Here is a 144,179-nt window from a genome sequence, read left to right as displayed (position 1 = left end):
TCTGCTCTAAAATCACTCCTGCAGACCATGTTTCCTCATGCTGGTTTGATATGCATTTTGTAAGTAGTGACGGGGGTGGGGAGTGGGGGAAGCACCATCGAAGAGGGGAGCAATTTGGAGTGGCAAAATTGTGGCAGAGCAAGGATGAAATATCCCCCTTTTTTCTGCTTCTCTTTTCTAAGTAACTACCACTCCCCTTCTGCATATATATATATACACACATACACACACACACACACACAAACACACACACACACACAGATATGTATATATATATATAATCTCCTCATGATTAGATTTCTGTAATGCACTCTATGTGGGATTGCCCTTGGGCCTGGTTTGGAAGCTGCAGCTAGCACAGTATGCAGCAGCTAGGATGCTCAGTGGAGCACATACAAATATTACACCTGTATTAAAGGTAGCAAAGGGCAAACTTACACCAGCTGGGACAATTTGTTATTTCCATGGATAATAGCAAACTCACCCATTTAAGCTCATGTGAGAGTTCTTCCTTAATATGAACAAGGGATGTCAGAGAATTTCTCCACGAATCTCAGGGAGGCCGAATGCCAGCGCATTCAGCCCCCCGAAATTGGTGGAGAAATGATCTGCCACCCCCCCGCCATCCCCCCAGGACGGGACTTACCTTGTTCGAATGTCCCTGGCGGTGGCGGCTCCAGCAGCGGTTCGGTTGCGGTTCGGCAGCGGCAGCAGCGGCGGCCAGTCTTCTGACCGGCTGCCGCCACCGCCATTTCCAAGTAAATACAAAACAAAAAAACAAACGTGATAGGCTACGTAAAGATTTATGTAGCCTATCATGGCTAGATTTTAAAAAAACACCGTGATAGGCTACGTAAATGTTTACGTAGCCTATCACGGCTGACTTTGAAAAAAAAAAAAAAAGCACATACGCAAATGGAGGCGCCCATGGGCGCTGCCATTTGCATTCCTTATTTTGGCACGTTTAGTCTATGTAAATGTTTACATAGACTACACTTGCCAAAATAAGGAACACAAATGGTGGCGCCCATGGGCGCCGCCATTTGCGTACGCGCTTTTTTTTTTTCAAAGTCAGCAGTGATAGGCTACGTAAACATTTACGTAGCCTATCATGGCTGACTGGACTGCAGGGACGCGAACGGCAGCGGCTACAGCCACCGCCATTTGCGTCCCGGCAGGAGAGGAGGTTTTGCGGCCGGAGGGATGGGGTGCCTTCCCCCCGGCCAGAATTTCAGCCGGAGGGATGGGGCGCCTCCCCCCCGGCCAGAATTTCAGGAGGAGGGGCGGAGTGCCTCCCCCCCACCACAAAGTAAGCTTCGGGATCAGGTAAGGGACTTTCATGCATCCCTAATATGAACCCTCCTTCCACATAAACAAGCTTTTGCATATGCACAATATCAAAGTGCATCTTGGGAGCTATAGTTTGGAAATGAGTAGTGCATTATGCTGTCATGCATTACCACGTTCCTGATTGGTTGTTTTTGTGTGTCCTCTCACATAAATACTCTACCCACGAGCAGCCGTAAGAAAAGTGCACATTACTTATTGAACAAATAAAAAAAGTACTGTATGAACAATGATGACCAAAATCTGATCTGATGAGACTAAGAGATATAATGTTTTGACATGATTGGTTGTAGGGTAAAGTGACATCACAGTTTGCCATAAGCAATTAAAGGGTTAATCTAACCAACTCAGTGCAAGTATGGAAAGAACGCTGTTTGGATGCGGACTGTGCATACTCAAAAGCTTACAGTCAATTCCCAAATAAATAGCTGTAATTTTCTATATGCATTTCTTATTTTAACAGTACTTGCACTGTAGACCAGAATCAAATGTTAACCTTGTGGAAGCTAAAGCTATCATAGACCTCCAAGTAAAGAAGCACCATGTGGAGGGTGGGATAACCTGGCTATTTCCCATCCTGCCATGGCCCTGACCTGTTTGAATAAATATTTCTGTGTCAAACTTGTTTTTATTGGTCACTAATAAAAATTATACAAAATGCATTATACTGCTAAGGAAAGTACTCAGTCATATCAAGGTTGTGGTGATAGTGGGAAGGATACAACAGCATCCATGTGTTTGCACTATTGGCTAGGGATGTTAGAGAATTCTGCCATGGACCCCAGGGAGGCCGGATTCTTTAGAATCCGGTCCCCCGGAGTCCGTGGCAGAACGGAGCAATCCCCTCCGCCACCCCACAAAACTTACCCTGGATGGAGCCTACCATTGTTGGCCATCTGCAGCTCCGTGAATGGCTGCCTGGTCTGCAGCCACCATTTCCTCTCCACTAGGCATGGCGGAGAATTCCACCATGGATCTCGGTGAGGCCGAATGCCAGCACATTCAGCCTCCCGAAATCCGGTGGAACGAAGCCCCCCGTGCCCCCCATGAAATGGGCCCGGAATGGAGCCTACCTTTGTCGGTCGTTCCAGTGCTCCTCGAATGGTGGCTGCATCTGCAGCCGCCATTCGCGTCTTTCGAATGGCCGTGATAGGCTACATAAATACTTACGTAGCCTATCACAGCTAATGGAGGGATGCCATTTGTGTCCCTGCAGAGGCTGTGATAGGCTACGTAAATATTTACATAGCCTATCACGGCAAAAAAAGGGAACGCAAATGGTGGCTACGGCAGCCGCCATTTGCATTCCCTTTTTCACTGTGATAGGCTACGTAAATATTTACGTAGCCTATCGCAGCTAAAAAAGGGAACACAAATGGTGGTCGCCATAGCCGCTGCCATTTGCATTCCTTTTTTTTTGTTTGCCATGATAGGCTAAGTAAATATTTATGTAGCTATCACGGGCTGGCGTAGGGATGCAAATGGCGGATTGCCTCCCCTCACCTGCGGAACCTGGCAGAGCCAGGTAAGCGGAGTTTCATACACCCCTACTCTCTACTTTAGCTGTGATAGGCTATGTAAATATTTACGTAACCATGATAGGCTATGTATACACTTAGGTAGCCTATCACGGAGAGAGCGGAGAACAGGAAGGACTGGCGTGCTATGGTCCATGGGGTCACGAAGAGTCGGACACTACTTAACAACTGAACAACAACAAGTCTATCACAGCAAAAGGCAGGAATGTAGATGGCAGCTGCTATGCCATTTGTGTCCCTATGGTAGTTGTGATAGGCTATGTATATACTTACGTAGCCTATCATGGCAAAAGGCAGGAATGCAAATGGCGTTGTGGTCGCCATTTGCGTCCCTGCCTTTTGCCGTGATAGGCTAGGTAAGTATATATGTAGCCTATCATGGCTACTGCAGGGATGCAAATGGCAGCCACTACGGCGGTCGCCATTTGCGGCCGCAGCCCAGCAGTGGATGGAAGTCTGGCTGCAGGTGTCCCTGGCCAGTGGCTCCACGGGCTCCCCATAGAGTGGAGCTGGCTGGGGAGGATTCCAGGGGGGAGGGACGGATTGCCTCCACCCCCAGCGGATGGCCCCAATGGAAGGGGTAAGTAATCCATATACCCCTACTATTGGCATTGTGTTAGTGTAAACGAATGCTTGTGCAATGTGAATACCACTTACTAGCAGGTTTCACTCATGTTCATTCAAATTCCAAAATGCTTTAGTTGCAGAGACTGTATGTGTCTATTCCAGTGAACAGTCAAATCTGAATCTCAGGTCCACCACTCTGCCACTGACAGCCATCTAGCTCCAAGGTAGCAGTGAAGCTTGAACTAGGCACAGCATAGGATTTGTTGTTGTTCAGTCGTTCAGTCGTGTCCGACTCTTCGTGACCCCATGGACCATAGCACGCCAGGCCTTCCTGTCCTGCGCTCTCTCCCGGAGTGTGCTCAAGTTCATATTCATTGCATCCGTGATGCTATCTAGCCATCTCATCCTCTGCCGTCCCCTTCTCCTTTTGCCTTCAGTCTTTCCCAGCATCAGGGTCTTTTCCAGGGAGTTTTCTCTTCGCATTAGGTGGCCAAAATATTGGAGCTTCAGCTTCATTATCTGTCCTTCCAATGAGCACTCAGGGTTGATTTCCTTTAGGATGGACTGATTTGACCTCCTTGCAGTCCAGGGCACTCGTAAGAGTCTTCTCCAGCACCACAGTTCGAAAGCATCAATTCTTCGGCGCTCAGCCTTCCTTATAGTCCAGCTCTCACAGCCATACATTACTACTGAGAAAACCATAGCTTTGATTAGACGGACCTTTGTCGGCAAGGTGATGTCTCTGCTTCTTACTAGGCTGTCTAGGTTTGCCATAGCTTTCCTCCCAAGGAGCAAGCGTCTTCTAATTTCATGGCTACAGTCACCGTCTGCGGTGATCTTGGAGCCCAAGAAAGTAAAATCTGTCACTGCTTCCATTTCTTCCCCTTCTATATGCCAGGAAGTGATGGGGCCAGATGCCATGATCTTAGTTTTTTTAATGTTGAGTTTCAAACCAGCTTTTGCACTCTCCTCTTTCACCCTCAACAAGAGGCTCTTGAGATCCTCTTCGCTTTCTGCCATTAGGGTGGTATCGTCTGCATATCGGAGGTTGTTGATAATTCTCCCAGCAATCTTAATTCCGACCTCTGATTCATCCAACCTGGCATTTCTCATGATGTACTCTGCATATAAGTTAAATAAGCAGGGTGACAATATGCAGCCTTGTCGTACTCCTTTCCCAATTTTGAACCACTCGGTTGTTCCAGGTCTGGTTCTTACTGTTGCTTCTTGACCCTCGTACAGGTTTCTCAGGAGACAGGTAAGGTGGTCTGGTACTCCCATCACTTTCAGAATTTGCCACAGTTTGTTGTGATCCACACAATCAAAGGCTTTAGCGTAGTCAATGAAGCAGAAATAGACGTTTTTCTGGAATTCTCTTGCTTTCTCCATGATGCAGCGAATATTGGCGATTTGATCTCTAGTTCCTCTGCCTCTTCTAAACCCAGCTTGTACTTCCGGTAGTTCTCGGTTCGCATACTGCTGAAGCCTAGCTGGTAGGATTTTGAGCATCACCTTGCTGGCATGTGAAATGAGCGCAATGGTGCGGTAGTTTGAATACTCTTTGGCGTTGCCCTTCTTTGGAATTGGAATGTAAACTGACCTTTTCCAGTCTTGTGGCCACTGTTGAGTGTTCCAGATTTGTTGGCATATTGAATGCAGCACTTTAACAGCATCATCTTTTAGGATTTTAAATAGCTCGGCTGGAAGACTGTCATCTCCGCTAGCTTTGTTGTTACTAATGCTTCCTAAGGCCCACTTGACTTCACTCTCGAGGATGTCCGGCTCAAGTTCAGTGACCGCACTATCATGGCTATCAGGGACATTCAGATCTTTCCTGTATAGTTCTTCTGTGTATTCTTGCCACCTCTTCTTAATCTCATCTGCTTCTGTTAGGTCCCTGCCTTCTTTGTCCTTTATCATGCCCGTCTTGGCACAAAACGTTCCCTTGAGATCTCCAATTTTCTTGAAGAGATCTCTAGTCTTTCCCATTCTGTTGTTTTCCTCGATTTCTTTGCATTGTTCATTTAAGAAGGCCTTCTTGTCTCTCCTTGCTATTCTCTAGAACTCTGCATTCAGTTGGGTATATCTTCCCCTTTCTCCCTTGCTTTTCGCTTCCCTTCTTTCCTCAGCTACTTGTAAAGCCTCATCAGACAGCCACTTGGCTTTCTTGCATTTCTTTTTCTTTGGGATGGATTTCGTTGCTGCCTCCTGAACAATGTTACGGACCTCCGTCCATAGTTCCTCAGGCACTCTGTCTATCAGGTCTAATCCCTGAAATCTATTCCTCACCTCCACTGTATATTCATCAGGGATATGATTTAGGTCATACCTGAACGGTTTAGTGGTTTTCCCGACGTTCTTCAATTTAAGCCGAAATTTTGCAAGAAGCAGCTCATGATCTGAGCCACAGTCAGCTCCAGGTCTTGTTTTGACTGACTGTATAGAGCTTCTCCATCTTTGGCTGCAAAGGACATAATCAATCTGATTTCGATATTGACCATCTGGTGACGTCCATGTGTAGAGTCGCCTCTTGTGCTGTTGGAAAAGAGTGTTTGCTATGATCAGCATGTTCTCTTGGCAAAACTCTATTAGCCTTTGTCCTGCTTCATTTTGTACACCAAGGCCATGCCTGCCTGTTATCCCGGTGATTTCTTGACTTCCTACTTTAGCATTCCAATCCCCTATGATGAAGAGGACATCTTTTTTTGGTGTTAGTTCTAGAAGGTGTTGTAGGTCTTCATAGAAACGATCAACCTCAGCTTCTTCGGCCTCAGTGGTTGGGGCATAGACTTGAATTACTGTGATGTTGAATGGTTTGCCTTGGATTCGTACTGAGATCATTCTATCATTTTTAAGATTGTACCCCAGTACTGCTTTTCCCACCCTTTTGTTGCCTATGAGTGCTACTCCATTTCTTCTAAGGGATTCTTGCCCACAATAGTAGATATGATGGTCACCTGAATTAAATTCGCCCATGCCTGTCCATTTTAGTTCGCTGATTCCCAAGATGTTGATGTTCAATCTTGCCATCTCATGTTTGACCACCTCCAGCTTACCTTGATTCATTGATCTGACATTCCAGGTTCCTAAACAATATTGTTCTTTACAGCATCGGATTTTCTTTTCACCACCAGACACATCCACAGCTGAGTGTCCTTTTGGGTTTGGCCCAGCCGCTTCACTCTTTCTGGCGCTACTTGGAAATACCCTCTGCTCTTCCCCAGTAGCATATTGGACACCTTCCGACCTGAGGGGCTCATCTTCCGGCGTCATATCTTTTAGCCTTGTGATACGTTCCATGGGGTTTTCTTGGCAAGAATACTGGAGTGGGTTGCCATTTCCTTCTCCAGTGGACCACATTTTGTCAGAACTCTCTGCCATGACCAGTCCGTCTTGGGTGGCCCTGCACGGCATAGCTTATGGCTTCACTGAGTTACGCAAGCCCCTTCGCCACAACAAGGCAGTGATCCATGAAGGGGACAGCATAGGATATACCATGCCATATCCATATTGCCTAAATAATACATCCATTCAGGGCATGGCCCTTAACAGCTACAGTTTACCTGCATTTTTGAACTTGAGTGAACTTGGAAAGCCCTCAACGAAAGATGTTAAACTAAAAGTTTTTTTGTTTGTTAATTCAATGGGAGATTGTATGTCCTCTACAAATGATGCCTCATTCTCTCCTTTTCTTTCTAATACTTTTTAAAAATGTATCTTCTTGTGTTCTTGTTCTGTAAAATGAACAGATATTCTCATGATTGCCCCCAGGGATCAACCCAATATGCAGAAACTGCATTACACAGTAAAATCAGTAGAAGAACACAACAATTCAATTAAAGAAGCTCCTAAAAAGCAGGTACATGCTGTATATAAGTACAAAAAAGAGCCCAGAAATATTGCCCAGCTCCTCGGTTACATATAGACATCAATAATTTATGCAGTCAGTTTTCTTTGTAATGCAGTATAAATAGACTTTGCTGGATAGAGCAGCTCTTCATGAACTAAGCCTAACCATTTAATCAGTATAAAACCACTGGCTTCTGAATGGAGAATAACATGCCAAGTTATATTTATTGTAGAAGCCATATGCAGGCATTTATCTGCAACATGAGCATGGGTAACTGTGTAGGGAAACACAGGCAAGAACGTACACCCCATCAAGAATCATCTAAGCGATGTCATAGATCTTTGCACATTCAGCATGCAAAGATCTGAATGGGGCTTTATAACCATGTTCAGCTGAACATGCTTACAGAGCTCCCATGATCGGATTGCCGTATCAGTAGGGATGTTGGAGAATTCCGCCATGGACCCCAATGAAGCCAGATTCCAAGAATCTGGCCCCATTGGGGTCCGTGGCAGAATGGAGCACTCACCTCTGCACCCCTCCGAAATCCGTCCAGGCTGTCTCTTCCATGTGGTGATTCTGCGGAACCAGCCTCTGGCTCCACAGTGCTGGCAATACAGCTGGCCGCCATTGCCATGCCATATCGTTGTGCTAAGTCCAGACGCAAATGGTGTCCACTACGCCATTTCCATCCCTGTTTTTTCACGTGATAGGCTACGCAAATCTCTACGTAAATATAATTTGTGTAGCCTATCGCATGAAAACAGGGACGCAAATGGCATACTGGATGCCATTTGCATCCGGACTTAGCACAGCGATATGGCACGGCAATGGAGGCCGGCCATATCGCCAGCACTGCAGAGCCAGCAGCTGGCTCTGCAGAATCACTGCAGAGCGGAGCTGGCCTGGACAGATTCCAAGGGGAGGGACAGATTGCCGTCCCCCCGCGGACCCTCCCAGCTGGAACAGGGTAAATGATCCGCCCACCCCTACGTATCAGGGTTTGTGATCATGGGAGCTTTGTTAGCATATTCAGTGGAATGTGATTACAGGATCCTATTCAGATCTTCATTCTGAACTAGGGATGTCAAAGAAATCCGCTGCAGATTCAAATGAGGATCTAGGGATGTACGAAAGTCACTTACCTTTTCGAAGGGTGACATTCACGGTAGGGGGGAGGCGCTCCCCCCCCCCGAAATTCTCTCCGGCCGGCTCCACTCTGCAGTGATTCTGTGGAGCTGTCGGCCGGGGCTGCCCGCAGCCAGACATCTGGCCACTGGGCAGCCTGCACAGGGACGCAAATGGTGGCTGCCATAGCCACCGCCATTTGTGTTCCAGTATTTTGCCGTAATAGGCTACATAAATATTTACATAGGCTATCACAGACAAAAAAAAAGAGGCCACTACGCCTTTGCGGCCACTACGCAATTTGCACCCCTCTCTTTTGCCATAATAGGCTACATAAATATTTACATAGGCTATCACAGACAAAAAAAAAAGGGAATGCAAATGGCGGCCACCACAGGCGCCACCATTTGCGTTCGCTGTTTGTTTGTTTTTTGCCATGATAGGCTACGTAAATACTAAGGATGGATGAAAGTCCCTTACCTGGTCCCACAGCTGTTTTTGGTGGGGAGGGGAGGTGCTTCGGTTCTCCCCCCAAAATTCTTGGTGGGGGGGAGGCACCCCACCCCTCCCGGCCGAAATTCAGGCCAGGGGGGAGGCACCCCATCCCTCACTGCCAAAACTCTGGCACCCTGTCTCCCTGGCCGCAAAATAAAAAAATTATGGAAAAAAAACATGATAGGCTATGTACGATTTACGTAGCCTATCACGGCTAGATTTTCAGTCAGCCGTGATAGGCTATGTAAATCTTTATGTAGCCTATCACGGGTGACTTTGAAAAAAAAAAAGCGCGTACGCAAATGGCGGCGCCCATGGGCACCGCCATTTGCGTTCCTTATTTAAGCATGGGTAGTTTACGTAAAGATTTACATAGACAACGGCGAAAATAAGGGCAACGCAAATAGCATTGCCCTTATTTTTGCCGTACTCTACATAAATCTTTATGTAGACTACCTGTACCCAAATAAGGAACGCAAATGGCGGCGCCCATGGGCGCCGCCATTTGCATACATGCTTTTTTTTCCCTTCAAAGTCACCCATGATAGGCTATGTAAAGATTTACATAGCCTATCATGGCTGACTTTGAAAATCAAGCCGTGATAGGCTACGTAAATCGTTACGTAGCCTATCACTTTATTTTTTTTTTTAAACTTTACTGGGAAATGGCGGCGGCGGCAGCCGGTCGGAAGACCAGCCGCCGCTGCCCCCGCCGAAACGCCGCCGAAACGCCGCTGCGACCTGCTGCCAAGAGGGACATTCCACAGAGGTAAGACCCATCCCGGGGGGGTGGCGGGGGGGGTGGCAGAGAATTTCCCCACCAATTTTGGGGGGCCGAATGTGTTGGCATTCGGCCTCCCGGAGATTTGTAGAGAAATTCTCCGCCATCCCTAGTAAATACTTACGCAGCCTATCATGGCTTCTGCAGGGATGCAAATGGCGTCCCTGTGTTAGCCGTGATAGCCTATGTAAGTATTTATGTAGCCTATCACAGCTACAATGAAGAAGCGAATGGCAGACGTGGCCACCATTCGCGAAGCAGCGCAAACAGCAGCAAGTAGGTGTCCTGTTTTGCACGCCTTTTGCCTTCGTTCTGCCACAGATTTCGGGGGGCCGAATGCACTGGCATTCGGCCTTACCGAGATCCATGGCGGAATTCTCTGACATCCCTACAGGAATCTGCAGCAGATCAGGACCACTTACCTCTGCTCCAGGAGGAGAGGAGGCGGAACTGCATTCAGCTGCTTCTTGCCAGCCAGAGCCATTCGCCTCCTCCCAGTCCTTGCTCATCTCCGTGTCTTTTCTTTAAAAAAAACAAAAAACAAATGGCGATCGGTAGGATGTGCCATCCCCTTCATGGATCACTGCCTTGTTGTGGCAAAGGGACTTGTATAACTCAGTGAAGCCATAAGCTATGCCATGCAGGGCCACCCAAGATGGACAGGTCATGGCGGAGAGTTCTGACAAAATGTGGTCCACTGTTGGAGAAGGAAACGGCAACCCACTCCAGTATTCTTGCCAAGGAAAACCCATGGAACGTATTACAAGGCTAAAAGAGATGAACCTGGTAGATGAGCCCCTCAAGTCGGAAGGTGTCCAATATACTACTGGGGAAGAGCAGAGGGAATTTCCAAGTAGCGCCAGAAAGAGTGAAGTGGCTGGGCCAAAGCCGAAAGGACACTCAGCTCTGGATGTGTCCGGTGGTGAAAAGAAAGTCCGATGCTGTAAAGAACAATATTGTTTAGGAACCTAGAATGTAAGATCAATGAATCAAGGTAAACTAGAGGTGGTCAAACATGAGATGGCAAGATTGAACATCGACATCTTGGGAATCAGCGAACTAAAATGGACAAGCATGGGCGAATTTAATTCAGGTGACCATCATATCTACTACTGTGGGCAAGAATCCCTTAGAAGAAATGGAGTAGCACTCATAGTCAATAAAAAGGTGGGAAAAGCAGTACTGGGGTACAATCTCAAAAATGATAGAATGATCTCAGTACGAATCCAAGGCAAACCATTCAACATCACAGTAATTCAAGTCTATGCCCCAACCACTGAGGCCGAAGAAGCTGAGGTTGATCGGTTCTATGAAGACCTACAACACCTTCTAGAACTAACACCAAAAAAAGATGTCCTTTTCATCATAGGGGATTGGAATGCTAAAGTAGGAAGTCAAGAAATCACCGGGATAACAGGCAAGCATGTCCTTGGTGTACAAAATGAAGCAGGACAAAGGCTAATAGAGTTTTGCCAAGAGAACACGCTGATCATAGCAAACACTCTTTTCCAACAGCACAAGAGGCAACTCTACATATGGACATCACCAGATGGTCAATATCGAAATCAGATTGAATATGTACTTTGCAGCCAAAGATGGAGCTTCGAAGAGGCAGAGGAACTAGAGATCAAATCGCCAACATTCGCTGGATCATGGAGAAAGAAAGAGAATTCCAGAAAAACATCTATTTCTGCTTCATTGACTATGCTAAATCCTTTGATTGTGTGGATCACAACAAACTGTGGCAAATTCTGAAAGAGATGGGAGTACCTGACCACCTTACCTGTCTCCTGAGAAACCTGTACGAGGGTCAAGAAGCAACAGTAAGAACCAGACATGGAACAACCGAGTGGTTCAAAATTGGGAAAGGAGTACGACAAGGCTGCATACTGTCACCCTGCTTATTTAACTTATATGCAGAGTACATCATGAGAAATGCCGGGTTGGATCACAGGTCGGAATTAAGATTGTCAGGAGAATTATCAACAACCTCAATTATCAACAACCTGAAGAACAACAAATACGAAGAGAAAACTCACTGGAAAAGCCCCTGATGCTGGGAAAAATTGAAGGCAAAAGGAGAAGGGGATGGCAGAGGATGAGATGGCTAGATAGCATCACCGATGCAATGAATATGAACTTGAGCACACTCCGGGAGAGAGCAGAGGACAGGAAGGCCTGGCATGCTATGGTCCATGTGATCACGAAGAATCGGACATGACTGAACAACTGAACAAGCAACAAGCAAGGATGTGCCCATAGACTTGTATGCAAAATAGAGCCGTGAATCTTGCGTATAAGCCTATGGACACATAGACTTAGACACAAGATTCATGACTCTATTTGCGTCTAAGTCTATGGGCACATCCTGCCGATCGCCTTTTTTTTTTTTAAAGAAAAGTCATGGCAATCGGCAGGGACAGGGAGGAGAACGGCTCTGGCCGGCAGGAGGGAAGCTGAGCGGCCCCCAAGCTGGTTCCCCCCCCCGCAAGAATCCTCAAGGAGCAAAGCCACTCCAGAGGATTCTGGGGTTGAGGAATGGATTGCCTGCCCCCCCACCGGATTCCCCACCAGAACGGACAGTGGGGAATCTGTACACCCCTATTCTGAACACATGAAGACCAGAATGGCAGCTGAGTGCAGAGGGACATTGGGAGGCGGGGGCGTTGTTATATGTGCATCTATGTCTGCTACGCAGTTTAGCCCTACTCACGTGCAGGTGAATGCCTGCATAGAGTTTTATGTTGTACTCACCTCCATTCCATCAGTGAGGCATATTTTTATCCTTTATCTCTCCTTTACATGCCTCATCTTCACTCCCTTCTATTATTTTTAATTGATTCTTTGTCTGCTTTCCCTAGACATCTTCTGGCTACTGTCCTTTCTTGCTTCATTTCTTGATTTCAGTTCTTCCTTTTTCATTTCTTATTATTTATTGATTGATTACATTTCTATACCACCCAATTCAATCATAGAATCATAGAATAGTAGGGTTGGAAGGGACCTATAAGACCATCAAGTCCAACCCCCTGCTCAGTGCAGGAATCCAAGTCAAAGCATCCCTGACAGATGGCTGTCCAGCCTCGTCTTGAGCGCCTCCAGTGTGGGAGAGCCCACTACCTCCCTAGGTCATTGGTTCCATTGTCGTATTGCTCTAACAGTCAGGAAGTTTTTCCTGATGCTTAGTCGGAATCTGACTTCCTGTAACTTGAGCCCATTATTCCATGTCCTGCACCCTGGGATGATTGAGAAGAGATCCTGGCCTTCCTCTCTGTGATAACCTTTCAAGTACTTGAAGAGCACTATCCTATCTCCCCTCAGTCTTCTCCCAGTTCTTTCAGTCTCTCCTCATAGGGCTTTGTTTCCAGTCCCCTGATCATCTTCGTTGACCTCCTCTGAAACTCTCCAATTTGTCTGCATCCTTCTTAAAGTGTGGTGCCAGTACACAGTACTCCAGATGAGGCCTAACCAGTGCTGAGTAGACAGGAATTAGTACTTCCTGGGATTTGGAAGCTATGCTTCTATTAATGCAGTCTAAAATAGCATTTGCCTTTTTTGCAGCCACATCACTTTGTTGGCTCATATTCAACTTGTGAACTACAAGAATTCCAAGATCCTTCTCGCTTGTAGTATTGTTCAGCCACATCTCCCCCATCTTGTTATTGTTCATTTGGTTTCTTTTTCCTCTGTGCAGAACTTGGCATTTATCCCTATTAAATTTCATTCTGTTGTTTTCTGCCCAGCTCTCCAGTCTATCAAGATCACTTTGAATTTTGTTTGTCTTCCAAGGTATTAGCTATCCCGCCCAATTTTGTGTCATCTGCAAATCTGATCAGCATTCCCTGCACCTCCTCATCCAAGTCATGAATAAAAATGTTGAAGAGCACTGGGCCCAGGAAGGAGCCCTGTGGTACCCCACTCATTGCCTCTGCACAGTTTGAGAAGATCCCATTGATAAACACTCTTTGAGTCCGATTCTGTAGCCAACTGTGAATCAACTGATAGTTGTTTCATCTAGCCCACTTTTAGCTAGTTTTCTAATCAGGATATCATGGGGCACAATGAATAGCTGAAGCTCTCTGGGTGGTTCTTTTCCTTTTTTGGCTTAGACTCTCAGCCTAATCCCTTTAACTCTTATATTTTACTCTTATTCCCTTTATCCATCCAGCAATGAGTATATAAAGGTGTCATCTCTTACTGTATCTGTCCAATTGTTCTACTCTGTGATGAAATGGAATGTCCCCTCTGGCCATTAAAAATCACATTGAAGAATAATTAATCTTAAACAGTTTTATATTAAAGAGGAGTGCTAATTTAAAAACTGGATTTTAATCTGAGATTGTGTCTTCATACAAGGCCTATCTAGAAGTTATGTTATTAGATATAGCTGATATGAAACACTTGCACTTCTGCATCTTTACTAATCATGTTACATCCAAACTGCTGTATCAATAAAAGTGTGGTATTGTTAACTGCCTAGATATGAAGCACAATCCAGGAAAAGATAGGTGTAATTAAACTTCCATGAAAATCAATGAGTCTTAAGTACACCTAATGCTCCTAGAGTTTCTTTCTTACTCTCTGATTGAAATTTCCACAGGTCTCCAAGATAAAAATGTAGATTCATGTCCCATTTTTATCAATGACTAGAACAGTTCCTTAGAAACATCCCCAACACATATGTAACATATTCTCGCACCACTAATTGGGTGCACGAAGCTGTGTGTTTCCACTGAAACCACTGGACTACTAGGCAGAACGTCTGCTATTTTGGCATTACAGATTTGAACATTTGTTTCCATATTATATATATACTAACTTCAAAAGTGAAATAGTGACTTCATGCCAACCTTGCAATAGAGATCTGAATGCTGATTAAGAAATTTGACCCAAAATTAAAGCATGTAACCTCAAAATCCATTAGAACAGATTATAAATGGATTCTGAGTGTTGTTGGTTGTAATTCCTCCTGCACAATGTTTCATTGCTACTTGTTAATGGTCCTCTAATAATAAATTAGAGGACTCATCATTATAATTGATATATTAAGTAACTTGTTTTCAGTTCCTTTTCAGTTTCCCTAAAGAGTTGTACTTTCCTTTGACTTTTTAACTTATTGACATGTGGTAGCTTACATATCTAGACATCTTGCTATTATCTACACATCAAAGATGGTACATAAGTATTTATTAAGCAAAAGGAATTTGTACTTATCTTCTCTTTACGTTAAGGGGGGGAAAAATCTCGAATCACTTCATTACTGTAAACCTTTCTCCATTTCTAATTCTTTTTTAAATTCATAGCATCAGTAGAATCAAAGCTCTGGACATTCTTGGATTGAAAATCAATAGAAGGTAATTTTTCTACATGGGTATTGTTCAGAAATTAAAGAGCTTTCTTTATTCATATGTAATAACAACCCATCAGTTTAAAAACCGATGGATTTTCATGCATGAGAGGAGAGAGCTGGCACACTGCCTGCGGTGTGCCTATCTCTTCCTCTTTTACTCAGCAACCCACAATTAGATCAGGAACCCACAATCAGCTGCTGTTTAGGGGTTAAACAACCCAGCTGTCTGGGTTTGGACATCATGCTCATCAGGAGCTGATCATGGGTTGCTAAGCTGATCATGGGTTATGGAGTAAAGCCGAAGAAGTGGGCACATTGCAGGCAGTGTGCCCGCATGACATGTCCCCGACAACTCATCAGTTCTTAAACCAATGGGTTGTAATTACATGCAGACAGCCCCATTGATAAGAATGGGTGAATCCTGAAGTTTTTCACAAGTAGTAGGTGCGTTTGTGATGGCTATCAATGGCTATTAATCATGATGGCTGTAGTGTATACTATCTCCAGGATCAGGGGCACCAGGCCTGTGAATACCAGTCACTGGGGAACAACAGTGGGAGAGGACCATTGATCTCATGTCTGATTTGTGGGCTTCCCACAGGCATCTGTTTGTCTGCTGTGGGAAACAGGATGCAGGACTACACAGTTCTTTGGTCTGATCCAGCAGGGCTCTTCTTATGTAGCTGAGTTAACTACTAGGATTATCTTAAATTCAGAGTGTAGAATCAGACTTTTTTTCTTCTTCCACAATAATTGCAATAGCTAGATAGGTTGGAGCTACTATTACAGGAGGCTACAGTTGATAGATCCATCTGGGAAGTTGGAAAGTAAGCTTATTATAGGTCAATTGCCATGTGAGTTAATCTGTTCAATTTTTTCAAAGAATTGTCTTAAAGAGAATAGAACTGTAACTAGGAACAGGAAATAACCATTCATTCTGATTTGAGTTTTGAGTTTCGATTTACCACATTATTTTTGTGAATAATGTTCACTGTTCAATTTGTTATTTTAGGATGAAAACCTATACAAATTTAACTGGTAGTAAGCCCTGCTTAATGGAGCTTACTTCTGAATAGAAATGGATAGGATCACACTGTTACTCTTGCTTCTATGAACATGATTTTATTAGGGTTCAGTGTATGAATTCTAATAGGGCCTCAATAATAGCAGTAAGTGACAGCCAGGATATAAGGTACTGCAGTAAGAAATAAGTTATGCTGGAGATTGCAGCAGAAGATGTTACAGGGGAAAAAAAATAACATTTCACTGCCAGAAAAAGTAATTAAAAACGCACTTCTAGTCAGTGAGATTATTTTACTTTGGCAGCATCTAAGTGGGACAAAATAGATAATGTTGTTGGTCAACCACTTTAATATTTTTGTTTGAGGTGTTTGTTTTTATGATGACATTTTAATTAGCTGATGATGTTTTAATTATGAGTAGTTAGTATGGATCCCCACTGGAGTTAGATGACTTTATATTCATAGTAAATGTGCCAGCAAGTTACGTAACAAATTAGCACAATCATTTTCACTGTCCAGTATGCTGGCATAGAGGGTTGCTTTTCTTTATATTGGACAATCCACTTTTAGTGAAAGAGTATGAATGGAATGCTTTTGAGTAGTTCTTTAAACTTGTGAAAAATGGTTGTTGTAACTTTAAACAGAAATACTTTTCTATCCTTAGCTGGGAAAATGGCTCTTAGGGATGTTGCCACAATTCAATTCAATTCTAATTTGTGTGATTCTGTACATACAGAATGTTCTTTGGGACTGCAAGGATAATTGATGGAGTCTAAACATTTGGCCACATTTATACATTCATTTTAGGCAGCACATATGAGCATTCAGTATTAGTGCTACCAGAAGCAGGTACTTTTAATGCACTACAAAATACACACCTTCCAAGAATTTGAACACTTCTTATCATAGAATAATAGTACTATTACAATTAATATGTCTCTTAATAGTGTGATCCTATGCATTTCCATTCAGAATTAAACCCCATTGAGTTAAATAGGGCTTACTACCAGTTAAATTTGTATAGGATTTCATCCTAAAATAACAAATTGGACAGTGAACACATATTCACAAAAATAATGTGCTACATCTAGACCCAAATCTAGAATCAGTGGCTTTTTCCCATTCCTAGTTCCACTTCTATTCAGTTTAAGAAAATTCTTTGAGTAGATTGAACAGACCAGGAATTTGAAAGCTACAAAACCAAAATCTACTACAGCCAAATACCAGTGCCATTTTTTTTTTATGAGTCTCATAGTATATGATATGATTCTGCTCTATGATCAACCAATTTTTGGACTTCTTCTTGTTGTTTTCAGTCATTAAGTCATATCCGACTCTTCGTGACCCCATGGACCATAGCACGCCAGGCCTTCCTGTCCTCAGCTCTCTCCCGGAGTGTGCTCAAGTTCATATTCATTGCATCGGTGATGCTATCTAGCCATCTCATCCTCTGCCGTCCCCTTCTCCTTTTGCCTTCAGTCTTTCTCAGCAACCAGGGAGTTTTCTCTTCGTATGAGGTGGCCAAAATATTTGAGCTTCATCTTCAATATCTGTCCTTCCAATGAGCACTCAGGGTTGATTTTCTTTAGGATTGACTGATTTGACCTCCTTGCAGTCCAGGGGACTTGTAAGAGTCTTCTCCAGCACCACAGTTTGAAAGCATCAATTCTTTGGCGCTCAGCCTTCCTTATAGTCCAGCTCTCACAGCCATTCCTTACTACTGGGAAAACCATAGCTTTGATTAGACGGACCTTTGTCGGCAAGGTGATGTCTCTGCTTCTTACTATGCTGTCTAGGTGAGCCATAGCTTTCCTCCCAAGGAGCAAGCATCTTTTAATTTCATGGCTACAGTCACCATCTGCAGTGATCTTGGAGCCCAAGAAAATAAAATCTGACTCTGCTTCTATTTCTTCCCCTTCCATATGCCAGGAAGTGATGGGGCCAGATGCCATGATCTTAGTTTTTTTAATGTTGAGTTTCAAACCAGCTTTTGGACACTCCACTTTCACCCTCAATAAGAGGCTCCTTAGATCCTCTTCGCTTTCTGCCATTAGGGTGGTATCATCTGCGTATCTGAGGTTGTTGATAATTCTCGCAGCAATCTTAATTCCGACCTGTAATTCATCCAACCCGGCGTTTCTCATGATGTACTCTGCATATAAGTTAAATAAGCAGGGCGACAATATACAGCCTTGTCGCGCTCCTTTCCCAGTTTGGAACCAATCGGTTGTTTAGGGATGTACGAAAATTCCGCCATGGATCTTGGGGAGGCTGAATGCCAGCGCATTCGGCCCCCTGAAATCGGTGGCAGAACAGCCGCCCCCCCCACCCCCCTGGGACGAGACTTACCTTGAGCGGATCTTCCTGGCGGCGGCGGCTCCAGCGGTGGGTCGGCGGCGGTTCGGCGGCGGCGGCTGCAGCGGCTGGTCTTCTGACCGGCTGCCGCCGCCGCCATTTCCAGTTTAAAAAAAACAAAAACAAACATGTGATAGGCTACGTAAAGATTTATGTAGCCTATCACGGCTAGGTTTAAAAAAAAAACGTGATAGGCTACGTAAATGTTTACATAGCCTATCACGGCTGACTTAAAAAAAACAACAACAACGCGCATATGCAAATGGCGGCAGCCATGGCCGCCGCCATTTGCATTCCTTATTTTGGCACGTCTTAGTCTATGTAATGAGCGCCGAAGAATTGATGCTTTCGAACTGTGGTGCTGGAGAAGACTCTTACGAGTCCCCTGGACTGCAAGGAGGTCAAATCAGTCCATCCTAAAGGAAATCAACCCTGAGTGCTCATTGGAAGGACAGATAATGAAGCTGAAGCTCCAATATTTTGGCCACCTAATGCGAAGAGAAAACTCCCTGGAAAAGACCCTGATGCTGGGAAAGACTGAAGGCAAAAGGAGAAGGGGACGGCAGAGGATGAGATGGCTAGATAGCATCACGGATGCAATGAATATGAACTTGAGCACGCTCCGGGAGAGAGCGCAGGACAGGAAGGCCTGGCGTGCTATGGTCCATGGGGTCACGAAGAGTCGGACACGACTGAACGACTGAACAACAAAAAGCCTATGTAAACATTTACATAGACTTAGACGGCGAAAATAAGGGGAACGCAAATAGCGTAGCGTCTACTAAAGACCGCCGCCATTTGCGTACGCGCGTTGTTGTTGTTTTTTAAGTCACCCGTGATAGGCTACGTAAACATTTATGTAGCCTATCATGGCTGACTGCAGGGATGCAAACAGCAGTGGCTACGGCTGCCGCCATTTGCGTCCCTGCTAGCCAGCAGCTGGATGTCCGGCTGCTGGCAGAGCCGGCCGGTGGCTCTGCAGAATCCCTGCAGAGCACAGCCGGCCGGCCAGGATTGCGGGGGGAGAGGAACAGAGCGCCTCCCCCCCGGTGAGGATTCCGGGGGGAGGGACGGAACACCTCCCCCCCAACCATAAACATAATCTGTGAAAGGTAAGTACCTTTCGTACATCCCTACGGTTGTTACATGTCCAGTTCTTACTGCTCCTTCTTGACCCTCGTACAGGTTTCTCAGGAGACAGGTAAGGTGGTCTGGTACTCCCAAGAATTTTCCACAGTTTGTTGTGATCCACACAATCAAAGGCTTTAGTGTAGTCAATGAAGCAGAAATATATGTTTTTCTGGAATTCTCTTGCTTTCTCCATGATCCAGCGAATGTTGGCAATTTGATCTCTAGTTCCTCTGCCTCTTTGAAACTCAGCTTGTACTTCCAGTAGTTCTTGGTTCACATACTGCTGAAGCCTAGCTTGTAGGATTTTGAGCTTAACGTTGCTGGCATGTGAAATGAGTGCAATTGTACGGTAGGTTGAACACTCTTTGGCATTGCCCTTCTTTGGAACTGGAATGTCAACTGACCTTTTCCAGTCTTGTGGCCACTGCTGAGTGTTCCAAATGTTTCCAAATGCTTGCCTGTTATCCCGGTTATTTCTTGACTTCCTACTTTAGCATTCCAATCCCCTATGATGAAAAGGACATCTTTTTTTGGTATTAGTTCTAGAAGGTGTTGTAGGTCTTCACAGAACCAATCAACCTCAGCTTCTTCGGCCTCAGTGGTTGGGGCAGAGACTTGAATTACTGTGATGTTGAATGGTTTGCCTTGGATTTGTACTGAGATCATTCTATCATTTTTGAGATTGTACCCCAGTACTGCTTTTCCCACCCTTTTATTGACTATGAGTGCTACTCCATTTCTTCTAAGGGATTCTTGCTCACAGTAGTAGATATGATGGTCACCTGAATTAAATTCGCCCATGCTTGTCCATTTTAGTTTGCTGATTCCCAAGATGTCGATGTTCAATCTTGCCATCTCATGTTTGACCACCTCCAGCTTACCTTGATTCATTGATCTGACATTCCAGGCTCCTAAACAATATTGTTCTTTACAGCATCGGACTTTCTTTTCACCACCAGACACATCCACAGCTGAGTGTCCTTTTGGGTTTGGCCCAGCCGCTTCACTCTTTCTGGCGCTACTTGGAAATTCCCTCTGCTCTTCCCCAGTAGTATATTGGACACCTTCCGACCTGAGGGGCTCATCTTCCGGCGTCATCTCTTTTAGCCTTTTGATACGTTCCATGGGGTTTTCTTGGCAAGAATACTGGCGTGGGTTGCCATTTCCTTCTCCAGTGGAGCACATTTTGTCAGAACTCTCCGCCATGACCTGTCCGTCTTGGGTGGCCCTGCACGGCATAGCTTATGGCTTCACTGAGTTACGCAAGCCCCTTTGCCACAACAAGGCAGTGATCCATGAAGGGGTTTGGACTTCTTATTGTGTGATGATACAGGAATTGACAGGATTCATAATACAAGGTACTCTTTAGACACAACGCTAATTTCTAAATAAAGGTGCCAGACCTTACACCTACCTAAACTTGAATATGGAAAAAGCACAGTAGTGTTTTCTGTGTCTCCCAGCATAACGCAAGAGCAGGTGAGGTGAGGGGTGGTGTTGCAGCCATCCTAGAAGCGAGGCAAGATCTCCAGTTAGGAGACACCTGTTGTGTCTGTGCATCATCCAGGGGGCAGGGCAGGGCAGGAGGCTTATACACCAGCCCCGCTTTCCCCCAACCCCTCTTGATTCAGTGCCTACCCTTCTACCCTAAAATCAACTTCTTGGTTGAATAGGATTTTTTTTAACTTGGTTTCAGTGGCTGTGGTCACTGGTCAGCACGTTTTTCACCTCTCTATACTCCACCTTCTAAGGAATGGAATTTACTTGGGCAGCATCTTCTAAATACACATAGCAGGGTAGTGTGTAAGTAAGTGAGTCAATATTGAGCACCTGAGCACCTTTATGGTGATACCTGCTTTTCCACATTGGTCCGTAAGGACTATGAGTCCTATGAAACCAAATGCACAGTTACAAGATGGGGGAGACGTGGCTCAACAACACTACAAGCGAGAAGGATCTTGGAATTGTTGTTGATCACAAGCTGAATATGAGCCAACAATATGATGTGGCTGCAAAAAGACAAATGCTATTTTGGGCTGCATTAATAGAAGCATAGCTTCCAAATCCCGGGAAGTACTAGTTCCCCTCTACTCAGCACTGGTTAGGCCTCATCTGGAGTACTGTGTCCAGTTCTGGGCACCACACTTTAAGAAGGATGCAGACAAACTGGAGAGGTTTCAGAGGAGGGCAACAAAGATGATCAGGGGACTGGAAACAAAGCCCTATGAGGAGAGACTGAAAGAACTGGGCATCTTTAGCCTTGAGAAGAGAAGACTGAGGGGAGATATGCTAGCACTCAAGTACTTGAAAGGTTGTCACAGAGAGGAAGGCCAAGATCTCTTCTCGATCATCCCAGAGGCAGAACATGGAATAATGGGCTCAAGTTACAGGAAGCCAGATTCCAGCTGAACATCTGGAAAAACTTGCTGACTGTTAGAGCAATACGACAATGGAACCAATTCCCTAGGGAGGTAGTGGGCTCTCCCACACTGGAGGCATTCAGGACGAGGCTGGACAGCAATCTGTGAGGATGCTGTGACTTGGATTCCTGCATTGAGCAGGGGGTTGGACTTGATGGCCTTGTAGGCCTCTTCCAACCCTACTATTCTATTATTCTATGAGTCTCTAGCAGCAATGAAAGGACACTCTTAACTGGATCACACACCTAAAGTTTGGGGACTTGGATGGGGCTTGGGGGGATAGTAACAAAGGAGGGCCTCCCTCAGCACCTAAAAGTGTAGCATGAGGGACTGACGCCCGGTAATATACTGGTTCCCACTGGAGCTGGATAGGCTCACTGAATAGAAGAGGCAAGCGTCTCTGGTCTTCGTCAGAACCCACACTGATGATACTATACTGCAGTTCTCTAATAAAGTGTGGCCCTCACTTATCCAACAGCTGACTTTTCCTCATTCTGTCGGGTATGTTCACAAGCAAGATCAAACAACTAGAGAATGCACCTTACTAGCCCAACTAGAGAAGAGAGCACCTTGTTTGTATTTGTGGCGGCAATGTGGCATGCTTGCAGTGTTTCAACAAAGCAAACTTTCATTTCCAGCTCGACACAAGCTTTCTCTTTGCTTAATATGCCTGCTACCTGCTTGTGAGCACTTGGATTTGGCTATTAAAAGTATTAACATCCTTCACTCAGTTACATGGAATTCTCACCTTCTAAAGGGCAACAATGGCTTTCCAGAAGATTTAGAAGGAAAAGTATCCTACATAGTAACTTCTTATTTTGATGATAGAGGTACCAGAACCTTTTGTTAGATTTAAGATACAATCCTATGCATGCTTAGACAAAAAGGGCAGGATCCAACAGCGCCCTACCACTGGCAGTCAGCACCGCATGCATGACCCCTACCACTGGCGGTGGCGATGTAGCACTTCCAGGGGCAAGCCCCCAAATGACTGGAAATGCAGCTTTCTGAAAGTGCAGGTCACGCCTTCCAGAAACACATGTTTCTGGCCATTTGGGGGCTTGCCCCAGAAGCGCTACGTTGCTGCTGCTCCTGCTGTGTGTGCACCAGGAAATGGCGGTGCTGGCCGCCAGCAGGAAGGCACTGTTGGATCCTACCCCAAAAGTCCTACAACTCCTGGACCTTTTCTGTCTAAACATTCATGGGATTGTGCCCTTAATCTTACAGGCATTGGTCAAATTTTATTTATGAAGATGCCAAAGGTATGAGAATAGGTTTTGCTCTGTATTTTTAAGCTTTTTAAATGCATTCTTGAAAATATTTCCACCACTGAGCTAGTGAGAAAACTAGATGAAGCCACAAAAATGTCATCCATTTTTGGGTGGGGGAAGTTAAATAAGTATCGATGACTCACTTCCATACCCCTACATTTTAATTATGGTATACACAGTCTAATATATTTATATAGAAATGTCTGCATTTTTGTTTTAAGCACTCTCTCGTGAATTTTACTACCCAATTTTAAATTCGTATAAATAAGCAGTTCACTTACTTTTAAATAACACATTTAAGCCAATCTGTTTTTTTCCAGGTTGTCTGTATTGTTAATCAATGTTATACTTAATGAAACTGTTTAATCTGAAAACTCAAGAAAGAAATACATTGACTGTTCATGAAGGCTATGCAATTTAAGAGGTCTCCACTGTATTCACCAACCCTTCAGCATAATTCTCAAACAAACCTCATTGCTCTACTCCCTTCCAAGCATTTCTTAATTAACTCTGAACATGGGGACTGACACAAAGATCAGAAGGGAATATTACATTAAAAAAAAAAATCTGAAATGCTGCAAAGTTTTAAGACATAATGTCCAATACCATTAGAAATCACACCAGCACCATCTGAATTACAGTTTGCAGTTTATGCAGGGAAAATATATTCTAAATTTCACTTTTTTTCTACTTCAGAACACCTGAAGGCCTTTAGCTTTCTTACATATATAATGGCAGGGCAGATTAAAAGACATATAGCCCTACATGGAAATAATTATTTTGGGCCCTATACAAACACTTCAGGAGCTGATAAACATCACTCATTCATGTACTAAGGAGGACATTGTCAATGCATACATGACCCACCACCATCCTATCCAAAAATCTTTTATAGTGCACAGAATATTCTGGAACTCCAAATAACTGAACCCCACCAAGGATCACAATTGGGCTACACCCCTGTAGACTGTTTTAGGGTACAATCCTATGCATGCTAAACCTGCAACTTTTTAGAAAAATGGCCTGCAACTCCCAGCATTCCTGAGCTAGCCATGCTGGCTGGGGCATGCTGGGAGTTGTAAGACTTTTTTTTCTGTCTAAACTAAAATGTCTGTCACTGGGAAATCTGGTTCTTTTTGACTCAGTGGAGTTCCGCAATATGAACAACTCACTTTGCATCTGCAAACTCAGCTGTGGGCTGTTCTCCAAACTCCAGGAACTATTTTGCACATTTGTGTATTGGGGGGGAAGTACTGAAATGTGCACAAATTACGGCCCAATTTGCATAAATTATGTCTGAATTTGTGCAAATTACACAAGCTCATCCATGAATTGTGTAATTTGTGCAAATTGCTCAGACATTTGTGCAGATTGCAGAACCTTCCAAAACATATGCCCCAAATTCCTGGAAAATCTGCAAACTGGCCTGACTCGCTGCACTTTGAGTTGGGTGCCCCAGTGGGAATCAAAATGAAGTCCAGGGAGCCAAGCCTAGGAAAACTCAGTGAACTCTACCCTCCAAATGGATTTCTCTGACATTATTAGTCTAAACATGCATAGGATTGCGCGTTGAGTATACCAGCTAATCCTTTCTTATAGCGGGCATTGTAAACCTGTATAGTACTGTCTGGGCATGATATTTCAAGGTATCAGAACATTTTAATACCTTGTTTCTTAACCATCTAAAACTTTCCTGCTGGTGATTATGAAGTCAGTGTTCCACAGACTCCTCTGACCAAAACAATGAAGCCATTTCTTTCCATAAAGTCTGTGTACAGTTTCGGGATCTCAGAGCTAGTCTCACCACTAGGCCTGAAGTCAAGGATTGTTTCTCCTTAGATTCCAGCCAATCAATGAGTGACGTTATTACTCCATTCATTCATGTCATAGCATATGTGACACATGGTGTGTACTGTTTTGAAAGCAGCAGCACAAATACTGCAAAGAAGAAGATGTAAATTTGTTAATGCATTTGCTTAGTTATAGTGGGGTGTCAGAGGCAACTTTTTTGGCTCCGAGGGCTACACAAGGCCAGGTAATGGGTCGGGGGCCACATATGTGCACGTGCACACACACATGCACACACACACGCACACTTGTTTGGAATCTCTGGGGGATGGGAGACTAAAACAAGCTCCCCTGCAAAGCCCCACTACCTCTAAGAAGGGAGAGATAGTAGGAGTAACTGTGCTGCAGCCTCAAGGAGCATTGCTGATCAGGGAAGGGGAGTGGGGGCGGGCAAGTTGGTTCAGAAGTCAGCTAGCTTCCTGAGGAGCCAGTGTGTGAACCTTAAACTGAGATTGTATATGTTTATGGTAGATTAGAAGGGCTGATATCAATTAATTTCCTTCAAGAGAGAAGGAATAGACATGTCCAGTTAGAGTTTTGGAATGCTATTCAATCTGAAAAAGCCTGGGTGGAAAGAAATGTTTTTAGCATTTGCCAGAGTCTCACAAACTTTGGTCCATGCCTTAATTCCAGGGGAAAAGCATCCCAGCAGGCAGGGGCAAGTATACTAAATGCCCTTTTCCAAATGGCCACCAGATTAATCCAAGGAGCATACAGAACTACCAGAAGAATTTCCCCCTAAAGATCAAAGGAATCAGGTAGGAGTTTAAGGGACGAGGTAGTCTCTCAAATCACCTGGTCCTAAGTTGTTTAGGAGCTTGCTTAGGTTAGTGGATGGTAAGCAAGGCTAGTTCTCCTTTGTGGCAGGACAGTGTAGATATGAAGTAAAGTAGGAGGAAGATATTTTTGACTATACTTAGGAACCATTATGGTGAACGGAACAATAACCTGAGCAACTCATGAGGCTGACCATGGTGATGGAACTCCCCTAGGGCACAAGTACCTCCATTGCCCTCAAAAGCTGACAACTTAAGTGGATGATACTGACTGAAGAAGTTACAATTCCCTGAACGGGTTGGGTATGAGGAACAGGAATCAGACAGTGGCTAATCATGGGCTAGAAGCTAGGGTAGGGTCACCCCACAAGGGTGGTGGTAAGGATGTAGCTCTTTTCTTTAACAGCAGTAAGACAGTAGATGAGCACCATTGCAGATATTTTGCATTAATAAAGTTGTGGGCCTGGTTCATTCCATATACTGACTCGTATCTTCATTTGAGAGCCAAACACAACCACCAGACTGGAAAAAAATGTTGGACAAATGACTGTATAATACCCATATATTACATGATGTTTACACAAAGTCTTGAATACTGACAGGAATCTTCCTGATGTTATTCATCTGAGAGCCATCATGACTGGCTGGTTGCGATTTGTCTCCACAGAGATGGTGCGTTTCTATAAATTGCTTGGAAATGTGACTTGATTAAACAAAAGCAAATCTTTGTATAAACACAAACACATATTAGTCTGAATTTGACATGTTCTGGTTTGATTTACAGGTGAAATGGCGTTTATATAAATTATGTTTACACTGATAAAATACAATGTACTCACACAGTCACAAACTCAAGTAAACTAACATCAGCTTAAAAAAATCAAAGCTTTTGTTAAAGCAGTTTTATATTTAGACCAAGCCAAGACTCTCAAAAACATGACAAGGTTTGACATTGGATAATAATGCAGGGAGAAGTTTATGGGTGGATCACACTATCTGATGAGACATGATATAGTGTGTGGGGGGGAGGGGAATAGAGAGAGAGAAAAGAGAGAGACAGAGAGAGAAGCAAACACTAAGGCTGAAAATCTGAGCAAGCATACTAATTTCTTCATAAGAGAGCTTGATTTGAATGATAATCACAATTGCCTGCTTTGCTAACATCTGAAAAGTGCTTTCTGAAATTAATTCTTTTGTTAGGCAGAAAATGCAGCTTAAAGCTGGGAAGAAAAAAAAATGCATTTGAGACAAAAGAACTGATTTCTTATTCTAAGTGCTGGGGAGGGTGGGTGAGAGGAACAAGGAACTGGGAAGGAAACAAAATATGGACTAAACATATTGGCTAGCAGAAGTACAGTGGTGGGGGGAGGACTTTAGCCATACTTTTTTTTTTTTTTTAAATACACCTCTGCTAGGAACTTCTAATATTACATTTCCCAATCTCGGGTTGTGTTTTTAAAACGGGGAGCCATGGTTATAGAACCATATTGTTGTAATGTGGGAATGGTTCAATCCAAGTCTGACATACACAAATGGCAGAGAAGTCAAAGAATGACGGACATACATGCATCTTAGCCTTACATCTGATGTTACAAAGATTGTGGATGAAGTCACAGATGTGTGTTCGCTACTCAATAACCACAACATTGAGAGATGACTGCACGTGTGAAACAGCCGTCGCCAGTCAAATGCAACAGACAGAGCACTGGTACAGCCCACGTCATGCATGTTGCTGGGGCAACCCTCTGCAGCAAGCTGCCAAGTAAACTGCTCCTTTCCTGAGTGCAACAAGGAAAATGTGACAACGGAAATCCACCTTCAGTTCAGCTTTCATAATACAGGTACACCTAAAGCTGCCTGCTTATCCATGTCTTCTGGTTAGTCTGAAATTCACTCATGATTTTAGGGATGTACGAAAGTTCCACCACGGATCTTGGGGAGGCCGAATGCCAGCGCATTCGGACCCCCGAAATCAGTGGCGGAACGGCCCGCCACCCCCCTGCCACCCCCCCGGGACGGGACTTACCTGGGGCGGATCTTCCTGGTGACGGCGGCTGCGGCGGCGGTTCGGCGGCAGCGGCTGCGGTGGCCGGTCTTCTGACCAGCTGCCGCCGCCACCATTTCCAGGTTTAAAAACAAAACAAAAAAACGTGATAGGCTATGTAAAGATTTACGTAGCCTATAATGGCTAGATTTTAAAAAAACACCATGATAGGCTACGTAAATGTTTATGTAGCTTATCACGGCTGATTAAAACAACAACAACAACGCGCGTACGCAAATGGCGGCACCCATGGCCGCTGCCATTTGCGTTCCTTATGTTGGCACATCTTAGTCTACGTAAAAATTTACTACGCTATTTGTGTTCCCCTTATTTTCACCGTCTTAGTCTACGTAAATGTTTACTTAGACTAAGACGTGCCAAAATAAGGAACGCAAATGGCAGCGGCCATGGGTGCCGCCATTTGCGTACGTGCATTTTTTTTGTTTTTTGTTTAATCAGCCGTGATAGGCTATGTAAAGATTTACGTAGTCTATCACGGCTGACTGCAGGGACGTAAACGGCGGCAGCTACGGCCGCCGCCATTTGCGGCCCTGCTAGCCAGCGGCCGGATGTCCGGCTGCTGGCAGAGCCGGCCGGCGGCTCCGCAGAATCGCTGCGGAGCACAGCCGGCCTGCCAGGATTCCGGGGGGGGGGGAGGAACGGAGCGCCTCCCCCCCCAGCGAGGATTCCGGGGGGAGGGTCGGAACGCCTCCCCCCGCACCATCAGTATAATCCCCGAAAGGTAAGTACCTTTCGTACATCCCTATGATTAATAATGTATTTCCTATAAATAACCAATGTGAAACCAATAGATTACAGCAAACTGATAGCAAAGAAGAATAAAAGTAATAGTTGGAAGTGGACGTATGAGAATGTCATCCTGTATAGAAAATGTAGCCAATTAAAGCCCTATTGTATCTAGAGCTCTAGCCTTAGCAGGACCAGATAAAGACATTTTGCTGCCTGAGGTTGAGCATCATATTGCTCCCTCCCACACCATACATACACCCCTCCTCCAGGTCAAGGAGCATAGAACCCAAGGCCAGTCAAGTTATTTTGGCAGCTGAGGCAGAAAATCCCAGAAGTGCATCTCTCCCTCTCTGGGAGTAAAAACACAACAATATTAAATCAAATAAATTGCTGCCTTTGCATGACACACAAAATTAGTTGCCTGAGGCAGCTGCTGCCCTCTGACTAATGGCAGGGCCTGCCCTGGGCCAACTGGCTCTGCTAAACATGATTTATATTGACCTACTTGACATTTTAGATTCCAACAAAGAAACCATTTTTTAAAAGCCACAGAAACTTTGTTAAAGTATGTGGATTAGGTGTCTGTTACCACAACAACTAAAACTTAGCTCATCTCCCTAACATCATCCACTGCTCAGTTAAGCTTAATTGTCTTCAAACTGATCTAAAGCTATTTCAGAATTCCAATTCCTGGCCAGGTTGACTGACACAGAGGGTTAATTCAGTTGGCTTCCTTCATTGGCATAGAGACTGAGAAACGGGAATGGGAGCATACACCTCTCTGACTGGCTTTTCAGAAGTCCTGCCTCTGAGATATCAAGTGATCCATATCACATGAGATAGGTATTGCTTCCTCTTTCCTGTGGGGGACATGCTAGGCAGCAGATGCTCAAGAGCCCAGGGAACATTTTAAGTGGTTCTGAAATGATCCCAACGACCCAAGCAGTAGAAAGGCAAAGAGTCTTGGCTGGGGCAAACAGGTGGATCTCAGGCCTTAGAGCAGTCCTTCTCCTAGCTTTTAAGTGTATTTTCAGATGTCCTTATAAATTTGGCTTTGGGAAGTTATGCAATATTAATTCTTGCCAGTAAGTTAAAATGCTGAATGGGTTTGAACTGAGCACTGCGCTTTACTATCCAGATAAATGCAATGGCACCATAAAAGCAGATCAGTTGGGGTTGAAACCCCCCAGTGCTGTCATGCACAGGTTGGTTATAGAGATGATCCATGCAGAGTTGGTTATGCAGTGCAGCATTCATGTGATTATTTGCAATATGACCATTATTTGCCATGTGCAGACACTTACTTAATGGAAGGGGATTGACAGATGGCATGATCAATATAGACTGAAATGTAAGCTAAACACCTAGTGAAGCAATGGCATGATGACACAGCCATTTAATTGCATGCTACTCTGCATAAATGCACTCAACTCACATTTTCACAATGGCAGTTGACATTGCTACCCTGTATGTCTATTTAGAAATAAGCCCAATTGAGTCCAATAGAATTTAACTTACTACAGCATTGCAGCTTTAACAGTGCAATCCTATACATGTCTACTTCGAAGTAAGCCCCATTGCGTTCATCCAGGTAAGTTGGAATGGGCTGAAGCCTTGCAGGACAATCCTATGCATGTTATCCAGGAGACGTCCCACCGAATTCATTGGCATTTGCTTTCAGATGCATTACCCATGTACAGCCTTAGTCACTTTTATTTTAAAATAATAATTAATAATTAATAATAATAATAATAATAATAATAGACCTAAATCCAAATTGGGGTTGGGTTTGAGTGGGTAGACTTGAACCCATGATTTTAGGTGCCTTTTGGATCAGACCCCCAGGTCCGCAACTTCATTGAAGAGCGACTGAGCAGAGTATCTCTCTAACCGGTTCCTACTTAAAAGCAATAACTGTCCACATTTATTCCTAATGAGTAGCTGAATTATAAAGAGAATATGAAGCCCAGCAATAAGCCAGAAATACAAATAAATTGTGACCCTAAAAGGAGTTGAAAAACATTCTATTTTTACAAGCCATAAAGTAAAGGTAGCACAGAACAGAGTGTGGCATATATAATGGAAAACCACAATTCCTCTGTGGCCTTTTTAAAGCAAAACCAAAAAATTCCAAAAACACTCAAGAGTGTTGGCAGACATTGCTGCAGGAATAAGTGCCTCTGCTGTGCTAACTCCTGAGCCATTTCCCTGCGGTGTATAAAGATGGAAATGATGCATGCAGGTCTGCAGGGAATTATTCATCTTTGGAGAAGATCTGCAGAACGTGACTCTTTATCCTGACTCTACACATCTATTTTCACCTTGATTGAAATAGTTGCACTGCAAAGGAAGAGAAGGGTATTCTTAGGCTGAAATCCTGTATGCGCTTACCTGGGAGTAAGCTCCCTTGAACTCAATGGGCTTATTTCTGAGTAGTCATGTATAGGATTGCACTGTTAATGAGTATGCTTTCTCAGTATTTCGCTAAAGGCACAATCCTACACATGTTTAGACAGAAAAAAAAATCTTACAGCTACCAGCATTGCACCCTTAGTCAGGATGACTAACTTGAGTTCCACTGATTAACTTAGGGGCAACCTACATTACAACTTTAAACTGGTTTCAAACCGGTTTATCTAAAGGGATCCTGCAGTTTCATGAGGGTACTGAGAATTCTTTGCTAGAGACCCCTGTCCCCTGCCCAAGCGGCTGCTCTTCCTAGAGCTGCAATTCCCAGAATTCTTGTATTTGGTAGCTGTAATCGCTAAAAACAGGTTTGAAACCAGTTTAAAGTTGTAATGTAGATTGCCCTCAGGGTTCAATCCTGTGCATGTTTAGATAACAAAAAATCTACAACTCCCAGCATTCCCTAGCCAGAATGGCTGGCAGGGGAATGCTGGGAGTTGTGCGACTTTTTCCTGTCTAAACATGCATAGGATTGTACCCTTAAGTTCCCTTCATTTTCCCTCCACTCCCCTTCCCCTGTGTGTCTTGTCTTCATAGTTGATAAACCTGATGGCTGGGCCCCTCTCCCTCCCTCCTTTGTTGGCGTGAGCCACTTTGAAATACAATAATTGTCTGAAGAGCAGGATAAAATATAGTAAATAAATAAAGTCTGCATCCAGCCCAGAAGGAATGTTGTAAAAAATATGTCTTCTAGATACAAATTTAGGTGGGCTACTGACAAGAGAAAAGGAAAGAAATTGTGCTTATGACATAGTAGAAGGGAACCAACATAGAAACATGTTTTGAAGGATTCCCTCTGCAAATGCTTGAGACTTGTTATTTGATATAATATTTGATTGGCTCATATTTATTCCCCCTTTTTTATGAATCATAGGGATAGCCATGGGGGGAAAACTATTAATTTACAAAGACAATGTCCTGGAACATGAACTTAACTTTCCGCATTTGAAATAGGTTAGCAAAACGAACTGCTACTGGCAATCAGTTACATACATTCTCCCTTTTCAAATTGCTCTTTGTGACAACATAGGTAATTTGGAGTGCTAGGAGATTTCCTCAAAGTGTACATCTAATTGTATCACAATTTCATTTCAGTAAAATTTCATAATGGTAGGTACCATTATGTTCAAGGGTATAGGCACACATTTCCAAGTCAAATTTTTGCTACCTTACATTGAGACAAATCACCTGATGTCGAATGAGCAAAACTTGCTTTAAAAGGGAGCAGAATGCATCCCTATATCACCCACTCACAGATTAGGGATACAATAAACCTATGAAGAATACTGCTCTCCAGATCAAGGAGAAAATTACAGTGTCTGTACTGCTCTAAAAACAGATTCATTGCTCCTTGCAGAGCTGCAGCCTCGGTGCTTGTGTTTCTAAGCAAGTTCTGTAAGGGTTGGGGTGGGGGAGCCTAACATGAGCAAGTAAGTTTTCTCCCTCCCATAAAGCAAACTGCACCCCAAGGGGATTATATTAGTCATTTAATTACCCCAATGCGGAAATTATTTTATGATTATACTCTCTGCTTTCCCCCCCTTTGGAGCTTTATTAAAAAAATCTTGCTTACAACAGCTTCTGTTCTTCCAGCCAATTGTGCCAGGATCAGAGTATTGTGGCTGGCATATTTGAAGTATTTTGAGAGGAATTTTTTGGTTCTCTTCTCTTTGCCTAAGAATAGCAAGGCTTGGAAACGGAAGATTATTAATATGAGCATCCTGGTACATGGAGCATCACCAAGATGCTCTAATTCAGGCTTAAGACAACAAAGAGATGCAGTGTGAGATAAGCAGGAGGGATGCATGCAACATCATCACATTGGCTGTTTCATGAGAATATTTGAACATGCATATCGTCATGTAGGAGATGACTACAGAAGATGCTCATTTGTCAAGGAGCTATTGATGGACAGTTCATAAGGCACTTTCACCCATAGTAATGGCAAACATTTATACAATGGCTATGGAAAGGGACTGAATATGAATGCAACTGGGAAAGCATTACCAATCTTAATGGTGTGACTCACTCCAATCATGAGAGAGGCCATTTTATTCAAAAACAACTAGTGGATATTAGAAAATAAGGTTTTACCACACTGGACCAAAGGTTTATGGCCATTCCAGGCAGATTTTTTTTTTTAAATACACACATCATAATAAACACATTCCCACACATAAACTCTTTACAAATATTGCTGTGTTGTTACTAGGGCTGATGCAGCAGCAGTACTGTGGTTTCCTGCTCAAGGTCAAGCATCAGACTTGCACCCTAGGGCAGCTGCCAGCATCCCAGTGTTCTAGGAAGACCCACAGCTAATGCCTGCCCTGACCCAGCATTCTAAGCAGCACTGGGCAGCAGGGACGAGCTGCCATTGAAATTCCCTACAATGCTTTTGTGATGTCATGACATAATAGGCATTAAAGGTAAAAAGGTAAAGGTGTCCCCAACCAGTCGTGTCCGACTCTAGGGGGTGGTGCTCATCTCCATTTCTAAGCTGAAGAGCCAGCACTGTCCGAAGACGCTTCCGTGGTCATGTGGCCGGCATGATTGAACACCAAGGTGCACGGAACGCTGTTACCTTTCCCGCCGAAGCAGTACCTATTTATCTACTTGCAATTTCTTGCTTTCGAACTGCTAGGTTGGCAGAAGCTGGGACTGAAGACGGGAGCTCACTCCGTCACGCAGCACTCGGGTCTCGAACTGCTGACCTGCCGACCTTCCGCTCTGCAGTTCAGCGTCTTAACCACTAAGCCACTGCAGCCCCTATAGCCACCGCGGCCCCTATAATGGGCATTATGGGGGATTAAAATGGTGGCTAGGCTCAGCAACCTGGTACTGCTTAGAGTGCTGCTTCTATATCAGTGCTACCCACTGCTTCCAGGTTAGATTGCCAGGGTCTCCTGATGGAGTAGAAACCCACAAGAAAGTACTTTGCCCAGCCCTCCCTTCGATCTTGGAGACAGCCCTCCCCTTACCCCAAAATATAATATAATAGGATGTTTCGAAATGTACATAGCTTGTCATACCATTTTTAAAAAATAAATAAAATTATTTATTTATTTATTTATTAGATTTCTTAATTGCCACTCTGGGCAATGTACAACAGTACAATTTAAAACAGTAAAATTACACATTAAAACATCATTTTAAAATACCCTAACCCACCCCAAATGCCTTCCTAAACAACCAAGTTTTCAATGTGTGGTAGAAGCTCATTAAAGAGGGGCATGGCGGAGTTCCCTAGGGAGGGAGTTCCACAGAGTGGGGTCCACCACAGAGAAGGCCCTCTCCCTCATCCTCACCAGCCTAGCTGTCCTGGCTGATGGGACAGAGACAAGGCCATCCGAGGCTGATCTTGTTGAGTGGCCTGTCTGGCTGCTCAACATATCCTCAGAGTGAGGAAGACTGGAACCAGATGGCTTGTGTCCCTGCTCAGTCTGCTATCCAGGTACTAACTGTGGATGGGCAGCTTCAAGGCCCCTGGACAGCCTTTCAGATGGAGGACACCTTCAAAGAGAGGACTGTCCTACAACAGCTCTTCAAACAGAGGACAGTCCTTTGCAAAGTAGGACACCTGGCCATCCTAATGGTTGGATTAATCATCAGTATTTGCAATGCCTTTCAATATCAAAATTAACAGTGACTTACCTCATTGGCTAGAACAGTGGACTATCTAATTATTTACTTATTTACAACATTTATATACACATCAAAGATTTTTGAGCGGCGGTGAACAAGATACAAGAATAAAACTCCATAATTAAAACATTTTAAAAGAATAGATTCTGAACTTAACAAACCGCAGCTGGTCACTCAGGGAAGGCCACTCAAAATAACGATGTCTTCAGGAGGCGCCAAAAGCAACACAACGTTGCTGCCTGCCTGACCTCCAAAGACAGGGAATTCTACAGAAGGGAGCCACCACGCTGAAGGCTCTTCTCCTGGTGGACTCCAATTGGGCCATAGGTCCATGTGGAACCACCAGGAGCAAGCCCTCCGATGACCTCAGTGAACAGGCAGGTTGGTAAAGAAGAAGGCACTGTCTCAGGTATCCTGGTCCCAAGTTGTTTAGGGCTTTGAACATTAGTGCTAATACCTTAACATTGGCCTGGTAGCAAATAGGCAGCCAGTGAAGTTCCTTCAACAAAGGAGTTACATGCTGAAAAGGGGCAGCTCCTGACAAAAGCCGAGCTGCTGCATTCTGCACTGGCTCCAGCTTCTGGACCAGCCTCAAGGGCAGCCCCACATAGAGCACATTGCAGTAATCTAGTCTTGAGGTTACTAATGTCTGTACCACTGTGGCCAAGCTATCCCTGTCCAGGAGAGGCCATAGCTGGTGAACCAGTCGAAGCTGGTAAAAGGCACTCCAAGCCACAGTGGCCACTTGGGCTTCCAGCAACAGTGATGGATCTAGGAGTACCCCTAGACTATGAACCTGATCTTTCAGAGGGAGTGCAATCCCATCCAGAACGGGCAATGAGCCTTAGGGATGGCAGAGAATTCCGCCACGGATTTCAGTGAGGCAGAATGCACTGGCATTCAGCCCTCCGAAACCCGTGGCAGAATGGCCTATCACCCCCCGCCACCTTGTGGAATCCCCCCCAGGACGAAGCTTACCTGGGGCGGATGTTCCGGCAGTGGCAGCTCCGGTGGTGGCTCCGGTGGCGGCAGCTGCTCTCTTGGCTGGCTGCTACAGCTGCAAATGGCGGCCGCCGTAGCAGCCACCATTTGCGTCCTGCCAGGCTGCCGTGATAGGCTACATAAGTATTTACGTAGCCTATCACAGTAAAAGGCAGCCACACAAATGCATTTTGACTATCACAGTAAAGGCAGCCACACAAATGCATTTGCGGCCGCAACAGCCGGCCATGGCCAGAACTCCAGCTGCAGACTTCCCTGGCTGGTGGCTCCACGGAGCCGCAGTGGAGCAGAGCTGGCCCAGGGAGGATTCCGGGGTGAGGGATGGAGCGCCTCCCCCCCACCATGAATCAAAGCTGCGAAAAGGTAAGTGACTTTCATACATCCCTAATGAGCCTATCTCCTGGACTCAGGAACCACCCAGGACTTCCGTCTTGCCAGGATTCAGCTTCAGTTTATTGGCCCTCATCCAGCCCATTAGACACTGGTCCAGGATGTGCACAGCTTCTGATTACGATGTCACAGGGAGATAGAGCTGCGTGTAGGAATGTATGAAACTCATTTACCTTTGCTCCGTCCCTCCCCCCGAAATCCTCAATGGGGGGGGAGCGATCCTGTCCTCCCCCCGGAATCCTTGACTGCCAGCTCCACTCCGCAGCCAGGCCGTGGAGCAGCCGGCCTGGGCCATCCACAGCCGGATTTCTGGCCACGGATGGCCTGGTGCGGACGCAAATTGCGGCCACCGTAGTGGCCGCCATTTGCGTCCAGCCAGACAGCCATGATGTAAGAATTTACGTAGCCTATCATGGCTAACCTCAAAAGAAAAACAAACCCCAAACCCGTAGTGTACGCAAATGGTGGTGGCTACGGCAGCCACCATTTGCTTTCCCTATTTTTTGCTGATTTATGTTACGTAAATATTTACGTAAGATAGAACGGCGAAAAAAAAGGGGAACGCAAATAGCGTAGTGGACGCTATTTGCGTTCCCTTATTTTTTGCCATTGTAGCCTACGTAAATATTTACATAAGATAAATTGGTGAAAATAGGGAACACAAATGGCAGCCCCCGTAGCCAACGCCATTTGCGTACGCTGCATTTTGGGTTTTTTTGAGGTTAGCTGTGATAGGCTACGTAAATTCTTACATAGCCTATCACAGTCCAAGGACAGCAATGGCGGCGGCAGCAGCCCTGCCGCACCCGGCCAGGAGACCAGCCGCCAGAGCTGCCACTGCCGCTGGAGCCACCGCTGGACCTGCCACTGCCGCCGAATCCGCCGCATCTGCCCCAGGTGAGTGCCGTCCCAGGCGGATTCCATCGGGGGGGCAGGGGGCAGGAGGCCGTTCTGCCATGGATTCTGGGGGGCCGGATTCTTTAGAAGAATCCCAGGTAAGCTTTTAAAGAATCCGGCCTCAGTGGAATCCGTGGCGGAATTCTCCGCCATCCCTAGCTGTGTGTCATCAGCATTAGGGATGTATGAAAATCACTTACATATCATGGATTATGCTGATGGTGTGGGGCGGGAGGCATTCTGTCCCTCCCCCCGGAATCCTGGCTGGGGGGGGAGGCGCTCCATTCCTCCCCCCCAGAATCCTCCACGGCCAGCTGTGCTCCGCAGCAGCTCTGCGGAGCAGCCGGCCAGGCCCAGCCATGCTAGAGCCATCCGCAGCCAGATTTCCGGCCGCGAAGGGCTCTGGGTAAAACAAAAACAAAAAACCCGCGTACACAAATGGCGGCTGCCGCCATTTGCATTCCTTCTTTTTGGCCATCTTAATCTACGTAAATATTTACGTAGACTATGACGGCGAAAATAAGGGGAACGCAAATAGCGTAGCGGGCGCTATTTGCGTTCCCCTTATTTTCTCCATCTTAGTCCATGTAATTATGTACGTAGAGTAAGACGGCCCAAAATAAGGAACGCAAATGGCAGCGGCTGTAGCCGCCGCCATTTGTGTACGCAGGGTTGTTGCTGTTGTTTTTTACCCAGTCATTTTAGGCTACGTAAGTTTTTATGTAGCCTAAAACGTCTGGGTAAAAAAAAAAAAAAAAGGCGTATGCAAATGGCAGCGGCCGGCCGTAGCCGCCGCTATTTGCGTACGCCCCCTTTTTTTTTTTTTTTACCAAGACATTTTAGGCTTCGTAAAAACTTATGTAGCCTATCATGTCTGTGTAAAAAACAAAACAAAACTGCAAATGGCGGCGGTGGCAGCCAGTCGGAAGACCAGCCACCGCAGCTGCCACCGCCGCCGGAGCCGCCGCCACCCGGAAGATCCGCCCCAGGTAAGTCTCATCCCGGGGGGATCCGCGGGGGGCACTGGCATTCGGCCTCCCCGAGTTCTGTGGCGGAATTCTCTTCCATCCCTAATCATCATACTGATGGCATTTAGCTCCAAATCCCCTAATGACTGCTCCCAGCAGCTTCATATGGATTTTAACAACACTGGGGACAAGATGGTACCCTGCAGCACCCCATAGCTCAATTGCCAGGGGCTGAGGAATAGTCACCCAATGTTATTGTCTGAAATCAGCCCTATAGATAGGACTGGAACCACTGTAGCACAGTGCCTCAGATACCCATTCCACAGAGTCTATCCAGGAGGATACTATGGTTGATGGTATCAAAAGCTGATGAGAGGTCAAGAAGAATTAACAGGGTTGCACTCCCCCTGTCCCTCTCTCAATAAAGTTAATGTATCAGGGCAACCAAGGCTGATTCAGTCCCATAACCAGAACAAAACTCAGACTGGAATGGGTCTAGATAATCAGTATCTTCTAAGAGTAGGGATGTACGAAAGTCACTTACCGTTTCGAAGGGTGACATTCACGGTGGGGGGGAGGATCTCTGTCCCTCCCCCTGAAATTCTCTCTGGCCGGGTCCGCTCCATGGAGAATTCATGGAGCCACTGGCCAGGGCCACCCGCAGCCGGACATCCGGCCACTGGGCAGCCTGCAGGGAAGCAAATGGTGGCAGCTGTAGCCGCTGCTATTTGTGTCCCTGTATTTTGCCATGATAGGCTACATAAATATTTACGTAGCCTATCTAGGGATGTCAGAGAATTCCGCCATGGATCTTGGTGAGGCCGAATGCCAGTGCATTCGGCTCCCCAAAATCTGTGGTGGAATGGCCTGCCACCCCCCCGCGGTTCCGCCCCGGGACAAGATTTACCTGGGGCAGATGTTCCGGGTGGCGGCGGCTGCAGCGGTGGCAGCTGCGGTGGCTGGTCTTCTGACCGGCTGCCGCCACTGCCATTTGCAGTCTTGGTGTGTGTGTGTGTGTGTGTGTGTGTGTGTTTACAGAGACATGATAGGCTACATAAAGATTTACGTAGCCTATCATGGCTGGGTTAAAAAAAACAAAAACTGCGTACCCAAATGGCGGCGGCTACAGCTGCCGCCATTTGCGTTCCTTATTTTTGGCCGTCTAAGTCTATGTAAATATTTACGTAGACTATTACGGAGAAAATAAAGGGAACGCAAATAGCGTAGCGGGCTCTATTTGCATCCCTTTTTGATTCGCCGTTTTAGCCTACGTAAATATTTACGTAAATAAATATGTAAATAAATATGGATTTCCGGCTGCGGAGGGCTCTGGATAATTTTTTTTTAAAAGCCTATGCAAATGGTGTACCTTATTTCCTTATATGCAAATGGCGTACCTGGTTCCTTATTTTTGGACCTCTTAGTCTACGTAAATAATTATGTAGACATCCCTATCCAAGATAGGGATCTTGGAGAGACATCCCTATCCAAGAGTGCCTGCAGTTTCTACCTTCCCTAGAAAAGGGGTATTTGCGACTGGGCAGTAGTTGTCAAATACCATTGGGCAGAGTGGGCTTGTTCAGGAATGGCCACACTACTGCCTCATTAAGGACAGCAGGGGCCACCCCTTCGCATGGGGAAGTATTTATCACTCCCTGAACCCACCCTGTCATACATCTTCTGCTAGCTTTTATTAGCCAAGAGGGGCAGGGATTGAGAAGGCATGTCATTGGTCACTTTGGTGCAACCACCTTGTCCACATCATCAGGACTCAGGAACTGGAACTGATCCCACAAAATCAGGCAGATGCTTGTCCCTTGCCACTGCTGCCGTAGCAGGTGGGGGCAGAGGCACCTATCCTCTTCTCCCTCCCCCCACCTGCTGGAGGCGAGGGCGAGAGGCTGGTGGCTGGTGGCCAAGTCCCTTTTTCCCCATGCCAGCCCTTGACAGCCAGCATGAGGAAGAAGGGCGACAGCGGCACCCCAGCACTCTTGCCCTTGTCTCCTATAGGGAAAGCCAGGGTGAGAGGCTGGGAGCTGGCCGCTGAGGCCCTTTTCCCCCACGCTGGTGCTTGACAGCCCATGCAAGGAATAGCGTGGCTTGCACAGCTCATGGACAGGTAGGGCAAGCAGGGAAGCTGTCAGGAGCACCCTAGAGGCCTCTTTCAATGCACTCCAATAGCCAACTCAAGACACAGATGAAAGGATTCTTTTCAAGGCTTTAATCCTTTTACAACTTAATGACTCTTTCAGATGCTAATCACCAGCGACTAAACAAGGAACAGCAGAGTAGCCTCTGAATAGGCAGTTGATCATCCCCATTTGATGGAGAATCACTAGAAGACACTGAACTTATGGGCTAGGGAGAGATCCTCCCTCTTTCCCTTGGGTCCATGGGACGCGGCCATTGCTTGTGCGCCAAACGGGCGCTATGCCTCCTTTCTGTGCCCTCCATTGCTCGTCACTCCCTGCATCTGCGTCGAGCATCTAGCAAGCCCCCCTCCTGCACTTGCTCACTACCAGGGTCACTATCTATCTCAGGAATGTGGGCAGGAGGAATCTCTGCCAGCTGCTGTGCCTGTGAGGGATGAGCTGTCTCCTCTCCCACAGATTGCTGATCCTCCTCAGAATCAGAACTGCTCTGGGGTTCTATCAGCTCAATTTCCACCCTGACAGAAGTTTGCTGAGCAGGTCCAGGCTGCATGAGCTGTGGGGGACAGTTCATTGGCCCCACCCCCACCCCGGACGGAGATGGGCTCATCCATCCCTAGTCACAGCGGGTCCTTGATGGGGCCAGGGGCCCATTTGCTGGGGAGGGTGTTAACAGTCCTCAGACCACCCGGAAGAGTTCCACTGGACAGCTACTCAAGACTCAATAGGTCTTCTTTGCTGCCCTCATCGCCATGCAATAGGCACAATTATATGCTCTAGAGCATGCTCAGTCATCTTCGCTTTGAGTCTTATGACATTTGCACTCTAGCCAACATCCAGCCTGTTTCATTGACTGCAGCTCCCCAGTATACCAAGGAGCGGAGCGGGCTCTACAGTGCTGGAGAGGGCACTCAGGTGCAATCGAGTTGATGGCCCTCCCCATCTCACTGTTTCACAGTGAGACTAGGGCCTCGACTGGATCACCAGCTCTCCCCACTGGAAAATCCCCATGAGCATTCAGAAATCCACTGAATTCCATCAGTCTCCTGGGGCGGACCATCCGAATAGTCCCCCACCCCTGCAGGAGGGAAGTAACACACTGTGAGTTCAAACCTCACCAGGAAATGGTCTGTGACAATGGGGTTACAGGGACTCTCTCCCGCACCAATCTTCAGACCACCCAACTCACAACTTGGAGCAAAAACCAAGTCAAGGGGGTGCCCTGCTTCATGTGTTGGGCTGAAGACAAACTGAGACAGCCCCATGGTTGTCATGGAGGCCATGAAGTCCTGAGCTGGAACTCCAGGGACAGCCTCAGCATGGAAGTTGAAGTCGCCCAGAACCGCCATCCTGGGTTCCGCCAACACCACACCCGAGAATGCCTCTGCCGGCTCAGTCAGGGAGGATGCTGGGCAGCAGGCTGGGCAGTACACCAGCAGCATCCCCAATCTGTCTCTATGGCCCAACAGCAGGTGCAGCCCCTCAAGGCCTGCTCCAAGGTGGAGTGGTCTCCTGGAGATGGAGATGGGAATTCTATGACCCACAGCAACCCCACCCCCGCCCTCCAACCTATGCTGGTGCTGCACTGAGTACCCAGGTGGGCAGAGCTGAGTCAGGTCAACCTCACCCAGCTCACCACCCAAGTCTTAGTAATACATGCCAGGTTGGCCTTCTCATGGCAAAATAAGCCCTCTTTCTTTCTAAATTATTGGGCAGAATCATATTTATAAGAGATAGAAAGAATGTTCAGGAGTGCCTTCCCTTTTGGACATGGAATTGGTATCTGTCCTTTTTGAGAAAAACTGATATTGTACAATAATTTCGTTCCTTTTCACAAATCATGTGTACATGTCCCATTCACAACTCTGAATGCAAGCAAGGGCATAATTCTAAGGAAATTTTTGTAATTTCCCAAGCTTGTGTTTGTGTGTGTGTTTGAAAGTGTGCACTTGCACACGTGCACATGTCTGAAAATGCACACTTGTGCAAGTGCACACTTCCGAAAATGCACATTTCATTCTAACAACCTGCATTTTGACATTTTAGCCTATGGGGGAAATCCACATTTGGGGTGTGTGCTTGGACAAATGTGCATTTTCCTTGTTCGAAAATGTGCAGTTTTCCTGTGAAAAAAATAAAAGACGCTTGTGTTCGGGAGTGAGAAGATGAGATGAGCATCAAGGCGGAAAACAGAACCGCAATGAGCTCAAACATTGCTCATTCTCCCATCCCTAATTGTTGAGTCAATCTTGTGATAAACTGATAGCTATACTTCATGATGTTCAGTGTCTGCAGCCAGTAGACATTTTTATTAATACATAGCCTGAGAACTAAATTAAAATAATTAAATTAAACCAATGCATCCAAAATCAAGATGTAATGCCCTAGAATTAGTAGGTGCCAGCTTTAAACTGTCTCGACCATGTTATAAATTATACCATTCATTATTATAACGACACCATTCATTATCATTACTTGACTCTAGCACAGACATACAAAATAGCCTAGAACTCCACCTGTCAAGGGATAATTCTTCATCACTGACCTCTGGCCTCTTAATAAACACACTTTCTCTGTCAACACCCAACAGATTTTAAAGAACAGATTTTAGAAACTAGCAATTTTTGAAGCCACCACATTTGTCTGGCAGATCATTTGATGACACTTATTACAGCCCTAATTAAAAGGGGAGGACAGGTTGGTCATGAACCAAATTTCCATCACCTCCTAGTACAGCTGTAATGAAGTTGTTTTAAATGAATAAAGTGAGATAAGGTTTTGCCAGTGGATCTCTTGGGGAGGATTTTGGGGTGACATTTATAAAATACACATATCTTTAGCCAGAGAGGCTAACCATAACTGTACAGTGCACAGAGACAACCATACTACAAAGTGCAAAAAAAAAAAAAATAAGATGAAAGCAAGCCCTTTCTTGGGGTCTTTAAGGTTAAATAACACATGATTTTAATCACATGGTTTGCCCTTGAATGCAGAATTTTTATTTCTGAAATAGCCAGGACAAATGTCCCTGATCCAGACTGGTGCACTGGCATATGGGGAGTAGGGTTAGCCTTTTTCCCTCTGCTGTGGTCCTAGATCGGAGCCCTTGCACCCACAGTTTGCAAGGGGAAAAAGCTCCCATTTGCTTTAGCAGAAGATTTCCCCCCACCTTCCATGCAATTGGGACCACAGCAGAGGGGAAAGAACTAAATCCCCTCTACCCCCACGCTAGTAATAGACTAGCAAAAGAAAATGAGAAGATAGGTATTATAACAGATAAATCTAAAAAACAATCAAAGATGTGTGAATGAAATCAAAGAGGCCTTAATTTTACTTAGAAGTATGACTGAAATAATAAAAACCTTACTCTGTTATGAAAATTATTATTTCAGGGCATTTTTTAAAACACACACACACACCAGATTAATCTGTGCTTGTTTATCTATTCCCTCAAACATGTAAGTCAAATCACAGACATTAAAAAAAATCCTGCTAGTTTGCATATTCATAATACCTCTGATTCACTAAGAATGGCACTATTGCTGTCTGAATGTTAATGCCGATCATGCAGCCAAGCTGAAGGGCAAATTTATACTAAAAATCAGCTATATTTTCCCCAGCAGATTTCATCACTTAGCTTAATTGTGAACTCTCCTCTCATACACAAATAAGTTTAATACCATTGCCAATTCATGTTTCCCTTGCTTTTTTGAAGACCTGTGTGTTCTAGAGTAAGGAAGTTACTTACACATAGTTCAATGGGAGATCGATGACTCATGTGAAAATCAGATCTGATTTATTTATTCATGGAAGTTCTAGAGTAAGAAATTTCTAGAGTAAGAAAGTTAAATACACATAGTTCAATGGGAGATCGACGACTCATGTTGTTAGAAAAAGAGACTCCATAACCGGTTGGCGCCTCAGTCATGTAGAGCCCGAGTGGCAGGAAAAATGTAGGCGGAGCAGACAAGAACCACACTGACATGCCCATGACTAACGGCTTGGTAAGCTGATGTACTGACTGTTTATTGGCTACCGGCTTGGTAAGCTGATGTACTGACTGTTTTATTGGTTACTGGCAAGAACAATAGAAGTGATAAAGTATAAAAGGTTTTTGTACACATACCTTGGGGTCCAGACTGCTCTGCACCCGTTTTGCAAAACGATTAATAAAATAGTGTTGGATCCACTGCTGCCTGCCTGGCATCCTTTCTTCCAACCGAAAGCAAGAACTTTTTATCTAACAATGTGAAAATCAGATCTGATTTATTTATTCATCAGGAAATGTCTATCCTCCTTTCCCCCCTCAAATGAAGACACTCAAAAGTGGCTAACAAAATAGCAACAATCTAATCATTCAAAACAAGTAGATAAATAAATATAACATAAAATAAAATAAAAGTCTACACTAAAAGTAGCATTAAAACACACACACACACACACACACACATACGAAGAGAACCAAAACTAACACATAAGAATCCAAATAACAGTAAAATTAAAGGCTGGCTTGCTGAAAAAGAAAACCCTTCAAATGCCTGCAGAACACAAGCACGGGGGACAGGTGGAGAACCTGTGGCCCTCCAGATGTTGCTGGGCTATTTATTATTTATTACATTTCTATACTGGCCAATAGCCAAAGCTTTCTGGACTGTTCACAAAACCTCCATCATCCCTGGCTATTGACCATATTCGCTGTGGCTGATAAGCATTGGTATCAAACAATGTATGGAAGCTACAGACTGCCGACCCTAATCTAACCTCTCGGGAAAGAAAGTTTGGCATAGGAGGCGCTGCCATGGAGAAGGCTTTCTCACATGTTGCCACCAGACACACCTCAGAATGGCCCTGCGTTGTTCAGGGTTTTAAAGAGAATAGCCAGTGTAGCCTCAGTTTGTACAACATTTTTTTTCTTCCTTTTTCTCATGGCGTGATCTCAAAGCCAGAGTGAGGCCTTGACGCCAGAGTGAGGCCTTTGGAGATTTCTGCACAAAGGCAAGGACTGGACATGTCAGAACTGAGAGAGGTGTGATAAAGGTAGGGCTGGCTGACAAATCTATGCATAGACCAGAATGACAAAGCATTTCCTTTTCAAATTGATCAACAGTCTGACACATTTCCAATTGGAAATCTCTTAGGTCTCCCAGACAGCACTATAGAAATTTCACTGCATTTCCTGGCATTTCTCCCGGTCAGAATTATGTGCTGGACAAAGCATTCCCAGTAGGCAGCTACTCCTTAAATCAATCACTCCCCTATAATAGAAGTGGGCTGTCCTGTTCTTAATTCTCTTCAGCAAAAACATGTAATTTAATGACAATATAAAGCAAACATATACCCAAAGGAAATTGTTAGAGGAAAGCACAATATGTTCATAACTGTTAACCTTGAAACCATGCTTTATTTCTCCCATGATTGATCTCCATTAGTATAGCCTCTCACCTTTATCTATATCTAATCTCTAGCAGAAGCATCTTAAAAGAGTGGATAAAAGTTGAAGTTTTTAAAAATATAAAAAATCTTTGTTTTATTTTAATTTATATTGGATTTTGGAGGGGGATTTAAATACCACTTTTTATTTTATTAAAAGGTCAGTTACAGCATATCTCTTTTTTTTTCAATATTCTGGTTTATACTGAAATCTGAATTTAATATAAATGAACATGTTATGGCCAATAGTTATAATTTCTTAACACTGAATCAGTCTCATTATCAAACACATTGTTTTAAAGGTTGCTTTTCTATGAGGAAGAGAGAACTTGGTGGGAAAATCTAATGCTGAGTTTTGCACATAAATGACAATAACAAAGCAATCCAAACAGGTTGGGATAGGAGGAATCCATGCAAAGAACCTGCCAAAGTTCAAGCCCCATTAGGCTCATGCCAGCAGGCAGAAAGTTAGCGAAAGGAGGCTGGAGGGAATGCAGGCTCCAGGGCAGCCATTTTCCCCTGCCCCCTGTTCTGAAGTCATGTTGGTGGGATGGAGGGATTGGATTCTGGCAGATCCAAAGGGCCCCCCTCCCGATCCACCCTGCAATGTCCCCTTTTTGCCAGTACCACCATCATGAAAGAGGAGCAAGAATGGCACCAATGAATCTTCCTCTCCTTCTGTAGACCTCCTTCTGTGTGGCTGAAGAAGGAAATCTGTACCATTTTAAGGGTTTTACCCTTGAAGGTGGCCTAAAACTAATTTTAAATAAATAAATATAAATAAATAAGGCTGCTGAGATGCTGACCCAGAGTCTATATGGTTGTAGCCTTAGACAGGATGGTGTGGATCTCCCTTAGACTGCAATCCAGTAGTTCCTGGGAGAGTTGTTGGGCAATGTGACGGGAAGTACAGAATCCCCATTCTGTCCAGACTACCTGTGCTCAATGACAAACACTCAAGACTGGCAGATTGCTGATCAGGGCATCTGGTCAAGCAGATAGTATTCCAATAGACCACAGCAACACTGCCTCAACCCAGCAGTCTTGACTGGAGCTGAATGGAACCCCAGCCCACACGCCCAGCAGGAATACAGTTGGGACAGGGCCACTTTCTTCCAGACAGGTTTCCATAATACACCCCAGATCACCTTGCTCATCCAAGGTCACATCCTTCCTAGACAGTCAAGATTTTACCTTTAATTGACCTGGCATTTAGCAGCAGCACCTTAAGTCTAGTCTGATTGCCATCACAGGGCTTGCTTTGACAGGTGAACTGGAAGGGAGGAGAACAATGCCTGGCCATGCTCCCTTCTCCTCTAATGGTCAGCCCACCTTCCTCCGCAATTCCTCCTTCTGCCCACTACCTTGTTATTGTCTGCACCCTGTCCTCCAGAAGCAGTCAACACATAGTAACTGCTCCCTTTCACATTACCAAATCATGCAGTGAGTAAGACCACGAGCAGAAAAAAGAAAACATACACATGGCTAGACAATCACAGGATGCAGTTAAGTCTCAACAAAATCTGTCACAACAAAGGGAGGTCCCTGCTGCCATCTGTCTTCTTGTTCCAGTTAACAGACCCCAGGAGAATGTCCACCTAAATATTTCCCTCTCTGCCTTCAGCACCCTTTCACTGATTCCTACTTGATAAAGAAAGCGAAAAGGCCACCAGCCTTGCAGAGTGGTATATGTGCTGTATTATTGATTGCCACTATGGACTCTTTCATTTCAGGATCATAATCAGCCACCAAACCCCCCTCCCCACCAGTGAACACGTTAGGGCTCTAGGCAGCATCTGTCTACAGGAGAAAATGTTTCTACAGTATAAAATATCAATCCTATTGAGAACCTGCTGCCAGCCTGGGAGCTCCTGCTCCTGCTCTGCAAAGTGTTCTCGTTCTTCCATTGTTGCACTTCGGACAAGACTGACCTCTCCCCTTCTATCTGATCTTCATCTCTGCTTGTCTGTCTGATGGCTCCTCATGGGTGTCCTCAGAGGTGAGATTTCCCAACCTTTACTTACTCGGAGCAGTGCCTTCTTAAGAAAATAGCTCGATTGACAATGAAACTGCAAACCTGGAGACAGCCAAACTGGAAATGAGAGACGAACGATTCACCCATTACCTATTTTGCATTGCTTAATTTAGAGTCAATGAACTGTATATAGATCAACCTCTAACTCTATCAGATAAAATGATTATTACTTTGAGATGTTGTTTCATCTCACTATGTGTTGTCCTTCTTGCTGTCTCCTGATCTTTTAACAGTGAGCTGATGATCACTGCTTGCTTAAGACACATATGGATATATGCACATATGTGCATGCATTGGGCCATTACAGGGAAGAGGAGACCCTTGTACAACTCCTGCATCACCATCCAGCCCTCTTCACACCTGGTGCAAATTACCCAGGTTCTAGACAAGAGAGGGTCTAGACATCTGTCTTAGGAGGATATGGGAAGTGTACACAGTCACAGGCTTCATGTTTTTTAATTAATAGCCCGTAAGCGCACTCTGGGAGAGAAAAAGAGACAGGGCTCCAATGTTAGTAATAGTTCTTCTTCATACATACTAAGATGAGTTAACATAATGTGCCCTGAGTTACTTCCCATGTGGCACGGCTGGCTGTATAAACTGAATATAAAAATCAAGACATTCCTTATAGGGAATTATATTTCCTAAGCAATATTTAATATGAAGGATTCTAGGAGCCTGTCCCTTAGTCCAAAATTTACCTAGGGCTACTTCATCATCACTGATGTTGTCAATTAAGAAGTGGGATTATTGTCAAACAAGCAGGATGTGAATATGGGAGAGGGAAAGCACCAACCAAGATCCATTTCTTATCAGCTAGTTCACCAGTTTCTGTGAAAGAGGCTGCTTCAGGGGAGGATAACAGTTTCATAACTTTGATCAGCCGATCAGCAAAAGATTAAACAGAATAATCTATAGTTATTTTACTGAACTTGACAGATATAAATTCTGTGCCAGCAAATCTATGTGACTAACCAGGTCAAAAGATGGTGACTGGCAGGATATTCACACTTGGATGCATGACTGCAAGGAGGTCATGGCCCTCAGCAATTAGCTTTGCCTCCAAGTCATGAACTTGCCAGTGTCTGCCACCATGGGGTAGACCAAGATATTGAAGGAAAGCTGCTTCCATAATCTTTCATATAATGAGAAATTAGAGAATTGTGGGGCAATCGTTTTTCTTTGTGGTTACATGATAAAGAAGTTTGTACCACCACGGTCATGAAAGGCAGTTTACACATGACAATTGCTACAGCTTGTACCTGCTGGACATAATACCACACCAGGGCCAGTGTCGGGGGTAGACTTTGTTGGGTACCTGCCAAGGGCCATACACCAGGCTAACCTCTAAACCCCCCTGGCACTTCCCCTCCATCTCTTTGCTGTCACTGCTTGTTCCTCTGAGCATGCAATCCCTGGCAATAGGATGGAGATAGATCATGTTGTATTTCATGGTTTTAATTGTTGTGAATAAAGAGCTTTGGTGGCTGTATAGAAATGTAATAAATAAATAAAACATCATCCTCCACTTGCTTTGCACTTTCTCTTTGGGCGGTTGTACAGACTGAGCCCAGGGAAGAGTGGAAGGAAGTGGAGTGGCAACAGCAGGGAGGAGGAGGTGGATCAACTTAGGCTGTGGACCCATTGAGGTCATGAAAGCCATTTTATATATGACAATTGCTGTGTAAATCACTGCAGCTTGTACCTGGAACAAGCAGTGAATTGCACACACAGACCACGGTTTAATATGGTACTGTGGCTCCAATATCAGAAATGCCAGCTCCAGGGCAGCCATGCTTCCCCCCTCTTCTAGGGTCATGACAGGGGAAGGGGCCAAATGAACGGGGAATGCTATGTGGAAGTTAGTGGCAAGTAGAAAGGCAGTTCTGCATTCCTCACTTGCATGCCCTTTTTGGGGACACTCAACCTTCTTTCTACATGACTGTGGCATATCTAGGCAGGGGCAGCTCCAGAGCTGGGGGGAGGGGTTAAATGCCCCCCTAGTGACTAGTTTTCCCCCACCTGCCTCCGCTGACACACTCCTGTGGTTACCCCTAAAGAAAAGGCACCTAGAGAGCTTTTGCATATATGAGCAGGGCCCCACAGGAGTTTGGCAAGAGTTCCCAATTTGGAAGGAATTAAGTGTTCCCCTTAAGCTGTTTTTTCTGACCCACATCACACACACACATACACATATACAGAGCTGCTATTTGAGCCCACAGTGATAAATATAAAGGTACCTGTTTGCTCCACAGGGCAAATAGCAGCTTTGGGGAGGGCCCAATCTGGATCAGAAAAATTGTGCAGGGAAAAGGTTTAAATATTCCCTCAATCAGTGCTAAAGCCCTAAGTTGCATCCACCCTTTGCAGCTGCATTTGCCCTTCATTAAAAGGGTAGGCATCTCAATCACAGATCTCACCCCATTTTAACTTTGCCCATAGCTATTTGGTTATTATAACCATTTTTTCTAGCAGCAAAATCTAACTGTATATGAACCACTTCCTTCTACAGGCCAGGGTTACTGGAGATTCTTCACCCCATGCTGATCCACCACATGAAAAATAAATGCCACCTCATTTGTATATCTATTTTTGTGCAGAGTACTAAGCTATACCACAAATCTCCCCCCCCCCCGCTGCCAATTCCTAAAGGTGAAAAAGAGTTCAATATGCAGAGGAAACTGTTACTTTTCATTTGTGCTACAAGCTGGTTAAAGCTTTGTTAGGTTCCAGAAAGAGAACTGTCTTTCACCGTGATATTGGGGGGGGGGGGAAGAAAACAGCTTAGGATGTGAACTGTATTGATCTCATTTGTTTAATAGGCTCAAGTGAACCACTTCTGTTCACATTGTTCAGTATGAAAAGAAAAAGCAAACTTACCATAGATTTCCATTCAGTTCTGGCGATGAAGGTTTTTTTTTAAATTATTATTTTATACTTACTTTCTATTCAACCATTCCACTTTTAAAAAAGTGCTCAAGGCAGCATACATTTTAAAATCACATATAATAAAAAGCAAGTTAAAAAATGAGGATGGATGAATGAGCGAAGCTGAGGCTCAGCAAACAACAGCTTCCTGCTTGTCTCTCCTTGATTTGCACTGGGAAAATTGTGGAAAATGAACAGCTATTGAATGTGAAAGTTGCACAAGCAATTTGCAGAAATTTCCAAAAGTGTGCAAATTTCCGCCATTGACTAAAGCGTGGGTGATTTAAAATGTGCGCACTATGAGAAATGGGCACATTTTAAGAAATTTGCACATTTTGAGAAAGTACAGATTTTGTGGACATGAAGGCTAGTTCAGAAATTTGCGAACCTTTCCCGAGAAAATATGCTCCCAGTTATGTTCATATTCAGGATGGCGAATGGGGCATTTTTGCGTGATTTGTGAACTGAAATGAAATTCTTCCCTAGTTAAAAAACAAACAGTCAAACAGACAGCAGCAGATGAGGGATGATCCAGATTGTAGACAAACAGTAATTATTCCTAACCTTCTCCCACTAAATAGGATCCATTGGCTCTTCAATATACCAGGGAGCTGGAGACAGTGAAACAGTAGACATCATGCCTAGAATGGAAGTGAAGGGAGACACAGGATGGGTCTGGCCAAACACAGGTGAGACCTCATTTTATACCAACATTTCCGTAGGTGTTGGCAGCAAAGAAGCAGTAGTACTTCCCTATCGGCTGAACATCAGGAAAAACTCCTTGACTGTTAGAGCAATATGACAACAGAACCAATTACCTAGGGAGCTGGTGGGCTCTCCCACACTGGAGGCATTCAAAATGAAGCTGGACAGCCATATTTCAGGGCTGCTTTGACTTGGATTCCTGCATTGAGCAGGGGGTTGGACTCAATGGCCTTGTAGGCCCCTTCCCAACCCCACTATTCTATGATTCTATGACTTGGATGCCTGCACTGATCAGGGGGTTGGACTCGATAGTCTTGTAGACCCCTTCCAACCCCACTATTCTATGATTCTATGATATTGTGTCTTTGCAGTGCTGTCTGGCAGAGCTATTCTGAATAGGAATGGGAGAACTTTCAAAGCAGGGATGCAAACAGAAGCAAGGCAAACACTGTCACTGTTGGGCCTCTCATTGGCTATAAAGGACACTGTCAGTATCATTTTATGCCAGGGATCGCGAGGGCTGTAGTAGTTCAATGCCCATAATCCACAGTGGGAAAAGATGCTGGCTGAAGTCTTTCCTGACTTCAGTGCAGGAGGAAGAATAGATCTTACAGGATTACTCCTTTATAGGGCTGTGTAGGATTGCAGCCTAAATCTACGTTCTCTTCCTCTCTCTGAAATCTGCCACACACTCAATCCTTTCTTGAGAGGCAGCTCAGCTTTTAAGTGCCCTTTCTTTATATAGTGGTTGAAGTCTTGCATTTTTAAAACCTTGTTCCAGTGTCAAAATAACTAAGTGCTGTGCAGCTACTGAGAAAAAGTGCTTTAACTCATCCAGCTAGGTTTCTTTAGCAAGAGGTTAAAGGCACAATCCTATGCATGTTTAGACAGAGAAAAGGCCTACAACTCCCAGCATTCCCCAGCCAGCCTTGTAGGCCTTTTCTCTGTCTAAACATGCATAGGATTGTGCTCTTAGTCTTTTTAAAAAAAATCTAGAGTGGGGTGGGCAATTTTGGGAGGTCCAGGGGATATTTTTGCTCCCGCTGTACCCCCCACCCGCTGTACCCATGGCTGCTGAAAACAGGGGGAAATTACAACAAATACAAAAATGAACCAAATTGTGTCTAGAGCTGCTACGGAGTGCCAAAAGGGAAAACTACCTTGTTTTAAAAATTGTATTTAAAAAAAAAAAAAGGGGTACACCAAAATTTGGGGAGAAGTGGGAGCCATATTGGGGGGCTGCAGGGGCCACATGCAGCTCATCCCTGTTCTAGAGTAAGCACAGGGGGCCCAATCAGATTGGGGCCCTAGTGTGGGGATTGAGGAACATTAACTCTTTCCTCCCACTGTGGTCCCAATCCAGGTTCACAGTGACACCTGCAATTTATGTTGCCATATAGTGATCTATTAAAGCTCACTTCTGAGTAGACATGTATAGGATTGCACTTTTTCTTTTGTAGTTTCTTTTTTAATGTGCTTAAAATAAGCAGGTAGATGTATTTCTTCCTTTTTTAAAAAAAATCAAAACTTGTCTGAAGATATCTGAGTAGCTAGAAACCAGTTACCAAGAAAAAGTGGGGGTGGCTGGGAATTGACTTGATTACCATGGATAGTCAACTCATGGCTTACTTTTTTTTACCCAGAGTCATTTGCTTGCTGTGAATTTTTAGTCCTGCCCATAAATTCCATAATTGTTCTGTGGCCAGGCTCACCTGTTTGCATTAGGCACTTGTTCTTGCTTTGTGCTTGTGACAGTCTAGGGTATGTTACACTTGCTGAAAGCCTTATCCAGGTACTGTGTAGAGAAGGGAATTGGTCAGGTTTCTACTAATAATCTCTAGACTGTGTAGTACAGGGCTTTTCAAAATGTGCAACCATACAAAAAATGTGCAGTTTTAAGAACATTGCGCAGTTCCAAAAGAATGTTGGTGTAATTCAAAATTCAGGTCATACAAAAGATGTATTATATTGGTTGATATAAAAGTGATGGATAACAATGTGAAAAATAAAGTGAGTAGTCCAGGCTTTTCTAGCTAGAACCCAAACCTAGCTTTGTAGCCATTTCTCCTTCTCCTGCTAAAGACATTCCCCACAGACTCCATTGCTAGTTTCCACAGGGTGTTCACTAACATTTCCTAGGTGAAGGAAATCATTCGAGACCAAGATCTAGATCATTCTGCGATGGATCTTGGCCCCCTGAATGCACTGGCATTTGGCCCCCCGAAATCCATGGCAGAACGAAGCCCTCCGCCCCCATGAAAGGTGCGCAAAACGGAGCACTTACCTGCTGCGGTCCGCGCTGACTTGCGAATGGCAGCCATGTCTGCGGCTGCCATTCGCTTCCTCATTATAGCCATGATAGGCTACGTAAATAATTACGTAGCCTATCACGGCTAATGGAGGGACGCCATTTGTGTCCCTGCGGAGGCCGTGATAAGCTACGTAAGTATTTACGTAGCCTATCATGGTCAAAAAACAAACAAAGAGTGGACGCAAATGGCGGTGGCTACTGCGGCCGCCATTTGCATTCTTTTTTTTTGCTGTTTTAGCCAATGTAAATATTTACGTAGGCTACTATGGCAAGAAAAACAAGGGAACACAAATGGCGGCCACTACGCCATTTGCGTTCCCTTTTTTTCCTTGCCGTAATAGCCTATGTAAATATTTACGTAGGCTAAAACAGCAAAAGAAAAGGGAACGCAAATGGCAGCCGCAGTAGCCGCCGCCATTTGCGTCCACTGTTCGTTTGTTTTTTTTCCATGATAGGCTATGTAAATACTTACGCAGCCTATCACGGCTACGTGAACAGCAAATGGCTACGTGAATGGCTATGTGAACGGTGAACGTGAACGGCGGCCACTACGCCATTGGCGTTCTCCTTTTTTTTCGCCCTAAAATGGCGAAAAAAAAGGGAACACAAATGGCGGCCACTGTAGCCGCCGCCATTTGCGTCCGCTGTTTTTGTGGGGGGTTTTGCCGTGTTAGGCTACGTAAATATTTACGTTCCCTATCATGGCAAAATACAGGGACGCAAATGGCGGCGGCTAAGGCGGCCACCATTTGCATCCCTGCAGGCTGCCCAGTGGCCAGATTTCCAGCTGCGGGCGGCCCCGGCCAGCGGCTCCGCAGAATCTTCGTGGAGCGGAGCCTGCCGGAGAGAATTTCGGGGGGAGGGATGGAGCACCTCCCCCCCACTGCGAATGTCACTCTTCGAAAAGGTAAGTGACTTCCGTACATCCCTTCTGCAAATGCATATGGCATCCACTATGACATTTGTGGCCGTAACTGGCTGCATTTAGCTTAAACTAAGACCTTTACAGCCACAAATGGCGTAGTGGACGCCATTTGCATCCATGCTTTTTCACGCAATAGGTTACACCATTGCCGTGCCATATTACTGGCTGAGGCTGACTCTGGACACAAATGGCATCCACTATGCCATTTGCGGTGGTAAAGCTTTTACATTGAGGTAAATGCAGCCATAAATGGGTGACCAGCCAGATGGGCGATTAATAAATTTAATAATAAATAAATAATAAATAAATAAATGGCTGCATTTAGCTTAAACTAAGACCTTTATGGCTGCAAATATGGCATAATGGATGCCATTTGCATCCGCAGTCAATCCGCGCAGCCAGCGATACGGCAATGGTGGCCGTATTGCTGGCGCTCTGGAGCCGGCCGGCAGGGAAGATCCAGACAGCAAGGATTCCTCCTGGAGGCGGAGGTAAGTCTTCCGATCCTCCACGGACTCTGGGGGGCTGGATTCTTTTGAATCTGGTCCACTGGGGTCCGTGGAGGATTTCTCTCCCATCCCTAGGTCGGCAGCACCACTCCTGTAATGGCTATTTTTGACTAGGGATGTACAAAAGTCACTTAACTTTTAACAAAATTGATTTGAGGTAGGGGGGAGGCGCTCCGTCCCTCCCCCCAAAATTCTGGCCGGGGGGGAGGTGCTCCGTCTCTCTCCCCCCGAATCCTGGTCAGCTGGGTCCGCAAATGGCGGCAGCCGTAGCCACCGCCATTTGCGTCCCTGCAGTCAGCCATGATAGGCTACGTAAATGTTTACGTAGCCTATCACGGCTGATTTAAAAGAAAAAAAACGTGCGTACGCAAATGGCGGCGCCCATGGGAGCCGCTATTTGCGTTTCTTATTTTGACACGTCTTAGTCTACGTAAACATTTAGATGCTACGCTATTTGCGTTCCACTTATTTTCGCCGTCTTAGTCTACGTAAATGTTTACGTAGACTAAGATGTGTCAAAATAAGGAACGCAAATGGCGGTGCCCATGGGCGCCGCCATTTGCGTACGCGCGTTTTTTTTCTTTTAAATCAGCCGTGATAGGCTACGTAAACATTTATGTAGCCTATCACGGTATTTTTTAAAATCTAGCTGTGATAGGCTACGTAAATCTTTACGTAGCCTATCAGGTTTTTTTGTTTTTGTTTTACTGGAAATGGCAGCGGTGGCAGCCGGTCGGAAGACCGGCCACCGCCGCCGCTGAACCGCTGCCGAACCGCCGCCGCAGCCACCAGGAAGATTCGCCCAAGGTAAGTCCCACTATGGGGCGGGGGGGCAGACCGTTTTGCCACCGATTTTGAGGTGCCGAATGCACTGGCATTCGGCCTCCCCGAGATTCATGGTGAAATTCTCTGACATCCCTATTTTTGACTGCTCTTGCTGCAGAGCTCTTTGGAAGCACTCTGTTAACCATGGGGCCTGTTCAGACATCACGCTAAGCCATGGTTAGCACCACTAACCATCTTGCAGCAGGTGGCTAGCAGGTGACTAGTGAGCATGGTTTGTTCATGATTAATAAACCACCATGGCTGGGTCTGACCCCCATTCAGACGTCATGCTAAGCCACCGTGATTAGCCCCAAACTCCTAACCATCATGGCTAAGTGTGATGTCTGAACTAGGGATGTTGGAGAAATGTGCCACGGACTTCAGTGAGGCCAGATTCTTTGGAATACAGCCCCCCGGAGTCCGTGGCGGAATGTCCTCCCCACCACCACCCGAAATCCCCCCCGGGATGGACCTACCTGGTGGCGGATGCGGTGGTGGCAGATGTGGTGGCAGCAGCTCTGGCTTGTCTTCTGGCTGCTGCCGGGCTGCTGCGGCCGCAAATGGCAGCTGTCATAGTGGCCGCCATTTGTGTGCCTGCATTATAGGCTACATAAATACTTACGTAGCCTATCATGGCAAAAGGCAGGGGCCCAAATGGCGCTGCTATGCCATTTGCACCCCTGCTCTTTGCCGTAATAGGGCAAAGATGGATCGCCTCCCCCCCTGCGGACCCCCGCGGATGCCAGGTAAGGGGGTTTCGTACACCCCTAGTCTGAACAGGCTAAATGTCATGGAATGTTACTCTAAGCAATGAAGCATGTTGCATACATACAAGGAAAATGCACTTCTGCTGTACTGGTGTGCATTATGCTTGTGTATTACAACCATATGCCACTGTGAAGTTATGTCATCTAAAGAAGCTCTCCTGTGTAGCAAGGGAAATGGGTTGGGCACTCTACATTAACTGTGGAAAATCTTGAGGGCATCAGCCTCTGCCCTGATCCCTTAGACTCCACCCAAAACTCCACTCACATCAGGTGTCCAGGAGTGAAGGTGTGTGCATGCACAGTTTGTCCAAAGACAGCCAACCCAAAATAATTTATTTGGCTCCACCAAGATGAATTTTCTGGATACAGCCCTGGACCCTGATGTTCATACACAAAAATTAGTGTGGACTGTGGATTCATGCAAAATAAAGCAAATTTGGAGAATCACTTCTCCTGAGGATTAATTGTGGTTCTAATTCTCACTTATTCTGCCGAGATGGTGTAAAAAAGAACTTGAAATAATCATGATTTAGGGAATGGGTGGGCAACCTGTGGCCCTCCAGATGTTTTGGCCTTCAACTCCCATCAGCCCTAGCCAGCATAGCCAATGCTGAGGAATGATGGGAGTTGTAGGCCAAAACATCTGGGGGGACACAAGTTTCCCATCTGTGATTTATGGCAGCATGGCTAGCTGGAGATTTCTGGGCACTGTAGGCCTTTTTCTGTCTAAACATGCATAAGATTGCACCCTAAATTGGTTTAAATGCTTTGTCATTTATTCCATCATCAGTGGGCAGGGTGAACAATGATTGGTTCCCATCTTTTGACATCATTGTACATATTTGAAAATTGCCATATCCTTGATTCATTATTATTTGGCTTTTTATTATTAATATTTTGAACAGTTCTCTTAAACCAGGGGTGTGGAACCTTTTCATAGAATCACAGAATCATGAATCATAGAATAGTGGGGTTGGAAGGGGCCTATAAGACCACAGAGTCCAACCCCCTGCTCAATGCAGAAATCTAAGTCAAAGCATCCCTGACAGATGGCTGTCCAGCTCCATCTTGAATGCCTCCAGTGTGGGAGAGCCCACTACCTCCCTAGGTCATTGGTTCCATTGTTGTATTGCTCTAACAGTCTGAAAGTTTTTCCTGATGTTCAGATGGAATCTGGCTTCCTGTAACTTGAACCCATTATTCCGTGTCCTGCACTCTGGGATGATCAAGAAGAGATCCTGGCCTTCTTCTCTGTGACCACCTTTGAAGTACTTGAAGAGTGCTATCATCTCTCCCCTCAGTCTTCTCTTCTCAAGGCTAAACATGCCAGTTCTTTCAGTCTCTCCTCATAGGGCTTTGTTTCCAGTCCCCTGATCATCCTCTTTGTCCCCCTCTGAACATGTCTGCATCCTTCTTAAAGTGTCCAGAACTGAACACAGTACTCAAGCTGAGGCCTAACCAGTGCTGCAGAGGGGAACTAGTGCTTGATGGGATTTGGAAGCTGTACTTCTATTAATGCAGCCCAAAAGAGCATTTGCCTTTTTTGCAGCCACACTGTTTGCTCATATTCTGCTTGTGATCTACAATTCCAAGATCCTTCTCACTTGTAGTATTGTTCAGCCAAGTATCCCCCATCTTGTAACTGTTCATTTGGTTTCTTTTTCCTCTGTGCAGAACTTGGCATTTATCCCTAGTAAATTTCATTATGTTGTTTACTGCCCAGCGCTCCAGCCTATCGAGATCACTTTGAATTCTGTTTCTGTCTTCCAGGGTATTAGCTATCCCGCCCAATTTTGTGTCATCTCATCTCCAAATTTGATCAGCATTCCCTCCACCTCCTCATCCAAGTCATTAATAAAAATGTTGAAGAGCACTGGTCTGGGCCCAAGCCTGAGCCCTGTGGTGCCCCGCTCCTTACCTCTCCCCAGTTTGAGAAGATCCCATTGATAAGCACTCTTTGAGTCTGATTCGGTAGCCAACTATGGATCCACCTGATAGTTCATCTAGCCCACTTTTAGCTAGTTTGCTAATCAGGATCTCATGGGGCACTTTGTCAAAAGCTTTGCTGAAAGTTGAGGTATATTATGTCCACATTCCCACAGTCCACAAGGGAGGTGACCTGATAAAAAAAATGAGATCAGATTCGTTTGGTAGGATTTGTTCTTGTCAAATCCATGTTGGCTTCGAGTAATTGGATTTGATGGTCTTATAGGCCCCTTCCAACCCTACTATTATATGATCCTTAATCACTGCATTGTTTTCAAGGTGCTTACAGAATGATTGCTTTATAATCTGCTCCAGAATTTTCCCCGGGATTGATGTCAGACTGACTGGTCTGTAGTATCCAGGTTCCTCCTTTTTGCCCTTTTTGAAGATAGGGACAACATTAGCCTTCCATTACCCCACCCCCACCCCACACACATATGGGCAAGCCCTTATGTGTCTCATTCCACAGTGGTCAAGGACAGAAGCAAATTTGTATCGAGCCAAAGGCAGAGTGGTTTCTAGGACATTCATATACATGAAGAGCCGGTGTGGTGTAGTGGATAGAGTGCTGGACTAGGAGTTGGGAGACCCGGGTTCTAGTCCCCACGCACCCATGAAGCTCACTGAGTGACTTTGGCCTAGTCACAGAGTCTCAGCCCAAACTACCTCAAAGGGTTGTTGTTGTGAGGATAAAATGGAGTGGAGGAGGATTATGTATGCTGCCTTGGGTTCCTTAAGGAGGAAAAAAGGTGGGATATAAATGTAATAAATAGATACATAAATAAATATACATATGCATATACATATACATGTGCATCCACACTAGGGCTGGCTCAAACTGACAAGGACCAATTCTCTTTTGTTTCTCACATGGTCAAAATACTAAACCCCCAAAGGGAGGATAGTTCTGTTTCCTCACTCCCACTCAACAGATGACAACAGAAAAGACATTTAAAAAGCTGTTGGCCACCAGAATAAGCAGCCAGACAGGGCAATCGATAAGAAAGAAGAACTGAGGATGGAAGAAGCAGAAGTAAAGGGAAAACCAGTGTCTCTAAGGTAAGTTCTTTAGAACACATAATACTGATGAAATTTTACACACTGACATTTAAGGAAGACAAGTGCATTTGATTATACATCGTACAAGTGAAATGAAATACAGGCCTTCTATGATAGTTAGACTCCGCACAGAGTTCTATTATCTCTCCCCTTATCTAGTACTACAGGAGGCAAAAATCCTACAATAAAAATAGTATAAACAAAACCATCTACTTATTTATTTGGGGAAAAAAATAAGCACAAAACCAATTGAATAATGTATTAAGCCATCTGCTTTAATTAGTCTGCTATGCTTGTTAGCTTATTGCTCCACAAAGCTAGAGGCTGATATGTCTTGAATCAGTTTTTTTTTTTTTTAAATAATAATAATATTTTCCTGGGAATCTGCACTGGCAGTAGTTCAGTTCAAAGAGACTAGCAGACAGCCACGGGAAAGTGATGATGAGTTGGCTTTCAATCAGCAGGTGAGAATGATAGTCTTAAGTTGAAAGTTTCAATATTGACTTCACTGCTTCTAAGCCTCATGGGCAGAATATTTTATGAAACAAAGTGTTGTTTTCCCTCTCATACGGAATAAGATAACACACAGCTGTAGTCTTCTAACCTCTTGTTCAATACAACAGTAAACTTTCTGTGGCTAATCAGACTATGCTGAAATTAATGGTTTAATGTTCTTGGCTACAATAAACATGCATTGCTTAATCAATGGATTCCTATATTTTATAGAATTTGAAAAGGGAATGATGGTTTAAGAAAATATTCCCTCTCACCAAGTAAGCATAATTAGATAGCCACCCAGCCCAATTGTTTAGTGATTTAGTAATCATAAAATATAGCATAACATTTAAACAATATATAACTTTACCTAGTGCAAAAATCTGTTTTAATTGGGGGGGCGGGGCAGCAGTATTCACATTGAGTTGTATCCAGATTTAGGCATGTGCAACTATGCTGGGGAAAATTAATTTCCCCACATTCTTCATGTGGCAGCCTTCCGGCCCCCTGAAAATGCCACACAGAGGGTTGTGACTCGAGAGCAGTGGAGGTTGGAGGCTCTGATTTCTGTGGGGCTGTGAATCCATTCTGTGTTTCAGTCAGAACTAGGGATGTGAGAACCCACTGCAGCTCAGGTACTCCAGGCACCCACTGAAGTACTGCCCCTGCTTGCCTGCCTCCTGGACCTCCCATGAGCTCAGCAATTTGCCTGGACTCACCGCAATCCAGTCTGGTGAGCACCCACCATTTTCCTACCTCTGTTTTCTGCATCGAAAGAGAAAGTTTAAAGGTCAGAGGCATTATATCTCTAATACTGCACCTATTAAGCTTTCCTGGCCCCAGATTGTGCATATTTAAATATGTACATTTTAAAAACATCCTTTTTTACCCAGAAAACAAAGGCAGGAAAATGGTGGGCATGCACGGGATGGGCGCAAGTGGAGGGCGAGAGAGGACAGCATCTTGGCAGGCGCAGTCCAGGGTTTGCAGGCGGAGGGGGCCTAATGGATTCCCGGACCCATTCGGGCATCCACGACATACCTAGTCAGAACCAGCCAGAACTCTAATGTTCTAGTCAGAACCAGCCAGAACTCCATTTGGGGGATAGGGTTCAGCACATTGGATAGCTCCAGCACACTGGAGGCATTCAAGATGAGGCTGGACAGCCACCTATCAGGGATGCTTTGGCTTGGATACCTGCACTAAGCAGGGAGTTGGACTCAATAGTCTTGTAGGCCCCTTCCAACCCTACTATTCTATGATTCTATGATTCACAGCCCCACCAAAATTGGAGCCACAAACCTCCACTGTGGGGGACCCTGCTGAATGGGGTGAGCTGTGGTGTGTGTGTGTGTATGGGAGAAATATCTGGAAATTAGTCAGTGGCACCGTCTGTGAGTGAAGCTCTTCTGTCCTTGGAAGGCAGATGCAGCCCACTGAATTTGTGATACTAACACTCCTGAATCTTGAGCTGAAAAATTTGGAGGACATTTTAAGAGCTGAACCAGACCTTTACTTTAAATTTGTATCTAGCAACTGTGTTTTCTTTTCATTTTTATTCAACAGTAGTTTCAGGGCCCCCGATACAGATCTTAAAAGCCCCACTACCCATCCACTCATGCGAGAATCCCAATCCAGATCAGGACCCTGTGCCTGTTCTTCAGTAAAAATGAAAAAAAAAAAATGGTGCAGCTACTAGACACACATCTCAAGTAATGTCTGTTTCAGCCCTAAAATGTACTGTGCTTTTGTCTTATCTGCTTATGAATTAAACTTACATGAATGAGCACAATGTATTTTCACAACTGGGAAATGTGGTAGATATAGGACATCCTTCCTTGGGGCAAGGTTTTGAATGAAATTGCCTATTAGATCTCCTCTAATGCCATAGTTTCCTTGGTTTGTTTTAATATTTTGTAAGGAATGAAATTCTAAAGTAACCTTATTATATTGTTTTGCTATCCAATCTGAGTTTGAATCAGTGATCAAAAATATCATTAGTTAATAGCAAGTACAGTCCAGTCTTCTAGACACATTTTCCAAAGTTCGCTGAGTTCAATGGAGCTGACTCCCAAATACACAGGGTTGCAGCCTTAGCATAACAAAAACAGAGCTGTGACTCTCTGTACTAGCAAAGTAACTAGTTCAATACACCCTCCCTTCCTAAGGGAATGATACAAACAAGGAACTTTATCTGCTGGCTGAAAGTCCAAAACTTGAGGGGATAAACCATCCTTAAATTGATAACATTGATTAAGAAATGGATGGTATGCAATAAGGTATACCGACTTCAGCAGAAAGTAAAATATGGCCAGTGCTTATTGAAATAATGATGAAGGTTAAAGACCGGGTCAATGAAACCTGAAGGACATCAAGATGGAAATCTGAAATGAGAATGTGAGGCCACAGTCTATAATAATATTAAGGAAAATTATGGCAAAACAAACTTGAGCACACTCCGGGAGAGAGCGGAGGACAGGAAGGCCTGGTGTGTTATGGTCCATGGGGTCACGAAGAGTCAGACATGACTTAACGACTGAACAACAACAATGGCAAAACAACCTTCCACTTACTGGGCTATTAAGGAAGTAGGATGTATCTGAAAACCTTTTTGACATTGGTAGCAGCATTACAGAAACAAAGCATAAGGCAAAATACACACTATAGCAGTTAAAATAAAGACATTCATAGGTCACTTGTGTCACTGCAGTTACACTAAGACATATTATACTGAGAAGATGAATTAGCTCAAGAAAAAAAAAACTTCCTTTTTTTTCAAATTTAAAATAAACCATAATAGCTGGGATCCTATGGTTCATACATATAACTGGGCTTCTGAGCAACCCTTCCTAATGGGCCCTTTGTGCTCCAGTCCCCCAAACCTCTGAACAATGGATGGCCCTTTGGATTGCCATTAGTTATGGAGCAAGATAATACATCCTGAAAGGAAAATCAGCTGTTTCCTTGTATTCCTGCGCTTACTCGTGTGCTTCTTTGGATCTTAGGCATCATCATTGTTGTTGATGTTGTTGTTGTTGTTTGGTTAAAAAGGTATGTTAACAGAGACATGCAAATATATAGCTCTGAATAAAAACAGAAAGAAGAGACAAATCATAAACACGCATTCTCTACACCCTGAACACGGGATGCCAGAATAGACACCTGTAAAGCATGGCCTGTTCACACCATTCTTGTGAGGTAAAATAAAGCCTAAAAAACACATTTCATGTTACATATGCCTGGGTAGCACCACAACCATCCACATTTTAATAGCCTTGGGGTGCGATCCTATACACACCTGGGATAACTCCCACTGAACTCTATGGGACTTACTTCCTAGTAGATATACATAAGATTGCACTGTCATTCTAGAAAACGAAAACTTATGGTACCTGAAGTGGGGGAGACAGAAATGAGTTAGCTTCCCTTTCTAATGATTCTTTAGTGTTAGGCAGAGCAGTTGGCTTTGGTTCAGAGCTTCCAAATATGCACTTAATCACTCCAGAGTCCCAATCCAAAGTATTTTATTAAGAACCCATATAAGTTAGAGAAATAGCTTTTGTAAATAATAGTAATAGTGCCTAATTAGTCTTTTACACTTAGACATCCTAAATTAGTTCTTGTGACTTATATGCAAGGTGAAGTCTTCTGTAAGCCAAGCATAAACCTGTTCACAACAGGGTCCTCAGTTTCATAGGCAAAATGGGAACTCAAGACAAAGTACACTCAAAACCCCTTATTTTTTATGGGGTGAGTCTCAGAAAGGGGGTGGTAAAGGATGATTGGCAGTGAAAAAGCCAATGAAGTTATTTGCAGTTGGTAGGGGATGTTTAGAAAAGGGCAATCAATGCTAGCTACAAGAAGTACGTTTGCTTCAAGAAGCAAGGAGAGATAGCTCGATGAAAATGTCAACCCAGTGTGCAGCTGCTGTAAAAAGGAAAACTGTGTTAGGCATAATTAGAAAAGGAACTGCGAACTGAGATGCCAGAGAATTCCACCATGGATTCCAGTGAGGCTGGATTCATTAGAATCCGGCCTCCCAGAATCCATGGCGGAACGGCCTCCCCCCCCCATGGAATCCACCTGTGATGGAACTTACCTGGGGCGGATGCGGCAGCAGCTCCAGTGGCGGCTCCGGCAGTGGTGGCAGCACCGGCAGTGGTGGCTGGTCTCCCAGCCGGCTGCAGCAGGGCTGGTGTAGCCTCCATTTGCATCCTTGCAGCCGTGATAGGCTACATAAGTATTTACATAGCCTATCATGGCAAAGAGCAGGGACGCAGTTGATTTGATTGATTGATTGATTGATTGCATTTATACCCTGCCTTTTTTCCTCTTGCAAGGAACCCAAGGCGGCTACTACGCCATTTGTGTCCCTGCTCTTTGCCATGATAGGCTACGTAAATACTTACATAGCTGCTTGCAAGGACGCAAATGGCGGCCGCTACGATGGCCGCCATTTGCAGCTGCAGCAGCCTGGCTGTGGCCGGAACTCTGGCTGCGGACGGCCCTGGCCGGTGGCTCTGCAGAGCCGCTGCAAAGTGGAGCTGGCCAGGGAGGATTCCGGGGGGAGGGACGGAGCACCTTACCCCCGCCGCGGATGCCCCTGTGCGGAGTCAGGTAAGGGATTCGTACATCCCTACCTTATACAAATGCATGGTGCAACCAGACGTGGAGTACTGTGTACAGTTCTGGTCACCACACCCCAAAAAAGGATATTGTAGAGTTGGAAAAAGTGCAGAAAGGGGCAACTAAAATTATCAAGGGCCTGGAGCATCTCCCCTATGAGAGAAGGTTGCAACAACTGGGATTGTTAGCTTGGGAAAAAGGAGGGTAAGGGGACACATGATAGAGGTGTACAAAATTATGCATGATGTGGAGAATGTGGATAGGGAGACATTTTTCTCCCTCTCTCATAGTACTAGAACCTGAGATTATCCCATGATGCTGATTGGTGGGAGATTCAGGCCAGATAAAAGGAAGTACTTCTTCATACGGCACATAGTTAAACTATGGAATTTGCTACCACAAGACGTAGTAATACTGCCAACTTGGATCACTTTAAAAGGGGGTTAGACAAATTCTTGGAGGAGGTATCTATCAATGGCTTCCAGGTTTGTTGGCTATGGGCTACCCCCAGTACAAGAGGCAGAATGCCTATGTACATGAGTTTCTGGGGAACATGGGCAGGAGAGTGCTGTTGCACTCAGGTCCTTCTTGTGGGTTCCTGGTCGACAGCTGGTTGGCCACTGTGTGAACAGAATGCTGGACTAGATGGACCCTTGGTTTGATCCAGCATGGCTCTTCTTATGTTCTTAAGTAGGGGGAGGTTGCTGTATTTTCCCAGGTAGCCAGTCCTTGTGGATTCAAGGGGGGTGGGGACATTGTCTACAGCTATATGATGGTGTGATTTCAGAATTATGGGTGAAGAGGGTCTTCTGGGTAGACAAGGGATGATTCAGTTACAGTGCCACCGTACTTATCCTAGTGAGCCTCACAGTGTGCCATGTCGACCTGCAATTGATGGTATGGGTGCTATGCTTCTTCTTATGTTCTTATTGAGGATCCAGACTGAGCCATGATTTCTGCTGGCAGAACACAGGCTAGGAATGGTTTTTCTTTTCTCTTCCATTATGAAATGGCACATCTTCCACAGCACTGTATTGTTGAAAAATGTTGTATGTGAAATGCTTTGGGGTGGTAGGTATAGCATATGTCAACACTATTTTTGTATAAAAAGAATGCAGAAATCCTGGGCTAAAATCAAGTCCATAGGAATTATGTGCACATAATCCCCAGGGATAATCGATAGGTCTTAAATATGCATTACATCACTTGTGGGGCTTCTTTTTTTATATTTAGATACCTCTTCATATTTTATATTTATATTCTGTATATTCCAAGCCCTTAGAAGGTTGTACCTCTGAGCCTGGAAGTACAAGTTCAGTGGCATCACTAATCTGAAAGCAGTGACTTGTAGATGGAATACTGAGAAATCAGAACTCTACACTTGCATAAATCAGGGATACACCTCTTAAGAAAAAACAGTTGTGTATCCTTCAAATCTCAGCAAAAATTTGCAGCGGTGCTGTGGTGCAAAACTTTTCCAAAGCTGAAGTAGAGTGTTAATGGGGTGTGTGTGTGTGTGGGGGGGGGAATTCCCAGCAGGATGGATCCTGAAAGTTTTCATGTCAGATTTAGGATGGATTCTCATGTTACACATTGCAATTGCATACAGATATCCAAGTACAAAAGGCTTGCATATACATCAGCTGTGGAGGGTCCAGTGCAGTCATACATTTTTTTCCCCATATTCTACTTTACAGTGCATAGCAGTGGGGGGGCGACCAAACTTTTCCCAGTCACTGCTTATTTTAAGGAGCGACTTGCACATACGTGTATTGTCCAAAACACGTGGTACATGTTCTCTGGCAATACCTAAGTACAAAATATAGGATAAATACCCACCTTTACACAATCTAATGTTCTGTGATGTCTTGACAAGAAGGCCTCACAGTGGCTAGAATTCCTACACAGCCCTACCCAAGTGACTCTGCAGAGCATCTTCCTGGATTTCCACTAATTATATATCAAATAATTCAATTTTGATATTGTACTAAGGTGAATTTTTTTTTCATTAACTGAAATTTACTCTGCTTGGAAATTTACTTCCAACTTTCAGTGGAAGCACTATCACTCTTTAACCTTCATTTGCCTGCTTATACATCAATTTTTGAGTAGCGTAGGTCATATACAAGCTTCACTGGAATATTGCTTTAAGCTGTTTAACTGTGATTTTCTATGGGTCATTGTGTTTTTACATCAGCCATGAGCAGAGTGTTCTTTTAAACCTCTTGAAAAAAATCTAGTTTTCTCCTAATTTAATCAGTGAAAGATCTAAACAGAGAGAATGGAGGTGTGCATCTCTGAGGAGAAATGACAGACATAAAAATACATTACTTGGCACAAATGTCTCTTACAACAGAGAACACAAGGGACTTGACTTTTGGATCCATTCCCAGATACTGAAGAAAGATTATAGACATTCTAACAGAGGGATGACCTTGAGGTAGACCTATCTAGAATTTAAAAGGATCTATAATCTTATTATGGTTAATAATAATAATAATAATAATAATAATAATAATAATAATAACACTTTTAAAATATGTTTTTCTTGCATTTATTTTATTTTATTTTATTTATTACATTTCCGTACTACCCAATAGCCAAAGATCTCTACATAAAAAATACTCCCTTGATACTACTAAACACCTGACATCTAACAGCATCAAATAATTTTTGCATTAAAGAAAGTCTTGTAAGTGATATATGTGAAACCTTGTCTCTTTAGAAATAGTGTGTGCGTTTACAAGTGTGCATGCACACACACACACACACACACACACTACTAATTGTGCTGATGGAAGCTCAGAGTTACAAACACTTTCAAATGAGGACTGTTCATAACTTTGGACTTTCCTCATTAGTGGTGTGGAGATTTCATGATGGAGAAACTACCATTCCCTAAGCCCAGCTGCGTTCTTCCATTGACACTAACAGGAGGATAAGCTTCAATGGCTACTATGTAGTCATGATGGCTATATATTTCCTCCAGTATCAGAGGTAGTATTGTCCTCATGTCCTAATAACAGCTATTAGTCAAATCTAGTATTCCAGACTGGCAAAACTTAAACATCAATCAAATCCAGATTGCATTCCTCACAATGACTGGTATTGTATTCTTTATTTCTTTATTTAAAATACCATTCAGTTTCCAAATCTCTATATTAGAATGCAATATAAAAACCAATGTAAAAACAGTATAAAATAATAAATACATTTAAAATATATTCTTTTATTTATGTATTGCTCAAATCTTTATGTTTGTGCCAGGCAAATAACATTTCCGCATGCCCCAACTTAGCTCAGCTCTCAAAACACCAGCCTTTACCCACACCTTAAAAATTTACATTTTCCCTGAAGAACTGTCTATCATGACTGTTAAAAACTGATATTCCCTCCTAACGTCATTCATTCTGTTATATCCTCTAAGTGACCTAAGGTGGTGTTATACTGATCAGTTGCTTTGTCTGTGAACATCTCTAATAAGATTTTACTGAATGATTAAAAAAACCATTGAATTGACTTTGACTAATTAGATATTTTATATTGTATATGTGGATTCCAGCCCTTTCGAAACCAGTTGTGCCTACTTGCAATGTGACACTAAAAAAAGAACACTGTAAATGTAAACCAGAAAACAATATTCAATGACTGATTATTTTAAATGATATGCACTGTACCTGCATACACCTTACATTGTTTTCCTCTCCTTTTCCCCACTGTGGCACTGTCTAATAGCTAAGAAATAAGGAGTTGAAGGAAAAGAAGAAAGTAAATTCCTACAGATTCTTTCTCTTTTGTTTATCACCAGCCCCAAAGATCAGGTGTTTGGCAGACATCCTTGATTTTTGCAAATTTGTTGATAAATAAATAAAGCAACATAAAAAAGCAATAAATAAAGCAACATAATTCATTATTTTTTAGGTCCCCAAAGGCCTTGTAGAGGACCAAGAAACAAACAAAACAAAATGCCAAAGAAAAATCTTCCAAATGTGAACACAGCCCACTGAGGTCTCATCATGTTGTACAGTAGAGGTACATTCTTCTGTTAGGTTTTGATTTGTGTCTATTAATGCAGTGTGATTTGACTCTTCCTGAAATGAATCACATCACTTGATGGTAAATATGCAATAGCATTCCAAATCAACAATGACTGAGTCTCAGAAAAAATCCTGAGCTGAAAAAGTCTGGGTTTGCCATTTTGACACTGATAGCTAGCTGGATCCTAGATAGATTTGAACAGTTGATTGGGTTCATGGGCTTTCTGGCTTATGGAACCACCACTCACTCATATGCAAGTACACTTGCTAAACATTTAAATATTCATTTGATGCCTTATTAAGCAGCCTAGTTTTCATCTTAGGGAAGAGAGGCTGTTATTACTTATTTAAAGATACCAGATCAGCTAGTGTGTCCATTCATCTACCTGTATGCATTGTGATTTGCATTTTGCAATGAACTCTGAACTACAGCTAGACATGTTATTGAAATTTTAACACACTGAAAGGACAGATGAGTTAACCATATTTCACACTTAACACTATTAGACATGTATGAGAGTAGGAATGACTATAATTGCATGGATTGGAAACCACTGAGTGGGGGTGACCTAAGAAATGTTGTGTGCCTGAAACAAAGGACAAGATTATGCTCCCACCACCACCAACCCCATTCCACATACTGAAGCTGACCAGAGTGGCAGCTGGATCTTACTTCAACAGTGGTGATGGGATAGCATTTGTTGTTGTTCAGTCGTTCAGTCGTGTCCGACTCTTCGTGACCCCATGGACCATAGCACGCCAGGCCTTCCTGTCCTGCGCTCTCTCCCGGAGCGTGCTCAAGTTCATATTCATTGCATCCATGATGCTATCTAGCCATCTCATCCTCTGCCGTCCCCTTCTCCTTTTGCCTTCAGTCTTTCCCAGCATCAGGGTCTTTTCCAGGGAGTTTTCTCTTCGCATTAGGTGGCCAAAATATTGGAGCTTCAGCTTCATTATCTGTCCTTCCAATGAGCACTCAGGGTTGATTTCCTTTAGGATGGACTGATTTGACCTCCTTGCAGTCCAGGGGACTACTGCAATTGATGGCAGCATCTAGCTTATGGGGCCCAGGGCAGGTTGTGTGTCACACACAACTCTGTCTTCCAGCATCTCACTACCCCTTGTTCACTACTCTACCTGCTATTGGCTCACTGCCTGCTCAAACAAATGTAGCAGTGGCAGCACCAGCATGCATCAATTGAGGAGAACCATGAATGTGCATTGCTGAAGCGCATGGCCTGGGCTGGTTTCCTTTCTGCCTGCTCACTCAGTCAGAGGCCTTTCCCAATAGCTGTCCAATGATATGCTGGGAGAGAGAGCAACTAGATGACAAAACCTAGGTGACAGGGTCAGGCTGAAAGGGAATGGCCAGGGGATTCAGGAGGTACACTAGGGGGCAAATGGCCCAGGATGGTGGAAATAGCTGGGATCTCAGGAGGAAGGTCCATGTGGTGAGCTCAGAAGAAGGGAAGGTGGCAGCCCATGCCCACCCCTAAGCATCTGCCACCTGAGGCTGTCACCTCACTCTGTGTAATTGTAGGGCTAGCCCTTCTAATTAGATTCTACAGTAGTGATAATCTACACCACGGAAATAGACTCACCCTCTGGAAAGCACTCTGAACTTGTGTCATCATCACTACATCTTCCGAACAATTGCACAGAGCATAACGGGTACCTTGCTAGAGCAGAGCCTATTCCAAACAGGAGTCTTCCCTTCCCATCATAACTTGGTTATGCATTGCATGCATAAAAAATATTGTCAGCTCATGCAAGGGGAGGGGAAGGCTTAAGGCTGCTGCTGAGAGGTTTCTGGGCAACCTGCCAGGTATGGTGTGGATTTCTACTACTTGAGGGTATGCCACACCTTTTAATTTGAATGGAAGGATATTATGGAAAATGTATTAATTATTTCCTAAATTATTATATTTTGGCAAGGTCTGCTGGGAAAACGTCACTCCATAACTATTCTGAATTGTGACATTGTTTAATTTTCTGCTAGGAAGATCAGGAAAAAAGACTTCTGTTTGCTCCAGCAGTAATCACCGTATAAATGCACTAGGGAACCTGTCTGCAAAAGCTTTGTGAATATCTCAAACTCATCAGCAAACAAAAAGGAAAGTAATAAAAATGCATTTCGCTAGGTCAACATTCATTCAGCACATAGCAGGCACAACCCTTCCATTTCTGCTTCTTCTTTTTTTTACACAGTATCCCTACACAGAAATCGAAAACACCAATGAGGAATGTTTGGGAATGCTGAAAGTGGTTAAGCCCTTGGCAGCTTGTAAATGGTAGCATAGTGCCTGGCAATGTCATTTATCTGACTGTCCAGATTCCCCTCCAAAACCAGTTCAAGCATTAAAAAGATGTAATGCTGGTTCAAATGCAAAGGAAGTGCCCTCTGCTCTAATGACATTGTGTACAGGTTGGGAAAGAATATAAGGAATGGGTGGGTTCAGGAAGAAACAGATCACAAGGCCGGATAATAGTTCTTCTCATTTATTTAGGGTGCAATCCTATAGCTGCTAGTCAGTGGCTAGATGGCCATAGGACAGGTCGGTTCCCTGAGAACCGACCTCCATCCCCTCCCATGCTGCCTCGTAGGCAGCATGGATTGGCCCCATGCTCCACGCTTGTAAGAGGAGCACAGAGCAGTGAAAACGGGGCATCCCTGGGGGCGTGCCAGGGCGGAGTCGGTGGAAGTGCTTGTCCGATGCTTCCTATGTGTCATCCGGCATCCGCCCCCCCCCCGACTTCCCGTGGCTAGACAGCTGAAATTGGCTGTCTAGACATGAATGCAGGGCAACTGAAGTACAGAGGGGATCATCCTGCCCTGCACTGGATAGGATTGCACCCTTATTTATCATTTTTATTTAATCAATTCATAGACTCCTTGACTAAATGTAAAAAGAAATCTCAAAGGGGTTTACAACAGAAAAGTTTAAAATGCAAAATGTCCTCTTTTAAAATATTTAAAAACAGAGTACAAAATGTCTCCATCAAAATATTAAAAACCCACTCTCAGTTAAAATGTTTAAAATCAGATGACTAACAGTCAACAAATTGGGTAGCACAATTAGTCAGGGGAGACCTGGGTGAAAAGGTACATTTTGGTTGGGGTTGGCCCTTCCCATGTACCAAAGGGGGAGAACACGGGGGCCACCATGGAGAAGGCCCATTTCTGCGTTGCCACCAGATGGCAATCTGCTGGCCTGCTCCAAGGATCTTAGTGACTGAATGAGTCTATACCTGGGAAGGCAATCTGCCAGGTAACCTGGTTCCAAGTTGTTCAGAACTTTATATGCCAACAACAAATCTTTAGTTGCATATATCATGAGGACATTTTTAAATATGGCATTCACACTTTTATCATTAGTACCTGACATTCCAAAATCACATAAAAATATAATTCCACAAGCAATAAAACAAAATAATGATTTAAAATTGCATAATACTCCCCCCATGTTTTCCCATGAGAAAAACAAACATACATACATACACATATATACTTTAGGGAGAAACTGAAATGGAATTATATATTTGGATATCATTATTTTAATTCCTTTAAATACATAAATGATTATTTTATCATTTCCACATTTATTATTATTGTGGCTAATGTACTATCTGCATTTTGTAGAGATATTGATTCCAGTTATATTATTCTACATTTTGTGTGGGCCACACAAAAAAGGTACAGAATAACTTAGTTTTATATAAGGTACACTGTACTGTATTCCCACAATGATGTACTTAAAGGAGAGTGGTTTTGTCAACTAATATAATCAAATATATTTATTTGTTGTGCTTATGTAACCCCTATAGACCAGATGGTTTCATCCCCTGGAGCAGAGTTTTCACTCAGATGGAGGGCTAAGCAAAGGAGCAACAGAGTCTGTTTGTTCTGCTGGGAAGCTGAATGCCAGAGAAGAACTGATTTATGATTGTGGGCTGTTATCACTTTGTATAAGGTAAACTGAACTGATATTTGTATGTTGCAGAATTTCGAATGGATGGAGATTGGAGAACCATTTTTGTACCTTTGATATTTGTTGTAATTATATTATTATTGCAGAGCTAATACCTTGAACTGCAATGTATATGCTGTGGTTTGTCCTGTGTCGAAAGTTAAGGAATCTACAAAAGGGACTATGGAAATATCCAGCATCTTGTGAAATCAAAGACACTTTGGGACTGGCCTACTGCAATATTGCAAGCGCAAACGTCATAAATATTCTGGACACAAAAGGACTCATTGTTGCATTTATTTCTGCTGGGAAATTTTTGCATGTTTTGTACAGTTTTAAATATTTAATAAAGACATGTTTGTTCAGTTATATTTGTTTATTTCATTTCTATACCACCCAATAACCAAAGCTCTATGGGTGGCTCACAAAAATTAAAACCACAAAATATAACATAAAACAATATAAAATATGAAAGCTTAAAGCTACAATATAAAAGTACAACCAGAATAAAGCCTAGCAGCAATGCAGAGATTTAAAGTACAGATTTAAAACAGCAGAGCTAAAAGACTAGAGTGCTAAAATGCTGGGAAAATAAAAAGGTACCTGGTGTCGAAAGGAGCACAATATATTTATGCAAGCGTTATTCTGATTAAGTCCAACAGGACCCACAGGTAGGGGTTGTATTTGCACTGTACAGATGTGTGAATCAGCATAACTTTAGCTTACCGAAGTTATCCCAGTTCTATCTTGAAGCTTGATCTGACTCAAGTCTGTATCAGATTATGACCGCGGGGGGGGGGGGGGTGTCTGCATGAAAATTCGTGTGGATTTTCATGCAGATTTTCTCAAATGTATGCATCAATTGTTCACATCTTTAAAATGTACTCATTCTTCTCCCGTTGATTAAACCATATTTGTGCACATTTTTCCCAAAGTACACATTTTTTCATGCACATTTTCCAAACGTACACATGTTGTTGAATGCATTTTATTTATTTTTTGGGTCCACAAATCACACTGCAAGCTCGGAAATGTATGGACTTTGGCCGCAGATTGCATATGAGTCTGTGTTCAGTCCAGAGGGGGAAACTGGGTAAATTCTGATCAAAAACGAACTGAATCAAATTTTTCATACATCCCTCTTACATTTTTTCTGAAGTAACAGGTGGCTTGGCAGTAACATTTTTCACTTCATTTATTCATTTATTTTAATGCACTAATTCTGGAAATACAACTCTAGAAGATCCAAATTCAAACAACCATAATTCTGGTCAGTAAATATTTTGGGTAATATGGAACTTTAACAATTCATAGACAAATCTCATACTGGAGAATTTCACAACGATGCCTAAAAAGTATACCACTGAGGCTGAATCTACACATAGCAGTTATACCATTATCATACCGTTATCATAACTATTGGTACACATTGCACCAATAGTTATGATAACAGTATGATAACGGTATAACTGCTAGGGCTGTGCAGGGACCCCCCGATCCAACTCGGAAACTGCTTAGTGGCTTCTGAAGTGGGCCTGATCTGGCTCAGGAAGATTCAGGGGGCCCCCGACCCACCTCGGCCCTGAACCCAAAGTGGGGTTCAGATGGCGAAGCTTGCTTCGGGTCCCCCCCGACACCCCCATGTAACCCCCCAGCTCCTTACCTGGGCAGCCACCTTCTCTGCTGCCGCCACCATCACCTTCTCCATCGCTGTGCCACCGCTTTCTCCATTGTGCCACCACTGACTTTGTCTTCTTCACTTCCGCCTTCGCCTTCTTCTTCTTCTTCTTCTTTGCCACTGTCTTTGTCTTCTTCACCACCTGCTGCTGCTGTCGTTGTCTTCTTCTTCACTGCCATCTCCTGAGGCCTGGACGTGCGGCGACTGGTCTTCTTCCAGGGAGTCACCATTTTTAAAATGGCAACCTCCTGGAAGTTCCAGGAAGTTGCCATTTTAAAAATGGTGACCCCCTGCAAGAAGAGTTGCTGCACATCCAGGCCTCGGTAGATGGTGGCGGCAACAGAGAAGGTGGCGTGGGGGCGGTGAAGGTGGAGGAGGTGGCGGTGCGGCGGCAGTGAGGAGGTGGTGGCAGCAGTGGAAAAGACAGCTCAGGTAAGGACCTGGAGGCACCGGGGGGGGGGGTCTGGGCCAGGGGCCGAAGCTCCGAAGTGCACCGAGTGCTTCGATGAGCCCCCAACTTGCTCTGGGCCATTTCATGCCCCCTCCACTTTGCCTCGGAAGGGGCACAAAGTGGCCCGAAGCAGCCTGCTTTGACTCCGGGTTTGGGCCTTGGGCCGAAGTGGTGCACAGCCCTAATAACTGCTATGTGTAGATTCAGCCTGGCCTTAGGTACCAGACAGTAATTCAGGCCCTCTGTTCAGCATCACTCTCTTTATTGACTTCACACTTCTTCCTATTAGGTTTAGGAATTTGAAAGAGACTCCCAAATAATCCATCTGAAGTCTCATTGGAAGATTTGTGCTCAGAAACTATTCAGAAAAAGTTTAAATCAGTTTTTCAAACTAAGTAGAATAATAGCAGGCTAATAATAATAATAATAAGTACCACAAGTACTGACAAAGCAAGTCTGAGATGGCAATGCTTCTGCACACCATTACAAGGAAGCCTGCTGATTACTTCAGAATTAAACCCTGATCATTACTCAGGGATGATTTTATGTATGGCTTCATATGCAAATCATTTCTATGATCAATTGTCCATTTGATTAATAAAAGGAAATATTGACTGGAGTCTGCTGTGCCTCTAGGCTTCTGTTCTGTTCTTCTATTTTGGTTAGGAATTTCATGCCAACAAGAACTCACATTTCTCAATAGGTAATTATTATGTACAATCAATTCTTACACAGAAAAGAAAGACAGGAAAGACAGATTCACTTCAACTGTACCTAGGAATGAAGACACAGGATACATAGCTTTGGATCAGATAAGGTCACCACTTGATTGAACTGCATCAACTACCAAATCTTTCCTTCAGTGTGGTTGCCAGCTACTCTTTGGTGAACCAGTGGAGTCAACCACTGGCTCCCTTGCTTGGACAATTCAACCCTGGATTTCAGCCTTGAGCAAAAATGCATACTGCATAGCCAACATACTGTAGTGGAATAGAACACTTTCCAGCAACCCCCTCTAAAGCAGATAAGCCCTGAGGTGGTCCATCCCCAGTTTTTTTTCTTCTTCTAAAGTTGATATGCTGTGAGACTCTGCTGGTTTAGGGAGCTTCCCCTTCACCGTTAGATTCCTTGGGGTCTTTACCATGACTGCCTAACTGTTCTAATCCACTTATTGCACTGAGCCCACCACAAGAAGTAGACTACCTATTTTTGCTCCTATCTCCCCACTCCTGGCTGTATTCAGGTTCAGAGGTCCTGCAGGTCTTGCTGTATATCAACTAGGAAGATGTTGCACCCCATCCTGCCTGTAAACATCCAGCATGAGTTTTTGATGTTGTGATTCTCCCTACCTACTGCCAGTGCTATTCTTAAGATCCTATTCACCTTCCTCTTTCCTTAGTCATCCTTTTAAGACAACTGCCACCCTTCCATGCCTTTCTAACATATGTGACCAGATAATAACTGAGTTCTGGACTGGATCTGAGCCTTATGTAGTTAGAAATTGCCCTTCCGTTCTCCAAGGTCTACAGCTAGAACCTGAGTTTATATTTAGGCAATGAAACAGAAATGAACAAAAAGCTGGTTTCAAAGCATACTGTGTCTAGCATGGCAACTGCAATGATATTAAGCTGAACTCCTGTGCTGAAGGCACGCACCCTTCCATGGGTCCAGAGGACTTGGATTTGTACAGTGGCAATAGCCTCATTTTAAAAGAGCACTTCTTGTGAGTCAGGGACCCCAGAATGGGGGTAGAAGGCAAAACCAGATCTTGGTCTGACAAACTTTACCCCAAAATCAAAGTACTAGAGCCCTTTAAATGCAAACATAATGTATAAAGTTTGTATAATGGAAAACTCCCAGACACCTTTCTTGCTGCCTGCCAAGATACTCTATGTCTCCCATTTAAAATAATAGCAATAACAATGATAATGACAAAGATAATATATTTTCTTACCAGCAGCTGGATTTGCTGTGAATTAGGTTTCTGTTGGTGCTGAAAACTGTGGATTCAAAGCAGTTTTTAGTGTGCTGGTGCTCAGACTAATGCTATGCCAATCCCTGCTGCCTATTTCCAGAAATTTTTTCTCTTCACACAAAAGAGGCATTGTTTTTCCTGCCCCTTCTGCAGGGAGGGGGAGAATTTCAAATAATTTTCTCCTTGAGGAGGGGGACGGGGTTTCCACATAAGTTTGGGAGGTGGCTGAAAGTTCTTCTTTTTACTTGAAAATTGCCCCTATCCCCTGCACAATACTCTTTACAGATGGGCTTCTCTAGCCCAGAAGCACTTCTTGATCTCCTATGAGACCTGGTCCATGTGACCTTGCCCTCTCCTTTAGGCATTCAGGAAGAACTGGGCTGCAGAAGCCTGTTTGCAAAGAGTCCCGGGCTGATGCAGACAAGAAGAAATGGGACTTCTGGAGCTTTAGATAGAACTCTTATCTTTCTTGCTCTGTGTTGCTGCAAGGCAGAAAAGAATTTTTCTAAAGCTCTAAAAGTCCTGTCTGTTCTTGCTTTGCAGAGCTTCTGCAGCCCGGGAGTTCTTCATGAATGCCTATAGGAGGGGGCAAGGTCTCATGGGAATTCAGAAAGAGCTGCCTGGTTGGAGAAGCATCCCTCTTAAAAGTCCTGGGCTGCTCAAAGTGCAGGGAGTGTTTTTAAAGTAAAAAAAGAAGAAGCAAACATAGAAAGAAGACACCTCAGCCACTGCCTACCCATAAAAAGGTAAGTGGAAATCTGGTCTTCCTCCCCAAGGAGAAAGTTATTCAAAATTCTCACCTGCCCTCTTTTGCCAGGGTTCCCCTCCCCCGAAATGCCAAAAAATGGAAGAATTGAAATATTTGGCACAACACTAGCTCAGACCCCACCTCTGCCTTGTGCTTAGTCTTTGGGGCATGTTACTTGTCCATTGTCATGCTTCCCATGATGGCAGCCATATTGTGGTGGTGTCCAGGACAGTTTCTCAAATTGTCAAATGTGCCTGCAACACAAAAAGGTTGCCTGCCCCTGCTGTGGAGGGTCTAATGGAGATCCCATAATGAAGATGCCTTGTATGCTTATAACAGAAAGGGGATGCTGCAGTTGTAGGGCTGCTGTTGAAAGAAGAAGCCCATTACAAACTGGGCTTGACCTCTAGTGGGGTTTAGCTTTAATTTGTGGGGCTGAGAGGGCAAGAGTACCCTCGTATTTACCATTCAAAACTCCACTGTCACTTAGTTCTGCTATAACTCACTACGCTGTACCAGGAATACCTTAGCTAAACCTTAATTACCAGCTTCTGCAGGTTACACTTCCACACTTTAGTGCAAAACAAGTCATATTTTCAGACTGCTGTGACCAGGTCTTTTTTCCCCAGTGCCACACTATCCCATATATAAACATCTTCAACCTGTTATTGCAACAGAGCACATAAAAGTTGTTATAGCTTTCAAACTGCAGTAACTGCACTACATTGCTCAGAGCCAGAATTATGATAATACAATTAATTACACAACACCTGTTTTAATGCCACTTTTAACACTGCCAGAATGGTAAAGTGTGGCTAGAGTACAAAATGAGAATCTATGGATGCAATCCACACCACATTTACACCTATTTCACTCTATGAAGTGTGCTGGTATGGATTTTCACCTCTGCTACACCACTTTCTACTAATTCTGTACAATTGCTTGGATCCTCATAAAGTCTCTCCAAATTAATTAGGCTCATTTCATATTTCTGTGGGCTAACACAAAATCAAATTCAAAGGTGGAGGCTTAGGCAGGTCTCTTTGGGCCCCCTTCTAAGTTAATTATCCCACTTTGCAGGATCTTATGTAATGAGCAAGTGAAAGCAAATAATATTGGCACATTAAAATGTGAGATTTGTCTTCATTTCTGAAAAATATAAAGAGCAATAGAGAATAAATCATATGTCCAGTCAATCACTTCATTCTACAGATAATTTATTATCTTCTAAGTGTGCTAAATACTAGGTGAAACTAACATCAGATCTCTAAAGCTTGATAGACAATCACATAAGACTTCTGTTCTGTCATAAGTGAGCAGTGTCAGATGGATTATACTTTCTGCTGTGTCAGTACAAGCCATTGTTTTATAATGGATAACATGGCTTTATTCAAGCATAAGGGTTTACTTTGGGGATGAAAGTTCATTTCTTTCATTTCCCCTTCGTTTCATAGTCCACCTCCTTTAATTTTCAATGCACAGTGTTAACTAATCCAAACGTCTGAGAGTTTAGTTAAGGAAGTGTATTATGTTTGCCTCAATACAACCCATGTATGTTGTATGTATGCTGGTAACCTGTAGTTCCATACCATTTCCTAAGTGCATGCAGAAATGTATGGAACCATTAAAAAAAATTGCAAGCAACACATAACTAATTCCTAGGCTCACATATTCATGGTTTGACAAGGGAGTGATCAAATAAGAAGTAATGGATTTATATTAAAGAAAACCTTTAAAAAACTATTCTTAACTAGGCAAGCTGTGGAATTTCCATCTCTGGAAATGTTGAGATAGAAGCCATGCAGGTGTCTGGTAGTTAAACTATCTTATATTAAAACTCATGGGGGAAGAGTATGGACAAAGGGACTACTGGAGAAACAGGATTGGGAGTCAGAGAGCGGCTGCATCCTCTCCCACTGCCTTGGCATTTTCAAAGAGATGAAAAGGATCTGCAGGCTACATCTGGCAAACCAATCTGGGCTGATTCTCAATGGAATTATTCTAGAATATAGACAGTCTCCTTACCCAATCCCACTGGAAATTTTTAGTATCCTTCAGCCAGAGGAAGGATCAAAATTCTTCCCAATTTCAGGCAATTTATTTTAAAGCAAATTGGTATGTCTGTATGGTGTATAGGATAGACGATGATGGTGATGATGATGATGATGATGATGATAAATAGATAGACTAAAATGAGAGAAGTGCACCAGACCCCAGCTTTGACTTGGATCCTGAGTTGGAGCTTCAGAAAACGGCCCAATTTGACTGAGACCACTTTGCTTTAACTCAGTACAAATCTGAGCTGAGGTTCAGAAATCTGAGGCTTGTGCTTCAGAATCAACCACCAAATACCCTCCCCACCAGTGAACACATAAGGGCTCTAGGCAGCATCTGTCTACAGGAGAAAATGTTTCTACAGTATAAAATATCAATCCTATTGAGAACCTGCTGCCAGCCTGGGAGCTCCTGCTCCTGCTCTGCAAAGTGTTCTCGTTCTTCCATTGTTGCACTTCGGACAAGACTGACCTCTCCCCTTCTATCTGATCTTTCATCTCTGCTTGTCTGTCTGATGGCTCCTCATGGGTGTCCTCAGAGGTGAGATTTCCCAACCTTTACTTACTCGGAGCAGTGCCTTCTTAAGAAAATAGCTCGATTGACAATGAAACTGCAAACCTGGAGACAGCCAAACTGGAAATGAGAGACGAACGATTCACCCATTACCTATTTTGCATTGCTTAATTTAGAGTCAATGAACTGTATATAGATCAACCTCTAACTCTATCAGATAAAATGATTATTACTTTGAGATGTTGTTTCATCTCACTATGTGTTGTCCTTCTTGCTGTCTCCTGATCTTTTAACAGTGAGCTGATGATCACTGCTTGCTTAAGACACATATGGATATATGCACATATGTGCATGCATTGGGCCATTACAGGGAAGAGGAGACCCTTGTATAACTCCTGCATCCCCATCCAGCCCTCCTTCACACCTGGTGCAAATTACCCAGTTTCTAGACAAGAGAGGGTCTAGACATCTTTCTTGGGGGGATATGGGAAGTGTACACAGTCACAGGCCTCATGTTTTTAATTAATAGCCCATAAGCACACTCTGGGAAAGAAAAAGAGACAGGGCTCCAATGTTAGTAACAGTTCTTCTTCATACATACTAAGATGAGTTAACATAATGTGCCCTGAGTTACTTCCCATATGGCACTGTTGGCTGTATAAACTGAATATAAAAATCAAGACATTCCTTATAGGGAATTATATTTCCTAAGCAATATTTAATAAGAAGGATTCTAGGAGCCTGTCCCTTAGTCCAAAATATGCCTAGGGCTACTTCATCATCACTGACGTTGTCAATTAAGAAGTGGGATAACTGGAAATGAGTGATTAATGATTCATCCATTATAGAGGTGTGTACTGACCCCCAGCTTCAACTTGGACCCCGATTTGGTGCTTTGGAAAGTGGCCTGATTCTGCTTGGATAGATTCAGAGTCCATCCACTTTGACTTGGTATCAAACCCAAGTCAAGATTCAACATCCGAGGCGTTGTGTTTCCCATTGACTATCATGTGAAATTTTAAAAAGGGCTATAATTTTTTCCTTGGTCAGAACTGGAGAATATTTTCAGGCGTAGTAGCACTTTAGGAGGGGATTACTCCTGTAAAACTCCTGCAAAACTAGTTGCTGGGTGTTTTTTTGTTCTACACACCTTTATATTTTGTTTTCTTTTTAACAGGAACCACTGATAAGTTTTGTATTTCTTGGCAGAATGGGTAAGAATTGCAGGGAATGTTGCCCCTCCCAAGGGAATCAGTCCTGTCATGTTTCAATACAATAGTTACAGTGAGTTTTGTGCAAGATCAGGCTTGACATTTTTAGGACCTTCAAAATAGAATGTGCTTCTCTCCCTAAGTTCCTTAGAGACCATTGATCTGAAAATGACAAACAGCCTAGAGGTATCTGTGTGTGCGAAATCTGCAATGTTTCAAAAGGATAGATGCAGCAGTTCATGTGGAAGGGGAGACTTCACATTTGGGGGAGGGGGCAGGAAGTGATTCACTCCCTCCCCATTGTTCCCGTTGTTGTGTTTTTTTGTGGTGGTGGTAATTTGTATGAGAAGAGCATACTTCATAGAGGTGACCCAGGCAAGAAACCTGCAAAGTTTCAGAAGTATAAGTTTAGGGGCCAGGGAGTTATGATGATCAAAAACAATTTTAAGCCTTTTTTCATAGTGAAGTCTGGTAGCATTGGACGAATGACTATCTCACAATCCTATCCTTGTTCCCTCCTAAAGCACAATGATTGGATCTAGTAATAAAATGTGCCATAGGATTAGAAGGTGGACCTGTCAGTCACTGAACCATGTTCTCTCCATCCCCCTGCTCACAGCATTTAGAAAAACAAAAGCTAAAGACTCTATTTGCCAGGCATCTGTGACATCTCCCATATCTATGAAACATGAGTTGTCAACAAAGCCTTGTTCTGGAGTGGGTTCTGTTCTACTGGTTTTGAAGGGAAGCCCATTTCACCTCAGGAAGCAAGAAGCAACACAATTGGGCTGAAGAGGCCTGATTCTGCTTGGGCTTCCAGCTTAATCCAGAGAGATTGAGAGAGAGAGAGAGAGAGAGAGAGAGAGAGAGAGAATCTAATTGAACTGAATTGAATTGAAAAGAAGGTAACATTTTCTAAAGAATGACATTTGGAGCAAGACTACCTGCCTGCATGAACTTGGCCACCCATGGAGGTCTTAGGGATGTGCAAATCAGCAAAACTTGAGCTTGTTGAAGTTCTCCAAATTCTACCTTGAAGCTCATTCCAGCTTGTGGCCATATCAGATTGCAAGTGTTAATTTTTGTTTTTGCACAAAAACGTGTGTGTATTTTCATGCACATTTCACCAAATGTATGCATCAATTGTGCACAATTTTAAATGTACACATTTTTATCTTACTGATTAAAGTCTGTTTGTCCACATTTTTCAAATGTACACATTTTTTTCATGTGCATTTTTCAAATGTACACATTTTGTTCCATGAATTGCATCACAAGGTCGAAAACGTATGGACCTTGTTGTTGTTCAGTCGTTAAGTCATGTCTGACTCTTCGTGACCCCATGGACCATAGCATGCCAGGCCTTCCTGTCCTCTACTCTCTCCCATAGCGTGCTCATGTTCATATTCATTGCATCGGTGATGCTATCTAGCCATCTCATCCTCTGCCGTCCCCTTCTCCTTTTGCCTTCAATCTTTCCCAGCATCAGGGTCTTTTCCAGGGAGTTTTCTCTTCGCATTAGGTGGCCAAAATATTGGAGCTTCAGCTTCATTATCTGTCCTTCCAATGAGCAGTCAGGGTTGATTTCCTTTAGGATTGACTGATTTGACCTCCTTGCAGTCCTTATGTCCAGGGTCTGGGGGGTACAAACTGGATGAATTCTGATCGAAAACAAATTTCTGATACATCCTTAGCCCTTAGCCCTGCTTCTTTAGAAGTATGGTTGCCGGGAAATGCAGGACAATGGATGGACTGGTTCCAATGCATAGACTGGGGAACTCTTTCCCTTGGGGTGGAGGACAATCGGATCCCTTATTGACCTTTGATATCTAGTGAAGACCATCCTTTTTCAGCATTTCTTCCATATTAGTTCACCACCACCACAAATTGAGTGGTTCTGTTGCTGACTTTGCTCTTGTTTTTATGATGCTTCTACTTATTATAGTTTATTTATCTATTATTATTGGCTTATTATTGTATCTGTGTGCTTTGTTCTCCTGTAAGTTGCATCGAGGGCCTTTTGGGAGCAGAAAATGGGCCTATACATGTGAATATAAAGAAACAAATAAACAAACAAAAAATTCCAAACAGCATGATCATTTAATAGAAACAACTTGATGTTGCCCCAAACAGGAGTGCTTCTGTTTATCCAGCTGCACTGGTTACTGGTGTGTTTCCACTTTCCAAGCCCAATTTAAAGTGCTGGTTTTGACCTTTGAAGCCTTACATGTTTTGAGAGCAAGTTACTTGAAGTACCTCCTTCACCCATATCAGCTTGCCCACACTTTAAAATCAGATAGAGAGGCCTTTCTCATTTGCCTACCTGTGAAAGCAGTTAGGTGGGTGACCACATGCGAGAGGGCCTTCTCTGCAGTGGCTCCACACTTTTGGTACAAGTTGCCATTGGAGGTCTGCCATGTTCCATCACTGCAGGCTTTTCAGGAGGCCTTGAAGACGTATTATTTTACCTTGGCTTTCTCTTGATATGACTGCTGTTGTCGCTGCTATTGCCATTGTTGTTGTTGCTGGTTTTATTGTTGGCTTTTATTGTTGTTTTTATTGCTGTTTTACTGTGTTTATCTTTTTTATTGCTTTTAATATTTTAATTGTTTTATGTATGTTATTGCTCTAAGCTGTCAAGGGATTCTGCCCTGAAGGGTGGGGAAGAGATATTTGAAATAAATAAATATTTAGGGCTCTACCAGTCTGAAAAAGGAGCCTTATACCACTTTTGGATATTCACAAGGGAAAGTTTATGAAAGGGGTAAAGTAATAAAAAATAGGACACCTTTTATTTATTTCTCATCCTCCTGAACCCACCTTGCCCCATGGATTCAATTGCGACTGACTACTAGCCCCACACTTGAATGCTTTATGGCTATCTCATTCATGCAGGAGAGGCATTCAAGAGAGCAGAAAAGAAAAAAACATTGTCCTTTATTCTTTTGTCCCTCCTGAAATATTTCTGTATAGTGCAGGGAGATGAGTTCTTTGACTTCATGGCTCACCTCCCACCTCCCAGCTTAATTCTCCTTCAGGATATTTTTTAAAAAACTGTGAAATGCTAAAGCAGGCCAATTAATTCTCTCTCTGTTTTCCTTATTTCTCTCTCTCTCTCTCTCTCTCTCTCTCACACACACACACACACACACACACACTCTAACACAGCTGCCCTCAACATTCCATTGGTCCTGGAAGTCACTGACTACACCCTTGTTGGGCCATTCCCCCCTTTTAAAAACAAATTCACAAACAAATATACTTCTGCATACCTGGGAAGCACTCTGATTATATAGAAATCCCAACCTTATTTGGGGGTTTCCAGTTTCACTTCCAAATTGATAAGCACAGAGCTAGCCAAGTTCAATAATAGAGGGAAAATGAGGACCTGCACAGGACCACCTAAATTTGGTATAGAATGACATTAGTGCTACTTTTTTTATTTAGAGACGTACCAAGCAAGAAGAATATGTAAAATATTCCTTCCAGTGAAAACACAGAATATTGTGGTATGGATCTTCTGGACAGCCTAGTAGATTTTTAATGGAAGCATCACTAGAAAAACATGGTTGGGCATAATAAAGTCATTTTTAAAAGAAAAGAAAAAAGAAAAGCAGATGATGGAATTTTCATTGTCTTCTATTTTCTTTAGACAGGTGCTCCCACTTCTTGCTTTAAAGCACATTACATTTTTAGATTAATGATGAAGAAATAGAATAATGATAATGAAGTAGCTATTGTTTACTCCCCCTGCAGATGCCTCCATCTTCCACTTGAAAGCAACTATTGGGATAGGACAACAATTAAGAGTTTGTTGGGCAGATTGGAAATTACATTTAAAAAGGTAATGGCAGGATACTTAAAGATGCTGCAAAAGCTAAGACAGGCAGATGGAATTTAAAAAAAATGAACAAAGAAGTCAGAAGGACTGAATCCCTTCAGATTTTTCTTCCTATAGATTAAGTCTAAAAAAGCCAGGCTGTTCAGTTACCCTCAGACTTAAAAACAGTGCCAATAATTTTCAAAAGCAATTGTTATGTTAATTTTCCATCAACAATATGTCATTTCCAGTTGAAATGGAGATCTCATTTGGAAAACAGAAAAAGAAGTTGTTTGCAGCCAAAGCTGCTGTAGAGCACTGCAGCCTGTACATCTCTCCAAGGGTATTAAGTTTGTTTTAGAAATATACTGTATGTAATTTTGTATTCCTACCTACCCCCAGGATCACATGACCATTCTTAGAAATCCACAGCATCATTAGGATATCTAGGCCAAATCCAGACGATGTTAGGATGATTTCAGACCTAGGGATGGTGGAGAAATCCGCTATGGACTCCAATGAGGCCGGATTCTTTGGAATCTGTCCCCCCCTTCATCCAAGGGTCTTCTGAGATAACTAACAGGAGGTTTGATCATGAGCTGGATGTGAAAATACAAAGCTGAGCTGGGGGCAAGTGGGGTGCTGACATGTGTAGGACTAAGTTGCATTGAACTCAGTAAGACTTACATCTGAGTAGACATGCACAGAGTTGGTTCTCCTCTCCGCTCAGCTTTGTATTTTCACATCCTGTTAGTTATCTCAGAAGACCCTTGGGTGAATGGGGGAAGGGGTTCCAGGGAACAGCTGGATTGAGGGAGATTCCCCCCCCCCACACACACACATAATGGAAGAAGATAGTTCTTCATATTCCCTGGTATGTTTATTCCTCATTTTGTCCATTCCCTGAGCATGTGCAGAGTGTGCTTTTTATTCAAACAAAGAGAAGGTTGCGGATCTTTCCCTTCATGCTGCATTTGTACAAGTGTGACTGCTTCAGAAAGAACTTTCCATTATACTGTCTCTTTTTCTTCATGAGTTTCATAATAGAAGTATGGTGTAGTGGTTAAAGTCCAGCCCAAAGTCACCCAGTCAGTGAGATAACTAACAGGAGGTCTGATCATGAGCTGGATGTGGAAATACAAAGCTGAGCTGGGGGCTAGTGGCGTGCTGACATGTGTAGGAGTAAGTCGCAATGAACTCAATAAGACTTACTTCTGAGTGGACATGCACAGAGTTGGTTCTCCTCTCCATTAGTCTCACAACGTCAACAACAACGCTGGATGTGGAAATAGAAAGCTTAGCAGGATGGAGACAGAGGATTTCAATTGAAAAAGAACACCCATGAACAAGGCGGTGAGCACAATTCATTAAAAAAAAAAAAAAGAACTTACGTATTTATTATTGGAATATACTACCTTGTGTTTTTATTTATGAAAATTTCGCAACTCTGTGCGGATGACAAAAAAAGCGCCGCATGACTGCTGGTTCCGCAGGACCTCATGGTGCCGTTCCTCAGAGGATTCCGTGGCATGGACTGAAGGGAATTCAATCCCATTTCAGTCCATGGTGGAATTCTCTGACATCCCTACGTATATGACATCCAATTCTGACAAAAAGAACAGAATTATAGACATTTGTTGATTTCCAATTATAGACAATGGGAGGTATGAAGATTTGGATTTCCAAATCTCAATTCAGATTTGGACCTAACTTGAAGCGGGGAGCCTCCTAATTCATCTGCTTGAATTGGTCTGTTTTATGAATCAGGGTCCGAATTGAATTGTGTACTCGGTGAAAACCCCTAGGAGAAATCTAGCAGTTTTGCTTAGGAGAATTTCTCCCCGAAACTTCGGGGGGCCGAGTGCCAATGTGTTCGGCCCCCCGAACAAGTTTCGGGGAGAAATCCTCCGAACCCCCCCGCCCCCCGCACCCCCCCTGGGATGGGATTTACCTTCGCCGAATGTCCCTCCCGGCGGCGGGTCCGGCCGGCGGTTCGGCGGGTGTTTGAGCGGGGTGGGAGCGGCAGCCAGTCTTTCGACCGGCTGCCGCCGCCGCCATTGCAATAAAAGAAAAAAAACCACGCCCCCTGATAGGCTACGTGACGATTAATGTAGCCTATCATGGCTAGATTTGCAAAGTCAGCCATGATAGGCTATGTCAATCGTCACGTAGCCTATCATGGGTGACTTTAAAAAAAAAAAATGCGTATGGATAATGGCAGCCCCCATAGGGAGCCGCCATTCCCATTCCTTATTTGGTCGCTGTAGTCTACGTAAAGATTTACATAGACTACAGCGACCAAATAAGGAACGCGAATGGCAGCTCCCTTCATGGGGGGAGCAGCGAAGTGCCTCCCCCCCACCGCGAACATCCTTCGAGGACAGGTAAGGGACTTTTGTCCACCCCTAGTTTTGCTGTCCCCCACATTGATTTTATTTTTGTTTCTAGCCTGTTTTTGAAGAACTTTCCTAATTTTGGTAAGTTCTTATCAAAAACCACTAACCAAACAAAATTCTTACCCATCCCTAGCAGGAAACAGCAAGACAAGCGGAGTCCAATTTGTGACCCTGATACCAGAGCATGAATGCTGAAAAATGCAGAAATATAGATGACTACAAGAAAGGGTGGTTGGAGACTAAGCTTTCAGGACCCTGGACAGGTCTCTGGGAGCTGAACACTTGCTTTGTAGGGATGGCAGAGAATTCCGCCATGAACTCCAATGAGTCCCGGAGTCTGTGGCAGAACACTCACCTCCGCCACCCCGCAAAGTTCGCGCCGGCCAGATCCTACTTGCCACTGGCTGGGTCTGGGTCTGTCCGCTCACTCCGCTGCTATCCACTGCCGGTCTGCAGACGCAAATGGCATCCAGCATAGTGGACGCCATTTGCGTCCCTGCTCTTTGCCGTGATAGGCTACATAAATCTTTACGTAGCCTATCGCATAAAGGGACAGAGACGCAAATGGTGTCTGCTACGCCATTTGCATCCTTGCTGTTTGCTGTGATAGGCTACGTAAAGATTTATGTAGCCTGTCATGGCAAAGAGCAGGGACGCAAGTGGCGTCTGCTACACTGGACACCATTTGCGTCCACAGACTGGCAGCAGATGGAAGTCCAGCAACGGATGGACCCAGCTGGTGGCTCTGTGGACTCTCTGTGGAGCGGAGCTGTCCAGGGAGGATTCCAGGGTGCGGCGGAATGGATGCCCCCCCTGTGGATGCCCCCAAATAAGGAACGCGAATGGCAGCTCCCTATGGGGGCCGCCATTAGCGTACGTGCTTTTTTTTTTTTAAAGTCACCTGTGATAGGCTACGTGACGATTTACGTAGCCTATCATGGCTGACTTTGCAGATCTAGCCGTGATAGGTTACGTTAATCATCACGTAGCCTATCAGGGGGCGTTTTTGTTTTTGTTTTAACTTTCAAGTTCGTGGCCGGGCGAGGCGGGAAGCCTCCCCCCCGGCCTGAATTTCGGCCGGGTGAGGCGGAAAGCCTCCCCCCCGGCCTGAATTTCGGCTGGGTGAGGCGGGAAGCCAAATGGACCCAGATAGGGAATTCATACACCCCCATTTCTCTGACAGTTTCAGCTCCAACCAAACCTGTATGTACCTCTTGAACCTAGGGATGTACATGAAATTCATTTCAGTTTGGTTTGCATGAGGATTTACCCAGTTCATATCTTCTGGACAGAACACAGACTCAGATGTAATTTCCAAGCTTGCAATGTGATTCATGGATCACCCACCACCACCACCATCAGCAGCAGCAGAAAAAGAAAAAGAAAAAGGAAGTGTTTGACAGCATATATACATTTGGAAAATATGCCTGAAATAATGCATATTTTTGACAAATATGCACAAACACACTTTAATTGATGGGGGAAGAATGTGTACATTGCAAAGATGTGCACAATTAATGTATACATTAGGGAACACACACATGGACATACACACATATTTTCATGAGAGAAGAAAAAAAAAACCCAAAGGTTGCACTCTGATATGGACACGAGATGGAATGAACTTTGAAGCAGAATTTGGAGAACTTCAACAAACTTGAGTTTTGCTTGTATGCACATTCCTATCTGAATCTGACTATCCCTCTGAAGCTGCACTCCAGCACTGCTAAGGGGGAGAGAGCTTTAAACTGGCATGATAGGGATGGCCAAACTCCCCCTGTGTGTACTGCACGCCACTTGCCAGACTCTTGCCAGTTGCCCGACCCTGTTCTCCACATGCGGCGAACTGCCTTGCAGTCCATGAGCACCTGGCGAGTGGCACTCGGCCACCCGATCCCTCACTAAGCTGCCATTTTGCATACAAATGGTGCCTTGGCCTTTTTTGTAAATGCCCATTTACGCCAATGGTGGCTGTAAAACAGCTATTTACTCACAATTACAGGCAAAATGGCAGCTCAGCAGACCAGTCCGGGAGGCCAAGCAGGGGGATGTCCACCAGACTCCACCCCCTTCCCAGACTTCTGTGACATCCCTAGCTGGCAACCCTTGGGCCTGAAGCTGATCACTTGGTCACTTCTCCATCCACTCCTAGCTAGTGCACTATCTTTGTTGGGAAGCAGGAACGGGGGAACGTGAAACTGGCAGTGAAGGCCTTGGTACTTTGGAGAGTTTTTTTATTTTATTTATTTCTTACATTTCTATACCTCCCAATAGCTGAAGCTCCCTGAGCAGTTCATAAAAATTAAGAGCTGTTTCTCGGGGTCCTTGCTCTGGGGTGTCGTGTATCAGCAGCTCTTAGATGTCAGGTTCAGGCTCAGTATTTAGGGCTTGTGTTGTGTCCAGTACTCCAGTGCTGGTACTGGCTCCTCCCCTTCTGTGTCTGAGTCCTGGCTGCACCTGAGGTCCAATCATGACTCTGGTCAACACAACACTCCCTTTGGCTGATGCAAAACGTAAACACTCCCTTTGGCTGATGCAAAACTTTTTTTCTTGTTTCTTTTTGCATTTCCATGGAAAACAATGCATGTTTAGGATATATCTGGAAGTGTATGCATAAGGCATATATATTTTGAAATATATCATACTTCATTTCAAGGGGTCTTTTTTTTTTAAACAAACTCCTTTAATCTTAATTTAACCACAAACTTGTCAGAGAAAGAGTTTTGAGTGTTTGTTAAGCATATCATGTTAAAAACCATCTCATAGAATCAGAAGTGGCATTGTATGTAATGTACTGTGATGATCACACACCAGCACTTTCCCAAGTAGACTCAAGTCTGTCATTCTTGATTTCAAAGGCGCTCTCTCAGCCTCAATCTCATATTCTCCAAACACCAATTTCATGCACAAGGATTTACCCTTTGATATGTTCCATATATTCTTTATTCCTACTTGGTAAATTTTAGGGGGGGGGGCAGTATTAACAGCTATTCATTTAGGCCTGATGTCCTATGGTCACATCAAATATAAACAGAAAAATACCCATCACTACCTTACTTCGTCTTTCATGTTAAATTTTGAAAAAACATTCACTTTCTTTCTTATTGCTGCTGCCTTTTTTTTTAGCTTTGCAGGTTTGAAGAGTCTTAAACAGAAGTCAGTGATGCAGAAGTGCATTTATATGAGATTTCAAATGATTACAAAGATATGGGCAACATGCTGTAAGCCTAGCAGTCTGATCCTAACTATGGATTCTCATACTCCCACATTGTTGGTTTTAAAAATCATTCAGTATCAGGTTGTGCAATTTGGCAAAATAAAATCACAGACTAATTTTTTTGAGAAAGAACAGTTCTAAAAGTCTGAGAGAAAGCTTCTTCAACAAACATCTAAGAGTTAAAAGGGAAGGGGCATGACAGGTCACTACAGGGAGGTATTCCACGAGCTTGGTGCCACTGCTAATAAAGCCCTGTCTCAGATTCTCATTCTACTAGTTTTACAAGGACTGATAGCAGAGTCTCAAATGCCTTTCTTAATTGATGGACAGGCTCATGTGGGAGCAGACAGTCCCTGAGGTAACCTGGCCCCAAGCCGTTTAGATCTATTGGTTCTATATATTAAGGGAAGCCATATCTCAAACAACTTATCTGACAACTTAGAGTTCATCAACGTTTTAATTTTTAAAGAAGTTTTTACAAAAATATTCCTTGGTCCTATATCAAACACTTTGTCAAGGCGAATATGACCAACTGTAGATCTCTTCTATTTTTCTTACATTTTCTCTTTAAAAAAAAAAATGACTTCAGTTTGATTCCTTTCTGGACACATACCAAATAGCCGGCTAAATTCCATTTCGTTTTTGAGTCTGTATTGTAAGATAGGTTCATTCAACATCATAACTTGGTTTAGATAGAAGCTTAACATTCCTGTCATTTTCAGTCTGGAATGTTCCCTTCCTTTTGAAAACTGGAACTATAAGATTACTTCCTGTCTTTCTCACAACCTCAGAATTAAATGCCTCAGTGACACTGTAGTGACCCTTTTTACCGGCACCTTCAAGACACTACCTTCGCATGAATCCATTTTGATCTCAATTGTTTGCCTGACTTGAATGATGAATGAGCTCCCTTCGATGCGATTCAGAATCAGCTTGGTATTTACAACTTCTCTCAGCAATCACCCAAAGAAAGCTTATCTGTTTCCATAGAGTTCTGTTCTTGTTTGTATGGTTGGCACATGTCTGCAGGCTGTGCCACACGCATACACATTATCCCCTGGCAATTGTAGTTTTGTTAGATTAAAGTTCCAGGAAACATGGATGTCATCCTTTTGTGATTGGCTGCTGGCAGTTGCCTAGTGCAATGATGAGACGAGTGTCACCATTTTTTTTCTTGTTGCTGTTCAGCACAAGGAATGACTAAGAAGAGCAGAGTGCACAGCTTGGACAGAGACGGAGTGGTCTGCGTGTGCATTGAAGAGGTCATTGAAGAAAGTTCCAGCCTGCACCTACAACGATGCTGATCTGCTGAACCCTGATACTTCATGCACAGAATCTCATTCAGCCTTCCAAGCCAGAGAAACACTTCTGGGGGAAGGAGTGTATAATTCATAATACAGCTGAGATTACACGCTGGAAACATTTGTATACCAAATCAGCTAATTACAAACGTTGGCACCATCACTACTTTGTTTCGATTTTCCCTCACACTTCTCTTGTAATTATCATCACACAACTTGGTTAGATATTTGTCCTCTTGCCATTATTTTCTGTTTTCAATAAATAGTCCATGAAAAAAGTAAGTTTCAGTTCTCTCATCCAAATCAGTTCTTCTGATGTCTGCTCATTCCAAAGCTTTATAGAAACTCTGATATCAGCAGTGGCTTCCCTGTCTTCTTTAGTAGTGGACTCCACTTCAGCAAGGAATGACCATGTAGCAGGTTATCTCTCTCTCCAATGTTAAAACATTGAAACCAAATGCACATAAGAGCTGTTGCTCATGTAATAAGCCACTGGATTGGAGCAGGCTTTCTTGCCACTTAACGAAGAAAAGGGACTTGCCCTTAAAGGTATACTTGAAACCAAGCCTATCATCCTTTCAACATCCAACATGAAGAACATGTGATGACCAGATATTTTGTTGTTCATATCTGCTCCATTGTTGATATCATTGTAAGCAAATTTAAAACTTTGCTTTCTCAATAAGTGAAGCCTATTTTTCATTCATCTCTTGGAACTCAACACAGAGCTCTTAATGTCTGCATGAATGCCAAATCATTACCTGAAAATGAATGTTTGGTCTTCAACCAAATATGTCATCGATATTTACTGCATATTGTCAAGAATAAAACATCTGACCATCCCTTTCCCTCTTACCTTCAGAACCTATGCAGTTAAAGACGAAATTGTTAATCTTTTTTTTTTTACAAAAATCTTAAATGAAAAATAGGGAATTTTCTGGTGCAGAGAATGGGCCAGTTTGCACATCATAATAAGCCATGCTGAAAATAAGCCATGGTGGGTTGTTTGTTTGATCACTAACCCATGTTACTCCAGACAGACAATCAGGTGCTCCGTGGCTTGCCATGACTTGTTTCCTCTTTAGTTCTCCTGCATACACCCAGCACATGTCCCATGGGCCTTTGTGGCACAACCTGAGCAGCCTACTCCACTGCTCCGTTAATGAGTGCAAATGAGCTCATTAGCAGAGCGGAGGGCTTTTTGTAGATTTCCCCCCCACTTCTGGGGAGATATAAGCATATTTAAATGTGTTGTTGTTTTCATCTTTGGGGAGATTTCTGCAAATGTTACTCTCTCTTTTCACCTTTGGGGATATTTCCATGAATTAAAGTCCTTTTTTAACTTTTGGAAGATTTGCACAAATTCGCTAAAATGCAGTAGTTACTACAAATAAGCACAGTAGTTACTATAAATTTTCACAAATCTCCCGCAAAGTTAAAAAGAAAATAAAGTTAAATTAGTATCTTTTTGAAGGTGGAAAAAATGTTAGATTTGCACAAATCTCCCTGAAGGTGGGGAAAAAAATGTTCCTGTCTAGGGTGGTGCCAAAGTTGAAGAATAAATTGACAAGTGTCATTTCTTACTGTTGTATCAGAGCAGGGGAAGATGGCAAGGGAGGCGGGAGGCAGAACTAGTGAGGAGTGAGTGGATATTTTGCCACTGTTGCCAGGCAGCTCTGCAACCCTTTCTGACAAGCCGTGCATAAGCCACATCACAACAAGCCACTCTGAAAACAAGCCACCCTGAACAATCAAACAACAAGCCATGGGTTCTCAGGGTGGCTTGTATATGGTTAACAAACCATGCTGAGGAAACCGTGCCAGATTTCAACATCACGACAAGCCAGCCTGAAACAAACAGGGGTCATAACCCACTGTGGGTTGCCATGTCATGTGAACCAGGTCAGTATGTCCTTTTCTGAACATACAATAAAAGGTCAGTTCAGTTATAGCAAATGCTGAAGTTTACAAATGTATGTTGGTTTTCACATTTGCTAAATGTAAGCCATACAATATGGCAGGAAATGCAAAGCATATTATAACGGAAGCACTTTTTACTCAAAACAAATGGTTTGACCAACAGTTTCTACAGTCATCCCCACCATTGATTTATGGCCACTAAGCCCCTGTGCTAATGATCACATTTGACCAAGTGATTATCATGATTGAGACACCAACTCCTACTTTTACCATAATGAACCTCCAGCCCATGGGCCAGATCTGGCTTGTGGAGGTCCTTCATCCTGCTGCCAGGTCCTGCTCTGACATCAGGGGATGGGCTTTCAGAGGAAGGAGCAGGGCTTGGTGAGAGGGAGGGAGGGGTTCACCCCTGACATTGTCTTGACCTTAGGGAGTGTCCTGGGAGACAATCCGGCCCCTGGGGCTAGAAAGGTCCGTCACCCCCACTCTGATGCCTGCTGTCATTCTGACCAAGGAAGTATTGCAGTCAGGCAGCCTGATCCTACAATGGCTATTTGGGGGTCCAGGACTGCATGCACATGCACACACACACACAGCAATTCTGATATGAATTGTGCTTTCCCTGCTGGTAGGGATATGTGGATACTGGAGCTGGGGGCATGTAGAGAGCTTTCTCTCCTCCCCCAGCACTTCTGATACACTGCTTTTTCCTTGCTGCTGCTGCTGGCCAAGGAACTAGAGATCTGTATAAGGATCACTGGAGGAGGGGGAAGAAAAGACTAGCAATTGATGGCAGCAGCAGTGACAACAGCCACCAAAAGAACAACAGTACAATCCATGGGAAAACAGTGTGTGTGGGGGAGAAGTCAGTAGTGGGGAAGGGGAAAGGGGCACCTTGGGGGATTACAGTTAAATCCTGGGGGGTACAGGATATGCACTCCTGCTATACAGTTAGGTGCACCTAGCCCCATTTGACATCAGTTCTCCTGACCTGCCTAACTGCATACAATCAAGCTATTGAAATATTTGACGTTTATGTGAATTATTTGCTACATTCCCACTGCAACTTGATACATTTCAAATGAGAATGAGATCTCTTCAGAGGCTGATGCTGACAGATCACATCCATGTTGCATTTGTTTATCCTTTAAAAGCAATAACTTATAATTCACTGGACCTATGGCAATGAATTCAGCAGGCCAACTATGCATCACTTGATAATAATAAATACTGTGTTGGTTGATTTAATTTCCTGCCTGTGGATATTCTATTGTATTTAAAGGAAAAAAATAGTTTTACCTTTTATCCCATTGTAAATACCCGTGTAAGCTGCAACATTCTCTGTTTCAATTAAAATATGCAGAAACTTCCTGGAACATCCCATTTCATGTGTATGATAGTTTCCATAGTACAGCCCCTTAGTGCTGCTCCTTGCTCTTCCACAGTTAGCTGGAAGAGGAGTTAAAACAGTGGTTCAATTCCACCCAGCACTTAATGTAATGCTACATTATCTGGCAATGCCCTTCCCCACGACTTGTGGGTCCCAGAGACCAGAGGATTGCAGCCTAGAAGAGAACACTGGATGGCCATTTTGGAATAAACTGCTGGTGAAGAAGTAGCCAGTCTAAGAATTCATCTTTATGTAGAGATGTTCTCCTCTGTAAGTAACTGCACAACTAGGGATGGAATGGGAGTCCAAAAAAGGGGGTGGAGACTGATGGGCTCCCCCCGTCTGGCCTTCTGGGCCCTGCTCACTAAGCCCTGGGGCACTGAGGGACCCAGCCATTGAGCACCCTGGAGCTCGGCAAGCGGCTGAGAGCACCGGGCACCCCAGCACTCTCGCCCTGGCCTCCTCTTGAGGAGGCCAGGGAAAGTGCGCTGAGGGTTGGCAGCGCCGAGTCCTGTCCTGCCTCTGCCAGCTGTCAAGGGCTTCCTTAACAGCTGGCATGGGAAGGAAGGGCTCAACAGAACCCTGGTGCTCTCACTCTGGGCTCCTCAAGAGGAGGCCGGGATGAGAGCACTGGGGCCTGGCTGCACTGAGGACTCAGCAGTCAAGCCCTTGTGTACATAAGCACAAGGGCTTGACTGCTGGAGTCCTTGGCGCAGAGAGCTCATGCAGCTCAGTGGGTGGGGCAGGCAGGGAGGTTCACCGAGCAGGTCTGGGCTGAGCGAGCTGTGGGGGGCAGCTGGGACGGAGATGGGTCCATCCATCTCCATGCACAACACAAAACTACCATGTCTAGCATAATTGTGTCAGCTTTCTTTTTCTTCCTGGAATTGTTCTCCACATATATAAAAAGGGCTTGGCTTGGATTGTTTTCTTTTAATGTGACTGAACATTCGAACAGGCACCCCCTCACTCCACCCCCAGTTTCTTGAAGTGTTATTCCTCCATTTTTGAACTGGCCCTCAGAAACTATACTATCTATGGCTTAGACCTTAGATAGGTACAACAAATCCATTGTTGTACAGCCTCTTCACAGAGGCATGTTGAATATATGAAAACTGCAACTATCAGCTGCATAGTGGGTTGTTTACAAGCCTTCCATCATATAAATATGATCAGCCTATCCTGCAGTACATCCATGTGTAATACCTTTAGCTCACCACCCTTTTATTTGCACTGGCCCACTTTAGGATTGTCTGTAGGGTTTCATGTTTTATGAACTTTGTATTGTTGTTTTATTGTAGGCTCCTTTGAGTGACCATTTGGCAGAGAATATGGGTTATAAATGCAGAAAATGAAACAAAATGGGTCCTGAGAGCAACCAATATGTTATTTTGTACTTAAAGCAGTGCCCATCCTCCACAGCTTTCTTATGGCATAAATGTCTATGAGTAAGGATGGCAGTACGTGGGCCTATTTTTCTTTAGTGGGTAGTATCATAGATAGCACCTGATGGTAAATATGCCAAGAGAGTCTGGAAGATAGCCATTAATAACAACCACCACCCCCTCTATATATATGCAAATGCAGCGTATCCTTGGACACAATGGTGGAAGAAGATAATCATTCACATTAGTTAATGATATCCTGGTGTTTTGCCACCAGCTGCAAGTAATCTGTCAGATAGATTAAGTGCACATTTCCTCCTCACATCTCCTCTTTTTTTTGCATTTAAAGGGTTTTTCAATTATTTTTCCTTGTGCTGTAGAGTACTCAAAAGCATGTCACTCTCATGGCATCTCCTCTTTGAGTTCCCATACGCCTTTCTGAGATTTGGCCTGCAAGGATTAACATCTGCTCTTGGTGGCATGCAAAGACACCTGCAGAGGGTGTTTTGGTCTGTTATCGGTCCAGCAAATGTGCCATTTAATAACATGTTCAGTGAAAGGTTATTAAGAAGGCCAGTAAGGTCTCTTTGGCTCTCTAGAACTGGAAGGCAACAAGATACTGCAGAAGCAGTGTTATCAAACAGTTCCTGAAATAAATGGACAAACATGACAACATACTTAAATCAATCACACACACACACACACACACACACAGCCATTATAAAAACTATGAAGCCAAATATTATGAGGGTAAGAATAAAGGTGCATTCCAATTTATACAATTTATTCCATTAGCCACAAATGCCCTCACCCCGGCGCCAGCTTGTCTGACCAAAAGGGGGGGGGCATTGTGGGCGGGTGGGGTGACAAGACGTAGGGGCCTCTGATTGGTGCACCCCAGTGGCACCACCATGCTAGGAGGGGCAGGCTGAGTTGCCTTAAACTCAGCCCCCTTCCCAATCTCAGCTGTCTGGCTCTACGCAGCTCCCTCCCACCCTCCCCTAAGCAGTGCGGGTTTATTACAGGTTGCCCTTTGGGAACCATGTAGGAATTTTTTGGCTAACAGTTCGATTGGCCTATTACTGTGCATCTTTTTTGCCTACGTCACACTGTTTTGCGGGTCAAGTGTGTCCTGTAAGGGAATATGGTCTTTATCATCGGTCACATTCCAGTTGGCGGCTAGGACGGGTAAAAACTAGGGGTGGACGAAAGTCACTTACCTGTCCTCGAAGCTTGTTCGCGGTGGGGGAGAGGCGCTTCACTGCTCCCCCCGCGAAGTTCAGGCCGGGGGGGGAGGCTTCCCGCCTCGCCCGGCCGAAATTCAGGCGGGGGGGAGGCTTCCCGCCTCGCCCGGCCAAAATTCAGGCCGCGGAGGAGGCGCCTCGCCTCGCCCGGCCGCGAACTCCAAAGTTTTTTTTTTTTAAAAAAAACACCCCCGTGATAGGCTACGTGACGATTAACGTAGCCTATCACGGCTAGATCTGCAAAGTCAGCCGTGATAGGCTACATTAATTGTCACGTAGCCTATCACAGGTGACTTAAAAAAAAAAAAAAGCGCGTACACAAATGGCGGCCCCCATAGGGAGCCGCAATTCGCGTTCCTTATTTGGTCGCTGTAGTCTACGTAAAGATTTACGTAGACTACGGCAAAAATAAGGGCAACGCAAATAGCGTTGCCCTTATTTTCGCCGTAGTCTACGTAAATCTTTATGTAGACTACAGTGACCAAATAAGGAACGGGAATGGCAGCTCCCTATGGGGGCCGCCATTATCCGTACGCGCTTTTTTTTTTAAAGTCACCCGTGATAGGCTATGTGATGATTTACGTAGCCTATCACGGCTGACTTTGCAGATCTAGCCATGATAGGCTACGTTAATCGTCACGTAGCCTATCACGGGGGCGTTTTTTTTTCTTTTATTGGAATGGCGGGGGTGGCAGCCGGTCGAAAGACTGGCTGCCGCTCCCGTCCTGGACGAACACCCGCTGAACCACTGGCCGGACCCGCCACCGGGAGGGACATTCGGCAAAGGTAAGTCCCATCCCGCGGGGGGGTGCGGGGGGCGGGGGGGTGGAGAATTTCTCCCCAAAACTTTTTCGGGGGGCCGAACACATTGGCGCTCGGCCCCCCGAAGTTTCAGGGAGAAATTCTCCGCCATCCCTAGCAAAAACAGGAAAGTAGGGATGGTGTGCATGCAGAGGCACCTTATGGTGACAGGTGACGCCTGAGGCCCCCCGAACGGGTTGTGCGGCTCGGAGGGGGGATAAGGGTTGCCTGGGAGACCAACCCTACTCACTCATCCAGGTGTTGTGCGGCACCGGGTCGGGGGTGACACCGGAAGGTCTACCTCCCCCAGAAGGGGCAGTCTGGAGGGATGGCGAGATCACCGCCACCCCTCAGGCTGGGTATGTTTTTGCCCAAGAAGTGCCAGCTAGCCGCTGACACAGTTAGATGCCCGTCCTAGTTACCCCTTTGCAAGTATTTAATAAATGTGGCCCAATTTTCAACCCAAGCTTGTTGTCTGCGTCTTCTTTAACCCATCTCCGCTCGCAATCCACTCAGTTGCAAGCACAGATCCAACAAATGTTAATAATATTACCCACATCTGGAGAATGGGAGTTGGTATTTTATCCTACTTGACAAGTAATTGGCACTGGCAAAGCAACTATCTGCATGTGTGTTCTAAATCAATTGACAGGAACTATATGCACAACTCTGACTGTGGAACATGGAGATCTGTACATGTAGCACTAAACTGCACACAGGGGTTCCAAACCAGAAAAGGTGTCTGTGTACAAATCACCCTTACTAGATCATTGCTTATTAAAATCAACAAAGTACTCTCTCTCTCTCGCTTGCTTTGAAAAGATAATTGTGAAGAAATGCCATGTACATAACAGTTAAATAATACAATGTTCTATAACTACTCTGTGTGGCCTCTGAGAGGCTATAATGTATCTGTGTAGGCCTGGGACCTAGTGTTATTGCTGTGCTGGAAGCCTGCTTTGATGGTAGCTGCTTGGTGATGTTCTGAAGGGGGCGGGAGAGGGAGAGAGGGAAAGAGGGAGAGAGAGAGAGAGAGAGAGAGAGAGAGGCTCACTCAAAGTATTTTTAGATGGGGTCTGGATCAGGTAAATTCAATTTTGATTGGCAGGGGGTTCTAGCTAGGTGGAAAAGAGCAGCTGGGAAATGACAGTTTGTAGTTAAGGAATTGACAGGGATTCAGGGAGTTGGTTGTTAATGAGTCAGGGAGAAGATCTGCTGGCCTGGTGGTGGGCGGTGTTATAGAAGGACTAGGAGAAAGCTGAGGAGAAAGTGAATAGCTAAGGTCTGAATATTAAGCTATTCCTTCTCTGTGGGATAGCCATACATGGCTGGTGAAGGTCAGGAGGAGAGAGCAGGTGGCTGTGTTATGCCAGGAGGCCACGCTAAGATCTTGCCAGAAGAAGGTTACATAAGCAGGCAGTAAAAATCCAGGTAGACTGTCCAAGCAGCCAGTAATACAGCAGGAGGAGCTTTGGGAGTCAGAGGAAAACTGTACTCAAGAACTGGACCTGGTTATGAATATATTTGGCTGGGGTGGAGGTTTAGGGAATTTGGCCTGAGGTAAATGAAGTCATTAAGAGGCTTTTATTAGCAACAGTGTCTCTTGAGTCCTTAAGAAGTGTCAGCAAGCATTCTTTTGAAAACCCCAAAGTAAATATTAGTATTCCCTTGTGTAGAAAATATCCCTTTAATAAATGAACTAGTTTAATATTTCACCTTGTCTCTAGTATTAGTGCCCGTCTCATGCCTAAGCCAGGCTACTGGAAGGTTTCAAAGTATTCTAAGAGAATTGATGGCAGTGGAAAAGGGCCAGCTTGTTAAACTCTGAGTTATAGTGCCAGAGAGTTTGCTAAAAATAAGAAACCCAATAGGTAGGATTGCCCAGTGAAGGAGAAGTTCCCCCATAAGTGGTGTCAGCACTGGAGAAAAAAAAAACGTAAGAAGTTTACCATGTGTTAGGAACCACATGGAACTAGAATGAGGAACCTTCACTTCTATATGCAGCTTCACTGTGTGGTGGGCTGTTAGAGCTTGGAATAGCTTCCTGTCAGTGAAATATTCTCAGGCTCTGGAATGGCCCTGTCCCCCCAACACTGTCCATAGAGCCCTCTTGGGCAGGAAAAATGATAAAAGGCTTTCTCCTTTGGTGGAGCCCTTGCCTAAGCAATGAGGTCTTCCTAGCTCTGGGATGTTTCTGTGCTTCTTTTGGCTCTAGCTCCTTGACCCAACTCTTGCTTCCATTTACCAGAAAAACAAGATAGCAGCCAAGGCTCAGGGTAGTTCTGTCACTGTGTGCAGGCATGGGGCACCGCCATCCGTGGGCCTTGAAGGATGCAGCTGCCCCCTGCCTCAGATGTCTCTGCCTGCCTGGTAAAGAAACAGGACCCCTTTTTCCTTTGGCTACCGCTCAGTGCCAGCAGCTTCTTACTGCCTCACACACCTCACTGGCAGCATCAGTGGCTTTAAAGCAAAAACAGAAGCCAAGTTGCCCATCTGGCAATGTAGTTCAGAGAGACACCTTTCATCCCCCATCATCATGTCATCAGACCTTATCTCCATCTGCTTTTGCTGTGCTGTGTGGAATGGAAAGCAGACACTGTAGGAGATTATATATGCCATTATTATAATTACATTATTACAATGCGTATTATTAGCCTAATGCTATTTCATCCTATTCTATAACATCTAACTTGCTTCTTAATTTGATTTACTTACCCAGTGAAATGATAGTGGGTTTCTTCACTTTGTTCATTTATTTATTTAGAATTTGTTTGTGTACAGGAGTGTTGAAACTATTATGTCAGTCCTGAAATAATATGCAATAATGATTACATTAAGTGCTGGCTAATTGGTGTTCCTTTCTGGTAACACTTAGTAAAGGCTCTCCAAATGGAAAGTATTTCTCTACTTAATTTATAGAAAGCCAAAACGTCATGGGACTGACAGGACCTTTTGATAAAAAATAACTGAAGAAAAAAGAATCCCGGGGGTCAAATATAACTTAACTAGAAAAAGGGATGCTTGAGGAATCCAGTCTTTGTGAATTAGAATATGAACTCACCTAATCTGGATCTTCCAATGAATTCAGTGATTCCAATGGAGACTTTTTTCCTTTTTTTTTTTTTAACCCCCCACATGTGTATGTGTGTGGAATTTGGGGACAAAAATGGGTGAAGGGAAAGCTTAAACCCTCCTCTCCCAAAGGGCCACAAATTGGAGCCACACATTTTATTTATTTATTTATTATTAAATTTATTAATCGCCCATCTGGCTGGTCACCCAGCCACTCTGGGCGATGTACAACACACCATAAAACAATTTAAAACAATAAAATTCTACCATAATTTTTTTTTAAAAATACCCTAACCCACCCCAAATGCCTGCCTGAACAACCACGTTTTTAATGCACGGCGGAAGCTCATTAAAGAGGGGGCATGATGGAGTTCCCTAGGGAGGGAGTTCCACAGAGTGGGGGCCACCACAGAAAAGGCCCTCTCCCTCGTCCCCACCAGTCTAGCTGTCCTGGCTGATGGGACAGAGAGAAGGCCATCCGAGGCTGATCTTGTTAAGCGGCCTGTCTGGTGCTGCTGGAGGCGCTCCTTAAGATAGGCTGGGCCGGAACCATATAGGGTTTTAAAGGTCAAAACCAACACCTTGAATTTGGCCTGGAAAACAACTGGTAACCAGTGCAACTCCTTCAGCACTGGAGTGATGTGATCTCGCCGGCGGCTGCCTTTAATCAGGCGAGCCGCCGCGTTCTGTACCAGCTGCAGCTTCCGAACCGTCTTCAAGGGTAACCCCACGTAGAGCGCATTACAGTAGTCTAAACGAGAGGAGACCAGGGCATGTACTACCGATGGGAGCAGATGGTCGGGAAGGAAGGGGCGCAGCCACCGTATCAGATGGAGTTGATACAGCGTTGTCCGGCTCACAGCTGACACCTGAGCCTCCATGGACAGCTGGGAGTCCAAACTGACCCCCAGGCTGTGGACCTGGTCTTTCAACACATGACTGCAGAACAGTAAAGAAAATTAGAAATGTTTTGCTTGGCCCTTAGTGTCTAGTCCCCTGATCATCTTTGCTGCCCTTCTCTGAACTTGTATGAATTTATCTGAATCTTTCTTAAAGTGTGGTGTCCAGAACTAAATTTTAAAAAATCCAGCACCTCTCTATCTAAAAATTAAGCACTGACTCTTAGGGATGTGTGAATCAGCAAAACATGAGCTCACCAAAGTTCTCTGAATTCCATCTCAAAGCTCCTTCTGACTTGAGTCTGCTACCAGATTGCAAGCTTTGTTTTTCCCTTTTCACATGGAAATTCATGTGTTTTTTGTGCATGTTTTTCCAAATGTGCACATCAGTTGTGTGCATCATTGAAATGTATGCATTCTTCTCCCATTGATGAAAGTAAATTTGTGAACACTTTTCAAATGTACACATTTTTTCATGCACATTGATTTTTCAAATTTACTCATGCTGTTGAACACATTTGTTTTTGGTCCGCAAATCACATTGCAAGCTTGGAAATGTACAGACTTCAACCAGAGATTGCATCTGAGTTAGGAATGGCAGATAATTCCACCACGGATTCCAGTGAGGCCGAATGCACTGGCGTTCGGCCCCCTGGAATCCGTGGTGGAATGGCCTCCTGCCCGCCCCGCAGAACCCCCTGGGACGGCACTCACCTGGGGCGGATGCGGATGCGGCGGTGGGTGCAGTGGTGGCGGTCCAACGGTGCGGCTGCAGCGGTGGAAGGTGCGGTGGTGGTGGTGGAAGGTGCGGTGGGGGCGGCAGGTGCGGCAGCAGTGGGGGCAGCGGAAGGGGCGGGGGCGGCGGGGGTGGCAGTTGCGGCGGCCGGGGCGGCGGCGGGGGCAGCAGCGGCTGGTCTCCTGATTGGGCACAGCATACGCAAATGGCAGCGACTACGGCAGCCGTCATTTGCGTTCGCTATTTTTAAGCATTCTAGCCTACGTAAATATTTACGTAGGCTAGAACGGCGAAAAATAGCGAATGCAAATGATGCCCACCATAGCCACTGCCATTTGTGTATGCAGGTTTTTTTACTTTGCTGTGATAGGCTACGTAAATATTTACATAGCCTATCACGGTTAAGTACAGGGACGCAAACGGCAGTGGCCACGGCTGCCTCCATTTGCATCTCTGCTGCCCAGCAGCTGGATGTCCGGGAATCCCTGCGGAGTGGAGCCGGCTGGGCAGGATTACGGGGGGAGGGACGGAGCACCTCCCCCCCACCGTGAAGCAGATCCGTGCAACGGTAAGTGGCTTTCGTACATCCCTAGTAGTCTGTGCTCAGTCTGGAAGGTGCAAACTGGGTAAATCCTGATCAAAAACAAATTTCTCATACATCTGACTCCACTCCTTTGCCAGCAAATTACATCTAGAAAACACAGAGATCTGTTTTGCTCATTGCAACAATCCAATCCTTGCTTTCCTTTCTCCTTCCAGCTTCCAAAACTGGGTTTTTTTTCCCTCTCCCCAACGCTCCCACTTTCCTGTTATAGGCTTGTCTAATCTGATCTCCCCTGACTTAATCTGTGCCAGGACCTCACCAGAGCAGCCCAGGAGTTTGTTTGCAATAGTTTGTTTGTTCAGAGTTTGAGCTCTGAAATGTGGGAGGAATTGTACTTCTGTGTGTGCGCCTGGTGCCATTCTCTTACCAATGAATAATTATAGTCTCTTGCCTCCCCACACACAACATTCTAAAGCAGGTTGCCTCTGCTTCATGAGATTTTTTAACAAAATGTTTTAAACAACATCACCATAGTGACACCTTTTCATTTTTTAAAAGATCACTTTCCAAACTTCTCCTGTCTACCCCAGCTTCAAACTTCTCTTGCAGTTCTCGGAGAAGTGGTGTGAGCTAGCAAATAGGATGGGCATTATTTTGCAATTTACATTTTTTAAGAAGTTCAGAAGTTTTAGGAAGTTCACACAGGGGGAAAAAAATCAGTAAATGTCTTTAATATAATACATTGTATGCCCATTTCTTTACCTCAGATATGATGTGATTAATAAATTACAATTTTTGTTGTTGTTCAGTCGTTCAGTCATGTCCAACTCTTCGTGACCCCATGGACCATAGCACGCCTGGCCTTCCTGTCCTGCACTCTCTCCCGGAGCGTGCTCAAGTTCATATTCATTGCATCTGTGATGCTATCTAGCCATCTCATCCTCTGCCGTCCCCTTCTCCTTTTGCCTTCAGTCTTTCCCAGCATCAGGGTCTTTTCCAGAGAGTTTTCTCTTCGCATTAGGTGGCCAAAATATTTCAGCTTCAGCTTCAGTATCTGTCCTTCCAATGAGCACTCAGGGTTGATTTCCTTTAGGACGGTCTGATTTGATCTCCTTGCAGTCCAGGGGACTCGCAAGAGTCTTCTCCAGCACCACAGTTTGAAAGCATCAACTCTTCAGCGCTCAGCCTTCCTTATAGTCCAGCTCTCACAGCCATACGTTCCTACTGGGAAAACCATAGCTTTGATTAGACGGACCTTTGTCGGCAAGGTGATGTCTCTGCTTCTTACTATGCTGTCAAGATTTGCCATAGCTTTCCTCCCAAGGAGCAAGTGTCTTTTAATTTCAAATTTCAAAAATATAGAGGCATACATACAACTTTATTAGGGAGCTTATTAGTGATGCTGTGCTCCCCATGCTTGCATAGTGCAAGGCTTGTTGTTACTATTTTAAATGGAGCACGAGAGGAGGAAAACCGGAAAGGGGATACAGAGGTTTGCCAAATGCACTTTAATTGCAGAATTTGCACAGAGGTATATCTAGAACGAGGTAGGCAACCTTTTCTGTCCCATGGGCACACTTGTCATGGGGGGGGGGGGTTCCTAAGGGCACATTTGTTCTGTGCTCATTTGGGACATGCTAGGATTGTATGAATTTTTAAAAATCTGTTCTGTCTGTGTTTTGCAGATTGTCAGGGTTCTTTATTCTATTCTCCACTCACTGACAGAATTAGAATTTTGTTCCTGTTTGGAAATGCACTAGGGATGCCTGTCGCTGGGAAATCCTGTTCGCTTTTGGCTTGATGGATGCTCAAGGTGCCCCGCCTTGGCACACACATTTGTGAACTGAGTGGCGGGTCAGTTCCCAAAATTTGGGAACTTTTGCCACCTTTTTTTTTTATATGCACAAGTTCCGTTCTGTGCAAAATTGTGGGTATAACTATTTACAGAAATTGTGCAGAGAAAAGAGCTTTTCTTGAGCTCCTTCTTCCTCCCCCTTCTTCTTTCTCAGGGTTTCCTTCCCCTACTACCTCCCTTCTCACCTCCATCATTCCAGCACACTTACCCTACCAGGGCTTCTGCCAGTGCTTCTGTCTCCTGCCACACTCACTTCGGTGACAAGGAAGCAAGAATTCAGCAGATGTGGAGATACATCTCCTGATTATCCAACTTCTTCCTTCCTAGCTGCTGAGTGTGGCAGGAGTAGGGATGTACGAATCCCTTACCTGGTTCCGGTTGGGGCATCCACTGAGGCGGGGAGGCGATCCGTTCCTCCCCCCAGAATCCTCGACGGGGGGGAGGTGATCCGTTCCTCTGCCCCGGAATCCTGCCCAGCTGGCTCCACTCCATGGTCATGCCGCGGAGCCGCCAGCCGGGCCAATCTGCAGCAGGAACTCCAGCCGCTGCCAGGCTGGTGCAGACACAAATGGCATCCTGCATAGGGGATGCCATTTGCATCCCTACGGTAGCCCATGATAGGCTACGTAAATATTTACGTAGCCTATCACGGCTAAAGCAGGGACACAAATGGCATCCCCTACACCATTTGCAGCTGTGATAGGCTATGTAAATATATACGTAGCCTATCACAGGCTAGCGTAGGGATGCAAATGGCAGCTGCTACAGCACCCGCCATTTGTGGCCACAGCAGCCCAGGAGCGGCCAGAGCCGCTGCCGCTTCATCCGTCACCAGAGCCACCATCTGAGCTGCCGCTGCCGCATCCACCACCAGGTAAGTCCATCCTGGGAGGATTCTGTGGGGGGCGGGGAGCAGGAGGCCGTTCCGCCACAGACTCCTCACTGGAGTCCATGGCGGAATTCTCCGCCATCCCTAGGCAGGAGCCAGAAGCCACAGTGGGTGGTGAATGGTCCTGGTGAGCAAGAAGGGCCTGGTGGACACAGTGGGGGGGTCCTGGTGGGTGCCAGTAACTCACAGGAGCTGGGTTGCCAACCGCTGACCCAGGATGTAGTCATGCCACAACATTGTTGTCTTCTGTCAACGGTATAATGTACCTAAATCATGTCAGCCTCTTACCACTTACCATTTTCTTTCTGCCTCCCCCAATAAGTGTATCTTTATATCCCCCCAAACAAGCAATGTTTTGAAGGTATAAAAATCCCCATGGCTTCTTGAAAGAATGCTAGTCTAGGGAAGCAGGCTTAAGTATTCTTGGTTGTCAGCAGGTTGGCAGGACTGCAGCTCGAGATCGATAGGCATATGGTCAAGGAACACCTAATTACTTTGAATGAGTTCAAATCTCCAGGGCCAGATGAACTGCATCCTAGAGTAATAAAGGAGCTGGCAGAAGAACTCTCAGAACCACTGTCTATTATCTCTGAGAAATCATGGAGGACGGGGGAAGTGCCAGATGACTGGAGGAGGGCTAATGTTGTCCCCATCTTCAAAAAGGGTAAAAAGGAAGAACCTGGGAACTACAGACCAGTCAGTCTGACATCAGTCCCTGGGAAAATTCTGCAGCAGATGATAACGCAATCAGTCTGTAAGCACCTTGAAAACAATGCAGTGATTACTCGAAGCCAACATGAATTTGTCAAGAACAAATCCTGCCAGATGAATCTGATCTCATTTTTTTGATCAGGTAACCTCCCTTGCGGACTGTGGGATTGGTGTGGACATAATATACCCCGACTTCAGCAAAGCTTTCGACAAAGTGCCCCATGATATCCCGATGAGCAAACTAGCTCAAAGTGGGCTAGATGAAACAACCATCAGGTGGATCTACAGGTGGCTACAGAACTGGACTCAAAGACTGCTTATCAATGGGATCTTCTCAAACTGGGGAGAGGTAATGACAACACTACAAGCAAGAAGGATCTTGGAAATTGTTGTAGATCACAAGCTGAATATGAGCCAACAATGTGATGTGGCTGCAAAACAGGCCAATGCTATTTTGGGCTGCATTAATAGAAGCATAATTTCCAAATCCTGGGAAGTACTAGTTTCCCTCTACTCAGCACTGGTTAGGCCTCATCTGGAGTACTGTGTCCAGTTCTGGGCACCACACTTTAAGAAGGATGCAGACAAGCTGGAAAGGGTTCAGAGGAGGGCAACAAAGATGATCAGGGGACTGGAAACAAAGCCCTATGAGGAGAGACTGAAAGAACTGGGCATGTTTAGCCTTGAGAAGAGAAGACCAAGGGGAGATATGATAGCGCTCTTCAAGTACTTGGAAGGTGGTCACGGAGAGGAAGGCCAGGATCTCTTCTCGATCATCCCAGAGTGCAGGACACGGAATAATGGGCTGAAGTTACAGGAAGCCAGATTCCGGGCGAACATCAGGAGAAACTTCCTGACTGTTAGAGCAATACGACAATGGAACCAATGACCTAGGGAGGTGGTGGGCTCTCCCACACTGGAGGCATTCAAGACAAGGCTGGACAGCCATCTGTGAGGATGCTCTGACTTGGATTCCTGCATTGAGCAGAGGGTTGGACTCAATGGCCTTGTGGGCCCCTTCCAACCCTACTATTCTATGATTCTATGATCTACATAGGAGTGGGGGCTTGTCGTTGAATTTCTTCACTCATCTTTTATATATTATATTTATTTTGGAAATATTTTGTATTTGCAAATATAACAAGAACAACAACAACAAAGGAAAGGGGGAGTCACAAAAAAGAAAAGAAAAAAGGAAAAACATATTTAAAACATAGCCATACACAATCATAGAATCATAGAATCATAGTGTTGGAAGGGGCCTACGGGACCGTTGGGTCCGACCACCTGCTCAATGCAGGAAGCCTGATTCCCAGGCAGTCTCCCATCCAAGTACTAACCACAGCTGACCCTGCTTAGCTTCCAAGATCAGACAAGATCAGGCACATCCAGCCCTTTGCTCAGATGAGTCAGTCAATAAAAAAGAAAGAAAAGGGTGTGTGTTTGTGTGTGTAGCAGGGAGGGAGGATTTGACCCTTCTGCCTTGAGAAGAGAAGACTGAGGGGAGATATGATAGTGCTCTTCAAGTACTTGAAAGGTTGTCACAGAGAGGAAGGCCAGGATCACTTCTTGATCATCCCAGAGTGCAGGACACAGAATAATAGGCTCAAGTTACAGGAAGCCAGATTCTGGCTGAACAGCAGGAAAACTTCCTTACTGTAACAGCAATACAACAATGGAACCAGTTACCTAGGGAGATGGTGGGCTCTCCCACACTGGAGGCATTCAAGATGAGGCTGGACAGCCATCTGTCAGGGATGCTCTGACTTAGCTTCCTGTATTGAGCAGGGGGTTGGACTTGATGGTCTTGTAGGCTCCTTCCAACCCTATGATTCTATGATTCTATGATTCTATGATTCTATGATTCTATGATTCTATGATTCTATGATTCTATGATTCTATGATTCTATGATTCTATGATTCTATGACCTAGGGAGGTGGTAGGCTCTCCCACACTGGAGGCATTCAAGACGAGGCTGGACAGCCATCTGTCAGGGATGCTCTGATCAGGGTCAGCCCTGGTTAGTATTTTGATGGGAGACCGCCTCAGAATCAGGCTTCCTGCATTGAGTAGGGGGTTGGACTCAATGGCCTTGTAGGCCCCTTCCAACCCTACTATTCTATGATTCTATGGCAAAAACAATGGGATTTCATTAGGGTTGGCGGAGAATTTCTCCCCGAAACTTCGGGGGGCCGAGCGCCAACGTGTTCGGCCCCCCGAACAAGTTTCAGGAAGAAATCCTCCGCACCCTCCCACCCCCTGCACCCCCCCCGGGACGGGACTTACCTTCGCCGAATGTCCCCCCTGGCGGCGGGTCCAGCCGGCGGTTCGGCGGGTGTTCGAGCAGGGCGGGAGCGGCAGCCGGTCTTTCGACCGGCTGCCGCCGCCACCATTGCAATGAAAGAAAAAAAAAATGCCCCCTGATAGGCTACGTGATGATTCACGTAGCCTATCACGGCTAGATTTGCAAAGTCAGCTGTGATAGGCTATGTCAATCGTCATGTAGCCTATCACGGGTGACTTAAAAAAAAAAAAAGTGTGTACGGATAATGGCAGCCCCCATAGGGAGCCGCCATTCCTGTTCCTTATTTGGTCGCTGTAGTCTACGTAAAGATTTACGTAGACTACAGCGACTAAATAAGGAACGCGAATGGCGGCTCCCTATGGGGGCCGCCATTAGCATACGCGCTTTTTTTTTTTAAAGTCACCCGTGATAGGCTACGTGACGATTGACGTAGCCTATCACGGCTGACTTTGCAGATCTAGCCATGATAGGCTACGTGAATCGTCACGTAGCCTATCAGGGGGCGTTTTTTTTTTTTTTTTTTTTTAATTTTCGCGTTCGCGGCCGGGCGAGGCGGGAAGCCTCCTCCCCGGCCTGAATTTCGGCCGGGCGAGGCGGGAAGCCTCCCCCCCGGCCTGAATTTCGGCCGGGCCGAGGCGGGAAGCCTCCCCCCCCCGGCCTGAACTTCGCGGGGGGACCAGCGAAGCGCCTCCCCCCCACCACGAACGTCCTTCGAGGACAGGTAAGTGACTTTCGTCCACCCCTAGATTTCATTGGGGCACACTTTCCTCACCAGAAACAGATTTGTTATGGGGTTAGAAAACTAGTCTGTAAGACCAAAAACATTAGTTCTGAATAAAGTTTTACCTAAAGTTTTATTTTGACAGTTTATGATACTTTTCTAATCTCTTTTAGTTTTAAAAAATACTTCTAGCACCATAAACACATTTCTGGTTGTGGGGCATTTTACCATGATACATTGGAAAATGGTTTGGGGTAGTAAAATGCATCTGATGAATGGAGAGTGCTCATGAAAGCGTATGCCTGAATACATGTGTTAGTCTTTAAGGTGCCACACGACTCTTTGTTGTTTATAATATACATTGAGATCAGTGGAGCGATATACCATACAAGAGAAATGAAAGAGATCAAAACTTTATAGAAGAACTTGGAGAAACACCTGCGACCTTCATAGCAAGATATGCATATATTTCAAATAGACCAACAACAATAAAGCAGAAATAGTTTGAGTGAAACTCCTGTGTTACGTCTTCTCTGTGTTTTGGGTGGTCTGACAGCATACAAAGCTGTATGCACAGATGTTCCCTTAGTATGAAAGTACACACATACAAAGTCAGTTTCTACTGAGCCTTTGATGCCCTTGCTTTTATTGCTCTTCAAAAAGTTGACTAATGTCATCCATGAACTTGAAGACTTACTTGGCAGAGAGTGCCATCGGAATCAACAGTCTCTACTTCCAAGGATTGACAAGGACTGAGTGTGGATTCACACCCTTAGAAATGGTGCTGTGCCAAAAATGTCTTCCTTGCTTTTTCTGAGCATACTAATTGAATTTGATAGAAAAGAAATTGCTGTTGATTTATTTTCCCCCAAAGGAGAAAACGTATCAGTGAAATTCTCATGGGCAGGGTGTGGAGTTCTTCTGCTTACCTTATGAGGTAGCTGAGGGATATGTGCCCTGTCCTCATTGTACAATAATCCATTTACCAGTCTGTGACCTCTACATCTTACCATGCTTCAGTTAAAGCCTAGGAGAAGATGTCATGAGGTAACTCCTCCTATGGGGCTTTTTTTTCAGATTGGGCAACTGGGAATGTTGCAGAGTGATGGAGAGAAGTGTAATAGAAAACAAACACACAAACAGCACCTTTGGCCAGCTTGCAATGATATGATACGCTCAAAAATATCAGCCAAAGTATCTCTAAATAAATCCTAAAACACACGAGGCAGGGCAATGGAAACCTCTTCTGTGGAGGAAGAACAGTTCAGAGAAACTGGAGGACAGATTTTGGCACAGCAGTGATCAGAAAAGGGGTGCCAGATGATATGAAACCCATCACAACAGCCTCTGCACTCTGACAGCCACCTTTAGGCAGCTGCCTACATGACAGCAAAGAGTTAAGACAAGGAAACTAAAATAAATGTATCAGTTTGGAATGATTTACTTGTTGGAGAAGTTCTCCAGCAGTATCTTGGTGGGTGGGACGTGCCATTAGCAGGGGCAAGAGCACATTCCTTTTTCCTGGTGTTTTGTGTTGTTGTTTTTGCTGCCTCTATGTTGGCTGCCTGGTCACCATTTTGCATTCTTTACAATACCGCGGGCCCAGCATTGTCCCAGGGCATTGTAGCAGGAAAATGGTGGCCACCACCACTACCACCACAAAAAAGATCTCCAACAGTTTCTCAGAAAAAAATGTCTTCTGAGAAATTTTGACTGTGTTCTAGTGTGTATCCATTCTACTCCACCTCACCTTCAGAACAGAGTGGAGCATCTGGAATGGCATTTAGCATGTACTGAAATAACTAGGATGTCCAGGGTCTCTCTATATGTTCTGCAACCCATAGAGGCAGTGATACTATCACTCCCTCAGCTTATCAAAGACCTCATAGAGATTAGAGAATGAGCTCCAAGGCTTCTGAACATGGTGTATTATGGCTACACTATGCCTACTTTTAATGTATGTATAGAATGGGCCCAGAACTTGCTGGAAAGCCATGGAAAACCCACTCTGGAAAAGTTTCCATCCCAGTTGGAAGCATGATGGCAAACTTTTCCATTCTGTCCATCTGCCCATCTCTCCACATCATACATGCTATGTAGAAGAGGAAGCACCAACAGGTACAGTTTGCCAGCCATGGTATTGCAGGGCTGCATGAAAAAGCTACCTTGGGCACCACTTCTTCTGTACAACTGTTAAAGGCACAGAAGTCTTGGTTCCTATTTCATCTGGTCATTAGTTCTACCCTGTGCAAATAGGATTGCTTCTTGTTTCCCACAGAACTCTGCTGCACATTTGCCTTTAACAGCAGCTTGATACACAGAAATATGTGACATTATGAAGAATTTTTCCATCACATATTTCTTCACCAATAGAACCTCAAAAGCTAATTGGCTGCATGAAATGTATAAAAGCAAGGAGAGCAGGATAAGCGAAAACAATGCCCAGAGGTTCATCAAATGGATATAGCCACAGTCTACCTAGGTAGTCATGTGTACAGCTCTAAGTTACCAACTCAGTTCCACATTATGTAAAATTTTGAATAAAATTTATTTATTATTGCATTTATATCCCACCTTTTTTCCTCTTGCAAGGAACCCAAGGCGGCTTACATTATCCTCCTCCTCTCCATTTTATCCTCACAACAACAACCCTGTGAGGTAGGTTGGGCTGAGAGTGTGTGACTGGCCCAAAGTCACCCAGTGAGCTTCCATGGCCGAGTGGGGACTAGAACCCGGATTTCCCAGCTCCCAGTCCAACACTCTTGCCACTATACCACACTGGCTCTCCCATTCTCAGTTATGCATGGGTGAATCCCACCAACTTTAGTGGGACTTATGCATGCATAACTAGTACAGATCTCCAATTCAGAATGTGCAAGTAGCCCTCTGTGTTCCCCAGTGCCCAGCACCATCTGGGTTGCCCCTGAGATCATTTTAAGGCCTTGCTTTGATCTTGTATCCTATTGTTTGAAATTACTTCCCCTCTTCCTTGGGATGTCTCATCAGAGAACAAGCATTGTTTCTTTCAACATTAATGCAAATTATATATGTTCCCCATAAAAGAATGTTTTGCATTAATCTGAACAACATAGATGGCAAATGGTTCCGGTCTTTTCAGGCATATGCAATTATTGTTTAAAGAATATAGATATCTTGAAAGGCAAATTACAACTCAGTGTTATGCTACATTTGGTTCAGCCTTGAGACCATTTTTGGAGCACTGGATCAAAGACAATAATACTTCCTTATATATATTTTATATTGATATTTTAGAATTTAAAATAGAGATAAGAATTGTTCTTTTTACATATAAACAAGTATTGACAAATCCCCTCACTGATACAACAAATGCAAGACCTTTTCCCTCTTCAAACTGCCTTTCCAACCTCAGTTCTTTGTGAATATCAAAGAATGTGAAGATGGGGGTCGGGAGTATGTCTGTTCAGGAGCATACTTTTTGGCATTTTATAGGCAAATACGTGGGAATAGCAAAGCCTGGGCAGAGTCAGAGCTGGTGAAGAGTGAGTACAGAACAGTAGTGAATTTTCAGTGCTTGTGACTCACTTTCATGGGTGAATCATGTCAGCTTCACTTTCTCCTCCTCCTCCATTCATTTTATTTTTTAACTTCAAATTCTGTCTTCCCCAGATGTAAACTTCGTGAATGTAATTTACCTTAGCAGAAGTGTAGCACTGGATACTGTCTCGTGCATGTCTTCAATCCAATGGAAGTATGAGAGATATGCTGCTGTACCCAATTGGCTGTATCCAATGTTATTCTAACTTAATTCCCATTCATTTCCATGGGCTTACTCTAAGTAGGACTAACATTGGATACAACCTAGTGTAATCAGCTACCGGTAAAAGAGTAATGACAATTAGTTCTATGAAATCAATGCAGCAAAAATGTAGGCCAAATGAGAGGCTTAAGGTGTGTGTGTGTGTGTGTGTGTGTGTGTGTGTGTATGATGTGATAATGCCTACTTGAGGTTTATCACAGAATCCTACTGTAACATCTGCATGTTTTGTTATGTATGTTTTTATATGGTTAAATTTAGCCCAGGTAAGATAGGGTTAATAGTATGCCAGAGAGTGAGTGAAAGGTGGGAGGAGCCTGAGTGTGCCTGAGGATTCTGAGGTTATATAAAGGGCGAGCTGACAGAAGTCAGAGTTTAGTAGGGACTGAAGAAGCAACATCTAGGCGGTGGGTTTTGTTTTGTGTGTGGGATTTTAGCAGGGTAGAGTGGGAAGGGAAGGTTGAAACAAGCATTGATTCATAATGATAAGATATATCTTTTCATGTTTTAAACAAATCCTTGTTTTTAAAAACCCAAATTCCCACATGTTGTTAGATCTTACACTACCTTTATTATATCTATACCCTTGTTCTCTTGTAGTGGGTTGAGAGAACTAATTGAGCATACTGAGTTTCTCTAGAACCCAGAGAGGTTAAAAAGGCCGAAATTTGTGTGACAGTGGGTACAGCTGTCCCCAAGTGAAAGCAGGCATTCCTCAGGGTTTTGATTCTCAGTTTCTGAGGAGAAAGCTGGGGAAAGGTGGAACCTCCAGTGGGAATGTCACACTTACATTTCATTTACTCTATCCTGCCATCCCCAAAGAGGTTTCTAGAATGGAGAAAATAAGTAATTTGATTTCCTTTTCACTGCACTAAGAACCATTTTCCTGTAATAATGGGCTAGATCTAATTGTTAGGACTGACCCAATATGGCTGGTGGTGCTTTTACAAAAATGTTGCTTCCCCCCTCCCAAAGAGCTCTTCCTCTTTGAACACATGGGGCTGGTTTCACCCAATGTTTCTCATTGCAGAGAGAAAGTACCACTGGCATACATTTGGGCAGCATGAAAAATATAAGGTTTGATTTAGAAGTTCTTTCAGAAAATGTTTTGGCCTCACATCTTTTGTACTGAAAATATTTGCTGGGCCACAGTTAGCTCATCTCTACTGATTGTTAAAAGCATGATCCTAATTATGTTTAATTGGAATTTTAATCAGAAGTAGATTCCGGTAACTTTTACAGAGATTCCTCAGTAACTTTGTTTACAATGGCCTTAAGATTACAACATATAAGAAACTATATGCCAGTCTGCCAATTAGCAGTAGAAAAGAATTTCAAATGGAGGAGTTTGGCATATTAATTTCTAGGGATGGCAGAGAATTCCTCCATGGAATCCGAAATCCATGGCGGAACGGCCTCCCCCCCCCCGTGGATTCCTCCCGGGACGAGCTTACCTGGGGCGGATGTTCCAGACGGCAGCGGCTCTGGCGGCTGGTCTTTTGACTGCCTGCTGTGGCCGCCATTGTCGTCCTGGTCTTTGCCATGATAGGCTATGTAAGTATTTACATAGCCTATCACGGCCAGCCAATCAAAAACAAAAAATGGCGTATGCAAATGGTGGCGGCTACAGTGGCCGCCATTTGCGTTCCCTATTTTTTGCTGTTCTAGCCTACGTAAATATTTACATAGGCTACTACGGTGAAAAATAGGGGAACGCAGATAGTGTAGTGGGCGCTATTTGCGTTCCTTTATTTTTTGCCGTTCTAGCCTACGTAAATATTTACATAGGCTAGAATGGCAAAAAATAGGGAACACAAATGGCGGCCGCCATAGCTGCCGCCATTTGTGTATGCTGGTTTGGGGGGGGTAGCCATGATAGGCTACATAAATACTTATGTAGCCTATTACGGCTAATGCAGGGATGCAAATGGTGGCCGCCATTTGTGTCCGCACCAGCCCATCCATGGCCGGAAAATGGGCCTGGCTGGCTGCGGAGCAAAGCAGAGACAGCCGGGCAGGATTCTGCAGGGGAGGACCGGATCACCTCCCCCCCATTGAGGATTCTGCGGGGAGGGACGGAGCGCCTCCCCCCCACCGCGAATCAATCCGTGAAAAGGTAAGTGACTTTCGTACATCCCTATAATAATTTCCCAGTTCAGAGAAATCTGTTTCATTGTAAAGCTGAGCCTAGATTCCTTTGGATTTGAGCACAGCTCAGTAGATGGTTCTTGGCTGTGATGTGAAGCAAATTTACCCTTGTCGAGGTGGAGAAGAAACCAATGGCAGGGGATGCTGGTTAAAGACAGGATATGCTTTGTAAGCTTAATGGTTGACTGGGCTGGCCCTTGAAACAACAAATCCCATGTTCCTCAGCAGAAAATAGCAGTCCTCCTCAGCTGGTTCAGTTTTCTGAGCTCAATTCCCAACTGAGCCAAGGGCTCAGCAAAGGGCTGTTGTTGTTGTTTAAATCCCGCAGTTGCTAATTTTATAAAATTAGGAAGGTAGAGTTGTCCTTTATTTTTTAGATGAGCCCTGAAATGCTGTGGCAAAGCTCACTAACTGAGGGAGCTGTCCTACAGAACTGGGCACATGTAACTGGTTGAACTGGTGGGCTTATGAATTCACATTGCTCTTTCTGATTACCCAGAATGAGTGAGCATAAAGATAAATCCTGGCACACTGCTCTCCCAGACACACTTTTATGTCAGCCATGCTGGATACCTGCGCTTAGCAGAAAGTGGAGACTGATAGTAATTCAATATACTGGGCATATGAGACCATACATTCTCCCACAGCTGCGGTGATTTAAGGAATAATCTTTTTTCTCTCTGATGTTCAAAAATGTCCATTAAAGTGGGACAGGATAATAGGAGGTTGACTGCATCAAAGCCTTGGGCAATTCTTCACTTTATACAACTTTTTCTTGTGGTCTGGAGAATGCCTGATCATTTCTTAAGTGCTGCAACTCCCTAAAAGTTCAGAAAACTATGATGACTAACAGTATATCTGCTCTTTCTGTTTACTTGTCCTCCATTGGTGAAGGGTTTATAACACATGTGGGCAATCTCCAGCCTATTGGAGGCTTTTGTTGTGGCCTGTGCCTGCCACAGTTGCCCAAGCTGCTGAACCCACCGCTGAATCCCCACCCTACTGAATTTTGCTGCCATGGTGCTGGAGAGGATAGAAAGCAGGGCGAACATCACCTTTTAAATCATGAGTCTACCAGTCTGCTAAACATGAGCAGTAACATGGCAGCCAAAAGATTAAGTTTTCTCCAGCACCAGGATCTGTGCCTGTAATGTAGCTGTTAAAGGGACAAGGAATCTGTCAGGTAAAATAGGTGGCAACTCTATGGGCTAAGCTGAGTTTGAGTAGGCCAGGTCCAAGGCTGAAACAGTGAGGCAATATTTATGTGTAATACCTCCCTGAGATTGTCTTGTTCAGTTGTTCAGTCATGTCCGACTCTTCGTGACCCCATGGACCATAACACGCCAGGCCTTCCTGTCCTGCGCTCTCTCCCAGAGCGTGCTCAAGTTCATATTCATTGCATCGGTGATGCTATCTAGCCATCTCATCCTCTGCCGTCCCCTTCTCCTTTTGCCTTCAGTCTTTCCCAGCATCAGGGTCTTTTCGAGAGAGTTTTCTCTTCGCATCAGGTGGCCAAAATATTTCAGCTTCAGCATCAGTATCTGTCCTTCCAATGAGCACTCAGGGTTGATTTCCTTTAGGATTGACTGATTTGACCTCCTTGCAGTCCAGGGGACTCGTAAGAGTCTTCTCCAGCACCACAGTTCAAAAGCATCAATTCTTCAGCGCTCAGCCTTCCTTACAGTCCAGCTCTCACAGCCATACATTACTACTGGGAAAACCATATCAGACATTTGATCAGACAGACCTTTGTTGGCAAGGTGATGTCTCTGCTTCTTACTATGCTGTCTAGGTTTACCATAGCTTTCCTCCCAAGGAGCAAGCGTCTTTTAATTTCATGGCTATAGTCACCGTCTGCGGTGATCTTGGAGCCCAAGAAAATAAAATCTGTCACTGCTTCCATTTCTTCCCCTTCTATATGCCAGGGAAGGATGGGCCAGATGCCATGATCTTAGTTTTTTTTAATGTTGAGTTTCAAACCAGCTATTGCACTCTCCTCTTTCACCCTCAACAAGAGGCTCTTTAGATCCTCTTCGCTTTCGGCCATTAGGGTGGTGGTGTCTGCATATCGGAGGTTGTTGATAATTCTCCCGGCAATCTTAATTCCAACCTGTGATTCATCCAACCCGGCGTTCCTCATGATGTACTTTCTCCCTTGCTTTTCGCTTCCCTTCTTTCCTCAGCTACTTGTAAAGCCTCATCAGACAGCCACTTGGCTTTCTTGCATTTCTTTTTCTTTGGGATGGATTTTGTTGCTGCCTCCTGAACAATGTTACGGACCTCTGTCCATAGTTCCTCAGGCACTCTGTCTATCAGGTCTAATCCCTGAAATCTATTCCTCACCTCCACTGTATATTCATAAGGGATATGATGTAGGTCATACCTGAATGGTTTAGTGGTTTTCCAACGTTCTTCAATTTAAGCTGAAATTTTGCAACAAGAAGCTCATGATCTGAGCCACAGTCAGCTCCAGGTCTTGTTTTTACTGACTGTATAGAGCTTCTCCATCTTTGGCTGCAAAGTACATAATCAGTCTGACTTCGATATTGACCATCTGGTGATGTCCATGTGTAGAGTCACCTCTTGTGCTGTTGGAAAAGAGTGTTTGCTATGATCAGCGTGTTCTCTTGGCAAAACTCTATTAGCTTTTGTCCTGCTTCATTTTGTACACCAAGGACATGCTTGCCTGTTATCCCAGTTATTTCTTGACTTCCTACTTTAGCATTCCAATCCCCTATGATGAAGAGGACATCTTTTGTTGGTGTTAGTTCTAGAAGGTGTTGTAGGTCTTCATAGAACTGATCAACCTCAGCTTCTTCGGCATCAGTGGTTGGGGCATAGCCTTGAATTACTGTGATGTTGAATGGTTTGCCTTGGATTTGTACTGAGATCATTCTATCGTTTTTGAGATTGTACCCCAGTACTGCTTTTCCCACCCTTTTATTGACTATGAGTGCTACTCCATTTCTTCTAAGGGATTCTTGCCCACAGTAGTAGATATGATGGTCACCTGAATTAAGTTCGCCCATGCCTGTCCATTTTAGTTTGCTGATTCCCAAGATGTCGATGTTCAGTCTTGCCATCTCATGTTTGACCACCTCCAGCTTACCTTGATTCATTGATCATACATTCCAGTTCCTAAACAATATTGTTCTTTACAGCATCGGATTTTCTTTTCACCTCCAGACATATCCACAGCTGAGTGTCCTTTCGGCTTTGGCCCAGCCGCTTCACTCTTTCTGGCGCTACTTGGAAATTCCCTGTGCTCTTCCCCAGTAGTATATTGGACACCTTCCAACCTGAGGGGCTCATCTTCCAGCGTCATATCTTTTAGCCTTGTGATACGTTCCATGGGGTTTTCTTGGCAAGAATACTGGAGTGGGTTGCCATTTCCTTCTCCAGTGGACCACATTTTGTCAGAACTCTTTGCCATGACCTGTCTGTCTTGGGTGGCCCTGCACGGCATAGCTTATGGCTTCACTGAGTTACACAAGCCCCTTCGCCACAACAAGGCAGTGATCCATGAAGGGGACCTCCCTGAGATACACAGTTGTAAATCGACTTGCATGTGAATGAACTCGAGGGAGAAAATCTCTTGCCCCTGTGACAGATGATGGGGAGAATCAAGCACTGGAATGGAACTGTATTGAAAATAATGAACGTACAGAGCTGAACAGAAAGGCTGAAGATAAGCAAACCAAGGTTGTTAAGATGCTATTTGTAAATGATATTTAGGGAGTAATCCTATGGCTCCTAGATAGAGTCTGGGGGTGGTGGTGCATAGGATGGTTTCAATTCCTGGATCTGAGGTCAAAGACGGCACTCTGACCACAGAGCCAGGAATCTGAGCTCCCCACCCCCGCCCCCTCTCCCTTGCAGCTGGCCCAGAGAGAACCACGCCAGCTGCTTCCCCAAGCTCACAAAAGCAACTTTGGAGAGGAGGGAAACAGGGTGTGCCAGGGGGGAGGAAGTAAGGGAGGGTTCAGAGTTCGAAGGCCATCTTGAAAGGATTGTTACCTTAAGTTCTTTCATTGATTCCAGTAGCTTGGTATTAAGAACATAGAAAGCTGCCTTATACTGAGTCAGACCCTTGGTCCACCTAACCCAGTACAGTCGACACTGACTGGCAGCAGTTCTCCAGGGTTTCAGACAGGGGTCTTTCCCAGCCCTACCTGGAGATGCCAAAGATTGAACCTGAGGCCTTCTGCATGAAGGTCTCTACAGGTACTCTACCACCAAGCTTTGCCCTGCTTGTCAATGGAACTGTTCAAGAAAATACATAACACCCTTGACAATGCATCTTATGTTTCAGTTAAGCTAAAGGCACAATCATTTTGTTAGTAATAATAATGTTAGGATTGTGACATCTGTCTTTTCAATGTGAAATGTTAATTCCATCAGTGGCATCATTTGGCACTGTTTATATAAGAAGTACCCATTTTGAGCCATATGGTTTGATGTGTCGTGGGATGTGATTTATCTAATTTCACTGTCACTCACTCACACTTAAAGCCCAATATCCTATTGTTGAGCTGCATCATATTTTTAGAAAGACACCCATAATGTTTAAACATTTCAAGCAATAATGGCTTCCTGCTACAAAAATAGATTACTTCATTTATTTTATACATCCTCTCAGTGCCTGAGACTTGCTGTGCCAGCGCAAAAGTACTTAGGATATGATGTTCCTACTAGTGCTGTGTGGAAATGGCCTCTTGAAATTCTCCACCCTGTTTGTGGAATGTGGACAGAAATTGGAGGGATAAGTTCACCAAATTTCTCAAGGGGGAGGAGAAATTCTCCAACAACTTATCTCAAGTACGGCTCAACATTTGCAAGGGATGTTGCACAACTTTCTTTCTTTCTTTCTTTCTTTCTTTCTTTCTTTCTTTCTTTCTTTCTTTCCTTCCTTCCTTCCTTCCTTCCTTCCTTCCCTCCCTCCCTCCCTCCCTCCCTCCCTCCCTCCCTCCCTCCCTTCTTTCTTTCTTTCTTTCTTTCTTTCTTTTCCCTAAGGGTTTTTGTTTGTTTTTTGCACTGCCACAGCATCAACTATGTTGGCAGGCTTGCCCCCATTTTGCATTCTCCACAATATCCCATACATCATTCCAGGGCATCAGGGAGAAAATTCTTCAAAGTTGCCTTTTTTTCTAGTGGGGTAAGAAAAGAACAATCTCAGGACTTTTCTGAGAAAAAATGTCTTCTGAGAAATTTTGTCTTAGCTCTGTGTTGAGCACCTTCCCCAGGGTTTTCCAAATGTTAAATTTCTGAGGGGTGATTGTGGATACATCTTGTCTCTAATGCAGCTGCTGATAATACCACTCCATCCCTGCAAGACCTGTAGTGTGGATCTGAGAGGGGGCAGAGTTAGAGGCTGAGTTAGTACAGTGCCAAAATCTGACCTCCAGTTTTCTGACAGTTTTCTTCCCCCATGAAAGACACTTCCATTGTTCTGCCTAATTCTCAGGGTGTTCTTTAATTTATTTTGGATTTGTTTTGATAGTGTTTTTGTCCTTACCAAATCACCAAGGTGGCTGATGGTACTGTTTGTGTGTTTTTTCTTTCTATTACATATCTCTCCATTGCTCTGCAGCCTCCCAGGCTGCCTGCACTTCCTGATTTGAAAAAGCCCCATGGGAGGAATTACTTCATACCTAGGCAGGAAGTGCAAGAAGACAAGGGCTGCCAGAGAGATGTTTGTACAATGAAGAACAGGACACTGATGCACACTCCTTAGCCACCTCATTAGTAAGGTAAGCACGAGAACTCTGAATCCAACCCCTGAGAATTTCTCTGACATTTCATTTCCTTTGAATTTATTTTTGAAACTGATTTCTTTTCTATCAAATAGAAAGAGAATGGTCAGAAATATGTGGGAGACAGTTCCAGCACAGCATTAGTCCCTACAGCTGTGGGTGTGGGAAATGCAACCTCATAAATATGTTCTTATGCTGGAGAAGTGTGTGTGTGTGTGTGTGTGTTTGTGTAAACTTATTAACTTATTTCACTGATTTTTAAAAATCTAGTATCAGGCGTATCAAGTACTACAGTTAACATATATGTTTTGTACTATCCCTGTAACAGCTTCCTGAATCCTCCCTGTAGTAGTCTTACAGACTAGGGATATCAGAGAATTCCACCACGGATCTTGGGGAGTCCGAATGCCAGCACATTTGGCCCCCCGAAATTAGTGGCGGAATGGTCTGCCCCCCCACCCCCCCGGGACGAGACTTACCTGGGGCGGATCTTCCTTGCGGCGGCGGCTCTGGCGGCGGCGGCGGCAGTGGTTCGGCAGCGGCGGATGCGGCAGCCGGTCTTCCGACTGGCTGCCGCCGTCACCATTTCCAGTTAAAAAAAAAAGATGTGATAGGCTACATAAAGATTTAATAGCGTCCGCTACACTATTTGCGTTCCCCTTATTTTTGCCATCTTAGTCTACGTAAATCTTGATGTAGACTAAGATGTGCCAAAATAAGGAACTCAAATGGTGGCAGCCGTGGCCGCCGCCATTTGCGTACGCGCGTTTTGTTTTTGTTTTTTTAAGTCAGACATGATAGGCTACGTAAACATTTACGTAGCCTATCACGGCTGACTGCAGGGACGCAAACGGCGGCAGCTACGGCCGCCACCATTTGCGTCCCTGCTAGCCAGCGGCTGGATGTCCAGCTGCTGGCGGAGCCGGCTGGCGGCTCCGCAGAATCCCTGTGGAGCACAGCCGGCCGGCCAGGATTCCGGGGGGGAGGAATGGAGCACCTCCCCCCATCCAGGATTCCAGGGGGAGGGATGGAGCGCCTCCCCCCCACCATCAACATAATCTGCGAAAGGTAAGTGACTTTCGTACAGACTGATCCTATGTATGTTTAAAGTTCCATTGGACTCAACAGAACTTACCTCAAAGGGCTTTACACTCATCTCCCTACACACATTTAGTCTACTCATGGAAGGGGGAACAGGCCCTGCCCCAATACATATGCCTCTGTACCTGCCCCCAAAGTACATGTTTTCAGAAGAATGGTTGAAAAAGGACACCTACACATTTAGAAGCCCTGTGCAATGTGGGTAATTGATTACATGGAGTGCCCATGAACGTAGAGATATACACATGTTGAAGTGGTTTTCAAACATTCCTCTCCATGTGCAGAATTCCAGAGTAGGGCCAGCAGGGAGACTGACACTTGGGCCAGGCCCAGCAAGTATGATACCACTAGGGATGTATGAAAGGTACTTACCTTTCCGCGGATTATGCTGATGCTGGGGGGGAGGCGTTCCGTTCCTCCCCCCCGGAATCCTGGCTGGCCGGCTCTGCTCCGCAGGGATTCTGCGGAGCCGCCGGCCAGCTCCACCAGCAGCCGGACATCTGGCCGCTGGCTAGCAGGGACGCAAATGGCAGCGGCCGTAGCTGCCACCGTTTGCGTCCCTGTAGTCAGCCGTGATAGGCTATGTAAATGTTTATGTAGCCTATCATGGCTGATTTAAACAAAAAACAAAAAAACGCGTGTGCGCAAATGGCGGCAGCCATGGCTGCCACCATTTGCATTCTTTATTTTGGCACGTCTTAGTCTACGTAAACATTTACGTAGACTAAGACGGCGAAAATAAGGGGAACGCAAATAGCGTAGCGTCTACGTGCGTGTTTTTTTTTTTAAGTCAGCCGTGATAGGCTACATAAAGATTTACGTAGCCTATCATGGTGTTTTTTTAAAATCTAGCCATGATAGGCTACGTAAATCTTTACGTAGCCTATCACTTTTTTTTTTTTTTAAACTGGAAATGGCGGCGGTGCCGCTGCCGCCAGGAAGATCCGCCCCAGGTAAGTCTCATCCCAGAGGGGGGTGGCAGACCGTTCTGCCACCGATTTCAGGGGGCCAAATGCGCTGGCATTCGGCCTCCCCGAGATCCGTGGCGGAATTCTCTGACATCCCTAGATACCACTCCCCAGGGGTGCTAACAGGAATTTCTGGGAGTTTCAGTAGACATACTAGTCTACTGTATGTGGAATGGGCCCTCCGCTGATTTATATGTATCGCACCCCCCCTGTACACATAGACTAAACACATGGAGTGAAATGTGTATGCAGTATTCAAACCATGCAATGGATTGCAGACTTCAATGGGAACTATATGTACAACACCATAAATTCCCACTAGGGATGCACAAATAAGCAAAACAAGAGGTCTTCAAAGTTCTCCAAGTTCCACCTCAGAGCTCATCCTGACTCATGGCTGTATTAGATTGCAAGCATTGTTTTGTATACTGTTGTGTAGATGGCCCCCTTATGGACACCACTTGCATAAGATTAGATTTACGGAAAACAATGACTAACCACTTTTTTCATAAAATGGTGACTCACTGAGGGATTGGACAGCTGCTGGACCTGGTAGCTGGGTGCATGACTGCTTGGCAAGCGGGTCCGGGTGAGCACGGAGGCTAATGAATGGGTGTATGTGTGAGCAGGGGTAGCAACTCAGCAAGTGCTTGGAGAATGCAGACGGAGGTGAACCCATCCATCCCTAATCCTGACTCATGGCTGTATTAGATTTTGAACTTTTTTTTTTCCTTTTTGCATGAAAATTTGTGCATATTCTCATGTGTATTTTTCCAAATGTACTGATCAATTGTTCCCATGTCTGCAATGTGCCCATTTCTCTCCTATTGCTTAAAGCATGTTTGTGCTCATTTTCCAAAAGTACACATTTTTTCATGAGCATTTTTCAAATGTGCACATTTTTTGAATGCATTTTTTTTAAAGGTTCCACCAATCTCATCACAAACTCTGAAATGTATGCCCTTTAACTGCAGATTGCATTTGAGTCCATGCTCAGTTCCAGGAGGTGCAAACGTCATAAAGTCTGATAAAAAATGAACTGAAATGAAGCAAGACCCCCAATTAGTCAACTATGCAGATCCTGTTTATGTTAAATAAACATAATACATTTACCTGTGTTTCACACCTTTATTTCCAGTTCTATTCCCAATTAAGCACACCCTACCCACACTGCTTCTCAAATACAAATTCCTTTCTCACCCAAAGTGCAACGTAACTGAGTCTCCTATGTATACTAGTACATTACATGTAATTAGTCCCTGAGGTATATATTGTATACCTATAATGGCTAGGCATTTTGCTAAAAAAAGAAAGAAAAAGTCTTTCTTTGTTTTCCTTAGTTTTTTCTCCTGTCCAGGAAGATGCTGTACCATGGAGCTCATAAGATCAAGAGTTGAGAAATCCTGTTTTTGTTTACCTTTTCCTTTACTTTTATTCTTGATGAGGATTTCTTATAAGAGGAAGATGGGGAGACGGAGATGGAGAAAAAGGAACTGAAGAAACTCCCTGATCTAGTGGATTGGCATATACTAATAGCTCCCATGGGGAGCCAGCCATTTCAAGTAAGTTCCACCTGGTCATCATTTCATGTGACCAGTCTTTAGATTAATACCATAGTTTAGTTTTCAGTAGGGATGGCAGAGAATTTCTCCACAAATCTTCGGGAGGCTGAATGCCAACGCATTCGGCCCCCTGAAATTGGTGGGGAAATTCTCTGCCGGCCCCGCCCTCCCCGGGATGGGACTTTATGTGGCCAAATGTCCCTCTCGGCGGCGGGTTCCGGTGGCGGTTCGGGGGCGGCTCATCGGGGGCAGGGGCGGCAGCCGGTCTCCCGACCGGCTGCCGCTGCCACCATTGCAAAAAAAAAAGTAAAGTAAAAATAAACCACACACCCGTGATAGGCTACGTAATGATTTACGTAGCCTATCATGGCTAGATTGCCAAAGTCAGCCGTGATAGGCTACGTAAACCGTCACGTAGTCTATCACGGGTGACTTTGGGGAAAAAAAAAGCGCGTATGCAAATGGCGGCAGCCCATGGGCGCCGCCATTTGCATTCCTTATTTTGGCACGTCTAGTCTACGTAAACATTTACGTAGACTACGGCGAAAATAAGGGAACGCTATTCGCGTTGCCCTTATTTTCGCCGTAGTCTACGTAAATCTTTACGTAGACTAGACGTGTCAAAATAAGGAGCGCAAATGGCGGTCCCCATGGGAGCCGCCATTTGCGTATGCACTTTTTTTTTCCAAAGTCACCTGTGATAGGCTACGTGACGATTTACATAGCCTATCATGGCTGACTTTGGGAATCTAGCCGTGATAGGCTACGTAAATCGTTACGTAGCCTATCACGGGTGTGTGTGTGTGTGTTTTTACTTTTTTTTGCGGCCGGGTAGACGGGGTGCTTCTACCCGGCCTGAATTTCGCCGGCGAGGGATGGGACACCTCCCCCCATCGCCTGAACTTCGGGGCAAGAACCGAAGCGCCTCCCCCCCACCGCGAAGCAAGCTTCGAGAACAGGTAAGGGACTTTCGTCCATCCCTAGTTTTCAGGAAATGATCTGAGCAAAGTATCTCAGAAAGAGATTTAAAAATGACAACTGCAGCTGACAACTTCATCATACTCAACATTTGCAAAACTTGCTGGGACTCACATTGCAAAATTATTTCTCATTTCATATCCAATGTGCCAAGTAGGGATGTCAGAGAATTCCACCATGGATCTCGGTGAGGCCGAATGCCAGTGCATTCGGCCTCCCGAAATCCGTGGCGGAACAAAGCCCCCTGCCCCCCTACCTCACGAAAGGCGCACGAAACGGAGCACTTACTAAGGATGTATGAATCCCTTACCTGGCTCCGCAGTGGGGGATCCACGGTGGAGGGAGGCGCTCCATCCCTCCCCCCAGAATCATCCCTGGCTGGTTCCGCTCCGTGGCAGCTCTGCGGAGCTGCTGGCCAGGGCCATCCGCAGCAGAAGTTCCAGCTGCGGCCGGGCTGCTACAGCCGCAAATGGCAGCCATTGTAGTGGCCGCCATTTGCATCCTGTCAGGCTGCCATGATAGGCTATGTAAGTATTTATGTAGCTTATCACGGTTAAGGCAGCCACGCAAATGGTGTATTGGCCGCTGTTTGCGCCCCTGCTCTTTGCCATGATAGGATATGTAAATACTTATGTAGCCTATCACGGCAGCCTGGCAGGACGCAAATGGCGGCTGCAGCAGCTGGCTGAGACACCGGCTGCCGCTGCCACTGGAGCTGCTGCCACCTCCGCATCCGCCCCAGGTAATCTTCATCCTGGGGGGATTCCATGGGGTGGCAGGGGGTGGGAAGCTATTTCGCCATAGGTTTGGGGAGGCCGAATGCCAGTGCATTAGGCCTCACTGAAATCCGTGGCGGAATTCTCTACCATCCCTAGCACTTACCTGCTGTCGTTCATGCTGCTTTTCTTCATTATAGCCGTGATAGGCTATGTAAATACTTTTTGCGTCCCTTTGCATCCCTGCGGGGGCCGTGATAGGCTATGTAGGTATTTATGTAGCCGATCACAGCAAAAAAAAGGGAACGTAAAAAAAAGGCTATAGCAGCCGCCATTTGCATTCCTCTTTTTTTTTTTTGCCATGATAGGCTATGTAAATATTTGGGTAGCCTATTATAGAAAAAGACAGGGGCACAAATGGCAGTCACGATGCCATTTGCGCCCCTGTCTTTTGCCGTAATAGGCTATGTAAATATTTATGTAGCCTATCACGGCAAAAAAAAGGGAACGCAAATGGCAGCCGCCGTAGCAGCTGCCATTTGCATTCCTTTTTTTTTTTTTTTGCCATGATAGGCTATGTAAATATTTGGGTAGCCTATTACAGAAAAAGACAGGGGCACAAATGGCGGTCACGATGCCATTTGCGCCCCTGTCATTTGCCGTAATAGGCTACGTAAATATTTATGAAGCCTATCACGGCAAAAAAAAGGGAATGCAAATGGCAGCCGCCGTAGCAGCTGCCATTTGCATTCCTTTTTTTTTTTTGCCATGATAGGCTATGTAAATATTTACATAGCCTATCATGGCAAAATACATGGATGCAAATAGCGGCGGCTACGACGGCCGCCATTTGCGTCCCTGTGCAGGCTACCTAGCAGCCGGATGTCTGGCTGCAGGAGGCCCTGGCCGGCAGCTCCACAGAGTTGCCGCAGAGTGGAGCTGGCCGGGGAGAATTTTGGGGGGAGGGACGGAGTGCCTCCCCCCCAGCATGGATGTCACCCTTCAAAAAGGGTGACTTTCACCATGAATGTCACCCTTCAAAAAGGGTGACTTTCATACATCCCTAGTGCCAAGCCAACACAGATGTTATGCTCAGGCGGCTGAGCACAACTGTACTTCCAAAGAAATGCTCTAATGTTATCTTTGTCTTACACAGTGGAAAAGAAACATCTGTCATATTAAATGTTTGTTTCATAGAATCATAGAATAGTAGGATTGGAAGAGCCTACAAGGCCATCGAGTCTAACCCCCTGCTCAATGCAGGAATCCAAGTCAGAGCATCCCTGACAAATGGCTGTCCAGCCTCGTCTTGAAGGCCTCCAGTGTGGGAGAGCCCACCACCTCCCCAGGTAATTGGTTCCATTGTCATATTGCTCTTACAGTCAGGAAGTTTTTCCTGATGTTCAGCCGGAATCTGGCTTCCAAGCAGTCACCAGCATGGTTAATGAACAATGTCAAGGACTCTGTTAGAGAACTGAAGGCTTCCTTCAGAAAATGGAAGTCTTGCCCAAATGAGGAGAACAAAAAGGAGTAGGGATGTACAAACCCACCCCTGTCTGGGTTCTCTGGACACCTTCCCAGCCCCTGGCCCACCCTCCAGTTCCCGGACTGTGCTCAAGCCCCTCCCACACTCAGTGAGCAGCCCACACTCACCCAAGAGGCCTCGTCGAGCTCCACGGTTGCCAGTTTTTGAAAAATAAAATGGTGATTGCAAAATGCGCATATTTTCATAGGGGTGAAAATGAGCACTTTTGTGAATGCACAAAAATGCACATTTTTACAAAAATGTGTGTTTTCATGCATCTGCAAATACATGCATTCGCAAAAGTGCACATTTTTGCATACATGAATATGCATATACGCATATGCATTTTTTGTGATCGCCATTTTATTTCTCAAAAAATGGCGACCGTGAAGCTCAACAAGCCACCGGGGTGAGTGCAGGCCATGGGCCAAATGCAGGGAGGGTGTGAGCAGGGGCAGGGGCAGGGGCTTGGCGAGCGGGGCTTGGGGGTATGGGCAGGGGTGGTTCCACCAGATTCTCAGACGGAATCAGGTACCCATTCCATCCCTAAAAAGGAGCAGAAACACCATGCAAGCAGACAATACGAGCCGTAAAAAAAGCATTTCAAGAAGCATATTGCTAACAACCTCAAGGCCAACAATAAAAAATACTTTAAATATATTAGAAGCAGAAAACTAGCTTGGAAGGCAGCTGGACTGTTGGATGACACCAGAGTTAAAGGAGTACTGAAGAAGGATAGGGGGATTGTGGAGAAACTGAATAAATTCTTTTCATGTGTCTTCACTGCAGAAGATACTTGTTACATGGGGAAGGCAAAGGATGAGTAGAGATGGTGCAGGTGTCCGGTTGGGGTCTGAAGCCCAGTGACAAATCAAAAGTTCAGCCCCCTGGATGCCAGTCCACAGACCCCAGCTCTTGGCTGACTGGCCGCATGCTGAGTCCGGCAAGCTCGCAGGCCCCCGGTCCCTCAGCGAGCCACTTCTCACCAAGAGGGAAAGGAGAGAGCACTTCTCTCCCCCCGTTACAGCGGCAGCAATGTGGGATAAGCTGGTCATTTTACAGAAGTCTCTTACACTTACATAAAATGAGCAGCCTGTCCCTCACTGCTGCTGCTGTAGCAGGGTGGTGGTGGGGAGAAGAGGTTCTGCCTTCTTCCACTCTCATCCATGCTACAGCCACGGCGGCACCAGCAAGAGACATGCTGGCCATTTTACGTAAGTGTAAGAGACTTACGCAAAACAACCAGCTTGTCCCTTGCTGGAGACACTGCAGCAGGTGGAGGTGGAGGGAAGAAGGAAGCACCTCCCCCACCCCGCTACAGTGATGGCAGAAAGGGACAAGCTGGTTGTTTTGCGTAAGTCTCTTTCACTTACTTAAAATGGCCAGCCTGTCCCTCGCTGCTGCCACTGCTGTAGCAGAGGTGGGAGGAGAAGAAGGGAGCATTTATCCTCTCCCCCGCCCTGCTACAGTGGCAGCAGCAGGGACACCATGCAGTTGCCCATGCCCATGCATCTTGCATAAACATGGTAGCTCGGATTGAGGAGTGGGAGCTGCGGGATGTTCCCGAATTGCTCACTGAACCTTCCAGGGCTCGTGCAGCCCAGCTCACAGTGGTGGGTGGCAGAAGTGCAAGCGAGGTCATACATCCAGCATAGGAGTGTTCGAAACCCCACTTACCTGACTCCGCTGGGTTCCGCAGGTGGGGGGAGGCGATCCGTTCCTCCCCCCTGAATCCTGCCCGGCCTGCTCTGCTCCGCGGCCAGGCTGTGGAGCTGCCAGCCAGGCCAACCTGCAGCAGGGCCTCCAGCCGCTGCCGGGCCGCTGAGGACGCAAATGGCATCCTGCATAGGGGATGCCATTTGCGACCCTATGCAAGCCCGTGATAGGCTAAATAAATATTTATGTAGCCTATCACGGCTAAAGCAGGGATGCAAATGGCATCCCCTATGCCATTTGCGTCCCTGCTTTAGCCATGATAGGCTACGTAAATATATAAGTAGCCTATCACGGGCCGGCATAGGGACGCAAATGGCAGTTGCTATGACGGCCGCCACTTGCAGCCGCAGCAGCCCGGCAGCGGCTGGAGCCGCCGGCGGAGCCACAGCCAGGCAGGCTCCGTTTCGTGGGGCTTTCGCGGGGTGGTGGGGTGGGGGGCTCCATTCTGCCACGGATTCTGGGTGGCCGAATTCACTGGAATTCGGCCTCCCTGGGATCCATGGCGGAATTCTCTAACATCCCTACCAAAGGATGAGTAAAGTGCACTTTGCAGGAACACTTGCAAGTGCTGGCTGAGTGTTGCAATTTCCGTTTTCCAGGGAAGGAAAAGCAGGAGCAAAGTGTATCCAGCCAGTATTTACAGGAGTCAGCAGAACCCTGGAACATAGCGATTCACTTTTGTGTGTATATTTTATTGGATTCAACACCAAAGCATAGGATGGTATAGAACAGTGATACAATCTCTGTTACAGAAAATTCATGGAAAAGAGGGAGGAGGAGCTAGGGTTCGGTGTTGTTTTACAACTGAAAAGCAGTCTGATCATTTCAAAGTACTGTGTGGAAATTTTGTTCTGCTACAGTTCTGAATTACTTATAGATGACAAGATCCTAAATTAGAAAACAACAAAACTGAAGTTTCCAAAATATAAAGAAAAATCCGAAAACTTGCATACAGTTTGGAAAACCAACCACCAGCCAATGTGGAAAACCTAAAAATAAAGCAGAGTGATTGTTTTAATGCAAAGCATGCCATATTCCAAGCTTTAAAAACAGATAATATTTATTCAGTGTTATGAAATATATCCCACCAGCATATCTCAGGTATTCCTCTGGCATATTTTTTCATGGTGATAGCATATCTGGCATCCCACCAGCACAGCGAGGCTTCCACTGTCTAGATCCCCTTGGGTGGCAGTTCTTCGGCATAGGATTGCACTCTAAAATAAATAAATAGTACTGTCTCCTTGAATTATGAAAATGTCTCTTTTCATTCTGTAACCAGCTAGTTCAACCTGTTGTAATTTCATGCAGAAAAAGCAACAACAGATTTCTGTGTGTAGCAAACAATCTTTTAAGGGAGCAATCCAGACAGAATCTGGGGGCCATCCATGGGATTTTTTTTGGATTCCATTTCCTGGCTCTGAGGTCAGATATCTTGGAGCCAGGAATCTGAACTCCCTTCTCCTCTTCAGTGCAGCTGGAGCTGAGAGTACTGTTCTGGCTGACACTTCGAGGTTGCAAAACCGACCTCGGAGGGAAGGTAAAGGGGGCATTCCCATTGGTAGAGAGGGGAGGGGACTGGAGAGGCTGGATTACACCATAGCCTGAGGCCTCTGCAGCCTTCTTCCCTCCCCCTCCGCGACACATACAGAGCGGAAGGTGAGGCAGATGCGGCAATCACCTCCTGCTCTGCTCTGAATACTTGTCAAGGGTGGATTCCATAGGACTGTACCCTAAATGCGCTTTACCCAGACAACTCTACATGGAATGAAACCTTTTTTTATTTGATGTTCAAACCACTGGCTCTCAGGTTAGAGGTCATATATGCCAATGTGTTTGTTTATGAAACAACATTTGATTTTGAGCAAAGTTCAGCATAATGCTGGGTCGATCGAAATAGCTGAGCACAAAGAAGTGAAACAACATTGTATCTTTGTCAATCACATACTTAACATAAAAAGTAATTAGCTTTTACTGACACTTTCTAGTTTTTGTATTATGCCTATTCTAAAGCTGCTCTTACTCGCCTGATGAAACATAATTGTTTTGTTTTGTTCCTGAAAACTGTTTTGGGTGTTTTTGTTTTGTTTTGTGTTTTTAACTAAGCGCCGGTTATAGAGATTATAAGTACTGGGGAAAATGCTCACAATTCCCAGTTGGACAATGTAATTTATTTTTTTCCCAAACTAAATCTCCAAGACTCGTTACCTACCCAGTAATTTTTTTACCCTCTGTCTGGACTCCATGCTCCCATTTTAGCAGTAGCCACAAGAGACAGAAATAAATTCACTGGCCAGGAAAACCCTGCTAATAAGATTCAGTTATTTAACTTCACATGCCAGTGAGTTCACCCATGCCTTATCCTCCTCCCAAGTGGGTACTGTCTGCAGAAGGGTAACACCCTTACCTGGCTTTCTTGTAAGTAAGGGATTTATTTTTAATTAGAGCTGACAATAGTATGACAATAATCAGCTGTATGGGGAACTGAAGCATCGTTTCTTAGTAGTAAAAAAGCTTCCAATAATCTTATCATAATGAGCCTGAAAACAACAAAAGCATGTAATGGAGCCATGGTATTACTAAATCCAAATGCTTTACAGTAGAGAGGTGATTTTAGAAATTTAATAATAAAAAACATCCACACCTAGGAAACATAAACATAGGCCCATTAGCATGCGTTCTTCAAATATGGGAGCATGCTTGCTAAAGTGGTAAGTCGCACCATGGAAAAAACCCTTCCTCCAATACCTACAGAATCACACATTGTGCTCCTACATCGAGTGTTTGCCACTTAACAGATCACTTGTCCCCCTTGCTCCCAGTAGGTGATTTGTTGCCACATGTCCTTGTTCACACACTCATGCTAACTCACATATGTAACAATGAACACAGGAGTACAGGGACCTTTACCAGAGGTGTCATGCACACGGCAGATGTGTGCACTCTGCTTCAGTGAAGTAGGGAATAGCAACTTCTGAAGTGGGAAAATTAGCTCAACCAGGCATTATAGTTCCAAAGCTTAGATTTTATGTTACTGATGCTGTTCTTAATACATATGCACATGCGTCACAAAAGATATCTTGAAAACCAAGTGGGCATAGGGTTAACCTTACAGATGAGCTCACAAGCATGAGGGAAGCCCAAGCAAAAGGAAAGAACTGGCATTACAAAAGAGACAACTTATGCTAGTACACCAACTAAACAAAAAGAAACAACAGCTGGTGCCCAAACTCGGTGCAGTTTCAGAACAAAGAGTACAAAGGATTTGAAGACTCTGAGGCTGGACTCAGGATGGGTCATAATAAAGGAACAATAGTATGACTCTGAAATGAAATGAAATCTCAGGAATGTTGCTTGCTACTTGACTGAGCTAATGTTTGCTGGCTATACATGGCAAGAGCTGTATGGTAAAAGGTAATTAAAGAATTACCCATATGCCAAAAAAAAAAAGTATAATGAGGAATGCCCACCCAGATGGTATCTAAAACTGTTGACTTGTCTACTGTATGGGAATGCTTCAGGATTGGACCATATTTCCTTCTAAATCTCTGGACTGGCCAATTTAAAGGTTCCCGTATGGGTTCGCTAGCTAGGTCAGGTGTGGTTAACTTGTGAACCTCCAGATGTTTTAGCCTATAGCTCCTAGCAGCCCTAGCCAGCATAGCCAATTGTGAGGACTGATGAGAAGTGTAGGCCAAAAACATCTAGGGGCCACAAGCTGTGCACCCCTGAGCTAGTGTTGGCTTGGCAGTTAAGTGGCATGTTGCTGTTACCATGGGAACAACTCCCATGGGAGCAAATTAGTGGAGGAAACATGTCCACAATTACTCTGGCCCTGCTGCATCCATTCAGGGCATTGTAATTCCTGGGAGCTTTCCATGCCTGTGTCTCTGTTGTTCCTTCCAGAACAAAATGGATTCTTCAGTCAAGGTGTCAGGGCAGTGTCAACAAAGCACAAATACACATTGACAGACAGTCTGCATGTCTGAACCCCTTTGTAGCAAATTGGAACTGTCAAAATTGAGAATGCTAGTAACTATTCATTTGCAGACAGGTCCTAAAGCACAGTAGCATGAACAGAGCCTATGGTTCCATTGAAGGATTTATGGATTGGGACCATTATGATTTTTTTGTCTGATTGCCAGAGGCACAAATAACACCTGGCAGACAAGGATAAGGTACATCCAGATTTATATTTTGTAAGTAATTGTTGTTTCATGTTACTTAGGCTGCAATTCAATGAATAACTCATGGAAATAAACCTCATTGAGTGCACTGGGACTTAGTTATGAGTATGTTGTCAGACTTATAAAAGGTATACTGAGTTGCAATAGCAGAGACAAAAGAGGGCTCCTTGTCAGTATTCATTTAGGAGGGGGAAATTGGAGCAATTAACCCAGACCACACATAAACAGGAGAGGACATATCCACATTGTCAAGCAGTGCTATGTTTCAGTTTCTGAAATGATTGTATACTACACAAAAAACTGGTGCTTCAGAGCGAGGACCAAAGAATCATCATCATGAGTTTCAGTTGTACACCACTTTTCTGCATAAATGTGCCCAAAATGTCTCACAGGACAAGAGCAAGAATACATCAATACATCATAGAATCATAGAATAGTAGGGTTGGAAGGGGCCTACAAGGCCATTGAGTCCAACCCCCTGCTCAATGCAGGAATCCAAGTCAGAGCATCCCTGACAAATGGCTGTCCAGCCTCGTCTTAAAGGCCTCCAGTGTGGGAGAGCCCACCACCTCCCCAGGTAATTGGTTCCATTGCCGTATTGCTCTGACACTCAGGAAGTTTTTCCTGATGTTCAGCCGGAATCTGGCTTCCTGTAACTTGAGCCCATTATTCCGTGTCCTGCATTATTCCGTGTTCATCACAAGAAACAGTCTAGTATCAATTCATTTCAAAACATAATACAACCCACCCAAACAGACGAATTCATTTCAATTGTAACATATTAAATTCATTATGAAACTGGCAATATCAGTCATTAAAACACAATATCAGTTGATATTATTTGTCTGTTGTTAGAATACGAATGCCAGGGGCAGTTACAATTAAGGATAGATGGATCTATTAATTTTGGTTTCTCTCTGTTTCCCATTTTTAAGTTTGTGTGTATGTATTTTAAATGGTTTTTTAAAGAGGTTTTTTTTAAAGTCTGTATGAAATTTGTATGCATTTTTGCATGCATTCGTCCAAATGTCTTTTGGAAGCAATTTTGCCCAATATCCACATTTTTTCCAAGCAATTTCTCTAATATAATGCATCCCTGAGTGTTACTTTCACTAATATATGCATTTTTGTACATTTTTTGATTGAAGAACTCCATTGAGACTTTTGGAGAAGTGCATTTTTTGGAGGAAAATTGAATTTTGGTTTGCGTATTGCTTTGAAAGTGTACAATACGCAAGTTTGCATTAAAATGCAAACTGAACAAATTTATCCCCCATCCCTAGATACAATAAAATGACCAGTGTACAGGTATTAATGTAACCAGAAAACAGTTCTTCAAAACTGCCAAGGATAGGAAATAGCAACCAGATTTCTTTTGGTCTGCAGCTGATGGTCTCACACATGCCCCATTCATCCATTCACTCTTTTCTGGTGCAGTTCTTAAAGGCTCCAACACCAACAGTGTGTGTGTGTGTGTGTGTGTAGGGGGCAGTTGATGCGTAGTCTCTTTCCCTGTGTCCTGCATTTTCCTTGCAAGGGTGAAATAGATGCATCTTCCATGCTTGTCATCCCCTTTCTGACTCAGACCCTGAAAGCATCCCCCAGGAAATGCTTAAACCTCCTGACTTGATTTGCCGTGGTTAAAGCCCCTTTACACCCACACCATGGTCCAAATTGGACTGGTCTTTCCATGCTGGCTATTTGTTGAAGGAAAAATCGACAAAGCAAGGGCAAACTACATGACCAATGTCACATCTAATTTGACCCCCATTGTACTGTATCCAAGTCAAATTGACTACCTTTACTTAAATATGAGCACCACCGTTATAGTCTGACTTTTTAAAAAAGTGATCCCCTCAATATTTTGCTGCATGATTGCAAGGAAAATGTACAGCATTATTACAGGGAAACATCTATTTGACAGTGAAGATCTTTGTCAGCATGTCACCATGTACAGTGGTAAATTTACACTGGAAAAGGGATGAAATCTGAGTCAATGTGTTTCCCCAGGGGAGAGTGCTCAAGGAAAAGAACTCAGTTTGAATCAGTGTTCAGAGACAGATGAAACTGAACCACAACATGATACACACTAAAAAAGAGCTGTTTTTAAAAGTGTGTTTCTTTTATTTGCTTTCCTTGATTCCCCTCTCATGATTTTCTGTACAGCTTGACAGTTCACGTGCCATGTGCCAAGATCCCCCCCGCCCCAATATCCTTTATCCCAGGGGACCATAGCTGACCTTGCAAACTGTTCAATAAAAGTGATAAAATCTTCCATGTCTTTTGAACAAATTCTAACTATACCAATAAATGAATTAATTCTACCCATGTCAATAAATTAGCTATGCACCATTTAGCCCTGAAACAATACCTGTAAATGTTTGGGGTTTAACATATTTCCCAGTATCATTGTTCGCAGTTCTGAATGAGGAATTTCTAAGCAAAATTTACTTTTGCATTTTGGAATGTGATTTAAAAAACAGAAACAAATTTCAAATGCTTTTGACTGGGTGGCATCCCTTGAATTTTTTTTTTTTTAATTTCTGCATGCTTCAGAGATCTCAACTGCCAAATTTGTATTGCTGTTGCCAAATGGCATCAGATAATAAATAGCTCTGCATCTTATCCATCAAAGGCAGCAGAAACATCCAGAGCAGAGGGGCAGAGATTAAGCACCACCACCCTTGTCTCTGTTGCAGCTTTGAGAACTGCACCAGCATGAGAGAGTGGAGCATGGGGGAGATAAGCCGCTGCAAGCTGTAAGAAATGAGGTTGCTGTTTTCTTAACCTTGTTTTCCTGGCGTAGCTCTTTGCAGTTCGTAGTGTTTATTAAAGCCTTAATGCATAGGAAGGATTTAGTGTATTTGGCTCTGGTTTACGTATTACTGAAAGTAATAATTGATATTGTGTTGTACTGTTTGATTTTTCCTACTTACTTACTTATTTATTTATTTGTTTATTTATTTAGTGCATTTATATCCCACCTTTTTTCCTCTTGCAAGGAACCCAAGGCGGCTTACATTATCCTCCTCTTCTCCATTTCATCCTCACAACAGCAGCCCTGTGAGGTAGGCTGGGCTGAGAGTCTGCGACTGGCCAAAGTCACCCAGTGAGCTTCCATGGCCGAGGGGGACTAGAATCCAGATCTCCCAGTTCCCAGTCCAACACTCCAGCCACTACACCACACTGGCACCACACGCTATTTTGTAATTAATTTGAAATGTTATAATGTTAGTATTAGTGAAATGAGTTGTTCATTACTGTAATGATGTACTATTGCAATGATGAATTGGTATGTGTTTTCTTTTTGTATTGCTGCTTCATTAGCCACTTTGGGCACTTGTGGAAAAGCAGAATATTATAAATTAAATGAAAAAATGCTTTAAGATTTTTTTTTTTAAAAAATATATAATTACATGTCAGCTATCAATTACTAATTATTGCTACATGCAATTGTCAAATTCCATCAAATATGTTATGTCACTGGGTTTCGAACTATTTTCCCGGGAGCCTTGGTTGTTTGGAAGCTCATCAGAAGAACAGCTGGAAAGCTGCTTTTCTTAACTTTGCAAGGTACCACCACAAAGAAATGTTACCTGTATTCTTGGACACACTCTCAGGAGTCAGGCCCCATGGTGCCCTGCATCAACTAAGCTCTACTTTCTAGAAATTGGAACGTGCTTTGGAATCCTCTGTAGTGCACTAGGATTCTTTGGCAGACACACAGAGGTTCCTTGGCAGACTTCAATGTGAGAAGTTCCAAAATTGTATCTGTGTTAGTATGTCTGCATCTGACATTTTTTCCTACGGTTTTACAGACTGTTTCCCATGTTACACATTCAACAGTTGTCTAAAATTTGCAACCCAGTTCTAATAATCCTCACTCAAACATAAATGTCAAAATAAGTGAGATTTGCTTTCAGCTAAGCATATTTAGGATGGAGATCTTAGTAACCTCCCTTTACGTAAGGGCACAAGAGGTAGGGAAAGGAGTTGGTCCCAGTTCTCTAACTCATCAGCCAAGTCAACTGTTCTTCAGTGTGCACATATGCTTATGCCAAGTAGAAACCAAGGTTACATTTAATCTTCAAAGTAGGTGTCAGCTAGAAATTGGAAATGTGCTGCCCAGAAAGAAAAGACGCAGTCAGGGACAGGATCCTGATATCTTTAATAGTGATAGACGTGATGGAATTTCCGAAGGGCCACCTCGTGTATATCCAATTGTAGCAAATGTGAAAAATGCCATCCCTGAAGAAACTACTAAAGGTAAAGCCGTCACCTAATCTTCTATCATGCTCTATCTACTCTCTCCCATTCTGTTCTTTGTTTACAATTCATGACAAATCCTTGATTGAGCCCACAATCATTAGCTGTTGTTGGATCTACAGAAGGCTTTTTTGTGGTATCCCCGCAAAGAGGCTAGCAGATGTTCTATTACTCTAAAATCACATAATTAATGCATTTTTTTCTTTCTTAAAAATCATTTAATTAGGGTCTGTTTTGGATTTCTCCAGTATATTAAATATTTTGTCACTCCACAAAAATTAATTCTTCATCAGAATGACTTATTAACTCATTTTCCCAACTACAAGCTGTTAAGAAATATAAGCGTTTAGAGGATAAAAGGAGAGATTAACTATTAATGTAATGTGCCTCCAACATTTGACACCCTACTTAGCATGACCATTATCTACCATAGCCTACACAATTTATTCCTAATGCTCCCACTGTATTGCTGGAACACCATATGGCCCTGCTTGTTTTTCTTCAAATAATTTTCGCATAAACAGCTGGTGAACTGTTTTCATTGTAACACAGCACATATTTTCCGAGACAGTTAGGAAGGATTGATGTAGCTCTACTTGCTGCCATGCTTCTCATATCAACTTTGTAAGGAAATACAAATATATAATTCAAAAGCTTCCAGATCATTTTTATTTTATCTTTTTGTTAGCTTTAAAAAATACACAGGTATCCTTCTAAGCCTATATAAATATTATAAAATTTTATATAATTATAAATTTCATTTTAAAACTATATAGGTAAGCCCTCCCAGAACAGGAGCCAATGGCTGTAATGCGTATTAAAGCTGGATATATTTTCTTTTGAATTCAGTAGTGTTTAAAATGTCTAGATCCAGTTCTTGTGATTTACTATGAAAAGCGAAAAGGGGATAAAAATCATAGGATCAGCACAACATGGTGGATTAGGGTCACATATCTGCCAAATTTTTCATGTTGGCAGTGGTGACTAGGGTGGTGAGAATCAGCAAAGTTCAAGTTTGCTGAGATTCTCTAAGCTCCACCATTAAGCTCAGATCGCATTGCTCCCCCCTTTCTTTTATTGTGATCTGTTTTTCTTTTCATTCAAAGATGGGAAATGTACACTTTTCTCCATAGACTAAAGTGCAAAAAATAAAATTAAAGTGCAATTTTAAAGTGAACATTTTTTAAAAGTATGCACATTTTGTGAATGCAAGCTGGGAATACACAAACTTTCTCCGAAAACCATGCTCCCATTCTCATTCACATTTAGGGTTGTGAATGGGGCAAATTCAGGTTAAAAAAATCAAACCAAAATCCTCATACACCCCTAGTGGTAACTTATTCATTTGTATGGTATCTTGCTACACAAGTTTCAAAAGAAGTGATCCTCCCATGCCAACTGGGAACATCCCAAGCATCCATCAGCCTCTAACACCAGACAATCCAAATTGGTCTACCAATTCTTTTGTTTTCTTACCATGACTATTCTGAAGTTCGGCTTTTTCTTATGCTTGCAATGACAACATGGACAAGTGTCTCCCCACAAGCCCTTATCATCTTCCCTTTGTTCAAAATGTAGCTGGTGATAGCAACGACAGGGGAGCTCCTGGCTGAGAGGCCTTACACTACCATCTTCATTGGGCTGCAGAATGCAGCTTTAAAGGGTTTCTAGGCTCTAGAATCCTGTGGAAAGTAGACAGTCAGCCACACAGTTGGTTTTTTACGTAAGATGTCAGGAGACCTGGGAACAAGAGGTCCTAAGTTTTATGTCCCTGAGACTCAGGCTGCAGCAACATAGGGCAACGTCCCCCAACCTTGGCTATTTTGGACTTCAATGCCCATCATCCCCAGCCAGCATGTTCAATGGCCAGGAATCCTGGGAGTTGTAGACCAAAACATCTGGAGGGCACCAGGTTGAGGAAGGCTGTTCAAGGGAATATATTAGACCACATCACTAGACTTGTTAATTGCTTCTGCTGCTAGTTAAGTTTGTGTGGGAAAAGGAAGGGGTTGGTGACAGTGGCTGGAGGCAGGGTAACACCCTTCCAAATGTGGAGAAATTTGCACTGATTTAAAATGAGTTTGAACAGGGATGAAAAATGTACCTTCAAGCATCAAGCCCCCCTTCTGAAGTTCAGCAGCATCATTCACTAGCTATATGTTGGCAATTATTTGTAAGTGTACAAGAACTCTTCTCTTTGGTTGTCTTGCAGAATACTCACATGCTGGGCCACCATGCAACAACAGACCTTTTGTATTATGCTCTAGATATAAGAGTGTCAGGGGCACAAGATGCTTGCAGGCAGTTCAACGGGGAGTCAGGCAGGAACAGGCAATTCACAAAGGTCTGGATGCACCCGATCTAGTCTGATCTCGGACTAGATCAGCAGGGTCAGCCCTGGTTAGTATTTTGATGGGAGACCGCCTCAGAATCAGGCTTCCTGCATTGAGCAGGGGGTTGGACTTGATGGCCTTGTAGGCCCCTTCCAACCCTATGATCCTATGATTCTATGATCTCCAGCTCAGGAGGAATTCAGCTGTCAGAAGTTTAGAGTTATGTATAAGAGTTTATGAGATCCTTGTATCACTTATCAGTGCTGGAATGGGTGCTGCAGACAGTGCACCCTCTGGCCATCTGCCATGATAGTGCAAAAATGCTCTTGAGATTAGGCCACAGTTCTATATATCTATATCTATTTATCTATCTTATCTATCCATCCCTCCATCCATTCATGATTAACATTGATAGACCACCTTATTTGCTATTTGCTACCTTCTATGGCCCCACAAGGACTAAGGCACCTGGGACTTGCCATCAGAGTCCTGCATTTGATATCCTGCACCCCTCGGTGTCTTATACATACATTTACATTTATGTAACACTTTTCACAGGCAAGCTGTGTGGGAACCACTTCTGTGTGATGCTAATTCCTACACCTAAGCAAGGCTTATTGCATCAATCTTTTCCAACAGGTTGCCATACTGCAAGAAGGGAGGACAACACTCAGGTGAGGAAGGCCCATGTGATCATCCCCACCCAGTGGTGGCACTCTTCACACATGTAGCAAAGCCACAGGGATGGCACCATGGTAGAGTGAATGGTAGGCAGCTTCAGGTGTATGTGAAGAGAGCCTAATGTTCCTTAATTACCAGCATTAATTTTCTGCTAATTAGGACATCATTAATGCATGTGCAAAATAATGTCATGTAATTAAGAAAATAGTTGTTATATTCATCGAAGCTATTCAGCCAGGTGAGGGTGAGGAGTGGGAACACAAGGATGCTATTTATTTTTAATTCATTATAGCTGCTTTTATTGTGGAAAAGGAAAGCAAATTTTTAAACTGGGCTGTGTTTTTAACAGTGGAAGCTACTGCCCCCCAAATGGAAGGAAGGACATGATTCGCATGTGCCATCCCCATCTGCACACCTGATTATGCTTCCTCAGACTGCAGCAAAGAACTTACAATTCCAATGCATTTGACAAGCAGAATTTAGATGAAATATAATATTCTGAAAAATGGGAGATAGAATAGAATCATATATATGCAAGCTAAAGCAACCACTTAATTTGCAGAATGACAAATCATGTATTTTAGTAAAGCTGCCAACTCCAGCTATTTCAAAGGCTCTGATAGGCCTTTTGCTGTCCTGTGCCCTTTAGCTGTTGCCATGTTACAGGAAAATTAATAGAATAATATTGTGGATAAGAGTTTACCCAAATAAAATATGGGGGGGGGGTGAAAAAGAACAGCTGCTTACTTATCATTCATAGCACAAGCTCTTCAGTATTAAGAAAACAGGAACATAAGACGAGCCCCGCTGGATCAGACCAAAGGCCTACCTAGTTCAGCATTCTGTTCCCACAGTGACCAACCAAAGCTTATGGGAAGCCTAGAAGGAGGACAGAAGTGTAATAGCACCTTCCTGCTTGTGTTCCCCAGCAACTGGTATTCAGAAGCATAGTGCCTCTGAGTCCAGTGATAGTTTATAGCCATCATGACTTAAGGATGGCATGGGAGCCCATTTTGGTCTGCACAGCTGTCAGACTGCTGGCCTTCGCACCCACTGAGCTGGGCCCACCAACCCTCCCCCCCGCTTGCTGGTACCCTGTGTGAAAGCACTGTGAATATCCCAGATACTCTAGTTTCACAGCACTGTGTTACACATAAGTCTATGGGCATGGGCTGCTGATCGCCATTTAAAAAAAAAAACATGGCGATCCGGACAGAGATGGATGGGCCTAGATAAGTTGTGGGCTGCTTACCGAGCTCAAAGGGGGGTTTGAGTGCAGCCCAGAGAACCAGTGAATGGGGGCAGGGGATGGGCGGGTGCCCAGAGAACCTGGACGGGAAGGTGCTCAGTCATCCATCCCTATCATGACTAGGGATGTCAGAGAAATCTGGAATATATTCAAATGTATTCAGATTACTATGAATCCAGCCAGAGGATTCTGCAGTGGCCCAGCTTTTTCTGAGTTGTGCATATTCTGTGGACTGGGATTATTGGCCCGGGGGGGGGGGTGTTTTTTGCAATTTGCAAACAGGAATGAAATTTTGATACATCCCTAAAAGACAATCTGATTCTGTCAATTAGCTGACAGTGGAACAGAAGACGCCTGACAATCCACGACACACAGACGGAATGGGTTTAACAAAATCTGTACACCCCTAATCATGACTAGAAGCCAATGATAGCCTTTTACTCCATGAATTTGTCTAATCCCTGTTTAACCTTGTCCAAATCAGTGACTGCCACTTCACTTGTGGAAGTGAATTCCATAGTTTCAGTATGCACTCTGTGAAGAAGTATTTCCTTTTACCTGTTCTGAA

The sequence above is a fragment of the Heloderma suspectum genome, chromosome 3, assembly GCF_057233095.1.
Source record: "Heloderma suspectum isolate Gila_16-S chromosome 3, 16-S_ref, whole genome shotgun sequence".
Lineage (NCBI taxonomy): Eukaryota > Metazoa > Chordata > Lepidosauria > Squamata > Helodermatidae > Heloderma > Heloderma suspectum.
This window is presented reverse-complemented; position numbering follows the sequence as displayed.